At 52.7% G+C, this 140463-nt stretch overlaps 2 protein-coding genes and 2 long non-coding RNA genes across 9 annotated transcripts; 3 read left to right on the top strand and 1 right to left on the bottom strand.

Annotated features, from left to right (window-relative positions):
* Positions 1-2925: 2925 nt before the first annotated feature.
* On the bottom strand, positions 2926-8937 carry LOC116567396. Its single transcript, XR_004276208.1, has 3 exons — positions 8614-8937; positions 7233-7375; positions 2926-3264 (listed from the first exon to the last, which is right to left on the bottom strand). It is a non-coding gene; the product is annotated as an uncharacterized LOC116567396 (long non-coding RNA).
* SLC6A17 (solute carrier family 6 member 17) lies at positions 8936-57919 on the top strand. The gene is made up of 12 exons (XM_032302419.1): positions 8936-9351; positions 25466-25838; positions 30392-30549; positions 31714-31840; positions 32586-32767; positions 34452-34562; positions 49042-49283; positions 49524-49716; positions 50912-51104; positions 51580-51739; positions 53359-53521; positions 53967-57919. Exons 2-12 carry the CDS (start codon positions 25553-25555, stop codon positions 54333-54335), a joined length of 2184 nt encoding a protein of 727 aa, XP_032158310.1. The 5' UTR covers positions 8936-9351; positions 25466-25552; the 3' UTR covers positions 54336-57919.
* A 5917-nt stretch (positions 57920-63836) lies between these two features.
* LOC116567475 lies at positions 63837-65131 on the top strand. The gene is made up of 3 exons (XR_004276226.1): positions 63837-63968; positions 64351-64450; positions 64785-65131. It is a non-coding gene; the product is annotated as an uncharacterized LOC116567475 (long non-coding RNA).
* A 667-nt stretch (positions 65132-65798) lies between these two features.
* KCNC4 (potassium voltage-gated channel subfamily C member 4) lies at positions 65799-118415 on the top strand. 6 transcript variants are annotated; one of them, XM_032302537.1, is made up of 4 exons: positions 65799-67858; positions 78213-79149; positions 81196-81399; positions 117295-118415. In XM_032302537.1, exons 1-4 carry the CDS (start codon positions 67181-67183, stop codon positions 117612-117614), a joined length of 2139 nt encoding a protein of 712 aa, XP_032158428.1. In that variant the 5' UTR covers positions 65799-67180; the 3' UTR covers positions 117615-118415. The 6 variants fall into 6 exon arrangements, with proteins under 6 accessions (XP_032158428.1, XP_032158429.1, XP_032158430.1 ...); XM_032302538.1 differs by lacking the exon at positions 117295-118415 and adding an exon at positions 83600-88406 and having other exon boundaries at positions 65802-67858; XM_032302542.1 differs by lacking the exon at positions 117295-118415 and adding an exon at positions 100784-101406 and having other exon boundaries at positions 65803-67858.
* Positions 118416-140463: the final 22048 nt, after the last annotated feature.

Raw genomic sequence — 140463 nt, 5'->3', positions numbered from 1 at the left:
TCCCTGGTTTTTCCGGGGCCTTTGATCTCTCCCTGAGTCTCTTTCCTCGAATTCGTCCTCACTTCTGCCCCACCTCCCCCCAACCTCTCACCACTGGGGTTCTCTCAGAACCTGGACCAAGGAGTGGGTTCCCGGTCAAGAATGAAGAGACTCTCTAGAAGCTGCTGGGAGGTAGAATCGGGAATACGAATAAGGGTCTCCTCTCAGGGGGCGGGGATAATTCTGAAGTGCTCTGGGTTGCCGCCTCCCACTGAAGTCTAGCTGGGAAGTTGTACCCATAATGTCACCGCCATGCTCTAAAACTTTCAATGTCTCCCTATTACCTTTCAGCCTAAGTAGAAGTTTTCAGACTAACACATCAGTCTTCCACATTAGAGGATCCAACTCACCTTCTGGCTTTATCTCTCACTAGTTCCCCAAGCCACACTTCCAAAAGGCCCAGCTGGATCCAGACCTAGGTCTATGGGGTTGGGGACACGGTAGGTCCCTTCACAAGCACATCCCTGTTTGCTCACTATTTCTCTGCAGCGGTCCTCAAGCTCCGGAGAGGAAGCGAGATGGACTGGTGATATCCATGCCGTCATTGGAAAATGATAATTCTATTTATGCAGCTCGAGCTTAAGTTAGCTGTTTTAGCAGCCATTTCCCATCGTTGCTTCCTATTTATGCTTGAAATATACAAAAACTCTAATTATTTTTCACATAAAAAATGTGATGGAACCAAAGGATGGAACCAAGAATGGTGGATTTGGAGAAACAGGAAACAAACCTGTCAAGGGTAACGAACTCATTTTTGTTGTTTCTACAAAGATTCTTACTTGAATTATTATATGCGCGTACATATAGGCTACTGGTGCACCACAGAATCCTATTCCTTCTTCCAGGAAACCTAATGCTCAGGGCAAAAGCAGAACTGAGCACAAATCCGTAGGTGCTAACAAAGTCCTTCAGGAAAGTTTGCTTTCTTTTATGTATGGATGAAGTCCATCATTGTCTTCTCACCGCTGGGGCCGATTTGGGGCTTTTGTTAGGCCCTGTCCAATACAGAGGAAAGTTGTTTATCTCTCTTCCATGTTGTCTTTGGCTGATGGTGTAAACCCCGCCTGGGAACTCAGCCGTGAGCTGACTGAGCTTAGCACAGTGCCAGATACAGGGGAGCTTTCCCCAAAGACGATTTGCAAAGAGACCCACAGCACAGAGACAGGAGCAGGTGGGCTGGGAGCAGCAGGAAAGGCTGCTGCCTGCCCCGCCCACCCCCACAGTCCCACCAGATGGGCCTGGCGAGGGGGCGGCTGCCTGCTGTGCACTGACTGCCAGGGAAGTCCCTCCCCCGTTCAGGTTCCCACCGCTCCCCCCTTTACACGCGGCTCAAGTTTGGACGGGTGACCTTCCCGACAGCTGGGATTGCCAGCAGAGCTTCCTCCCTGGGCGCAGTTCTGTTCCACCTACGCTGGAGCCCAGGACAGAGGGCTCTGGCCAGAAGCACCTCTTTCCAAGCTTGTGACCCAGCTCTCTACTGTGTCGTTGTCACCATCACCATCATTGCGTTGTCATCATGATCCCAGTAGCAGTGGTCCTGTAGAGGCCTCGCTCTGTGCCTGCTGCTAGTATAAACGTGTTCCTTTTAATGATCAATATCCTGTGAGGAGGGTGCTATTCTTTTATTTACTTATTTGTTAAGAATTTATTCACTTATTTGAGAGAGAGAGAGAGCATGAGAGAGACAGAGAAAGCACGAGCAGCTGGGTAGGGTAGAGGGAGCCGGAGAAGCAGGTTCCCCACTGAGCAGGGACCCTGACAAGGGGCTCGATCCCAGAACCCTGGGATCATGCCCTGAGCTGAATGCAGACGCTCAACCGACTGAGCCATCCAGGCGTCCAGGAGATCGTTATTCTTATCCCCATTTTGCAGGTGGGAATACCAGGTCCTGAGAGATCCCACACTAGTGACAGGGGTGTGAAGCTGTGAGCTCTGGTGCTGGTGCGCAGGGGCCGAGTTTCCAACACACTCATGTCCTACTGCCCCACGCTGCTCCCACATCCCTGCCGCTGAGAGCTGGGATGCCCTTTCTTGCTCATTTTCTAACTGAAGAGGGCAGATGTGGGTCCTTTCTTCTGCAGACTCCAAAGGATCGGAGAGCTGATGAAGCCTATAGGGAGGGTCTCATTGGAAAAACAAAGTACAATTGAGTAAGGAGGCAGCCGCAGGCAAGGAAAAAGAAGTAAGGAAGCAGAAGTGCCAGGAGTGGGGGTAGCCCGGGAGGAGGTCAGAGCTCCTGTTCTAGGTTCCACTTTCCATTCCCCCCAGGGAGTTGATGCTGGCATTTCCCTCTTCGTTCGTGTGAAATTCCACAGACCTACAGGGCTTGGCTTTATCCTCAGAAGCCATAACAGGATAACCATCCTTCGGGAACTGCAATAGGCCTAGCATTTGTTCTAAAGACACATACAGTATCAGCAGTGGGTGGGGACTTTTGCCTCCGCTGTGTTTTACATCTTGAATCCTACCTGGGTGAGGCTTGCTCCTCCCCTTTGCTCATCTAATTCAATGAATCTGGGAGGATGGGGTTCCTGTGATGGCTGCGGGAAAAGGCCAATTTTCTACTTCTGAGTCGTTGATGAGGGAGATCTCCAAGGTGTGAAAGTAGCATGTGGTCACTGACCTTCTTGCTGCTTCCATGCTTACTTAAAAATTACCCGGCTGTTCTGGTTATTATTATTATTTTTTAAGATTTTTATTTATTTGACAGAGAGATAGAGAGAGATCACAAGTAGGCAGAGAGACAGGCAGAGAGAGAGGGGAAGCAGGCTCCCTGCCAAGCAGACAGCCCAATGTAGGACTCGATCCCAGGACCCTGAGATCATGACCTGAGCTGAAGGCAGAGGCTTAACCCACTGAGCCACCCAGGTGCCCCATGTGCTGGTTATTGCTGTGTAATGAAGCATCCTAATACACAGTTTGATTAAAGCATTAATTTTTTAAAGCATTAATTAAATAATTAAAGCATAAAATTAAGGTGATCATTATCTTTCTCTATTTCATGGTTTCTGGGCATCAGGCATTTGGGAAGGACTCAGTGGGTGGCTCCATGCACTGTCCACATGCGGGGACTGAGTGGGTTGGAGGAGCTGCTTCCAAGATGATGCACTCCTGTGGCTGGCGAGGTCAGGAACTCAGCCCTCGCTGGAGGCTGGAGACCTCTTCTCCTCATCGGCTTCTCTCTAGGCTCCACAGAATGGTAGTCAGGTTCTAAGAGCAAGCATCCTGAGAGAGAGAATGGAAGCTACCATTTTCTTACGGCTTGGGTCCAGAAAAATACATGACTTACCTCCCTTGTTCGGGCAGGACAGATCCCAGATTTAAAGGGAAGAGATATAAGCGTCACATCCTGAAGAGAACACAGTCAAACAATGTTGGGGCCTTTTACAAAAACACCCACACTGGAAAAACTAATAATTGTGCCCCTCAGGACAAAGGAGAGATCATAGCTTAGCATCTGTGTGTTTCAGACACTCAGAAACACAGTTTAAGTTAATTGCAATTTGGGCTGCTTCCCTGTGTCCTGGAAAAAACCATGGCCAACACTTCCTCCTACACCTTACTACTTAATGATTCTGGGGCGTAGCGTTCCTTGGATTCCTGTACAGAGAAATAAAAATTAGGAGCATTACTTCAGTGTCTTTCTTTTCAGGAAGACAGGCTTGGGTGGAAGAGGAAGAGCTGGGGAGGGGAGATTAACCAGTAAATGTGTCTCCTCTTCCAAGTAGGACCACTATTGAGAAGAATGGATTAGGTCATTGTGTTGGACCCGCCATACTTGACAGGGCTTCCCGACCTATAAGCTTTGACTGAGCACCTCTTATATGTATGTCCTGTGTTGGGTATGGGGGCGCAAAGCATGGAGAGATGAAGAGGAAGAGGTCCCTGCCTTATATGCAGCCACACTCTTAATTTGAGAGGTAAGGCATAGACATGGGAAGGGGGACCTACTTTATAAAGCCCTAAATGTCAAGGTTGAGAGCAAGAACTTTGGTCCTGGGATGGCTTCGCTGTATGACTTGGACACCAACCCTGAGTTCCTCTGTGAGTAAGCTGGGGTTACTAATAGTCTTACCTCATAATATTATCCTATATACTTTAAACATCTTTCTATAGTCCTGGCAAGAAAGAATCAGTTTTCTAGATGTTCAGAGGGGAGATGGCCACTGAGAGCTGGAGGGTTCAGGAAGACTTCCTGATGGAAGTGTTCCTTCCCTCTCCATGCTGGGACCTTCAATCAGGGATATCTTCTGAGCTTTATTTTCTTTCACCTCACTGAAAATGTTGACACTGTGGACTGCCTTCTCCTTCTAGAAACACTTTCTTCTGTGATAAACATTGTCCACTCACCTCTTGACTCTTCCTCTGTGTCTTCTTTCCTGACCCTTCTTGCTCCTCCTGCCCCTCCAAAGCAGGCACAGCCCCCCAAGTTCTGTCTTCTTGACTGTCTTTTATGTAGTTCCCCTCCACTTCAGCACCACGTTTCCACTCATGATGTCCAAGTCTGTCCTCAGCCCTCTCTCCTGAACTTTATAGCCATATTTCTTTTTTTTTTTAAAACAATGTATTTATTTATTTATTTTAAAAGATTTTATTTATTTATTTGGCAGAGAGAGATCACAAGTGGGCAGAGAGGCAGGCAGGGTGGGGGGAAGCAGGATCCCTGCTGAGCGGAGAGCCCGATGCAGGGCTCGATCCCAGGAACCCAAGATCATGACCCAAGCCGAAGGCAGAGGCTTCTTCCACTGAGCCATCCAAGCGCACCCCCCCACCCCGTATTTCTAACCTCACCGCTTTATCTATTCTTTCAGCAAATCCCTGTGGAGAGTCCACCTTGTGGTGAAGGACATGGTCTCTGCCCTCATGGAGTTTACCCATCAGCCAAGGAGACCATCACTCAGCAGCCAGTCACACCATTAGGCATCTGGTTACGATCATGAAAAGGGCTACAAAGAAGAAATATCTGCTTGGGAGGTAGATTGAATTTTTCTCCGTGGTCAGGAGAGGTGTGAAGAATTGAGGTTTGAGGTGAACTGGGTAGATGAGCAGGGAGTGAGGGAAGAGGAGAATGGGACAGAGAGGCTCTCTGTCAGAGAGGGAACATGGCTGAAGGCCAAGTCAAGAAGGAGTGGGTGCATAGGAGAGCCAGGAGAAAGTTGGAGCAGGCAGTGGGCTGTAGGGAAGGCCATTTGGGAAGGTGTGAAATGAGGCTAGGGCCAAGGCAAGGCCTGGAAGGACGTGTTGAAGATGTGAGCCAAACTCTGCAAGCTTGAGAAGAGTGTAGTCATATCTGGACTTCTAAAAGATCGTGCCATTGTGGTGTGGAGAAAGGGAGCAAGACTGGAATTATCATCAGGAGGTGATGGTGAGAGTCCAGGTGAGCCATTATTTTGGTCTGGACTGATGGCAGCAGAATGAAAAAGAAACAGACAGAATCTAGAGGTACTTAGAAGATGAAATCTCCCAGATTTAGTGGTAGATTGCACAACAGAGTGAGAAAGAGGAGGTCTCAAGGATGATTACTGGGTTTCTGACTGGCTCAGCTCTTCATGGAGCCAGGGAAGACTGGAGGAGGAACAGGAAGTGAACTGCAGAAAGTTTCCAGGGTAGAACCTTGAATGGTGAATGTATTTCTTACACATCTGCATTGGATGTGATTCCAAAGGAGTCAAGGGGAAAGATGGAGTAGGAAGTTGAGCATGTAGAGCTCAGAGGATATCTGGAATGGACATGTAGAGGTGGGAATCAGTGGTCGGTCTGGGAGACGCTCTAGGAGAGAGGTACAAAGGGTGAAAAGGCTAGGGCTCTGGGAGGCCCAGCATTGAACTGGAAGGGGAAACTGAGAGGTGGCCAGAAGGTAGGAGGAAAGCCAGGGAATGTGGAGTCCTAAGGAAGAGAGTGCTAGAAGGAAGGAGAGCCAAGACAAGTATCATAGAGAGGTCAGGGAGATGAGGACTTGGAGACTGTTCCATGGATTTAGTGACATAGAAATCCCTTGTGACCTTAGTAAGAGAAAGCCATTTGGCAGCATGATGGGCAGAGGTGAGTTGGAGAGTGAGTGGGGATTGAGGGAATGGAAGTAGGCTATGTGGGAGACAATGAGAAGGTAGGGATGGGAGCTTTAGTGACTTTGTAAAAGGAAGATAGCTGCTAAGAAGGATCTAGTAGCAAGGGAAATGTGGACAAAGGAAGAAAGAAGAGGAGTAACCCACAGTGATTGAGGATCTCAAGAAGCGTGGGACCAGGGGACCCAGTGGGCAGATGGGGGCTAATCTCAGGGAGCAGGAGAGACTCTCCAATGCTGTACCAGGAAGGAGGAGGAGAGGGCAGGTGCAAATATAGGGGCATGGGGGGGACAGGTCTGCTTTCATCAGTGGAAAACCAAGGGGGGCGTCTGGCCAAAATAAAGCAGGGATCTATGTGGTATTAGTGCTACAGTGGGATGGGTATTTAGGAGAGTGGAGAAGACTGGAGTGGCCTCCAACAGAATGGAGAAGTAAGTTGACCAGAGAATCCTAGGAAGGTTGTTGTGCCACTTGAGAGCCCACTTGAGGTTAATGACCATGAAAAGCAGAGGGACACCTGTGTGTTCCATAGTGTGTTTTTCTCTAGAGAACTTGGCATAGAGAAAGCCAGTATTGAGTTCATTCATGGTTAGGGCTTGACTGGGGTTGATGTGACATACAGGTAGGGAAGCAATGGACATCTTGGGGTTATCCTTTTGATAGCCCACGGACATTTTATTTTCAATATGTCCTAGATCCATGATCTCATTACCTTCTTCCCTACTGCTCCTCAAATCTGTTCCTCTTTTGAAATTCCCTATCCTGGTTAATAATAATAAATCATCTAATGATACCACTAATAACAGTCATTTTTAAAGCATATATATCAGACGTAATACCAGATATTTTTAAAAATCATCTCATCTGATCATCATAACAGCCTTCTGGGGTATTATTCATTGTACAGATGTGGAAACTGAGGATCAGAATGCGATATCACTTGCTCAAGGTCTCTAGGAAGTGGCAGTTGGGATGAGAGGAAACAGGTCTGCAAGGTCCAAAGTCCTATCCTTCCCGATCAGCACACCATTACTGCAATGAGTTCCCTTGCCCCAAAACCACCTAACTCTGACCCCGCCCTTCTTCACCATCCCCCACCAGGTCCAGTGTCCCATTCTGTTGGTTCACCTCTGGCACGTCTCCTGGATCACTTGCTACTTCCTGCCGTGCCTCTTCACCCCACTCTGTGTTATTGGTTGAGTCTCCTTGCATGTCAGCTCCACGAGGATAGGGATCATCGCCTGTCCTGTTCTCTGCTGTGTCCTCAGGGCCTAGAATAGCACCAAGCAAACGCTAGCTAGCACTCAGTAGCTGTTGAGTGAAAGGATAGATGTCATTTGGGAGATAAATCTCCATGGGAGTCTCACATTTCTGTAGGCCTTGTGGGCAGAGGCACTGAGGGCTGTTTGCTTCAGACTATCTTTTCGAGGGTATTTGCATAGTGAACAGCTTCGGGAGACACTCTCCCTCAGTGGAAGATGGGCTTGTTTGCTGTCTAAGATAACACTGTCTCTCTCCAGGGCAAATGCTGGCAGGTTTGCTTGCAGCCCATTATAAAGCACTGGGGCTTCTAAACTTAGAATTCCTCAGGGTATGCAGGATCACAGGGACCTAGCCCTTCCCATGGAACTTGGAAAGCAAGGGAAACTGACTTGCAAGTGAAGCTCCTGCTTCTTGCTGCACTACAGGTAACGAAGTCCTTTGTCTCTGGCCATGGAGTCTCATGTCTTCTGCCAGCTTCCATGAAACAGTGGCAGATTCACTCTTTAGAATCCAAGGGTAAAAATCTCAGAACCTTCAGAGTTTGTGACAGTGGCCCTCTTGCCTGTCAGTAGGACAACTGAGAATCAGCCTCCACCTCCCCCTGCCTCTCCCTTCCCCAAACACTGTCTCTAATGCCAAGGTCCCTTAGAGCACAGAGAATTCATCCCAGACTCTCTCCACACAACCAGCCCTCCAAGGCTGGGAAGGATGGCTCCCCCTCCCTAACTTCACTCCTGTTACCCCACTCCTCCAACTTGGGCAGTCAGTCACCTCTGCTGCACACCTTCTCCACTCTCTGATATCTTTTTCCTTGTCATGCTCTCCCCTCAAGGGCCAACCTTCTCCCTTTCTGTCGGTTGAAGTCCTGTCCACCCTTTGAGGCTAGGATCCCACTTCCTTCCTCAAGGCCTGCCCAGAGCCCAGTCAGAATTTTCCTTTCCCTTCATCGTCCCCTATTTTCCCCATGTTATAGGGTTCCCCAGTCTTTCGGCCTGATATTGTGGCTCTCTAGGTAACCCCCCTCTGCCTGTCCCAGAGGTTCCCCCAACAGTTCTGTGATCTTCTCAACCCCGTGGCATACAGGAGAAGCTCAGCAGAAAAGTACTATATTGAAGTTGAACCGCAGGGGAAACGGTCTTGAGGAGGGTAGGACAGAAGAACGGTGGAGCGGAAAAGGAATTCCAAGCAGGGGAAGAATGAGCGAAGGAAGACAGGGAGGGGGAAGTGGCTACAGGAGAGTAAGCACTTTGGCTGGAGCTGAGTTCACAAAGGAAGGCCAAAGAGCTGCTCCTTAAAAGGTGAAGAAATAAGGCCCAGGACTCCGCAGGCCCTTGGCCATCGGGGCCCCATTCCTCTCTGAGGACAGAAGCCCTGGTAATGCTGTCCTAGGGTCTGGGTCCCTTGGGCTGGCGCCACAAGAGGCTGGTCCCAGGTTAGCCCCTCTCCCTCTCCTGGCCCACCCCCTCAGCCTGCATCGTCGGCCATCAGAGCCTCGCTTGCGGCCCCAGAGCCTCGCACTGACGCGGGCCCGCGCGTGAGTCAAGCCTGCGTCACGGCGCCCCGCCGCCAGGGTGGCCTTTCGGAAAGCGAGGGAACAGTGCGCGCCGCGCTCCGCCCAGCTCCGTTCCGCTCCGCAGAGCCGGCGCGGCCAGGGCACAGGGAGGGCGGCACTCGGCGCCGGCGACCGCAGCCGCACGCGCCGTCTCCATCGCGGGACCTGGGTTCCAGCGCTGCTCCCTAGAGGCTCGAGCGCGCAGCGGGCGGGATCTGAGCCGGGACCGGCGGCGAGGGAGGGAGCGAGGAGCGAGCAGAGTCGCGTGCGCGAACGCGCGACTCCAGGTCCCCTCCCAGACCCGGCCGGTGCCCGCCGCCGCCAGACTCGGGCTGCCCGTGGGAGGGGCGGTGCGCACGCCATCCGTCTGGGACCGCAGCTACTCGGCCAGAGTGCAGGGGCCGAGTCCGCGCGACGGCCCACGCGGGACAGGTGAGTCGCCGGCCGCGCCCCGCCCGGGTTTACCGCGCGAGCCACCGCAACTTTAGCTGTTCCGGCCCCGCCCCAGCCAGGAAGGCCTAAGGACAGAGGCGCGAGGAGGCGCCGCCAGGTACCCGCCCGGCCCTGAGCGGGCCCCGGGCTCCTCCCGCCGCTCCAGCCTCTGTTGCCTGGAGACGGAGCCCCGGGGCTCGCGCTCCTCCGCGCTCACGGGTTGGCCAACCGGCTCTAGCTTCCCGGGCTCAGGAGGGCCCAAGAACTCCGGGGGTAACCGGGCAGAGCTGCAGAGGCAAGCGCCCCGCAGAGGACCAGACTGGAGACCCGGCCGGTGTGGCCGCCTGGAGCTGCGCGCCCAGGGCGCAGTTCCCGCGAGGAGGCTTCTGCGCGGCTGGAGACCCCAGCCCCAGCCGCTGGGCTTCAGGCCCGTGACCTTGACAGTAACATTGGCCAGAGAAGCAGAGAGCTCACGCCCGAGATGAATATTTAATTCCCAGTCTGGGGCTGGACCGCGCTCAATTCGGAGCTAGCGGGGAGCCCATCTTCCCTCGAGGGAAGCGCGTCTGGCAACCGAATGGCGGACATGGGGGACGTGCGCGGGGTGCGGGTCTGGAGGACTGTCTCGGGAGAGGCCTCTGCCACGTTTATACCTGTGCGCATCGTGCTCCCAAACTGTGCTCGCCGTAGTCTGGGGAGGGCAGTTCCCCTAGGGGCGCGGCCGCTGAGGAGGGTAGCCCAGTGCTATCTTTTAAAGCCCAAACAGCCCTCTCGGACTTTAAGTGTTAGGAAATCCTGAGGTCACTCACCTTTATAGGACCCAGTTGCTATCAAGTGGAGCTAAAAAAAAATTTTTTTTTTAAAAAAATCCCATTCCTCTTTCCTTCTTTGGGAAAACCTTTAGGAATTAGGAAATTTCTAACCAGAGCTGCCTTGGTGGGGGTGCAATTCAGCTGTGAGAGTGAGACAGGAAGGTTGGGTTGGTGAGACAGGGCAGCGGTATACAGAAAAAAAGATGCTTGTGAGGGGGCTGTCCTTGTTAATAGGAACTTCCAGGAGCTAAGAAAATCCTGTAATGGCTCCCCAAATATTCAACCAAAACTTGAGTTGGAGCCTGTTAGATGGTGCTGGACATTCTGATGGATGCCTAGAGAGCAAGGTCAGAGTGTGTTGAGGTTAACAGCAAAGGATTCTTGTATTTCGTGCTGTGCCTACATTGTCCCACGGTCCAGTGAGGTAGACACATCACCCAAGCAGGAAGGGCTTTGAGGTCACACCTGACTGTCCTTGGCTGTGGCCCATCCAGTGGGACCATCAGAGGTTTTGGCTCCTGTGCTGGCCTTTTCTCTAACGAAGCAGCTGCAGCTAAGTAGGTGGTGAGTTTCAGCAAATCCTTGCAGCTTGGCCCGAGTGACTCAGTGCAGGAGGCAAATCGTGCCCACCGGTGCTGATTGGAGTCAGTTCGTTTGGCCTGAGTCACACACAGAGTTGTGTGTCAGCTATTTATGAGTTGTATGGAGTTCTTTATCTGGACTTGTAAGCAGAAACCCCAGAGCTCCCAGGGTTTTGGGGTCACAGAGGTGGGCAAGTCCTCAGGGTGAGCTAAGCAGAGCTCCGGCTGTCTGGCTCCTGGGCAGAGGTCCTAGAGCTCTGGCCCCATGGGCAAGGCAAGCAGGGGTTGGGGGGTGGCTTGGAGCAGAGGTTCCGTGGGAGGCTCTGTGATTGTGGACAGAAATGGGCCCTGTGCTCTGCCACATGCCGGCATGGGGTGACCTTGGACAAGTCACTTTACCTCCAGAGCCTTGATTTCTTCAGTTATAAAATGGGGATGCCTCTAGTGCCTTTTTCTCAGGCTTATTTGGAGCCCCTTGCTGGACACCTAGCAGATGCTCGTGAAATGTTGATTCCCCACACTTTTCTTTATGGTCCTTAAACAGCGGTAGTTCTTCTCTCCCTGCCCTTGTGCCTTGGTGTGAGAAGGGGTGTGGAGACCAATGAAAGTGTCAAGGCTTCTCACGTGGTTGAGAAGGACCCGTAATTCAGCTTTAAACTGACCTCTTCCCAACCTTTGGGTCTCCCCAGGACACCCTGAGTAAGAGCAGGATTACAGGGCGGGGGGTGGCGGGAAGAGCTGTGCTGGGTCTGGTGGGTGTGCTCGGCTGTCTGCAACAGCTCCGGGGCGAGACTCCTGCACGGACCTTTACTCCTTAGGATCGTGGGTGACTGTGGCCTGCTCTCAAGTTGTGGCATTTAGCTGGGTGGACTCCAAGGACCCCTGCCCTTGGATAAGATCTTGCCCTCCTCCCCCCACCCCCACCTGTCCTGTCCACCATGGAGTTGGAAGCTGCATGACAACCATTCTGGAGAGGAGACTGTGTTATTCTCCTGCCTTTCCCGAGGGATCCTGGCCCCTCACTCTCTCTTTCTGTAATGTCTGTAGACTTGGTGTAGCTAAGAAGTGTGCGCCTCAAAAGTAAAGGCAGTAAGGGGATCCCCAGTGTAGCAAGAGGCCCAGGGGACTCCAGTCTACTACTGGCAGTGTGTGTGTGTGTGTGTGTGTGTGTGCGCGCGCGCATGTGTGTGCATGAGGCACACGCACCCTGGAGGTATGCCCTTCCCACTGGATCTGGCAGCAAATTTCTGAGATGAGGGCATTCTTGACAAGCAGGGTCCCTCTGCCTGTCTACCTTCCCTCCCCTCATGCTCCTTTCCTGTCTAATTTAGCTGCAGCAGGACAATTCATCACCAGTCCCTTTAAGGTTGCTAAGATAAGCAGCAGAATAGTTTAAAGGGAAGATGGATTTGAGCTTTCTTCCTGGAAGCAGATCTGAGTTATGGCTTGCTCCTGGGCTGGGCTGCAAGGCGTTCTCACAGCAAAACATCTGGAGCACCCAGGCTGGGAAAAGACTCTGTAAGTCAGCCCCAACAAAGTCCTTTTCCGTCATCCTCCCCGACCTTGTGTCCCAGACTACCAGAGGTCAGAAGCACAAGACTACTGGTGGATCTGTATTAGTGTGCTAACCTAGATGGGCAGGTTAGTGACCTGTGGGGAAAGGCCAGCTTGGCGTGCTTTTAGGGCGGGTGACTGCCATTCTAGGTTCCAGCAACCCACGCCATGCTTGGCACACAACAATGACGCCCAGGTTTTTACCAAAGGCTTCAGTGTTATGCTAAGTGCTTTATTCATATACCATCTCATTTAATCTTCGCTACAACCACAGGAGATGGATAGTGCTCTCTGTACTTTACAGATGTGGGACTTGATGTTCAGAGAGGTGAAATAATTTGTCCAAGGTCACACCGATAGTGAGCAGCAATCTGGCAATCTGAATTCAGGTACGGCAGGATCCAGACTTTATGCCCCGAACCACTTAGGTGATATCTTCACGGTATGCTCTTAATAAATATTTGCTGGCTACCTGAGCATTTATCCAAACAAGGTGTTCTAAGCCTGTGGGTCCGGTTCTTTAAGCCAGTGCCCCAAGGAAGCAGAAAATGAGCCTCCACCAATGGGAATTTGGTAGAGAATGAACATACGTAAACTTCCACGGTTTGGGAAATCTGGTCTGTCGTGCCTGGTGGGTTGAAATCCAGCCGAAGATCCCAGGCCCCATTGTCATGCTTTACTGTCCTGTTGGTCTTTTTCTTCCCGATCTCTACCACTCCTGACCTCATTTCTTAAAGTTTATCCAAGTCAGGGGTTGGTGCTGGAAGCAGCGAGGGAAGAGTCCCGGCAGGCTGGATGGTACCCGGAGGATGTCTGCCTCCGCAGAATCAAGGTGGCCGTGTGCTGCTGGGAGCTCTGGTGTGTCAGATTTCTCTGCTGGAGAGCATGTGCCAGGGACTTGGAGGGATTTCTGGTTAGGCCCCAGACCCCAGAGCGAAACTGTTAACACTCCAAGGTTATTTATGGCAGCTGCTGGCATGGGCTGCTCAGAGGGATGCTGCTTGCTTCCTAGTCTTGTCCCATGGAGAGCCCACTGTCCTCACCCCTGGGGCATTGCCCTGGAGTCCTTGGCTGCTCTGGGAAATGTGGCTTCTGATTCTTCCTGCCTCTTCATCTCTTCGCTCTCTGAGAAATCATCAGCCCTGGGAGAATAGGCCCGTTTGTCCTATCCTGCCTTGTACCTGCAAGCCACCATTGATCTTGGGGAAGTTCCTGTAGGTGAGGGTGGAAAACTGGAGTGTAAGCATTATTGCTTCTCCACCCCACCCCCAGAGGACATGAAGAGTTCTCCCAGAAGCCCTTGCTGCACAAGCAGCCATTTTGTGCAGATACAGTGCTTTGAAAATTCCCCCTCTCCCACCTCCATGAGTAATTATTTAAATTAAAATGTGGTTCAATCATGGCTAAAACTAGTTATTTAAAAAAAAAAAACTAGATATTCACGGTGTTCAGAAGATTTACAGGTGAGAACCTAAGCTCAAATGCAAGATGGATTGCTGTACTACATTATTCTCGTGTTTGTGACTGGGTATATTTTGTTGGAGAATAATTCTGGGTCAGGTGAGTCCTGAGTAGCCTGAGTCTCCAACCTGGGTATTGAGACTTAAAGCCCTATCTGGCTGGGGCCTCTTGTGGAGTGAAGGCATAGGCAGGAGGAAATAATGCCCAGCTCCTGGGCTCTGGGCTCATCTCATCTCCTGCGTTTGTCCCACCGAGCTGCCTCTCTATCTTCCAGGGCTACTCATGGTTCATTTGGAGATAACAAGTTGCCTCTCACTGTACTCCATTGTTTCTAATTACTGGGTTAATTAGAATTTCCCCTGGATTCTGTGCACCACTAATTTGCGACCTATTCTTTTACTCACAAAAAAAATTCATTGGTCCACACCCCCAAATTCTGCTGCTTGCATTTTTCTCTTTAATTATAAGACTCCTGGCTCCTGTGGTTTTAAATCCTACTCCAGGCCAGGAGTGCCGTTTGTTAAAGCTCCCTTTCGAGGAATGAGACCAGTCACCTGCTGGAGTGCCTCCATCAGGTGCTGTCAGGTGCGTATTCAGTGAGGATGTGGACCTTCTCTTCCCTAGGGGTGGGTCTAAGGGAAGGAGGGCAGCCACAACCCACAATTAGCTCCCAGAATGGCCGGGTGGGCGCTGTCCACGGTCCTGGCACACCACAGAGATGCCCCGCCGGCTAGTGATTTGGGGACTTCTTTAGAGCAGCTGGAAGGAATCTCCTTGACCAGTTCCCCAACTCTCATTATGCCATTGGCTTTAGGGAAGGACCTAGCCAAATGAAGAAACTCCTAACCACAGGGAGAAACGATGGTAGAAGGACTCGCCTCACTGTTGACGTGCTGAGTGAGATTCAGGTGTGTCACTGTGCAACACAGCCGGGCCCGGTACGAGAACTTCCTCACCGGTGCCACATATGGGTAGCTCGTGGCCCGGAAACAGTGATGCCTTCATGTTTTGGAGTAGCCCCAGTGTCCCAACCAGCATTCTTTTCTTTGTGTAGTATGACATACAGAAGATTGGAAAGCACCAATATATCAGAAAGGAAATGGGCTACAGAGTTTTGAATCCCCACTGACACTTCATGACAGGCTAATCTTGTACCTGTTATCTTCCCTTAGCCTTGGCTTCTTTGTAAATGAGAATTACATTTTTTATCCCAGGTTTTTTGGGGGATAAATTATGTATGTAAGCACAGTAGGTCTTCAAAAATACTTGCTCCTGGGGCATCTGGGTAGCTTGGTCCACTGAGTGGCCACCTCTTGATTTCAGTTCAGGTCATGATCTCAGGGTCATGGGATTGAGCCCCATGCTCAGCGGGGAGTCTGCTTGTGGATTCTCTGCCCCTCCTCCCACTTGTGCACTCTCTCTCTCTCTCTCTCTCAAATAAATAAATATTTTTTTAAAAAATGCTTCCTCTCTTTGCTGTGATCTCAGCTGTCCTATGACCTGTTCCCAGTAGGAACACTTTTCTGGCTACCTCTTCCACAAAGCTGCACTTGGGCTGGTGAGCAAAGAGACACAACCCTTCTCATTCCCAGGAAAGAGACATCATGTTGGGACGGTAATTAAGGGTTTCTGATCTCTATTCCTTCAAGTGCACTTCAGCAGTCTGGTGGGTAACTCAGGTAATTGGACCCCCTTGGTTCCCTCTGTCTCTTTCTGAAACAAGACAAAATAGTGGCTTTAAGAAAATCCAGGTCAGAGAATTTGGACAGATACTGTGAGGATCCATCTGTTACCACCATGAGCCTCCTGTGAATGAGGAAAGAAGGTAGTGAGGTTTTTACTCATTGCTCCTGAACTTTTAATTTTCACATCTGATTTTTAAAAATTGTGTCTTTTTCCAACTGGGACAGTCTCATGAGTCTTTTGCCTGTCTGGGACCTGATATGCTCTGCAACAGCTTGGGGCCCTCCTTTTCCTTCTCTCTCTAAAACTTAAACCTCACCCATCACCCAGGCTTGGGTCACCATCCCCTCTCACCTGTCCTCCCTGTTTTTTCACTTGTCCTGTAGTCATCTCCTTAAAAACAGTTGAGTCACATCACTCCCCTGCTCAGACACTTAAAACAACTCCCTGCTAGCCTTGAAAAGAAACCCAGGCCTTTCCATGCTTTGCAAGTCTTCTCTGGAGTCTAGCTATCCTCCTGTCAGCACTTCCCATTCTTCCCTTGCTTAGGATGCTCTAGGCTCAGGCTCTTCTTTCTGGTCCTTATGCTCACCAAGCAGGCTGCCTCAGGGCCTTTGCACTTCCCTATTTTCTCTGCCCTGAATGATTTCTCAGGCTACTCACATGGCTCATTCTCTCCCTCTATCAGGTCTTTATGAGAATGTGCCCACCTATTCCCCCTATATGTCGTAGCATCCCTGTCTCACTCCATCCCCTCACATTCACTATTACATATTTTTGTGCGATCTTTATGTATACTATAGGTATGTGTCTGTATACACAATATTGATTATATATTTGTCTGATTTTTATTTGTCATTTTGCACAAGAATATAAACCTCATGAGGGAGGGACACCATTTACTCTGTTCTCTGCTGTGCTCGAACAGGCCCTGGCACTTAGTGTTCAGTAAATATTGGATGAAGGAAGTAAAGAAAGCAGCACATCAGTTGGAGCGCCAGCACCTGTGTCTCCCAGCAGCGCCCCCCCCCCATCATCAGGGACCCACATGCTTGTCACACTCTGCTTTGCCAGACCGTGGGCAGCTTGCCTCTAGACTTGGGTCAAGCCCATCTCCCCCGCATCTCCCCAGACATGAAGGGGCGGCTGGTGCCTGTGTTATCTTTTTATCCTCCTGACGCCTCTTTGAGATTGGGGCCGTCTTCTCCATCTTTTCAGATCTAGAAGCCAGGACTACAAAGGTTATGCAGTTTCCTGAAGACTCATAGCTAGTAAGGAGAGCAGGACTTCAACCAGGGTGCCCTTGCTTGGAAGCCCATCTTTCTGGGCTTGTGTTGAGGTATAGAGCCAGACCCCACTCAGAGTCAGACTACACTGGTGTGGACCCAGGGCCCCCAGATTTTGACCCGTTGCCTTACCTCATCAGGTCCAAGATGCGTTTTTCTGTACGTTGTCACCTCGTCGATTCAGGACACCATGCACAATCAGTTGTATCTCAAAATGGCTATTGATTGGGTAGGGGTGGTGATTGGGTGGAAAACTTCCATTGACCCTCCCTGGTAAGTTCAAGAGAGTGCCAGCATCAAAGGGTCTTAAGTTCAGTGAAATTAGGTAACCAATCCCTTCAAACCTCTACTTCTTCATCTGTAGAATGGAAATAATTGTGGGACCAACCTCATCCCGTAATGGGCAGGAGACGATGGCTGATGCACACAGGGGCTGCTAGAGAGCCAGCCCTCAAGAAGGGTCCCCTGTGTGTCGTGGTTATTGTTTATCACTACACCACCGCCTGCCTTCAGAAGTTCCCTTAGCACCCAGAGTCTGGCACAAGGTTAATACATCTGTGGGGCGGCCACGGGGCTGCTGTTGCTTACACACCCACGGGCATGCCTTTCCCCCTCACGTGAAATGGTAAAGCTGAACCAGAAGATTTTGTTTGCGCTAGCCCCGCCCACTTCTTCCAGTGCCAGTTCCTCCCCCTCTGGACCATCTGCCCCTTTTCCTGCTTCCCTTCCTTCTTGACTAAGAAAACAAAATACCAGCTGCAGAGAACACGCTCCGCAAATGCAACAGGAAGGTGAGACCGGCCGAGGAAGATTCTACTGGCTCCTTTGCCTGAGCTGTTGTTCGGAATGGTCCCACCAGCCTTGTGGAATGCTCTGGGCCAAGACGGTGCCCCTCTAGGGTATATTTCTCTGAGGTGAAAATGGACCCTGTCTACGACGTGGAGAAAGTGAGGCACAAAGAGTGGATCCTTTATAAGACAAAAGTGTCTGTGAATGCTGGCTGGGCTTCTTAGTTCACCTTTGCTTTAAAACACCGGCTTGGGGGAGCGCCTGGGTGCCCAGCTCTTGGTTTCAGCTCAGGTTGGGACCTCAGGGTTGTGGGTTTGAGCCCCAAAGTTGTCTCCCTGCAGGTTTCCCTGCTCAGCGGGGACTCTGCTTGTCCCTTTACCTAAGCTCCTCCCCCAGCTCACGCTTTTCTCGCTCTCCCTCTGTGTGTGTGTGTGTGTGTGTGTGTGTGTGTGAGTGAGTGAAATAAATAAATAAAAACCTTATAAAAAATAAATTGCTCCTTGGGGCGCCTTTGGGGACATCATGTCTTCTTGAGATCAGAATATTGCATCGGAAAATAAGAAAATTTTGGAGCTGGGAAACTCTATCAGACTCTGGAAAATTTGGGGACTTCAAAATGCACCCGTTCATGAGTCCACTCATTCACTTCCTTCATGTCATATTTATTGAGCACGTAAAATAGTAATACACGAAGGTTTGGTTTTGCAGAACCAAAAAGGGTATTCTTTGAAATACAGGTGAGAGACCAAAACACCAACCCGACAAATCTCTGAAACGGAGTTGGAAATTACCATTCTGTTTATTTGCCTCATCGATAAACTTTTCTTTTGCTTTCTCTCTCTAACCATGTGGTAACCAGATGCAGTTGGTAGGTAAGCACTGTTTCCTATTTTACAGATGATTGCAGAACAGAGGACTGGCTTCCCAGTCCTGGGGTCCTCCCCCCATGGGCTGCAGGGCTGCACCCGATTAGTCACCCTAGCTGGGACAGGCAGACACCTAGCAAGTTTAAACATATCTCTCGGTCAAGTGCATTAGCATTTCCCCCCTGCCTCTCTTTCAAGGTGAAAGCAGTGGTTAGCATTTCAACAGGAAAGCAGGCTGCCCTTGGAGGATGGGAAGGCAGGGAGCCCAAACATTTGTAGGGACCTTGTTCCATTCCGTGTGTGGCAGGCCTGGGCTGGGCTAGGCTGTGCTGGGCTAGGGACAGTGGCGGGCGGACGCAAAGCTGGGTACACCTTGGTTCCTGCCTTCAGGGAGCTTTCTGTTCAGAGGAGGAATCAGGGGTGCACACAGGTAGCTATGGGAAAAGCATGGAAGAGTATTCCAAGTTGCATGCTGAGAAGGGGAAAGAAAGGAGCGTTAATTCTCACTTAGAGCATCACAGAACACGTCACAGAGGCGATGCAGTGGACCTTGAGATGCACCTTCGAAGGCTGGAAGCTTCCATAGGCAGAGACCAGGGAAGGTTTTATGCAGAGGGGTTTTGGAGAAGAAGTGCCAGCTGAGGCTGGGGGGTGAAGGGGCCCCGGGGGAGGAGCCACAAATGTGTCTGGCAAGGGCAGCGGGCTCTCTCCAGGACGCAGTGGGAGTGGGTGACATGGAATTTCAGGAAGCTGCCCCGAAGGCATACAGGAAAGTGAGCCTGCTGCAGGCATCTGACTGAGGAAGGGTCTGAACTAGAGCACAAGAGGTGGGAGTGAGGGTGGGCTCAGACATGCTAACAGGGCTCTGTGCCCTTGGGAAGGAGGGTGGGGGGGGGGCAGGGAGAGGTCAAGAATGGAGCTGGATGAGAAAACCCAAGGAGAGCAGCCATCGAGACCCGCCAGGGCCTGTCAGGAGCAATTTGCCCCCAGGTGACTACCAGAAGTTTCGATAAAACAATTAAAAATAATTTGTAGGACAATTTGTGTCTCTGATAACAGTCTGATCTGTTCTGGGCTCAGTTGAAGCCCAGAGGCTCTGAGGTAATTAGTAGAGGTGTTTGAGCCACAACTGCTTGTCACATGGAAATCAGGAAGCTGTGGAGTTGTCCAGAGAGCAGGACCATGACCTGGCTTCCTGCCCACCACATATGAGCCTTGAGTTGGACCCTGGCTTTATGGCCGAGGCGGCTGGGTGTTCTTCCCCTGGCCTCCCCTCCTGGGGGCTCTTCTCAGCTCTCCACTGTAAAGGTTTGCATTTAAGAATGTGCACTACTGTCCCCAGGAGACCCTGGGGTGGGGGGTTGCTGAGCAAGGTGTGCCCCATGGGGCTCAGGGAAGTGGGACCCTGGTGGGGGTGTCTGTCTTCACCTTGGCTCCCTGTTTTCCCGAAGAAGGTGACCCCACCACACAGACCCTGGGAGGAGTCTGGCTGGGAAAATAAGTGATTCCCTCGAGTCCGTCCCCTGAGTTACCTGGTCCAACCCTCCTGAACAAGAGAGACGCTGACCCCAGGAGGTGGATGTTCAGGCAGCTGACTGGATGCTCTGTTCCAGAAGGCCCCCAGCTCTGGCTGCCTGGAGCAGAGGGGCTGGCCCCTGAAGAAGGTGGGCGGTCGCCCCTCACCCCCGAGGGGATGACTGAGAGCCGCACTTGAAAAGTAGTTGGGGACCTATTGGCCCTCTGGCCCCGGGGTATTTTTACCTGCTTGCCTCCTCGTCACATTATTATTATTATTATTATTAATTATTATTATTATTATTATATTTTTTTCCTTTTTAAGAAGATTTCGCAGTTCACTCCCTCCGGGCTGCTTCTCTCACGTGTTCTGCTGAGCTGGAAGCTTAGCCTCTGTTGCTAAGTGACGGATCTGTCAGCCAGGCGTTCTCTGTTCTCGAGCCCCCGGGCATTATGCTTTAGGTAACCGAGGCATTCCTCTCAGAGCGCACCCCGGAACTCTGTTATCTGACATCCGGCCCGTCCCGACTCCTCTAGGGCCATGATTCGAGTTTGGCTGGGCTAGCTGTCAGAGCGTCCCCGCAACAGCCCAGCGAACTCTCCACCAACAGAGCGGGTGAGACAGGTGGAAGGACCTGCCCTGTCAAGTGCCCGAGGCAGATCACACCTCGCTCACATCCATGTGCAGGAGGGACACACCCTGAATATAGGCAGGGCTGAAAAGGGCCTCAGAGATCGTGCAGACCAACCCATTTTACACATGGGGAAACCGAGGCCTAGAGAGGTCAGGGCAATGGGGCCAGCTTGCACAGTTGGCTGGTGGTTGGTTGGGACCAGCACCTAGCTGGCTTCCTGATACCTGGATCATGGCTGGCTCCATGGCCTGTAAAGTCAGGGGCAGAGAGGAATCTGCCCCTTCTGGGTCCTTCTCTGATCTTGCTTGTCCCAGGGTTGTTGACTGGGTACATGGTGGATTCCCATGGCCTGGTCTGAAAGCTGACCTTTCCCAAGCCCAGGGACTCCCAGGGATCTGGAGGGAGTAGGAAGGTAGGGTTGCCCCAAGTCACTGGTGCCCCATCATCTTTAAAACATGGAGGCATCGCAGGAGCGAGCAGCCGTGGGTGCTGACAGCCACGTGGTATGAGCCAGGTGCTGTCCTGCCCTGGAGCGCGGCTACCCCTGCTCACTCCCCGGGCTGGCCATGAATCCAATGAGGTGTCAAGAAGAGGTGACAATTGTGAGCCCTTTCTGGGTGCCATTCTGAGACCCACCTAACTGCCGTTCCCCACAACACTGTAAGGCAGGCACCGTTGTCCTCCTTTGACCGCCAAGGAAACGGATCTCAGGCCAGGCAGCCGGAGAGCACGAGCTGGGGTTTGACCCCATGCAGTCTGGCTTCTGAGCAGTGTCCCCTCCCCAGACCGTGCCAGTAGACTGAGTAAGAACTGTTTGTAAGTGGTTTCAAATGGGCACAACTAGGAGCTGTCCCTCCACTACCAATATTGCTAAACATTAAGATGAGGCCACGTTTATATTTGTAATACATTGCTGATCTTTAGACCCAAGACCCAGTGCTGCGTGGCGTTTACCTGCTTCCCTGTGGCCCCGGGTCCCTGAGGGGGGTGGGCTGGGCTTTGTAGGGTGCTGCCCCAGCAGCCTCCGGCAGAGGTGGGGGAGCACCCATCCCTGCTGACAGAGCTCGGACCTTTCTGAGATGGTGTGGGTGGAAAATGCTTCTCTCCACCCTCATCCCTCTTCCTCCGCAAACTCACTCTGGCTTTTCCTGAGGAGCAATGGCATTTCTGTGACCAAATAGAAATAGGGAGGGCTTGCATATTTTTAAGTGAATTAAGGCAAACAATGCAAGGCTTCCCAGTAGCAGGATCCTTCCTGGTGCCGGGACTGGGCACTTTGGATGTGTCCGCCCACCGAGTCCCCATGGGAGCCCTCCCTCGGAGGGGGAGCTGTCGTCACGTAGACCCTTTTCGCCCCCAAGAGGACTGTCAGCCGCATTGTTAAGGTGAAATGGCTGCCCACCCCTCTCAGCGCACTGAAGTCCTGGTAGTTGGCTGCTGTGGTGGAGGGCAGGGGCTTGGAGACAGGCCAGGGGTTGAGTGCTCCCATTTCATCCGTTTGCTCGCTCACCTGGCACACATTTCCTGAGCGCCTCTGCTCAAACATCCCCTCCTCAGGGATGCTTTTCCAGACCATAAAATGGCGGCCCTCCAGCTTGCGACACCGCCCCCGACCGTGTTATTTCTTTGTATCTTGTACCCCGTGGGCCATGGTACGTTTCTTTCTTTAGTATCTGGCCCTTCCATGAGAAATATAAACTCCACGGGAGGACATACTTTGCTTATTTTGTTTGCTGCTGCATCCCAGGCACCTAGAACAGAGCCCGTCACAGAGAAGGAACTCAGTAAATGGGTGTCAGGGGAGAGAATGAATGAATGAAATGGGAACTCTCCAACTTGGGCCCGCTGATTGCAAAGCCGCCGTCCTCACCACCTCCATCTTCTTCCTGTTTCCCACCGCCCCCATGCGGAGTCTGATCCAGTGGCTTTGGGCAAGTCACTTCATCTGTGGGGCCTTAATTTCCTCATATAGAAAATGAGAATATTGCTAGGGCCCCTCGAGCTTTAATATTCTATGTGTCAGACTCGGTTGTCACTGAGCATGTTTCTGAGCACAGAATGTTCCAATCAGGATTGTCACCCAGCCCAGGGGCTCTGCTTGCAAATTTGCACCAGCACTTTTTGTCCTGTGAGCCTGATGGCCCAGGAGGCCCCTGGGCCCCCCTCCTGTGATGCAGGATGCTCACTCACATCTTGGGAAGAAGAGGCTTTGGCTGAGCTGATTCCTATGGTTTCTGTGATGCTGCTGTGGCCAGCCTTCCCTGGCTTTACCAGAATGTGCTGATTTTGTCCTTGAGTCCTCCTAGCTTTAATGAGACTCGCACCCCCGCCCCCCAACTGCAGCCCTTTCTTTGTTGGTGACCAGAGCTGCCATTCTCGGCTATTTATGGGAAAGCTTGTCCTCCAGTTGGCCAGCAGCAGGATAAATTCTGCGGACTTGCGGGAATCCCCTTCGGTTTTCTCCTGTTATGGGATGATGGGCAGTAAATCATACTTAATGCACTACAGATCCGTCCTGATCAGATTCCACTGCAGGCCCAGTACCTGCAGTTAGGCTCTGAGCTGGGACCCTAGTGATTGCCATCTCCAGAGGGACCCCAACCCTTCTCTGCAGTTCTAGTTTTTATTTTTTTTAAAAGATTTTATTTATTTATTTATTTGATGGGGGTGAAGAGAGAGAGAGAGAATAAGCAGGGGGAACAGCAGACAGAAGGAGAGGGAGAAGCAGGCTCCCTGCTGAGTAGGAAGCCTGATTCGGGACTTGATCCCAGGACCCCAGGGTCAAGACCTGAGCTAAAGGCGGATGCTTAACTGACTGAGCCACCCAGGCGTCCCCCCAGTTCTAGTTTTTAATTAAAACTCTTGTTTAAACTGTAGGGGAGTTAGGATAGCCAGCCAGCCAGACATTGCATGGGCCTTAAGTTTTCTCTATTTGAATGCCCTGGTGAGAGGGACCTGCTGACTAGGGAAGGGGGAGGGGCTCATCCTGGCAGCACTGGCAAGAACACAGGCCTCCCCATTGCATGCCTTCTGAGGGCACCCTTCCCTTAAGAGGCATGGGCCCCATGGCAGCCTGGGGAGGCTGAGGGCTGAAGGGTCCACGGAACACACACTCCCTCCGGGACACAGTGGAACGTTCGCCTGACCGGATGTGAAGAGGAGTCCCAGTCGAGAGCTGTATTTCTTATAGTGAATTCTGAGGTCTTTTAGGCAGACCGGTTCTGTCTCAGTCCCTTCAAAGCCCAAGACCTTGACTGTTCCTGGGATTGACGGAAGGGGGGCGGTGGCAGAGTAGTCACTAAAGACTCGTGGTCTCCCTTGGATGCAGAAAGCAGGGAGGTGTCACCTGCTGCTGTGGTCCCCGGCCTGGCCCAGGGAGGGCTGGCGAACCACACAGACTGGTGTAGACGGCCCCCATCCCTCGGGTCTCCCAGCGTCACTACACATGTAACAGGATCTAGCTGGTCAGGTCCCCCTGAAGCCTGGGTCTCTACTCAGTCGGCCAGGCAGTCTGGATGAAGCTTCTGTTTCGTGGTGCCGCTGCCCCGCGCTGTTCCGACGGCACAGATGAGAACAGACGGGACCGCGGATTCCAGAGGCAACTCCTTCCCTTCGTCAAGGAATTACTGGGTAATTTACATCCCTCGAAAGATGCAGGGCAATGGCAGGCCGGGTGTATGCATGTTTAATTTTAAATCCTCCAACCTCCCCTTGACGAGGAGGTGCATTGAAACACAGCATGTTGATATCCTTCAAAGGACTCATTTCCTTGGTGCTTTATTTCTTTAAGGAAAAGCATGAAAGACAGATGAGGAATGGTAGGAGCTGGGGAGGGTTTTGCCTCCCCCGCCCGCATCGTGCAGACATTATCTGCTGTAAAGCTGTCACTGAAGGATGGAGAACTGACTCTTGGCTGCAGTGGCCCTCAGATAGTGTCAGCGCTGAGCGATGACCCAGCATTTGTTGGCACTCAGCAGACGCCTCTAGGGCGGCCGTGCCAGAATGCTTAGCAGAACCTGGTCAGTGCTCCTGCCTGGGGACTGCAGGGGATGCCGGGGCCGATGTGCAGGGTCCCTGCGGTTGGAGCTCGAACTTTTTTTTTTTTTTTTTTGCAAGCATTAATGTCCCTTTGAATCACCAGAGAGTTCTGTAAAAATACAGAGACTGACTCAGTCATTCTGGGGGTGATCCTGAGAGTCCGCATTTCTAACAAGCTCCCCATGATGCTCCTGGCCCATGAACCATATTTGGAATAGAAAGACCCTAGAGATGGCAGATACCAGCCTCCCTGGGTCTCACCGGGTGGTTGAGCTATGTAGAGCTCAGGAGGGATAGGGCTTGGCCACCAACCTATGCCACCTGGGGCAGGGGGAGGGCTGTGGGGGCCTCTTGAACACTCTAGGACATGCAGTTATGGGAAGGGGGGGTACTGTCATGGAGGGCCCTTTATTTAGGGTTGGTGTATGGTTTGGCTTCTTTTGCCCCTAGTGGATTTACCTTTCTTTCCTTTTTCTTTTTTTAAGACTTTATTTATTTGGCAGACAGAGCACAAGCAGGGGGATTGAGAGAGGGAGAGGGAGAAGCAGGCTCCCTGCTAAGCAAGAACCCAGACATGGGGCTTGATCCCAGAACCCCAGGATCATGGCCCGAGCTGAAGGCAGACTCTTAACTGATGAGCCACCCGGGTGCCCCTAGGTGTACCTTTCAGTGCTGCTCACATAAGGCCTGTGGGAAAACTGAATCTGCAGACTCTGAGCTCCTCGGTGGGCACCCTGTGAGGGGGAGGAAGGCAAGCTCAGTGTTCCAGGCCAATCACTGCCCGGCCTCTGAGTGTGTGCCCCGGAGTGTTGGGGGACTGGGGCCCATGTGGGCACCCTGCCTCTCTTGCTGCGGTCAGCTAATCCTCTCCTGCTCACCCGGTCGCTCCCCTAGGTCCCCGGATGAGAAGGAGCTGACGGCAGCCGAGAGACACCTTCTCTGAGTGCGGCGGAGCGGGGCTGCGTGGCCCAGGCGGCACCCATGCCGAAGAACAGCAAGGTGACGCAGCGTGAGCACAGCAACGAGCATGTCACGGAGTCGGTGGCCGACCTGCTGGCCCTCGAGGAGCCGGTGGACTACAAGCAAAGCATCCTGAACGTGGCGGGCGAGGCCGGCGGCAAGCAGAAGGCGGCAGATGAGGAGCTGGAGGCCGAGGACCGGCCGGCCTGGAACAGCAAGCTGCAGTACATCCTGGCCCAGATTGGGTTCTCTGTGGGTCTGGGCAACATCTGGAGGTTCCCCTACCTGTGCCAGAAAAATGGAGGCGGTAAGAGGCGGCCCTGCTTGCCCCGACGGCATTCAGAGCCGGGCTAGGCCAAGGCGTGGAAAGGAGCAGCCCTGTGCTGGTGCAGAGCTGGGGCTCTTGGAGGGTGGGGCTCGGGATTCTCGAGGAAGGCTCCCCAGAAAGAGCCAATGGTTAACAGCAAGCAAGAGGCTGCTGGGAGCGGTGACAGCAAGGACACGCGCTCCGGCCCGGGACGGCCCGTGGGCAGACCCCAACGCAGCTGGCCAGCCCAGAGACCCCGTGCAAGTTGCTTGATCTCTCTGTGCCTCTCTGTTCTTCATCTGTAAAATGGGAGTAAGACTCGATCCTGCCTCACGGCAGAGTGAGGAGGATTCAGTGGGCTTTACGTGTGAAATGCTTAACTAACTTGTATCTGAGGCATAGTGAAGAGCAGCAGTTGGCCATTCTAACGAAATGCTTACTGGCCCTGCTTCAGCACTTATTGGATTATTAGGCTAAAATGCATGAAATTGCTGGTATTTGAGCGTCTTGGAACAACCAAAATGCCAATTTCATACAATTCAACCACTGATTCCCCCTACACTCTATGTGAGGGAAGAGTCATCATCCTCGTGGTAGGGACTGCAAAACTGAGGCACAGAGAGGTTAGATGACTTGCTCAAGGTCACACAGCTAGTGATAAAGTAAGGATTCTAAGCTGGACAGGTTGGCCCTGGCAACTGAGTACTCCTGCTGCTGCCTCCCAGGAGGAGGAGGCCTCACACAACCCCTTGTGTTTTAATCCCCCTAGAGGATCTTGCCCCTGGTGTCAAATCCGGGTCACAGCCGCTGGGCATTATCATCCCCAGCCCCTCTGAGGCAGGCTGGACTGTTCTAAAAGTAATTTGTTTTGAAACCAGGGGAAAAATAACAGAAAATAAGAGAAAAACCTATCAGGCTAAAGACGATGAATTTACAAGCTGGGACATCTGGGAAAGTGACTTGAGTCAGCAGAGAGCCCTTGTGGCTCTTAGTCCCCGTGGTCTGGGACTGCCCCATGCCAGCCTGATGGTTGGCCACAGCTTTGTAGGCACTTCACCTGACTCCTTCTGTCTCTGCTCCCTGGGGCTCTGGCCATGGAGCCTCTCCCAGAGATGAAGCCCCATTCAGGGACACTCCCTCCTCTCCAGAACACACCTTCTCTGGCTCAGAGGCCAACTCTGGCTGGAGGCTTCCCCTTCTTTCCAATCTCTGTTGAAGGTCAGGAAGTGAGAATGGCCCTTCGAGCCTATATAACTGAGGCCAGAGGCTTTTATCTTTCTACTAGAGCATTTACCATACGCTCTCCATGCTGTGAAAGGTCTTTCCCCGCCCCCGCCCCAATCAGTCGATCGATCAGTCAATCAATCAGTAACTGCCAGTTAGAGCTTTTGGTCTGGGTGACGAGGCCAGACTCAGGTCACTGAGAGTGGTTACAAGATCAGCCCAAATCTGGGTGTGTGGTTTTCTTATGTGCTGAGAGATGATGACAACAAGCATCCACTGACGTTGGAGGACACGTCACCTCTGGGACTCCAGTCGGGAACCTCTAACCTTGTCCTTTGCCTGGGCCCTGGGCACTGAATCAGAGTCCCTCTCCCCACCACACACACTCCCAGAGCAGTGGGTTTGCCAAAGCTTTCTTGCTCACGGTGTCACCAGCCCATCGCCCTGGACCCAGACCCCGCAGACAGCCCCCAGAAGAGTTGTTAGCGCTCTGGATTCTGAACTCTCCCTTCCCCGTTCCTGCTCGTGCTCTTCCATCCTGTCTCATTTCTAGAATCCCTTCGTATCTCTGCCTTTAACGCTCCCATAGCCTACGAGTATTAGGGTAAGTCATCCCAAACGCTTTCTGGAAGGAGTCAAATGATCCCATTTCAGATAAAGGAAGGAGAAAACTCTTGGGTGGGAGAGAGGCAGCTCTGTGGTTTTGAGCTGTGGGGAAGCCGGGCAAACCTGGCTTAAATCTGGGTGGGCCTTCTGGAACTCTGCTTAGCTCCACTCGATGTTGAAGTTTCCTTTGATCTGGTTCTCTTAATTGGCTTTTTTTTTTCTGTTGAGTTTTATGACAAAGAGGCAACCGTTCTGTTCTTTAAGTGCTGACTAAGACGAAGTAACTTGTATAATCCTCACAACAGCCCCCCATACCCCACCCCAGCCCGTTCAAAAGGGAGCATGGAAGCCTGTGAATGCGTGCTTTTCTGAGCCAAAGATGGTCACATATCAGCAGTTTCATGTGGTTCTGCCGAATGTTATCATCTTCTTTTAGAAGACCAAAAGTGGCACAGAGAGATCAAGGAATTGGCCCAAAGTCACACAGCTAGTAAGCGGCAGAGCCAGGATTTGGGCTTAGGAGGTCTAACCCCAGGGGCTGTGTCAGCCCCTACCTGGTATGCATCTCAGCAGGCTGAGACCCAGGTGGTCTTCCAAATCCCAGAAATAACATCAGTGTTTGCAAGAAACAAGACCCAGAGTATAGACCAAGTCGGAGACTGCAGAGATCCAGGAGGTCTCGGAGTTGCCACAGCCCAGCTTCCTAGAGCCTGACACCCTGAGCAGTGCTCCCAGCTGTTGAGAGGGAGGACTCAGAGTTCCCCTAAGTTACTGAAATAGCCAAGGGAATCCCGTTGCATCTCCAAATTGTATTTTCAAAGGCGGAAAGGGTGCATTTCCAAATGATTTCAACAAGGGTTGATAAGAAAAAGGACCTCTGCCTACCCAGAAAGCCTCACCCAGACCCCAGCCTCTGAGCGCTGTGGATGACTGGGCCATGGCGTTCGGAGGAGTGCTGCCGCCAAGTCCATGTCCTGGGCCCGACCGACTCGGGCCACTGGCCCCAGTGGCAGGTGGCGGCATGCCCGTGGCCAATCTTGGCTGAGAGCCGCTCTGTGGACAGCACATATGTGGAGACTCTCCCTGGTTCTTTGGGAGAGAGGAGAGAAGCCTTCACAGAAGACACCAGCCTACCCTTTGGACACCCCGAAACCCACCTCCCTGCACATTTTGCCCCCCTGCCCCCGAGGGGATATGGCTGAAATACAAAACCAGTGAGCCGCGTCCCTTCACTTTTCTGCATGTCATGAGTCTCCTCTTGCATTTCCCCAAACCCCAGAGCAGGAGACAGAACTAGGAGTCCTTCAGGCCCCCTCTCCTTTGGGCGCCAGGATGGCCCAAAGGACCATCCTGTTAGTGACAAGAGGAACTTATGTGTATGTGTGACCGCGTATAGTTGTATGTTAAATGAATTAGATGCTGTCGTGTGAGGCTGGGTGGGTTACCGCCCTGGAAGCCTTTGCTGATTAGTTGTGTTGGACTCTGACCCCTCCCTTGGCAGGCCTGGAACTCAGCTGGCCCTCCAGGACTGGTCCGTGTGCGTGTGCATGCGTGTGTGTGTGTGTGTGTGTGTGCAAATGTGCTCACATTGCTCACAGGAACCTGCCGCTCCTGCCTCCCAGATTGTGAACTGTACTGGGATAGGGCTATGCTTTCTTTTACCCCCAGATCCCTCTGCTGCTCATGCCTGGCCCAGGGTAGATCTGTAGTAAACAGCGGGCTGTTGCCAAGTGCCAGGCCTAGTGCCTGGGAAATGCCTGGTCCTCTAGGGTCGTGGGCAGATTGGCTACATGTGGCATGTCTTGTTTTGGGGGGCAGAGCGGCAGACGGGTGGCTGCGGGTCTTCTGGATACTCCTGGCCGGCAAAGCTTGGTCTGGGGGTGCCGGGTGACCACCGGGGCCCTGGTGACTGGGGCCGTCTGATGGCTTTGCTAACAAGACTAGGTTGCTGGCACAGCTCTCCGCAGAGATCACTCGTCTGTGTCCAGACACGATTTTAATTCTCCTGCTAAATGCCCTGTCACTTAGAATTGAGACTGTGTCTGCATGGAGGCCAGGGACCGTGAACTTAATTTATCATCTGGAATCTTTATCAAGATCCATTCTGTCTCTCCATGACGATCCTCCCGGCTATGCATTTCCAAACTGTTAATTTCTCTGTCTCGTTCCTCCCAATTGGCTGTAGATTCATGGTGATGCTGGTCAGACCCTGTCTTCCTGGAGAGCTTCCAGGCTCTGCCTCCCTGGAGCTGCCCAGTCTGTGGCATCAGCATCTGCTTCAGAGGCGGGCAAGACCATGCCTGAGGTCTGGGCCTCTGGGGGGTGAGGGAGCAGGGCCCACTCCATCTGGGGCTGCTCCTCTGGGGCCAGGAGTGAGTGTGAACAGGTGTCCTCCCAGGACATCAGGAGGCGACCGGGGACTTGACATGTGAATTTCTGAAGAGACGGTACGGTGTCTGTCTGTCTGTCTCTGAATCTAACCTTGTGAGCAGTCCTCCCCCAGAATTTCAGATAGGGGGAGTCAAGGGGAAGAAGTGGGGGGCAGGGGAGGCAGTGTGTGGTGGTGGGTCACATGTGGGAGCCAGACCCCTCCTGGAGGAGCACAAGGCTTGGAGCAGTTTGAGGACAGTCAGAGGTGCGGGCGAGACTGCAGGACGTGGCTGTCCGCCCTCAGCCTGGTGCTCTACTCCGGATGCCCTCCGACACGCCCCTGTCCTCCCCAGGTGCATACCTTGTGCCCTACCTCGTGCTGCTGGTCATCATCGGGATCCCGCTCTTCTTCTTAGAGCTGGCTGTGGGCCAGAGGATCCGCCGTGGCAGCATCGGTGTGTGGCACTACGTGTGTCCCCGCCTTGGGGGCATCGGCTTCTCCAGCTGCATAGTGAGTCAGGGGCCGGCACTGGGCGTGAGCTGGCGGGCCGGGGAGAGCTGCTTCTGGGGGACGGGGTTTGCAGACCAGAGTCTGGGGCCAGATCAAAGGTAGGGAGGGAGACCCTGCTCTTGAGAACTGCTTCCAGCTGGCGTCCCAGGGCCATGCATTTCCTACACTGAAAGCGGGCTGTGCTGCCTGGGGCAGGATATAATATTTGGAAATGTTACCAAGGAGGGAAAGCTGGGACATCTCCGCTGGAGTTCTCTGTGGACACGTGGACTGTCCGGGATTCCTCTGTCTGCTTACCAGCCCCTCAGCCCCGAGTGAGGGAGGCACTTCCTCTTTCCTTGATTGAAAAGTATTTGCACTGGGCAAGCGTGGGCCCAGGGAAAGGCCGCCCTGAGGCATGAGGTCTCATTGCCTATTTGCTAGGCACAGGAACAGAGTAGGAGAAGGTCTCAGACAAGAGCCCTGTGGCCCAACCAGGAGGGGTGAAGCTTAGGAACAGTGGGAGACAAGGATCAGCATAATAGAGCTGGGCCCCTGCAGGTGGAAGGGGTCTCTCAGCAGCCAGATCGTGTGAAAGCATGGCTTTTGGAGAAACCGCTCAGACCTTCAGTCCGAATTGACACCTTCCTCTTCTAAGTAGAATTCTACCAAGACTAGCGATCATGTTTCAAAGACATGAGAAGTGACATCTTTCTGGGGGCAGGCTGCTGCCAGGACCAAAGAGAGAGCGGTGTCCTGAGGGGAGGAAGGACACAAGACACCAGTAGGAAGCATCCGCAGGGCCTCCAGAGCCGTTCAGTCTGGGGCCGTTGTCTGGGGACACAAAGGCTGTGCAGGCCTCCACAGTCCCAAAGGGTAACTCTGCAACTGTCACCCCGAGTCATCAGGAAATGATGGGGAAATGCTTTAAGCATCTTAGAAGAATTTCAAACTGGAAAGGATTAACATTTTAAGAGTTCATTGCTTAGAGGAGAGATCTTTAATATCTGAAGCATTCCTCTGTGGATTCCCTGAATACCGGATGAACAGAGGATTAGGAGGAGGCCCTCAGAGCCCCTTCCTCCTCCTCCTCTTCCTCCTGCAGGGGAGGCCTGTGGACTCGGGGTGGGGGTGGGGACTGCGGCCTTCATGACCCCTCCCCCCACTATGGACCCTTGTCCTCAGGTCTGCCTCTTTGTTGGGCTGTATTATAACGTGATCATCGGGTGGAGTATCTTCTACTTCTTCAAGTCTTTCCAGTACCCGCTGCCATGGAGCGAATGTCCCGTCATCAGGAATGGGACTGTGGCAGGCAAGTATGGGACCCCCCTGAGTAGGACCACCCTGGAGACCCCAGCCAGCCCGTCCCAGGAAGGGCTTGAAGGAGCCTAAGAGGCTTAGGCACAGGTTTGGGATTTCATTAACTTGTCACCTTGTATTAGACACCTACCCTCTCTGGTCCATTCTGATGGCCCTTGCCAGCCTGTCCCATAGAGTTCTTAGGGGGATTGAATGAAATGAATGTAGGGAAAACTCTGGAAAGTGTGGCTTTTGTTTAGTTGTTTTTAGTAGTCCTGTGTTACTCAAATACCATCCTATCTGGAAACAGCCTTACTTTGCATGCCAGTCTTATAAAAGGCTGGATGATTTATCCTACCTCACCAATGGGTAAACTGAGGTCCAGAAGTGACTTTCCTGTGTTCACACCAGGATCTGAGATGAGACACCAGAGGTCTGGCTCCTAGCTCAGGACCTTTCCCGAGGAACTTGGGGCCAGCTCTGCCTAATCCTTACTGTCCTCCACAGATGGAAGCGGGAAGGGGTGGCATGTGGGAATTCAGCCCGATCCATGTGTCCTGAAGCCTCCTGGGCCCCATCTGGAGCCCCATCTGGAATCTTCAGGGTCTGCCAGATCCTGGCTAGCCCACAAGGAGCACGGCACCCCCTTCCGCTAGCCGCACTCAGCCAGCGGCTCACCCGCTGCCGCCCTGGGTGGGGATCAGGCAGAGGAGGTGACACCACAGTCCTGCCTGAGGGGGCCTTTGTTATTGTTCCAGTGGTGGAGGCAGAGTGTGAGAAGAGCTCAGCCACTACCTACTTCTGGTACCGAGAGGCCCTGGACATCTCCAACTCCATCTCGGAGAGCGGCGGCCTCAACTGGAAGATGACCCTGTGTCTCCTGGTGGCCTGGAGCATTGTGGGTATGGCCGTCGTCAAGGGCATCCAGTCCTCGGGGAAGGTGAGTCGGGAAAGGAGTCTGACCCCGCACAGGCAGCTGCAGAAGAGCATGGCATGCAGGGGGCTGAGGACTCTGGGTTCCGCCATGCCATGCAGGATCTGCTGAGTGGGCTTGGCCTCTTGGAGGCTCAAGATGACGACACGGGTCCACCGCCATGGGCGCGATGGGTGTGTCACGGCGGTGTCCCTGTTCCCTGTGAACAGCCCACCACGATTGGCTGGGAGACGGCTTGTGGAGAATCAGGGCTTGACCCCCAGCCACCTCTGGGATCATATACCTCAGACCTGCTCCACAGACTTTAAAGAGGAAGAAAGCTAGGAGTACAGACCCAGGGATGTTCGTCGAGATCCTAGTCCCTTAGGTTCCCAAGCAAAAGGCCTAGAAGAGCATTCCCTGAGCAGTTTTTGGTGAAAATCGGCAGCTCACCGTGTGTGAACTAAAGGGCGCCTGGAGCAGGCAGCAGCTGTGAGTGAAGAGGCCTTGGGCATCCAAGGGTGGCTTTCCCCTACTCTCTCAGGGCGCAGTCCAGTCAACCCCACACACCCCCTTCAAGTGAGGGCCCTTTCTTCTTTGTGACATATCAGTATTCCTGGACTGCCAAAGCCGTGGCTCTATCCGTCCGTTCTACAGATGAGGAAACTGAGGCCCAGAGCCGGGAAAGCCCCTCCCCTGAGGTCACACAGCCAGTCAGTCCCAGAGCTGGAACATCTGAGGCTCCAGGTTCCATAATGTGCTTCTCAAGTAGGGAAGCTAAGCTCTGGGAAGGTAACTTGGTCTCAGCCAACCCCTCTTCCCTCTCTACAGGCCAAAATAGTAGCTGACACTTGGGGAAATTTATCAGGTACTGCCATACATATGAACACTTTTGGTCCACAGCAGCCTTATTGAGTTCAGAAGCCTTACACCCATTTCATAGATGCACAAACAGGCACACAGAGGTTACATGAATAGCTCAGGATCCCATGGTAGGTAAATGGCAGAGCCAGGATCAGAACTCAGGTGCTCTAGCTCTGGACGCATACATGCTTACACCTTCAACATCATCCCACCCAAACAGCCTTCTTGAATTGTTTCGGCACAGCAGACATGCTGTGAGCATCTCTTTCCTGGGCAGCTCTCTGCCGGGGGGGATGTAGAAATGCATGAGAAATGCACGTGCTGGAAAACAGCGGGTGATGTATAATCACAAGAGGCAGGACCTTCTCTGATGTTTTGGCTTGGGAGCCATGCCTGTAACCTCCCGGATGCCTTCCATCAAAGGAACTCTAAGGACAGGGGAGAGCCTTAGGGGGTCCACTGGAGTCAGGGATCGAAGAGCGGGCATGAGACATGAAAAAGTGAGGAGGGGAGAGGAGAGGCTTCCTCACCCCCTTGGCGGCCCTTGGGGGTGGGGAGGCTGCAGGCCCAGCTCTGCCAGCTCTCGAAAGGGGGAGGCTAGCCCCAGGCACAGCCATGCTGACTCCAGCTTGTCTGTGCTCCTGCTTCTGCCTTGGCTCAGTGCCAGGTGTGTGGTGGTTTTGGCCCTGTGCCCAGGGGTCCCAGGGCTTCTCTTTTTGCTGCCATCAGAGGAGGCTCGGGTGCTCTGACTGTGAGCGGGGAGGGGGATGCCCCAGCTGTGAGCGGGGAGACGGTGCTGGCCGCAGGGGGCCCTCTGCCCCACAGTAGGTCCCTGTCCTCTCTGTAGGTGATGTACTTCAGCTCCCTCTTCCCCTACGTGGTGCTCGCCTGCTTCCTGGTCCGGGGACTGCTGCTGCGAGGGGCCGTCGATGGCATTCTGCACATGTTCACTCCCAAGGTAAGCGTCTGGGGGCACTGACAGCTCTGGTGGGCCTGGCCAGCATCCTGCAATTTCGTACTCAGTGAGGACCTGTCATGGGTCAAGCAGTCATCACAGACCCCTGGAGGCATGCACTGGGGAAGGGGCATGCACCTGCCCCCTAGGTTCCAATGAGAGGGATAGCGTGTCAGTTTGGGTGGAACCGGAGGGAAGCTTCAGGGAGGGCATGACCTGGAAGCAGATCCTATTTCAACGAAAGGCCGTTGGACATTGCAGTCAAAGGAAGGGCAGGAGCAAGTGTGGAAAAGCACTGGGTATGCTTGAGGCCCTGGTGGGAAGGCAGGTTTGGCTGGGGCATGGGCAGTTTCATCACTGGATCTGTGACAGCAAGAACCAAGGAGATGCCTAAGAAAAGTTATCTCCCTGCCGGGAATCCCAGCTTGTTCCCAAATCAGGGCAACAGTGTTACTGTTTTATTCAGGATACTAGACCATGGGGGGCACGATTTTACCCTTACCAAATCCATTCTTTTCGTCTCACTTCATCCTCCCATAGCCCAGAGAGGGGCCGCTGGGCACATTTCGCAGGGCTGTCACAGGGCCATAGGCATCCTGAAGATCTACACTCAGGTTTCTTGATGGTGGTCTTTGCCACCATGTGGCCTTGCCTCTGTATTCCCCCTGGCCATGGCTGGCATGGGCCAGTCCCCTGAGGAGTCAGGGGATTGCAAAACGCAGACTGGGAGGCCTTCAAGGTGCCCCAAGCCATGTACCTTAGGAACCCCAGCGGGAAAGGCTGGGGATGTCCACCTCCAAATACCAACATATCAGTGAGCAGCCAGCTCCTCGGTGAGACTAGGCTGCGGTCATGGGTCAGAATGCCACCATCTTGAGGCCCCCAACCTTGGTCCTCAACAGTGCCGTGTCACACACGTGCTCACCTACACTGGTGCTCACACAGGAAGTTCATAGAGATGACAGGGACTAGAACCCAGATCCGATGGGGAATCCTTGTTACCTCCCAGCGGCTCTGCCGCTGGGAACATCCCCGGATGTTGGGGGATGGCAGTGAGTAAGACACACAGCACTCATATTCATCAGGTAGGAAATAATGCTGGCTCCCAGCAGTCTTGGATGTAATATTTGAGGCTGAAGTGGGCCACCTGAGCCATGTGGCTGCCATGAGGTCATTGTGAACCTGTGATACCCTACAAAGAAGCAAAATGCAAACCTGGCACGTTTCGGGGGAGAAATGGCCATGAGAAGAAAGCTAGTGGTTTTTATGACTTACTTCTACTGTATTTCTAGAATGAGGATCAGTCTAACCTTTTCACTTGAGTCTTTTAGTTATACTTTTCTGGGCTTTGGGAGGAAACGGTATACTCTGGAGATGTTCATAAAAAGGGAGAGTCACACATGTCTCCAAATGGGCGGGCCCCTTGGTGGCATCCATCTTGAGACAGCCCAGGACGGGATGGATTCACGAGACTGGCTTCTGGTCCCAGCACACACAGTACAGCTCCCCATTTGACTCAGACACTCTTTCAAACATCTGTTTAATCATACAATGTCTCAGGCATGTAAACATACACATATATAATAATATAATAAACATTGGAGAGGCCATAAAATATTACAGAGACCATAAAAGTGTCCTCATAGCCTGCCCTGATCCCATATCTTTCCTCCCCCAAAGATAAGCACTATCCTGAACGTGGGGTGTATCCTCCTAATACATTTCTCTTTCTCTCTCTCTCTTTTTAAGATTTTATTTATTTATTTGAAAGAGAGAGAATGAGAGAGAGAGAGCATGAGAGGGGAGAGGGGCAGAGGGAGAAACAGATTCCCCACTGAGCGAGGAGCCCAATGCAGGCCTCGATCCTGGGACTCCAGGACCATGACCTGAGCAAAGGCAGTTGCGTAACCAATTGAGCCACCCAGGCACCCCCTCCTAATACATTTCTTAAAATACATGTATTTTATCTCGTAATGCATGTATGCATATGTGTAAACAACATACTGCATTTGTGTGTACTTTCAAAAGCGGCATCATGTTATAATGCATCTTCCTGTGGCTTGCTTTGGCTTTTATTTTTGCTCAGCACTGGTACTTGAGATTTATTTCGAGCGCTGTTTGTAGCTCTAGTTCATCCATCTTCCCTGCTGTGTCGTAGTCCACTGTAGCACTAAACTGTGCTCATGTATGAGCATGTGAGGTTCATTTATATTGTTTCCAGCTTTCCCCATGGCTAGTAATGCTACAGTAGACGTTATTACACAGGTCTCCACTTGCACAATTTTCCCGAGGGTGTCTGTGTTTAGGAGTGGAATTGCCATCTCAAAGGGTACATGTACCTTCAGTTATGCTAGAAGGTGGCCACACTGCTCTTCAAAATGGCAGCCAAGGTCAACATTCCCACCAGCTGTATGGGAGAATCCCTGTGGCTCCAGAAACTTCTGTTTATGCCACTCAGATGGTTGCAAGATGGTGGGTGTGCCCTTGGAACAATAGAAGACCCTCCTTTCAAAAACCTTTTTCTGAATGTTAAGGAAACGGGGTAATACCACTTCAGCATCTGCAGGGGGCAGAGTCCTCCTGAAGTGAAGTTTAAAGAAACCAAACCCAGAAGGCCCCAGAAGAGCCAGGTCATCAAGACCCAGCAGGTGGCCCTGACCCATCTAGCTCTTGGGACTTTTAGTCTGGATAGAGCCTGTGGGCTTGCCTGAACAGTTCTGTGGGGGCAGCCCTTGTCCTTGGATGGATGTGTCTCACAGGGACGGGGAGGCCTAACTTTTCCGTCAAGGATTCCTTTCATAGCCTGTGCTGCAGGTAAAGCTATTAATGATGGCTGGGTGAGGCCATTATTTACAAATTCCTCCAAGTCATCTACAAGAAAGGTGGATCCACTCTCAGAAATTGTCTTCTGACTGTCCATACCGGGCAGTCTACTCTTGTAGAGCTGGGACTATTCCAGCACAGGATTGGTGAGATATGAGGAACCCTGGAACCATTTCAAGTTCCTGACCTAGAACGGTGCTATTGAATACTAGGGTCATTGTACACAACTGCTCAGGCTGTGCACTGCTCCATTTATATCGACCATAATGGGAATGAAATCCCTAGGGGTCATGCCATTTGGCAGCCATGGCAGAGTCCAAGAAGACTTTTGGCCAGGGCATCTCTGAATCCACTTGAAAAAAGCATAGACTCTCCGTGGATATGCTGAATGTCCTCTTGCAAATTCTTCAAACATCAGGAACAATGCAGTGTGGCCAGGGTACCATGATGACCCACTAGCATCTTTGATGGGACAATAACTCATGTTGATGGCTAATTAAGTTCTTGGATTCCTTGGGCAACCTCTCTCCTGATAACTTTCTTTCCACCAAAGAAAAACCCAAGTGGGGCACCTGGGTGGCTCAGTGGGTTAAGCCTCTGCTTTCAGCTCAGGTCATGATCCCAGGGTCCTGGGATCGAGTCCCACATAGGGCTCTCTGCTCAGCAGGGAGCCTGCTTCCCCCTCTCTTCTCTGCCTGCCTCTCTGCCTACTTGTGATCTCTCTCTCTGTGTGTCAAATAAATAAATAAGATCTTTAAAAAAAAAAAAGAAAGAAAGAAAAACCCAAGTTAGCATGGAGGGCCACAGAATTCACCATGTGACTTTCTCAACACAAAGTCGCAGATTATGGTAAAACTTGCAGGAAGTGTTTATCAAAATTACAGCTGTTCATGTCCTTTGGCCCAGCAATTCCACTCCCGGGTACTTGTCTTACTGATATATTCACTCACAAGCAAACTGATCTGTGCACAACATTGGTCACTACAGCCCATGCTTTAGTGGCAAAAGATTGAAAACAACCTGAATGGCCATCATTCATTTATCCCTTTATTCCATAAAGGTTCACTGGATGCCTGTTATGTTCCAGGCTCTGTTGTGGGTCCAGCTCTGGGCCAAGCAGACAAACTTCCCAAGCCTCCTGGATCTTGTATTTTAGGGAGGCAGACAATACAAGAGTAAGGAGTTGTTGGGTGGTGTTGCTAAGGAGAAAAATAAAGCAGAGAAAGAAGGATTAGGGACACCAAGGAGAGGGGTTGCTTCAGCTAGGGTTCAAGGAGGGTCTCCCTGAGAAAGTGGCAAAAAAAATAAAGACGTGGGAGATGGGGGAGCAGGCTGTGTGGATATCTGGAAGTAGTACATTCCATTCTGGAGGGAGCAGTAAGCAAAAGGCCTTGTGATTGGATGTGTCTGGCATCCAATTCAAGGAGGCGATTGGATCTGGAATGGGAGGGGAGAGAGGTAAGGACAGGTGGTCAAGGAGGTCATGGGAGGCAGATCATGAGGGTCTTGTGGGCCAGGGATGACTTTGGTGTTTACTCTTGGTGAAATGGAAGCCATTAGAGATTCTAAACAGAGGAGCAATATGGTCTGACTTCTGCCTTTGAAGGATCCCTCCGGCTGCTATAGAGAACCTGAGGGGACAAGGGTGGAATGGGAAGACCTGCCAGACAGCTCCATCCAGGTGACAGGTGACTGTGATTTGAGTCCAGGTGATGGCAATGGAAGTGATGAGAAGTGGTCGGATTGAGGATACATTTAGGAAGTAGGGTCAACATGATTTGTTGTTGGATTGGACCTGAGGGGCAAGAGAAAGAGAATGGTCAAGGGTGACTCCATCATCTTTTGACCGAACATCTAGAAGCATGGAGTCGTTATTTATGGAGAGGAGGGCAAATGATGAGAGGAGCAGGTTCAAGACTACTGTTTTGGACATGGCAGGTCCAAAATGTCTAATAGATATCCAAGTGGAGGGGCCCTGGGTGGCCAGTCCATTAAGCATCTCTGCCTTCAGCTCAAGTCATTGTCCCAGGATCCTGGGATCAAGCCCCACATTAGGCTCCCTGCTTAGTAGGGAGCCTGCTTCTCCCTCTCCCTCTGCTTCTCCCCTGCTTGTGTTTGGTTGTGCACTTTCTCTCTGTCAAATAAATAATAAATACAATCTTAAAAAAACAAAAGATAGGGGCACCTGGGTGGCTCAGTGGGTTAAAGCCTCTGCCTTCGGCTCAGGTCATGATCCCAGAGTCCTGGGATCAAGCCCCACATAGGGCTCTCTGCTCAGCAGGGAGCCTGCTTTCCTCCTCTCTCTCTGCCTGCCTCTCTGCCTACTTGTGATCTCTGTCTCAAATAAATAAATAAAAATCTTAAAAAAAAAAGATATTCAAGTGGAGATGTTGAGTAGGCAGTTGGAAAGATGAGTCTTCAGGTCAGGTGGAGGTATAAATTTGGGAATCAGAGAATTTGAAACTGTGGACTAATGAAAGTCACCTATAGAATGAACATAGAGAAGAGGACTGATCATCAGGACCCAGCATTTAGGGGTTGGGGGAAGGGTAACGGGAGGAGGAAGAGGAGGAGGAAGGGGAGAGAGATGTGGATATGTCGATCCCAGAGGCAGAGAGGAGCAACTGCTTTAAGGAGGGAATGGTCAGCTATGTCCGAAGCTGCTGAGAGGTCAGGCGATGGGCCTGACCCATCAGAAAATGAGCAGTGCACCTGGCTGCAGAGGGGTCCCTGGTGCGCTCAACGAGAGCTGTTTTGGTGGAGTGCTGAGGACAAAGTCTGAGTGTGGTGGGTTCAAGGGAAAATGGGATATGAGGAATTAGGAGACAAGTGGTAAAGACTACTTGTTTTCAGGAGTTTTGCTCTACAGGGGAGCAGAGAAATGAGAAAGGGTGGACACTGGAGAGGGCCATGGGATCAAGGATGTTAGTATATCCTCCAGCAATTCCATTCCTAGGCACATTTCCAAGAGAACCCAAAACACGTTCTCATGAGAACTTGTACACAAATGTTCCTGGCAGCATTGTTCAGAAGAGCCAAAAAGTAGAAGCAGCTCAAACGTCCGTGAACAGATGAATGGAAAAATCAAGAATGGTGTGTTTATGGGTTGGAATGTGATTAGGCCATAAGTGGGAATGACGTACTGGCACCTGCTACAACACAGGTGGACCCCGAACACATCAGGCTAAGTGAAAGAAGCCAGTCGCCAGAGACCACGTATCATGTGATTCCATTTACATGAAACATCCAGAATAGGCAAATCTGTAGAGACAGGAAGCAGACTAGGGGTTGCTTAGGGCTGGGTTTTGGGGGAGGTTGGAGGAGGAATGGGAGTGACCGTTAATGCGTGTGGGTTTTCTTTTTAGGGTGTGAAGAAGTTCTAAAATTGGTCGTGGCAATGGCTGCCCAACTCTGTGATACGCTAAGAACTGTTAAATTGTACACTTTTTAAAAATCCAGCACAGAGTGGGAAATCACTGCTCTTGGGTGGAGGGAACCAGAGTGCTTGAATGAGCGGGAGAGGTGGGACCCGGTGCCCAGCTGGAGGACGCGGGAGAGTGTGTCGTTTTGTCTGGGAAGGAGGAAGTGAGGGCATCAGTTGAGAGTCCGAATGGTGGAGGGGTGGTGGGGGCCTAAGGAAGGGTGAGTGTGAGGTGACGGTGCAGGGGATGGGGAAGGCTTGCAGCACAGTGGAGTGGGGAGACCCTGGCAGTCAGGGTCATGGGTGTGAGGTGCAGTCAGCCAGCATGGCGCCGCTAACATTTGTCTGGTTCCAAGCTGGACAGTTCCTCCTGGTTCACGCTTCGGAAAGCATGCCAGTTCCCACAGTGAGGGGCTACTTAGAATAATCCTGTGATTGACAATGGACTGTGCTCACTGGGTACCGGGCACTGTTACCCGCACCTGACATACACCAGCTCATTTAATGCCCATGATGACCCTGGAGGCAGAGGTTATTCTTGCCATTTTGTGCTTGGGGAAACTGACACAGAGGAAGGTTGAATAACCCGTCCAAGGTCCCAAGGTGTGCGCTGTGTGATTTCTCCAGCTGGGCTTAGCTGCTGGGGGTCGGTGGGGGGTTGGGCCAGGGTCAGGAGGCAATGACAAGCGACGACCACGGAGGGAGGTGGCTGGGGAGTTAAGAGGGTAGCAATTGAGTAGCCAAGGGATGGGCCATTGACTAAGCCCATTAAGAAGGGAAGTTAGGACACACAGGGTCGGGGGGAGTGAAATGTAGGTAGGTCCCAGGGAGGGCAAAGAATTTTGGAATCAAGATACTAGAAGAATGGGGCACTTGGGTGGCTCAGTGGGCTAAGCCTCTGCCTTTGGCTTGGGTCGTGATCCCAGGGTCCTGGAATTGAGCCCCACATCGGGCTCTCTGCTCAGCAGGGAGCCTGCTTCCCTCTCTCTCCCTCTGCCAGCCTCTCTGCCTACTTGTGATCTCTGTTAAATAAATAAATAAAATCTTTAAAAAAAAATACTCAAAGGAGTGAGCTGGAAAGATGGGGTGCTTGGGGGTTCAGGGTCCTTAACGTTGAGGTCCTACTTGGAGCATAGCTCTCAGATATGACAGAGGCTATGGAATGACCCTAGGAGTGGGGTGAAGGACAGGACTGGTGGAAGGGAGGAGCTGAAGGAACCGAGAATTCTGATGGCAGTAGAGCGGGACAGAGAGAGAGAACCTTGGGATAGCAATGATGACCTGGGGGGAGGGGCGGCACCCCGCCCACCTCCAGACCTGAGGGCAGCATGGGCAAGTTCGAGAACAGCCTTTACCACCGGGGGCTGAGGGGAAGCCTTGGCCTCAGGCCCACCCTTGACCAATCAGACTCCAGCCGGCAGACCGGTTAATCGGGATCACCAGGCATGGTATCCAGGTAGCAGCAACTATTGAAAGCCCCCAGTGGTTCTGAGGTGCAGCCAGACTGGAGAACCACCACGTCAGAGCAAGGAGGACCATCAAGGGAAGGGTGTGGAGACGGGGGATTTGAGGGATGATGGACTGTGAGTTCCAGAAGCCCTAGAACTAACTCTGTGGGTCCCCAACTCAGCACGATGAAGTAGCGTTGAGCCTGGGGCAGGGTGGTAGACATCTCGGGTGTGGACTGGAGGCACTGAAGGCCCAGGGGCAGAGGGCAGTGACCTTGACCCCCGTGAGTAAAGGAGGGCTTCTAGAAAGGATGACCAAAACAGGCCAAGCTAGTTGCCAGAGGGTGGGCTCTGAAGCCACACTGGCTGGTGCGGGTCCCGGCTCATCACTCCGAGGTCTGTGGTCCGAGGGCAAGATCCCTGGGGAACTCACTCCGTTTTCCTCAGCTGCGAGATGGGACGAACCACAGTAGTTCCCTGACAGCCTTTTCGGGAGAGAATGGAGGGCTGCTCCCATGTGCAGAGAGTGCATGGGAAGCCCTAGTGATTATTATTCTCTCCCTCGTGAAGGTGACACTGTTCTTGGGTGGTGGGAACCTGGCGCTCCAGTGCCATCTGGTGTCTCGCGCACCGGCAGGGGCCCGGCAGGGCTGAGAAGCAAGGGCGTGGGCTGTGGTCGCGCACCGGGTCAGGCCAGGAGCTGGGGAGCTGCTTGTGGATTCCGGAAGCATCTTCGTGCCGCTGAGTCAAGTGCGTGAAACACCTTGTTCTCTGTGTGAGGAAGTGACTCAGCCGTTGTGCCAAAGAGGGGGCAGGAAGCCCTTGCTGTGTTTCAGGGCATCTGCCCCCCCATCCCCTGCTCTTCCTTCCTGACACTGAGGAGGGTGCAATCCTTGTCTTCGGTGGGGAGAGCCCATTTCCCACCTCTCCTCTTGCAGTCACATCCTGACGTTCGGCAAGGACATTGGGCTTCCTGAGGTCTGGCCATGAGTTCAGCCTCTTGGACACTATGATCAGGACCTTGTTAGAATTATGTACCAGCACCCCAGAAATCCTCATAGGTCCCTTTTGTTTTCTTTTCATTTTTTATTTGAGAGAAAGAGCAAGAGCGGAGGGGAGAGGGAGAAGCAGACTCCCCACTGAGCAGGGAGCCTGATTCGGGACTCGATCCCAGGACTCTGAGATCATGACCTGAGGTAAAGGCAGACACTTAACGAACTGAGCCACCCAGGCGCTCCTAGGACCTTGTTGGAATTATGCACTAACATCTCAGAAATCTTGATAGAGCCCCTTTAAATTCAAACAACGACAGGCATTGAATCCTAAAGGTGACTGACTCACTTTACCCCCAGGTGAACATGGAGATCTGGTCATCTCCATCAGCAAGAGAGCCCCTCCAAGCCCCATTGAGAGGGGTGCCCAGGCTCACATGGGGCACTTTTCTCCTCGAGGTCAAATTTTGGCACTGTCAGGTTCTTTCCTGGGGCCTCATTAATGGTAGATTTGGATTCACCGATTTTCCTCAAAATAATCTAGGGCTGGGGGTTGGGGGTACAGAGGAGACCAGATAGGCCCTATGTTGGTTATTGTTGAAAATGAGTGGTGGGAACATGTGGGTTCATTATACTATCCTCTCCACTTTTGTGCATTTTATAGTAACTGTTCTGTAATTTTTAAAAATGAGGAAAGATCAGCAAATACAGTCTTCACAACATACAAATAATTTTTATTCCCATTCCAAATCATGACATTATGTAAGATATTTCTACCCTGTCCTTAGAGAGCCTGTCCCCCATGTTGGAGGGGGAACTCAGATGATGCAGTCTGATTATGGTAGCCTCCCTAGGGGGGCTGGCAATGTTGATGGAGGTTGGCCCTGAACAGTGGCTGGGTCTAGGAATTCACCCATGTCTTATTTTTAGCATCAGGGAGTGATAAAAATCCTAACAATGACATGTCTGGGTCTCACAGAGGATCCAGATCCTTCTGTAAAAACTTTAGTAATGATTGATATAGATGAAAAATGAAATAATCACCAGAAGGAGATGAAGAAGAGGAGGAGGAGGAGGGGGGCGGGGAAGGGGGAGGTAGGGAAGCAAGAGAAAAGGAAAGGAAGCCAATATTAAAATAGCCATGCTTTAAAAAGCAGAAGTTTAAAGCCGTAAGGATCTTCTTGTCCTAGAAGCCTGCATCCTCATAGAAAAAGGCCAGGACAATTTCACAGTGCCTGGTGTGGTCCTCCCCGCTCAGCTCAGCTTGAGGAGACAGCCTTGTCTCTTGCCCCCGACTCTTTTCCTTGTCTGTCGTGTCCCAGACACTGCTTACACAAAGACGAACAGGAGATGGGCTCCACCCCTCAGAAACACAAAGTGTTGAAAAGAAGGCAGACATGTGAACCTGAGATGCAGGTGTGGACCAGAGCGGCAAGAGCCCAACGACCCTGACGACCTCTACCAGAGACATCAGGAAAGGCTTCAGGGAGGAGGTGATATTTGTGTTGAGTTTTGAGAAATAAATGGGAGTTTCACCACAATGTGAGTAGGAGGAAGGGAATTCCAGGCAGAGGGAACAGCCTGGGCAAAGGCTAGAGGTAGGAGACTGCTATGCTTTCGAAGAGTAAGTTCACTGCCTTTAGAGATAAGGACAAAGAGTGGGAAAAGATTTTCTGGCAGACACAACCATCAAGGATGTTTCCCAATGCAAGGGGGATGACCAGGGCTTGTGTCCATCTCAATCTACCCTTTCTTACAAAATCTTGTGCTTCCTCCTGCTTAGAACTCACCGGACCACCCAGAGTCTAGCCTTTAGGTCTAGGTTTCTAGCCCAAGGGAGGTGCCCAGGTTCCAGCCGATTGGTAAAACTGACATGACTGACATTTGTGAGCATCATTGCCCTCCAGGTGCAAGTAATTTCCAGAACTTTCTGGGAGGATCATTTAAGAACCCACCCAGGAGAGGGGAGATACAGAGACCTTTCCCAGCGGGACAATGATGACTTTGTTTTCCTTTTAAAAATAATCTTTGAATTTCTGTATAGGCCCCTGTGTCCTTACTCATAATGCCAAAATCCAAATAGCCCCGAAAAACAAAAGTTGTTTTTCCTTTCTCCTGGAACTCGTTTGGCGGCAAAGTGACCTGAACAGATGTGAGGCTATTTATAGTCTTTATTGATTCACTTGGTGTGAATATTCATATTCTGCTGCAGAAATACTGATGTGTTTGATTATGGGGTGCGGCCCCAGACCCCACCGGGGGTGTTATGTAATTATGCCGCATACGCACCACATTACCTTTCTAAAATAGAATTAGGAACAAGAGCCCAAATTCCACAACCAGTCTGGCCTCAGGGCTTTTAGATAAGGAAATGTGGGCCTGTCCTACTTTTATAAAGATGCCATTTTGAGCACAGGGGACCCTCAACAATGTGGGCTAACCGTACCCCATTTCCCTGGCATCTCATTCTCCCTGCTTCACTGTGACCGTTTTCAACCTCTTCCACCTGTCTGCATGTCCTGACCTCACCCCAAACAGATGATTTGGCCTCCTGCTTTCCAGGGTGAACAGGAACCGCCGAGACAGAAACTCGCCCACAGGCCCAGAACGTCCAAACCGGTCTGTACCTGCCTGCCACATCCCGTTCTCTTGTCTTGGTCCCTCCGTGAGCAGCTCCAGGGTCTCCGAGGGGAGACAGCTCCCCACCCCTCTAGATCCCCTGCCCTCCGCCTTTACCTATCTTCAGGTCACTGCATTAAAGACAAAAACGAGACAACAGATAAAAAATCAATTCACTGATTTCATACCCTCTGCCTGAACCTGCTGTCTTTCTCTTCCTGTTCCAAGACGAGCTTTCCAAGGAGCTGATTTTCCACCTTACCTTCATTTCTTCCCCTCTGCTTTTCAGCTCTCCCGGCTCCTACCTGACTCTGGCCCCATCAGCTTCGACCCAGCCCACCAGGGACAGGCTCACCCTGGTATATTTCTCTGGGTAGCATGGGCCTCTCCCCGTCCCAGCCCTGCTTTCTTCCTGTGGCCTCTGGATCCAGCCCTCTCTTGCTCCTCCTCCTGTCTGGCCTGCTGTACCTCCTCTCCCTCCCTTGGGAGACCATCTTTGCTGCACTGAACTTGGAGTTGCTGCCTGGCTTGCCTCTTCTCACGACTCCACGGTTGGGGTTCCTCCTGGCACACCTGCTCCTCCTCTCTGGCTCAGCCTCTCTCTGGCCATCAGACCCACTTGTCTGCCTGCCCATTAGACATCTCCTCTTAGATAGCGTAAAGACACATTAAATTCAACATTTCTGCAGCAAATGCCTTGATCTGCCCTGTTCCAACCCCATCAAGATCTTTCCCTTCTTCTCAGACTCTGCCAGGTACGCGGACCAAAAGGGTGGCTGTCCCCTTGGCATCTGACCCTCCAGCATCCCTCCATCTCCAGTCCATGGCTAAGGATGGTTTGGTTGCTTCCTTCCGACACCCCATCCCTTAGTGGTTTCCCATATTAAGTGCTTTCTTAGGATTCCTCCACTTAGGATCCCTCTGATCGGACTCCTCTGCCCCCTTCCCCCCACCTCACCTCTACCTCTACCGCCTTGTCCTTGCGGCTTCAGGCAGCCTGGCCTCTTCCCCTAACTTTCACATGCCCTCCTCTTTCCGCCTTGACTCCAAGTCTCTGCACACACTGTTCCCTCTGCTGGTATGTTTTTCCTCCCCTCTTAGCCTTGCCTTCATATCTCTCAGATGTCACTCAAGGATCCCCTCGTCCTGGGGAAGCCTGCCCTGCCTTCCTGCCTGGCTCAAGGCCCCCTTCTACAGGCTCTCCAAGCATTGGGTACCTGGCCTGCATGGCCCCTGTCCTACTTGCAACTCAGTATCTGTTTGCAGAGTCACTTGACAATGGTCGTCTCTCCCATTAGAATGTCAGCTCCATAGGAGCTGGACCTTGCCTGTGCTTGCTCTCCATGGCTCCCCATCACCTAGCCCCGGGCCTGACCCACAGTAGGTGCTCAGTGTTGCATAGGTGAGTTGTAGTCACAGGGAGGCCACATGGTACTACTGAGGCTGCAGAGAGTGGGAGGGACAGAGGGGAGTGTCGCCTGCTCATGGATGTCGGCGGCTCGTAGCTCCTTAAAGCCTGGCTTCTGGGCTTTCTTGGTGGACCAGAGATGACTTTATTTTGTGCAAGGTGGGGGACCTAATCTCCCCTAGAACACACATGCTTGTGGGCCAAGGCTCCAATGGCATACCGATCCTAAAGTCTCTACTACCATTGTCTTCCACTTCCCCGTCAGCCTGCAGCGCCTCCCCCAGCAGCAGCACCCCCTCAAGCTTGCCAACACCCTCTCAGCTAGTGGAGGGACTCCAGGTGCTCACATAGACCCAGGGAGCTGCTGAGGTGGCAGGTGGGTAGGTCTCTGTCTTGGATGTTAGGGCTGTAACAGAGCTTCAAGTCCAATGCCTCAGTGCGCACACAAGGAAGGACTGAGCCTCGGGCACTCAGTGAGGGGAGGTAGGCCAAGACCAGGTAGGGCTGTCTAGTGCCTCCTCGCCTCCCTGGTCTGTCACTTGGATGGACCTCAGCTGCAGAGGTCCAGGGGCAGTGCTCAGAGGAGTAGAGGCATCAGGGGATGGTGTGGGACAGTGTCTTGGGCCACATCAGACCACCTGTGCTTGAGCAACTCCTCTGTCCCAGCAACCAGCTCTGTCACTGGGAGCAAGGAATTTCCACCTAGGGGGTCTCTGTTCACTCTTTCTCGAAATGTGAATAATAATTCCTGCTCCTCACCAAAGAAACCTGTCCCGACTAGGTCAGAGGAACATCGGCAGGATTCATTTTGCTATTTATGTGCTGGGTTTACTTGTTGCTGCCACATCTGATCCTCACAATCACTGTGGGAGGGACGCGGTATTATTATTCTCATTTTTCAGATGGGAAAACTGAGCCTTCTAAAATAGGCACTGTCATTTTCCTAAGCCTTGTCGGCTATTTAAAGATGGGAGTCAGGTTTAGACCTGGGTCTGTCGGACTGGACAGCTCTGTGCTGGGTCCAAGCCATGGTCCCTGCTTTGAGGAGCAAATAGCAAAAGGAAAATGGATACTAAAAGCACTTTGGGAATTGTCCCCTGCTCTCTACATGCTGGTGTGGTTCAGGGTTCTTTCAGGTCTGAGGACACGTAAAGGGTTAGGCAGGGGCTTCCCCTCTCCAGAAGTATCTGGATTCTGTATTTTAATCTGGGTGGGTGGGAAGGGGGAAGGCGACTTTTGTGACCTAGAGTATGTCAATGCGTATGAATGAACATTGGTCTTTCCCCCTCTCCCCGAGGGAAAGGGAGGTCAGGTGGGCAGGAGAGAGAAGTTGGTTTGAAGTGGAGGGGAGGTATCAGGGAAATATTGGTGTTCTTAGTGCTCTGGTACCGTTGTACAGGCTGTACACTGCACAACTCTAGGAGGCACCATTCAAGTGAATGGCACTCCCTGGAGTTGTGCACCAGGCCTCATACATAATGGCCCTGAAGTTATTCCTCAGTATAATAGCTCCATGGTAAGCAAAGATGGCAGTTAAAATTGACTGAGAAGTTGCTGAGCAAGCACATAGCGTTTATTTGATCTTAAGCCTCACAACCATCCTCTGAATTCAATATTCCCATTATCGGTGTTCTGCACATGGGGAAGCTGAAGCTCCGAGGGGTGTGGAGGATGGCCAAGTTCACGCAGCCCCGGCTTTCCCACTCTGCCATGCAGAAAGGGGTGTGGCGGGAAACCGTTATCTGTGTGTCTCTGGTCCTCCCCCTCACAGCTGGACAAGATGCTGGACCCCCAGGTGTGGAGGGAGGCGGCCACCCAGGTCTTCTTCGCCCTGGGTCTGGGCTTCGGGGGCGTCATCGCCTTCTCTAGCTACAACAAGCAAGACAACAACTGCCACTTCGACGCCGCGCTGGTGTCCTTCATTAACTTCTTCACCTCGGTGCTGGCCACGCTCGTGGTGTTTGCCGTGCTGGGCTTCAAGGCCAACATCATGAACGAGAAGTGTGTGGTCGAGTAGGTGGCCTCTCTCCTCCTGTCCGTCTTACCCAGGTGGGGCGGGCGGGCCACAGACGCAGAGTCCCTGTCTTCCCCGGGGTGGAGCTTTCTCTGTCCCCGGCTCTGGATCCCAGGCTCAGGCTCAGAAGTGTCTCCATTGATGGCCTGTGGGGCTATCTGCCTGGGTGCCTGGGAGGTGCCTCTGGGACTGTGCCCACCCTTGCCTTTTTACCTGTCCCTCTTTGCTTTGTGCCACAGGAATGCCGAGAAAATCCTTGGGTACCTCCATACCAACGTCCTGAGCCGGGACCTCATCCCGCCCCACGTCAACTTCTCGCACCTGACTGCCAAGGACTACACAGAGATGTACAAAGTCATCAGGGCCGTGAAGGAGGACCGTTTCGCCTCCCTGGGCCTCGACCCCTGCCTTCTGGAGGACGAGCTGGACAAGGTGTGGGACAGGCTGCCCTTCCCAGCTGGGGTGGGCAGGAAGTCAGATGTGGGAACATGGGACCCAGAGATGGGACTGGGGTGGCTGGAGCTCTCAAGCAGGCCTCAGAAGGCTGCCTGGGACGCGTTCACTTGCTTGAGAAACAAGGACGAACTAGGGATCCAGGGAGGGAGAGAGGAAAGGGATCAGCTAAACCCCTGCCCCGAGGTAGGCTGTCTTGAGGAGGAAATGAGGCAGACACACCTGGCATCGAAATCACAGGAATTGTACAGAATGGTGTTCAGATTCATCGAATCGGTTTCTGAGTGGAGGGAGGAGAGTCAGTGCTGTCTGTAATGTCCTTGTGACTGTGCTTTGTACATGGCTCACAGAAAATAAGCATTTCTATTAGTGTTTACCCTCTGCTATCTCTCCCTCTTTGGCCCTCAGGCCAGTGCTATGGATACTAGGATGGTAGCCGTTTTTCTTATACGATAGGACCTCAATAAGAGCCAAGTGACAAGAAAGACACACTCATACAGTTGGAGGAGGTGTTCCCTCACCTCACGGGTCCTTACAGGACAACAGAAAAGTGATGTCAGTGGGCAGTGTGTGGTCACTTGCCCCATGAGCAGGGGCCCAAGCTTTAACACAGTAGCTCTCTCTCGGCTACCCATCAGAGACACCTGGGGACTTAATAAAACCCAGATACAAGCTCTACCCCCAGACCTATCAAAGCACTGTCTCCAGGGTGAGACCCAGGCATTGGTGTTCTAAAGGCTCCAGTGTGGTCCCATTAGGCAGCTGAGGCTGAGCCCACTCTATGAAAGTCTGGAGCTCAGGGCTAGGAGCTCCTGAAGTTGTGTCTGGAGCAATCAGGGAAGACTTCCTAGAGGAGGAAGGTCTCAAGCGGGGCGTTATTTCTAAATGTGAGCATCTCCATCTGAATCACCTGGGGTCCCTGTCCAAGGCGTAGCTTCCAGATCCCACAGGTGAACTTCTAAATTGGTATCTTACTCCCTGGGGTAGGGCGGATTCTGATACTCACCCAAGTTTGAGACCCACTAGCGGAAAAACGAGGCGTTAGGCGAGGGCACGGATTCCTGTGAAAGAGGCGAGAGTTATTCTTAAAGCTCTGGGGGCAAAGATAAGAGGGCACGGGGCTTCCAGGAGTGGCATGGGCCTCACTGAGCCCTCGCCTGGGCCCCACCCTCAGTCCGTGCAGGGCACAGGGCTGGCCTTCATCGCCTTCACCGAGGCCATGACGCACTTCCCTGCCTCCCCGTTCTGGTCTGTCATGTTCTTCCTGATGCTTATCAACCTGGGCCTGGGCAGTATGATTGGGACCATGGCTGGCATCACCACACCCATCATCGATACCTTCAAGGTGCCCAAAGAGATGTTCACAGGTAACTCCTCCTGGCAGCCCCTGCTGGCCCGGTGGGCTGCCCACAGGGACGACAAGCAGGACAGGCCTCTGACTTAGACAGACTCCATGCTGAGAAGGCTCCCCGCTGCCCTCACTGGGATGCAGTTGGAGCCTGGCTTGCCTCCCAGAGAAGAGCGCTCAAGAGCCAGGAGAAGGCTGTCTGGGAATCTGGACCCAGCCTGAGCTGGGGGTGGCCTCTTCCTCGGGTCATTTGCCCCTCTCTCTGAGGGCCTGCTGAATCCTCTTGGGCAGGGGTGTCCTTCCCCGTGCCAGCCTGCACCTGTTCCATCTCTCCTAAAGGAGTGGGGGCTCAACCCCAGCACCGGATCCCTCCCCACTTGAAGGCCTTCAGGGAGGAGGGGTGGGAAGGGAGGGGCCTGGGTGCCCCCCTAACCCCTCCGGGCCCCACCTACCCTGCGCCTGTGCCCCCACACCGGCCTCCCGGCTCTCTGTAGTGGGCTGCTGTGTCTTTGCATTCTTCGTGGGGCTGTTGTTCGTCCAGCGCTCCGGAAACTACTTTGTCACTATGTTTGATGACTACTCGGCCACCCTGCCGCTGACTGTCATCGTCATCCTTGAGAACATCGCCGTGGCCTGGATCTATGGAACCAAGAAGTAAGGGGGCCACAGGGAAGGGTGGGATGGGAGGAGGGGTCTGTCCTCTCCTGACCCCCTGGAGAGTGCCATGTTCCCCCCGGGCTGCTTCTGAGTGGGACAGGAGATCACAGAGACAGAATGTAAGAGCTGAGAGTGCCCTCAGAGATCCTCAGGGAAACTGAGACCCAGAGAGAGGACGTGACTGCTAAGGGCCATGTGGCTGGTGAGAGGCAGAGCCAGGCTGAGCATGTGTCTCCTGGGTTCAGGTTCTGGCATCGCCCTAAACTGCCTTAAATTACCATAGCCCCCTTACCTGAGACCCAAAACTCTTCAGTTTTGTTAACTTTATTGAGCACTTAGTGGGTATCTAAGAGGGATCCACCCTCAAAGAATTCTGGAACTTCAGCAGCCCGAGGCTGTTTTCAGGTGATCGACCTCGGGGTGTGCGACAAGGTGTGGTTAGGGCCGGAAGTGTGGGGTCAGGTCGGGTCAGGGAAGTCAGGAGTAAGAAAGGATTGGGTCTCTTGGCCTGAGCCTAGGGCAGAGCCACACTCCCCATTAGCCCCTAGCCTTGTTCCTCATTTAACAAATATGTGAGCCTGGGAAGCCCCAGGGCCAGGCCCCTCCCACTCCCTCTGCAAGGCCCAGGGTTCCCCTGATGTCTGGACTGAGTCTCAGAATCAGGCTCTTTCATGGCCTTGGCTACAGTTATCTCCTTCCTACAAGAACGCAGGTGGGGCCCAATGGTGGGTCAGGAGCAGCCCTGGGATTCATGGTTGGAAGGGGCTCTGACTCTTCTGCTGTCTGGTGAAGACCCTGCACACCTTCTCAGAATATTATTTTTAGGTGGACAAAACAAAATAGTATACTATAGGAAACGAGTTAAGTTGAAAAACAGCAAAAACACTGTTTTAAAATCTGGTATGGTAATGTATGTGCAGTTTTTTTTCACGTATGTGTTATTTTTACTGCATTAAGTCAGGAGATTTCGCTAGGGTAATAATAATGGTAATTGTGAAATAGTGATGAATATAAATGACGTTTGTAGGTAGGTTCAGTTGTAATGTGATAGGGAGATACATGTCATTGTGGCTAATACCACGGTGGTGGTTTGCATTTATAGTAGAAAGAAACGCAAGGTTTCAGTTAGGTGTTATTCAAGTAGAGATGATTTTTTTCTTATGACATTCATATACACAGCGTGCAGCTACGGTCATCCCACCCGCAGACCCCGAGGTTAGAAACCCCAAGGCAGGGCCTCTGGACTCTACGGAAGTGCACTTCACCTTCTTTCCAGCAGGGGGAGACCAGGCCCAGGCCAGTGTGAATGGGGCGGGGCGCATGGTGTCCGCAGAGGTCCTCAGGTGTCTGCCCCACTGCCCGGCTTGTCCCGCGGATTATACCATATCCCTGGGTGCGGTGTGACGTGAGGTATTCAGAGGAGGTTAGCAGGCGACACCAGAGCCTGCCCAGAGGCCAGCTGGGCCACCAAATAATAAACTGGTATCCCTGGATGTGAGGAATGGAAGAGCCTGGGAGGGAGGGATTGGTCAGTAAAGGTTTCCTGGAGGAGGCGGTGGTGGGGGAATGCGCAGGCGCAGTGGGGATGCCAATGCTGGACCCTCTGCTCCTGGCAGGTTCATGCAGGAGCTAACGGAGATGCTGGGCTTCCGACCCTATCGCTTCTATTTCTACATGTGGAAGTTCGTGTCTCCACTGTGTATGGCTGTGCTCACCACGGCCAGCGTCATCCAGCTGGGGGTCACGCCCCCAGGTTACAGTGCCTGGATCAAGGAGGAGGTGAGGAGGACCTGAAACCCCAGGGTCACTTTAATACAACAGGTAATAGAGATGAATCCTCAGAGGGTAGCTGCTGTGTGCCAGGCCCTGCCAGGACCTCTGTCTTTACAAGAGCCGGGAGAGAGAGGTGGTACTATCCCCTAGCACACATGGGGAGACCGAGGCTCAGAAAGGTTGACACACCCGTGTGTCAAGAGAACCCGTGTTCTCTCTTCATGTCTGTGGAGCAGAATCACCCACCCATTTTACAGATGTAGAAACTGAGACCCAGGGGAGCTTGGCCCCTTAACCAAGGGGACCAGCTAACTAAAAGAGTGACAGTGAGGGCCTCCATCGCTGGCCTGGCCAGGATGGCAAGGGGTGGGGTGGGAAAGGGCAGGAAGAGACGGGCCTGGAGGTCCTGAAGGGTGAGCTCCTCACAGCCCTCATCCCCACCCCCCACCAGGCAGCCGAACGCTACCTGTACTTCCCCAATTGGGCCATGGCACTCCTGATAACCCTCATCGTCGTGGCGACCCTGCCCATCCCCGTGGTGTTCGTCCTGCGGCACTTCCACCTGCTCTCTGACGGCTCCAACACCCTCTCCGTGTCCTATAAGAAAGGCCGCATGATGAAAGACATCTCCAACCTGGAGGAGAATGATGAGACCCGCTTCATCCTCAGCAAGGTGCCCAGTGAGGCACCATCCCCCATGCCCACCCACCGCTCCTACCTGGGGCCTGGCAGCACGTCCCCCCTGGAGACCAGCGGGAACCCCAATGGACGCTACGGAAGCAGCTACCTCCTGGCCGGCACCCCTGAGTCGGAGCTGTGACCACCGCCCCCCACCCCCTGCCTGCCTCTCCCCCACCACGCCCATCCAGCCTGCTTGTCCCAACCTGGCCTGTCTTCTTAGGCCAGGCCCTCTGCCCAAGGAGAGGGGGTCTGCCCTGCCTCATCCCCCACCCGAGTCCCAGCCAGCTTCCCCCTACACCTGAGCAGGGGCTGGGAGAGACTCTGTCCCCAGTGCAGGCTCCCAACTCGTCTAACCTCCTGAGATCCTCTCACCAAACTGCAGCTGAATAACTCAAACAGTCCAGAAGCCCTGATACCCAGCACAGGAGAGATGGCAAGTGGCCATTGTAGGGGTCGCTCCCCACACCTTCTCTCTCTCTGTAACCTGGCACCTGTAGGTCTTAAGTCCTGGCCATCCCTCTGTGCTGATGAGAAGCACCCGGTGGGGTTAGGATGCTGATGATTTATCCTAGGGGTGATGCATTCCAGGGGCTGACTTAAGACTGGGGATGGGACAATTGTGCCAGGACTCAGGGCTCAGCCTTAGGATGGAATCTCGTAGAAGTCGCCAAGTTCTGTTTTGCGAGGCAGATGGCACGCTCTGCCTTGAGTGCCAGCCTTGGCATCAGAAGGGGGCTAGGCATGGGGGCCCCCTCAGCCCGAGGCTCTGGGTGGGATCTCCCATGTCCTTGGCCCTGCCTGGGGCAGGGTGTGTCCTGTCACATCCTGCCTGGGAGGGTGATGATTGCTCGGGACCCTTCCCCACCTCCATTCGGGCTTTGCCTGCCCTCTTTGTCCCCACCCGGGAGCCCACAGTTGTGGCCTGTGCCTCTTTCCTCGAGAGAGGAGGGGACAGTACACAGAGAGGTTTCCAGAGCACACCTGATGGTTCACAGCACAATTCAGTTTGGAGCACAATTGTGAAGCACATTCCCTTACTTGGGGCCCAACTTCCTCGCTTGCGGCAGCTTCTCTCCTGGAATGGGGGTCCCTGGAGCTCAGGGGCTCATACCCAGGAAACCTCACACCTGGGGAAAGACGGATGATTTCACTGCCCCTTTGGGTTGCCGCTTATTCTCCTTGTGTGCGGTGTGCCCGTCTTGTGCAAATAACCTTGGGAACCTTCCCCAAGATGCCCAGCCTGTGGTGGGGAGGGTGCAGACAGTGCTGTGGACACTAGAGGCTGCCGAAGGGAAGGGCTGGGTCTCTGTTCTGGGGCCCAGCACCCCACCCACCCTGACCTGAGGCCTCCTCCAGAAGAGAGCTGCCCTCAGAACGCAGGCTGGGAGGATCAGAGCCTGGCTGGCGAATCGTGTCTGTAGAGCGTCGGACGGCCCGGTGGAGGGACTCGTGTATGGTGCGCAGCTGTGGATGAATGGCACGCACGCAGGCACGCCAGGGCGGCCCAACTCCATCTGTGAGCGCCATGGTGGGTGGAGTGGCTGCAGGCCACAGTGCTAGGTCTCGGCACCTTCACGGAAGGTCCTGAATTCTTCCCGTATTCTCAGCACGGGGAGGGACAGACAAGACCCAGGGTTCCCTCCTTCATCCCTTAGCCCCTTGGTCCACCCCCTACCCCTACCTTCCCTGGGGGGGTCCTTCCTCTCACCCTGCCATTTCCTTGACTCATCCCTCCCCCACAACTACTCCCATTTCCAGCCCTCCAGCCACACCCGTCCTTTCGGAGAGTGAGGGGAGAAGGAGACCCACGTCTCCCCAAAGACATGAGCCTTTGGGGGACAACATCCCACCCGAGGCACCTTCACCTAACGCCTCCTGCCTGGTCCCATGCCTAATCCCGGCAGATTTAGCAACAGGAAAAGCAAGGCCCCGGGAGAGACACTGTACTATATATACTCTTCTAGTCTATTTCTATTGTATATTCAATCTGTACACGTGGGTGTAAATGCGGTTAACTGACAAACCCCATATTCTGCCGTGGCTCGTGGACTATTTTCATCCTCAGTGCTGTACAGATCTATTTTCATTGTATATTTGATATATTTTTAATTTTGTAGCGTGTGGCTGGGCCAGGCCCCAGCCCGCCAGCCTGTATCGGGGCGGCGGAGCTGGGCGGTCTGCTTGGATCGCAAGAGCTGGGTAGTGCTTGCAGCCTTCTGCCGTAGGCCAGGCCCTGTCCTGGCTGTGTCTCCGCTGTGTTAGACATAGGGCCTGGAGCTTGTCGCGTGCGTGTGTGTGTGTGCGGCGGGTGCGCATAAGTGGGTGTGTGTGCGTGTAGGGTGATTTGTGATTCCCAGGGTTCACCACGTTCCTGAAGACCACACTGCCCTCCCCCTGCCTCCTCCTCCTCCCAGCTCTGTCAGGCAAGGCCTCTGGGCAGGGTGCTGTGGGGAAAGGCGGGTGTTTCGTGCTGGGGACTCATTGCCTTCACACCACTGGGCTTGCCAGAAGCAGGGAAGGAGGGGCTCTGGGCCAAAGAGCTCCTAAATCTGTTTTCTAGCTAACCTCTCCCTGTTCCTCCCGGACCCATGAGCTCTTCATCCTGAGGAAAAGCACCGGGTTTCTTGAGATGGTGACACCTCAGGAGAGCAGCTCGCAGCGCCTCTGTCCCGCATTTGTCCTTGAGATGGTTCTGAGAGAGTTCTGAAAGGAACAGCTGCCCTTCCCCTGAGCTTCTGATGCACACTCCTCTCCTCCTTCTGATGCACACTCCTCTGGGAGTGAGGCGATGCCTGTGGGGGAGTCAAGAACAGGTGGGGCATCTGATGAGGTATGATCCCTCCCCAGATGCCCCGGAGGAGCAGGAGGGGGCCAGAGAGGGGCAGGCCCCCACATCCCTGTGCAGGGTCCCCATCCCTTACTGGTTTTGGTGCTGTCCAAGCAGTGCCCACAGGGGACAGCGGGCTCAGGGCAGGGCGGGGCAGGGTGGGGCGTGCCTGGAAGAGTCCCCTGGTCCCTGCCCCTTCCTGTCTTCCGGCCCCAGTCACCAGCTTCTTGCTCAGGGAGCCCTCTCCACTGAGGCAGCGTGAAGCCCGAGATCCAGATGGGGATGGACAGGGAGGGCATTCTAGCTGATACCAGCGGGGTGGGCCTCGGCCCTCCAGCAATAAATCTGAGGGGACTTGCACTCTCCTAGTGCCGGGAGAAGGCTTCCTGAGTCACCTGCCATCGGCTAAGGCTGGGGGCTGGAAGCTGCATGGTGCCGGGCCCCGAGCAGGCCTACAGTATTATGGGCAGGGGCTCCCCTCTAGTCCCTCCTCACAGCTGCATCCCTCTCCCCCCACCAGAGTACTCCCATGGTGGAAAAGAGGAGAGACAACAGGTTAGAAAACGCCTGACTCCCGGAGCATCCACTAGGCCCTGAAACTGGGGGCCTGCTGCCCCCTCACTGGAGCCTAACGACCAGAGGTGGGGAAGAAGGGCCCAGGGTCCCTCCTCAACCCGAGCGCTGCTTTGTACAGACCCAAGCACATACAGCCGGTATCACTTTTGGTTTGGGTACAAGTTTAGAACAGTTCAAGTCCATGTGCCCCGTGACTGGCCAGAGCCCTGGGTGAAGACCACTGAACCCAGGGGAGGGGAGGAGGCATCACCCGCCCTAGATCCTCTCTCTTCACCGCCCCCCCACCCATGGTGTACAATAAAGTGTCTGTTCTTACCAAACCCTTCCTGTCTTTCTGACCTTCTCTGGACTCGGGGAGAGGGGATGGGAAGGCCAGAGGACCCAACAGAAGCTCTGGAGGACAAGTGTGGGATGCGATGGGGCAGAGGGGACTGGGGTGGGGCTGTGGGTGCTGGCTGGCTGAGGAGTTCGGGCACAATGGGGAGGGATGCATGTTTATTTTCCTGAGAATCATCTTGGGTGTTGAACAACACACACACTGGTAGCAGGCCTTTCGGGGGTCCAAGTCCTCCACACACAAAATCTCACATGAACAGCTTCAGAGGGAGGTGTTTTGTGCTCCGGGTTTTCCCAAGGAAGGAGAAGGAGGCTCTGTCTGACATGAGAAAGGTGCTTGGTGCTTGTGGGGTCTTGTGGGGGTAAATCCTGCCTCAGTGCCAGGAAGAGCCGGTACCTGTCACTCTGCAAGGAAGGGCACAGGTGGAAACCCACCTAGGGATGAAGAGCTGGGGGCTGGGAGAGAGGAGAGGGATGGCAGGGGGCTAGAGGGGTCACGGGGAGCCACATTCTAAGTTCTCATCTTTTGCAAATTTCAGCGGAAGGTAAGGCGCCCCCTACCGCACCCCACTCCAGTCTGCAATGCTGCTGTCTCACCTTCCCCCGCCCCGCCCCCACACCGGGGACTGCATGTACAGCCAAGGTCCCCCAAGCAGCCCTCCGATTCCTTCTCCTGCTTTAAAGAAAACAGTGTCATTCCAGAAACAGCCACCAGATGGCAGGAAAACCTTTCCCTCCAGACCTTCGGACTGACCCTTCTTTCCAACTCCAGCACTTCTGCCTTTGTGGATTAGTTTGACTGTTGAATGAGCATATATTAAGTGTCCACAGTGACAGGTCACGTGCCAGTGATGGATGCACAAAGATAAGTAAATCGTCCTGTTGTCCTGAGTTTTCAGAAGGGAACACCTCTCCCCACCATCCCCAGACTCCAAATCACCCCACTATACCTCTCAATCCTGAAAGTCCCTGTCCTGAAAATGTCCCTCCTTGTAAATTCATTCAGTCATTTGTTTGAAGGGAAGGGTTTTGGTTGAAATGTCGACCCCCCCGCCCCATTCCTGCAGGAGATGCACATAGACCCACTAAGAAGCAGTGGGTATGAAGGAGCTATGGAGTCTGACTCTCCAAGTTCAAACTGAAATGCCAGCTGGACCTCCTGCCTCCCAGGAGACCTAGGGCAAGTTATTTAACCTCCCTGAGCTTAAATGTCCTAGTCTGTAAAATAGGTATAAGGAATGAATTGGATGAGATTATGCGTGTTGCTATATATCAAGTTACCCCAAATCTTAGTGGCTTAAAGCAAGCATTTTATTCTATCTTGTGGGTTTGGGGGTAAGAGATTCGGGCAGGGCTTGTCTGAGTGACTCTTCTGGTGGCAACCGAGGTCCCTCAGCAGTGTTGAACTGCAGAGAAGCTGGTCTGGAGGGCCCGAGGGAGACTCACTCACATTCATCCCGATGAACTCAGCTGGGACTGTCCCCAGAAGAGTGTCACACCCAGCTTCTCCAGCATAGTGCCTCTCTGGGTGGCCAGACTTCTTAAGTGATGGCTCAGGGTGTCCAGAGAGGCCCTTTCAAAAGAGAAGAGTGGGAGCTGCCAATTTCTTAAGATGAGGGCCTGGAAAATGACGCAATGTCTCTTCTGCTCTGTTCTATGATCACAGTATCTGCCCAGGGTTAACGGGAGGGCATATAGACCCCTCTTGCCTATGGGAAAGGGGGGCCACAGAACTTGTGGCAGCCCATGCCCCAGGCCCATCATGGGGTCCTAGGGATTTGCAACCATTGACATCTGGGTGGGAGCTTTCTCCTTGGAGGGATATCAACTTACAGACACAAAAGTGGGGGCACAGAACAGGTTTGTTCTGATGGGGAGGTGAGTGTCTGAGCTGGGGCTGTGGGAAGACCTGAGAACGGCTCATTCTGCCCCGAGTTTGCCTGGGGCAGGTGGCATGTCTCGGTTTGAATCATGGCTTTGTCACTGACTGTGTGAACCTAGGCAGGCCACAAGCCTCTGGACCTCCATTTCTAGTCTGTAAATGGAGGATGGCAATCAGATCTCTTCTGCGCAGGGATTGCTGTGAGGGAAAAAGGAACTCCTTCTGGAACACCTCCTAGAATACAGTGTAGAATTCTTTCCATACTGGAATACAACAAGTACTCATTAAACAGTTGCTTCCTTCCTTTTTGCAACTGGAGTAAGTCCAGGGGGGCCTGTCTCATTCTGGGGGGTCCCATCACCCGTGCAATGAACCATTCTCACAGAGCCATTCAGAAAGGACGGTTTCGGCCCCAAACCCAAAGAAACTAAGAAAGGAGGGACAAGAAGGCATCGTTTCCAAAGATGGGAGTATCATTGATCCTACACACTGCCCTGCACCCCCAGAAAATAGCTACATCCAGCCCCACAGCCTCAGCCCACCTGTAAGGGCTTGCGTCAGGGTTGAATGATTCCACACACCACAGGATGTGGTGGTTTTTAAAAAATGGCCTCGGGGGCACCTGGGTAGCTCAGTCGGTTAAGCATCTGCCTTCTGCTCAGGTCATGATCCTGGGGTCCTGGGATTGAGCTCCCTATCGAGCCCTGTACCAAGCCCTGGGCTCCCTACTCAGTGGGGAACCTGTTTCTCCCTTTGAATCCGGCCCCCTGCCTGTGTGCACTCTCTCTCTCTCTGTCAAATAAATAAATAAATAAATAAATAAAATCTTTTTTTTTTTTTTAAATGACCACAATCCTTTAATATTTCAAGTGGAGTCTGTGTTCCTCCCCTTGAATCTGGGTGAGCAAATGTCTCCCGGGACCCACAGAGCACAGCAGAAGTGATGCTATCTGGCTTCCGAGGCTAGTTTAGGAAAATACATGCCACTTGTACCTGGCATTCTAGAGCTAGTGGTTCTAGGGGAACCTGGCCGCCACGTAGGAAGTCCAACTGCCCCGAGGATGCTAGAGGAGCTGTGTGTTTGGAGGCAGTTCTGTCGAAAGGCGCAGCTCAATTCCCAGCCCATGGCTGCCATTACTGTGAGCCACGGGAACATGCCGCAGTGAGCGTGCAGCCCTGCTGAGCTTGAGAGGTCGGCAGCCCCCGTGGACTGCAGCTGCAGGAGGGACCCGAAGCCAAAACTGTCCAGCTGAGCCCTTCTGACTTGCTGCCCCAGAGTATCCTGAGCAAAATAAAATGCTTGTCATTTTGACACCACTAAATTCTGGGGGACATTTGCTTCACAGCGATAATAACCAGAACATGAAGCCTAGTGATGATCTGGCCCAACTTCCTTCTAGAACAATCGGAGAAGCTGAGGCCCAGAGAGGGGAAGAGTTCGACCCAGAATTCCCGCAAGCAAATGCGGTGTGTGTGTGGGGGTGGGGAACCAGGGCTGACACGTGCGTTTCTTGACTCCCAGTCTAGAGAATGCAGGTTCCGACTGGGAAGGCTTCTACCTTTCCCCCATCTTATCCCACCTTACGAGTTCCATGCGTCAAGCATGAACTAAGTGTTCTGAATCCTAAGGATTGTGCTAAGCACTGGGAATATACAAATAAGGATCAGGCAGGGGCCATCTGCCTCTTATAGGCACTCATAATCTGACTTGGAGGTCCCACCACTGTCATTCATTACCCACTGGTATCAGGCACCCAGGTGCATTCTTCACTGACATTGTCCTATGTGGGAGGAGACCCGGGAAATGGGGAGAAGATGATGTCTGTCACTCAACCGCAAACCATTATTAAGATTACTCCATGCCAGCCACAGTGCCAGGTGCAGAGCAGAAAGACTCAGTGGAGATCCACCCTGCAGCTCCCTGGGTCAGAGCTGGCCGGCTTCTGGGTCTCTCCATTCTTCCCAGGGCTGGCCCAAGCAGGGAGGGATCCCTGGGCTTCATAAGCGTCCAAGAGGAGCCAATGTTGGGTCTGCCTCTCCAGACAACGGCTTCCCCTTTCCCCAGGACACTGCTGGAGCGGGCTGGGACCATCATAACTAATTAACCAGTCTAATGGAATGAACCAGTTTTGTTGGAATTTAGCCCAGGTGGGAGGAATCTGTACTTTTCTAGATGGAGAAATACTGAGTGCCAAGAAGTCCTGCCAGCTGGGCCCTGAGCTAGTGTGTCTGTGTGTGTGCACGCATACGCACCCGCACCCGCTTTCTCTGAAGACTGGGTCTCTATCCCAGCAGCCTTGAGTAAAGAGGGCTCTGGGGGTCCACTTAGCTGGCCCTGGTCCTGTGACTCCCATGAATACTATCCTACAGGCAGAGGCCATGTGGGATCCCGTATCATTCTCTACCTTTGGACCAACCACAGGCCCTGCTCAGTCTCCCAGAGCTCACTGCTGCTCCTTAGGCCTGAAATCTCTTAAGAAGACTGTACCTGGGAGCTGGCGCTGCCATCCCTGCCAACTGTCTGACTCCGAGTATGAGTTATGAGGATTTGAGTCTTGGCCAAGCCTGAGCCTCTGGCCTGCACCCCTCTGTCCATTCCCTTTAAGGGCTGGGACATCAGAATGCATCTCCTGAGTTCCAAATACACCTTCATAGGATTTTAAGAGCCACCCAACCCTGCCTTCTGCCCCTGTGCTGAACCATTATAGCTGACCTCCACAAGGCCCCGAGGGCTGTCCTCCATGCTGGGCTCTCCCCAGGTCCCTCCTGGGAGGGCTCTCGGCATTTGACTTGAAGCCTGTTAGTCTCTGCAGGCTGCCTGCGGGTGGGGGCAGGAGGTAGGGTTCAAAGAACTTCTAAGCAAACAGGAACCTTCCAGCCTCCTCCTGCTCTCTTCTTTAGTGCCTTCACTAGAGGGAAGGAAAGGCTCTATCACCTTCCCCCCAATGATGATGGCTGAAAAACCTTTCAATTATTTGGGCTGGGGGGCCAGCCAGGCTGGGAAAGGATGCTGGCTCCTTGACCTGGGCCTCAGGAAGGAGGGGTCAGTCCCCAGCCAGAACTGGAATGCCAAAAAGGGAAGATGTATCCCCAGAGAGATCCTTGCTTGATAGCTGTGGGACTTGCTGCTATGGCTGGAAACCGCAAAAACAACTAGAGTCCAAAACAGGAAGATAGGATATTACAAAGCTCCTGTCACCCCAAAGTGGCTGAGCCCCACTCCAAGCCCCAGTAGGGAAAGGGGAAGGGCAAACGGCTTTGATGTCAGGCTCTCTGGCTCTGGGTGGGCAGGGGCAACCTCACCTCTCAGAGACCAATGAAGGACCTTATTGAGGGGCTTGTCAGCCCATCAGTGTCACTCTGGGAACAAACGTTGCCCTCTTTTCCTGTTCTTGTGCTATCCCTTTATTCCTGGTAAGGGGAACCACTGTGGCTTCTACTTTAGTGTAGCTAGTGCCCAGAAAGGGGCTCTTTTCTGACTGCGAGATGCAGCTCTGGGGCCCCCAGAAGAAGGTGGAGAAAAGGAGACAATGGAGGGAAAGAGGAGGCTTGAGGATTTAGGAATTTCCAGCTCTGGCTATTTCACAACCTTGCTTAAGCCTGCTGGTTATCGGAGTCTTGGAGGAATGGAAAAGGGCAAGAGCAAGCAGAGTCTCTGATGGGAGAAGTAGGCTGGGAATTGACAGGAAACCCAGAACCTGGTGTTAACCCCAACCCTGTAACTCATTTTCTCCTCATCCCCACAGCCCGGAGTGGAGAAGTCTGGTGCAGGGATTCCTAGCACCACCAGGGGGCAGCACCTACCCATCCAGAGTAGGCTGGCACAGGGCAGGCTGGGCAGGGGGCTCTCTACTCCGTCCTGGGCTCTGTACTTTGGGGAAATAGCGTGACTTCATACATGCAGAGCTAATGGAGAGGAGCCTTATGATGCCAGCTCCAACGTTCTTAAGCCCCCAGAAGATTCCAAAAAGGCCAGGTGACAGGTTAGTTCAGAGCTCTAGGATAAAGCCTTCAGCAAGTGGAGAGGAAGTCTCTGGAGGCCTCTGGCTGAGCTCCCATCTTCAGGAGCTAGTCAGTGCGCTGAGTCAGGGACCCTCCCAACCTCTCACTACCCCCAACCCCCCGGCACCTGGACTCCCTCCCTCTCCCAGGTTGGGCCCTCTGTTTTCTCTGACTCTTCCTGGGTTCCCCTACCCCCACCCCAACTTTTTGATCCTACACCCAACCCTCGAGGCCTTCTATTTGCCTGGTAGCTTTCTCCCTCCACCCATCTCCCCACATGTTTATCACCATCCACAAACACTGCAGAATGGAAGAACCAAGAGTGCAAAGATTTGCTGGGATCTGGTGGGGGCAGGGGCAGGGAGGGCTATTTTATTCCTTGACTTCCAGTGCCTGAACCGCTTCTGGTACACAGTAGGTACTCAAGAAATAGATGAATAGATGAATAGATGACTCGGCTATGGGATGCTAGGATTGTTCCCCCCCTCCATTACTCCCATCCCACTCCCATCAGTTTCTCTCTCTTCTTAGAATGACTGAATTCAGCCAGCCTGAGAAATGCAAGTGGGAGAGACCCCCAAAGGAGTCTGCCAGGACACACCCAGACAGCATGTTAAAGCCATTCATCACGGTCAGTTCTTTTAAAATCCTCGCTATGGCTCTTCCTTTCTCATTCCAGCTTCCGTCCAGTCCTGGTCTCCTCCTCCCAGTCACACTTGGGATATTTTTTCTTTGCTGTAGCAAAATCAAAGCCAGCCAAACTCTGAAATGCGGACATTAGGGACTGGACAAATAAGAGGTGCTGGCAAATGTGTGTTTCTGGCCACAGTCCAAGACGGTACCCACCTTCCCTGCATATTAGTACAGATCATCAAAGACCACGATCCCTCTGGCTTTCTGACCTCATTAATGATACTTTTGCAGACAACCCTTGGCATCTGCATTGAGCTTTTAACTTTTCCTAGGAGCACACCCAAGCCCTTGTCTTGTTTTCTGAATAACCGGGTACTGCCTGATCTGGAAGTTGGGTGGTGCACAGGTGTCCAGACCAAATGTCCATCGCCTTGCAGTTTGGCCTTAAAATCCTCCTTACGTCACCCGGATGGACATGCAGGCTGCCTCAAGCTGTAAGAAAAAAAAACGAGGGTTAACATAAAGATGTCAAAGAGACTCTGGACTCAAAAGCAAATAAAAACAGATGAATCTGGAAATTGCTCTTGGGATGAGGCCAGTAACATCCGGCTGGAGCCTAATGTTTTGGGTATGGCAGCTTCTCAATCACTTAGCAAACAGGTTCTCAGAGGCAGGCACTATGGGAGCTGTCAAGATGAGAAAGCAGCAGGGTCTGGAAGACCTCAGGGTCAGAGAGGGGAGATGAGACAAATTGCAGTGAGTAAAGCAACACAGAATCAGGAGGGGGTCGCAAGGCAGGCACAGGAGCACTTTCTAGGTGCTTCCAGGGCATGGAGGAGCCACGCCTTTAACCTAATGATCTTTCAGGACGACACACTCCATACCCATGGGTGCCAGAGCTCAGGTTTTCTTCCGCCCAGACCAAGAGCCAATTCTCTGCGCAAGGCCCGCAGGTCTCGCATTCCACGGTGACAGAGACAGTACCAAGGCTACAGGCATCTTGGGCCTAGTTGGGCCTCGGAGGCGCAAGATGGGGGCGGGGTGGTCAGGAAGTCCCAACAGGGTGTCTGGGACAGGAGAGGGCAGCCTCTTCCTCGCGACACCGTCTCTCCACTCCCTTTCTTCCCTGTTCTCCAGTCCGTCGCAATGAAACCGCAACAATAGTGGGCAGGGGGAGACCAGAGCAGCCAGAAGGGACGGGCGGGGGTTAGAGGTCAGGGGCCACGCAGCGCTTGGGTGTCACCGAGGCTGCAGTGGGAGGAGCTGTGGGGCCGGGGGTAGGCGGGTAGCCGGGCCGATGGGGGCGGAGGGTGGCGGAGGCGCGCAGGGGCGGCGCGCCAGGCTGGGCGCTGGCGGCGAGGGGGTTACGCGCCTCGGCTCGGCTCGGCTCGGCTCCGCGGAGGAAGGCTGAGCTCTGCGGCCGCCGGGGCCCTGCAGCGAGCCCGGTCGGCCCCGCGCCGCGCCCCGCCCACCCCACCCCGCGGAGGGCGCGCCCGGGCGAGGCGGGGCGGGGAGGAAAAGGCGCCAGCAAAGAGTAGCATCCGCTACCATCGCGGGAGGGAGATCGAGAGCCCCCCTTGAGCCCCAGCCCACCGGCGCCAGGGCTCCTCTACCCTTAGGCCACCTTTCGCCCGCCTCCTGTCGCGAGCCAAGGCCGGCACCCCGCCCGGAGATGGGCAGACGCGCGGATGGCGTGGCTCCCAGTGCCGCCAGATCGCAGGAGCCCGGCGCTGGGGCGCTGCGCTGAAGCTCCCGATCGGCGCAGCCTGGGAAGCCTGCAGGTGTCCTTGGCCGCTCGGCCACCGGAGCCCAGAACCCCGCGCCCCGGAGCGGCTCCGCCCCCCAGGCTCGGCGCTGCGCAGGACGCCCCGTCTGAGGCCCCCCCGCCCCAGCACGGCCCCCGCTGCGCAGCGCCAGCCCAGCGCCGCTCCCAGCCGCTGCCGAGCGGCGGACGCAGGACCGGAGGCTCGCTCCTGCGGGCGCGCTTGTTTTCCTGCGGCCGCCTCGCCCTGCGCAGCCCCCGCCCGCCTAAACGCCGCGCTCCGCTCAGCCCCGCCCGCCTTCGGAGCCCTGCGCTGGATTTATGAATGGGGGGAAGAGGCCACATGCCGCCGCCGCCGCCGCGTGTTGACCGCAAGCACCCCGGGCCCGCGGAGCTCCGGCTGCCGTGAGAGCGTCGGCCCGGTCCCGGCAGCCGCTCCGAGAACTTGTTGCTGCTGCGCTGCCGCCGCCGCGGGGAAGCCGGCGGCTCCCGGGACTCGGCACGGTCTGGGAGAGCCGGAGGGTGGCCCGTGTGAGTGTGAGCGCGCGCGCGCGCTCCCCGGACCCTCGCAGTGCGCCTGGACTGTGCGCTAACTCGCCTTCTGGGGGTGAAGGGGGGGCGTGTCCAGAGCCCGAGCGTCTGAGTGTCCAGTCCTAGCAGGGGAGGTGTGTATTTGCCCCTGCCTCCCTGGGCCCCTCGCCCGGGTCCTCCGCTAGCCTTTTTCTTCCCTGCCTCCTCGCCGAAGCTGCCTGCCCAAACCCCAACCACCTGTGCACCCGAGAAACCCAACTCCTCCTGCTCGGCGCCCCGGGGGGGAGGCAGGGGCAGGGCCAAGCCGCAGAGGGGGCCGCCGCCGCCTCCTGCCTCCTCCTCGCCTCCTCCCCCTCCCCCGTCTGACGCTGCCTCCTCGGGAAGGGTGTTTAGAGGGCAGCGGCCGCCCCAAGCCGAAGCCCCGCAGCGCTTCTTATGATCAGCTCGGTGTGTGTCTCCTCCTACCGTGGGCGCAAGTCGGGGAACAAGCCTCCGTCCAAAACATGTCTGAAGGAGGAGATGGCCAAGGGCGAGGCGTCGGAGAAGATCATCATCAACGTGGGCGGCACGCGACATGAGACCTACCGCAGCACCCTGCGCACCCTACCGGGCACCCGCCTCGCCTGGCTCGCCGATCCCGACGGCGGGGGCCGGCCCGAGTCTGATGGCGGCGGTGCGGGCAGCAGCGGCAGCAGCGGCGGCGGGAGCTGCGAGTTCTTCTTCGACCGGCACCCGGGCGTCTTTGCTTACGTGCTCAACTACTACCGCACCGGCAAGCTGCACTGCCCCGCCGACGTGTGCGGGCCGCTTTTCGAGGAGGAGCTCACCTTCTGGGGCATCGACGAGACCGATGTGGAGCCCTGCTGCTGGATGACCTACCGCCAGCACCGCGACGCCGAGGAGGCGCTCGATATCTTCGAGAGCCCGGACGGAGGCGGCGGTGGCGCGGGGACGGGCGACGAGGCCGGCGACGAGGAGCGCGAGCTGGCCCTGCAGCGCCTGGGGCCCCACGAGGGAGGTGCGGGCCCCGGCGCCGGGTCCGGGGGCTGCCGTGGCTGGCAGCCCCGCATGTGGGCGCTCTTCGAGGATCCCTACTCCTCCCGGGCGGCCAGGGTGAGTGGCAGGAGCCTGGGTCTCCTCTCAGGGGTGCAAGGGGGCCCGTGGCAGTGTGGATAGGGGCCGGGAGGGGCCGGCAGAGACTGATTTACCTGGCCTCTCCCTCCCTCCCAATTCCCTCCGGCTTCCCTGGGCCCCCAGGGGACTCACAACCCCCCCCCTTCCCCCCACACAGCCTCTCTCCTGCACGCCTCACCAGGAGATTGCACACACTTGACTTACCACTTGGCCCTTGTCCCAGCTGCCTGCTTTGCCGCATCCCCTCAGAGGGAGTGGGGTACCCTTAGCTGAGCTCTTCTACCCCCTTCTTTGTATGCGGACCGCCTGTCTTCATTGACCCCTCCACTCCTCCACAGGGCCAGCGTCCTGGAGAGCTGGAATGAGGCCTTTTGCCTGAGGCAGGCAGGTTTTGGGGGGAAGAAAACTGGGTGTGTTAAGGGCCTACTCGGTGGCAGGCCACCTCCTTTAAATGCTCGGGGTACCTCCGAATGCTGTGAAGTATGAGTTTTGCAAAGGGGATGCCAGCTTCAGTCCATGACAGACGGGGCTGGGACCAGAACCCAGGCCTCTCATCCAGGTTTCTGGAGAATCCTTTTTTTCAGGGAGATAAGCCAAGATGTCTGTCCCATGCCATGCCCCGAAGGCTTCCCGGTCACCTGGGATGGCCTGGCTTCAGTTGGACAGCGAGGGCCTAATGTTCTGGGCACTGCAGGCTCCCGTGGTCAGTGGCCAGCCACAGGCTGCCTGCCATGATCCCAGATGTGTTGCCACTTCTTTTCTTCCTGCTGCAGCACCGATTGGCTTCCCAGAAAACCCTGGTTCAGGTTACTGCTTGAAACGAGTGTATGGGGGAACAGAGGGGATGGCATAGGTTGATCTAGGCAAGGTCTAGTCCCTTCCCACCACCTCCTCCCCAAGTCAGTCCAGTTTCTCCCAACCCCCTTAGGTGAAAGGGGGTGGAGGGGTAGAGATCTGCTTGGAGAGCTTTAAAAAAAGAAAATTCCTGAAGGATGGCTTTAAGAGTCTTTAAAAAAAGAGAACCCTGGGGGCTGTTGTCTGGCTTCATGGTTGGCAGCCTGAAGCCTGGCTGGGGTCTGTCTGGGAGACAGGAAAGAACAACATGTTTTGGGTGTAGGGTTCGGGTCTTGCTGTGGAAGCTGGTCCTCACTTCTGGCATTCCCAGTTGTCCTGTTAATGAGTCTCAGAGCCCTGTCACCCTCCTCAGCACCTCCTGGGCTGGGCCTCAGCCTAGTCATGGAAGGAAAAGTTCCACTTCCCCACCCAGGGGAGGATGGGAGACCGAAATGAGACAGCAGGGTGGGCCAGGCTGGTGTCAGTGTCAGACCAGGGCAGAAGCAGCTCCTGCCTGGGAGGAACAGAGGTCCCCTTGGTAGAGGCCTATAAGGCTGGGGCTGCAGGCATTCCCCGGGGAGGCCCCTGGTGGGCAGAGAACTGTCTCAGGACTGAGAGTGAAGCCGGCTGGGGGCTGGGGGGTGGTTGGGGAACTGCCTTTGTTTCTTCTCCTGCAGTCCTGAGTTACAGTCCTGAGATCAGCTCAGAAGGTGAGGTCCCGGGGCATGGCCTGGCCAGGGTCTGCTGTGAGTTCTGGGGACTTCTCCTGCACCTCACTGACCCTGCTCATGTCAGCTTGAGGCTATGTGTGCTAGAGGAGAGTGACAAGTGTGGAATTAAGGTTCTTTCCAAATTGGAGGTGAGGGGAAGAGTCTAAATAGACATGGGGGAAGGGGACAAGCCAGGGAGGCAGGAATGCTGTGAGGTGGTTAGGAGAGTTAGGTTCTATTTCTGGGCATTCTGGGGTCTCTGGGGGACTTTTCACATTCTCTGGTTCTCCTCTTTTGGATTCCAAGGGAATGTTCCATCAGTGAGCTTATGTTCTGCCAGACAAACCCCAGGGCAGGCCAGCCAAGGGGCTCTCTGAGCAAACTCAGAGCCTAGCTGGCCCTTTCAGTTCCTCCAGGAGCCCAAGATACTTGTCCTCTTGATACGGAATCCCATCAGCCAGCGCCTTCTCATTGAGGTTAGGAGTCCGGGACCAGGCAGGGTTAATTCTCCCCACTGAAGTGATGAAGATACCAGGATTCGGAGGCGTTAGATGTCGTCAAACACAAGTAACCACAAACAGGACACCTTCCCTAGGTTCCAGCTTTCTGGTTGTGAATACTGATGTGAACAGCTATATGGAGCTTAATGGCATTTGTCCTCAAAGAGGAATTGTCTCCTGCTAAGGAGCACAAGAGGGAGGCAAACCTTCTGGTTCAGCCGTTCCTGGGACAGACACGTGGGAATACATCATCTCAAAAAATTCGTAACTGCTCTTCACTGTACTTTGCATTAAGCTCTAGCACTCCCAGGAAACTTAGGGGGGAGGTGTCCTCCCCGGGTAGTGGATTGGGGCCTCGGGAGGGTAAAGAGCTTGCCTGAGATGACACAGCCGGATAGTGGCCCGCTGGGAGTCCAGGCCCCCGCTCCTCGGACTGCCACATGTGCTTTCCGCCATACGTGTTGTTCTTCAGATGGAGAGCTGGCTTGTTCCTTATTCCGGCCTGGAGGGTGTTCTGAGGTTCTGGGGCTGTGCCCTCCCTGCTTAACTCTGTTACCCCCAGGCCGGTACCATGGCCGCTCCAGCAGTGGCCCCTGGGTCTGTGGGAGTACCTCTGGTCCTCGGGGCCTGGGGCGTTCACTGGAAGTGGGAGGGCAGTGGAGCAGCGCTCTGCCCCGGCGTCTCTCTGCACTTGGCAGCTGGTCATCTGAGGAGTACGCCATGACAGGAGCAAAACAGATCCAAACAGAAAGTGGACTGAGTGGAGCCTGTTGCCTCGCTCCTGGCCTGGCCTGCAGAGCCATTCCCCATCAGGCAGGCTCCAGGCAGGCCAGGGTGCTCAGCCCTGCTCCCCTCACTGGGGCCGGGCCCATGACAGCCGCTGCTGTGCTTCCGTTTCCGTGGCCTGGCAGTCGACATGATAGACTGGCTGATCCAGTCCCCAGTCCCCACCTGCCCAGGGCCCGTTGTCCCAGGCTCTGCCACAGCCCGGTGGCTTCCCAGAGGGGGACAAGTGGGGGTTTGGGCAGTATTGAGAGTGCTGAAATAGGCCTTCCTTTTTTCCTGAGGGCAGACAGGAGACACTCCTGTCTCTCACCCCCAACCTCTTGATGACCTAGGAGTGAGACTGGCTTTGCCTCAGTTATCAGCTCTATTGAGAAGGATAGTCGATCACCTGTGGCTAAATCTGTACCTGGGTTAGTTTTCCCATAACATTTCCCTTCTGAGTAGAGGATGTGACCCAAGGGTCCCTGTTGCCCCAGGGAGCAGCTGGAGCTGGGTTTTCACCTGGATTCAGCCCCCACCGCATGTCAGGGGCTGTCACCCCTGCTTTCGAATCTCATCTGTCCCATGTGAGGCAGGATCATTCACCTTAGTCTACAGTGAAGGAAACTGAGGCCCACGGGGACTTGTCCAAGGTCACACAGCTGGCCATGGAACTAGGCTCCAAACCCAGATCTAGTGAACCCATGTCTGTGTTTGTACCACATCTGCAGGAGGCCTCTGTCTTCTGGGGGCCCCAGAAGGGGGCCTTCTCTCCTCTCACCTGTCCCCTTACTTCTCCCTCCAGACTAAAGCTCCCATCCCCTCACTCCTTAGAATTGCTTGCCTCTGATCTTGCTCTCTATTTTTTTCTCACTGTGGGACTTCGACAAAAAGAAAGGGGACTTAGTTCCGAGAGGAGACTAGGTGTCCCCTGGCCCAGGCAGGGGAATGAAACAGGGCTTCTTGGAAAGAAATGCAGAGCTCTGTTCCTGCTCCTTCCTTCAGAAGACCCCCTGCCTCTCTGGCCCGGACATTGCCTGGGACTAGCCGGTCGGTGGGCAGGACCCTCTGGATCCAAGCCCGCTGGGCTCGGGAGAGCCAGGAAGCCAAACCTGGGAGGCTGGCTGCCCTGTCTTCCCCAGGGAGTGCCAGCATGCGCCTTCCCGGGAGCAGGAGGGGTGTCAGGCCAAGTCTGCAGGCCTGTGGCTGCCCTGCCCTGAGGCAGCCTCCCAGTCTCCTCCTGGGTTTGTTTTGTGTTTTTCTTTTCTGTTCTCAACAGACCAACATTTGCCTCTGAACATCTTGTCTCTGGATAATGAGGTGTTTCTCTTTGTCACCATTTGGGGTGGGGTGTTAAGTGGGGGAGGGGCTAACATAAACTTGGGCTATTTTGGGGCAATGGGGGAAGAACAGGCAGGAACAGAGCCAGGCAATTGGGGCTGGGGAATTAGGGGGGGGGTCCCCAGGCCCCTGGTGTCCACCCGTGGACAGTGCTGTCTTAACATGCTGGGCACCAGCCAGCCCACCACAACCTTTGGCCCAGCTCCCCGCTAGGTTTTTTTGTTCTGTTTTGTTTGTTTTCCAGCCTGCTGATAGTGACCCAGCCCCTGGCATAGGGCTCCATCAGGCAGTGGTCTTGGCCAACCCTGGAAAGCCACAGAGTCTGAGGGCATACCTGTCATCTCTAGCCCCAGTTAGTGGGGCTGACCATGTTTCCTCATGACAGGCTCCAGGAGAAGAAGCAGGCAGTCACCTTGGCTCCAGGCATTCAGGAAACATTTATTGAGTACTTACTACATGCCAGACACCAGGCTGGGCCCTATAAATATAAAGATGAGTCAGACGTGGTCCCTGTTCCTGAAGAGAGCTAGGTCAGGGGGAGTAGATGGCAGCTGAGGAAAATTAGGTGATGAGGAATAGTAATAATAATACAAGAAAGATCATGAGAGGTGCCACAGGCATCTTAAAAAATGAAGTCCAAGAGGAGGTGCGAGGAGAAAGCGATAAATCCCAGTCCTGTGTGAGGTGAGGCGAGGCGGGGGAGAGCGTTGGCAGGCGGGGAAGCTTCCCCAAGGAAGCAGAAGATAAGCTGGATAGGCCCTGCAGGATAATGACTTAGCTCCCTTAAATAATTTTTAGAAGGAGGCAGGCTATAAATAAATATATAAATAAATAAGTTTTCCAATGTGGGTAGCGCTTAACCATGCAGAGTTAGGGAAGGGGTGAATTTTCTGGCCAGGGGACCAGCCTGGGCAGAGATGGGACAGCACAGAATATGGATAGGCAATAGCCAGGAATTGCATTTGGTTGGGTAAGTTCTTGGCCAGTGAGCCGGGCTGGACTGGATTCCTTCTGGGGCTGGACTCCTCAGTTCTCGGCACCCCGGAGGCTCTGAGAAGCCCCATGTGCTGGCTTGGCAGGAGGTGGGCATAGGTAAAGGCTGGCTCTGGCTCCTGGAGCAGAATGGGAGGTCCCGGGGCCAGGGTCTGCTCCTAGGGGAGCCCGTGAAGGGAGAGGAGCAGGGGTATGTAGGCTGGGCCTGGACTCACAGGGCAGGCCCTCATTCAGGAGCCCAGATGCAGCAGAGAGATGCCTTGCCTGGCAGACTCTCTCTCCTTGCCTGCCTCTGAGCCCCCAGGGGCTGCCTGCTCCCTTTGCAGCTCTGCTTGGGCACTAGGATCTCACTTCCCCGGAAGCTTCAACTCCTCATTCCATCCCCACAGATATTCGTCTGCAAGCATCTTTGGCTGTGTTCTCAAATTTCTCTTCTCCTACACTTCATCCTTAATATAGGTTTTGGGCATGAGTCTTCTTATGTTTATCTGTCCATCTGTCTCCTTGGCCCTTTCTCCTTGGGCTCCCCTCCCCTGCCCCCGCTGATTGTATTCAGTTCCCAATGACTGGTGTCTGTCACCTCCCCGCTAGCCCCCCCACCCCGACCCAGCCTGTGCCAGATTCCTGAGACACTCCAGGCTCTGTGCTGAGTTTTACAAATATCGTTTCTTTTAATCCTTAAAACAGCTCATCAGGTGGGCACTGGTCACATCCCCTCAACACATCAAGCACACTGTAGCCTCAGGGCCTTTGCACTGCCTGCTCTCTCTGACACTCGAGCTCTCCTGGACCTTCACATAACCCCCTCTCTCACTCCTTCAGACCTCTGCTTAGATGTCAACTTGGCTGAGGCCTTGCCTCATCACCCGATTTGAAATGCTTCCCTCACCCTCAAACTCCTTACCCCCTTGACTCTTATTTTTCTTCCTAACGCTTAGAGCAGCTGGCATACAATATAGCTTACTAATTTGTTGACAGTTACCTTCTACTCGAATGTAAGGCCTAAGGGACAGAGGTACAGGGGTATTTATTTTGTTTCCTGCTGTTCTCCAGCACCCAGAACAGTGTCTGGCACATTGTAGGCACTCAGTTTCCATTCTATGAGCAAAAATCTGAAGGCTCAGAGAGGTTAAGAACTTTGCCTAAGGTCCCTCAGGCAGTCGGCAGCAGAGCCCAACCTGGATCCAGAAGTGTGGGACTTTAGATTTCCACCACCAGCTATCTCAGAATGAGTTCGATGAAGGAGGCTGATAAGAGAGCTGATCCACCAGCTGAAGCACATGGGTCTCCAGATCAGCGGGTCTCCAAGAAGATATAGCACCAGCCATGTGGGGTCTGAGGGAGCAGGAAGCTGGAAGGAGCAGCACTTTCCTGCACACCTCTAGTTTCCTTTAGGTTTCCTGCTAGGAACTTCCTGTCCAGGATGGTGAGAGCACCCTCTAGCCTTCCAGCAGGGACAGAGTAGCCGCTGGCCAGATCAGGTCACACAAGCGGTATTCCACTTGAGCAGTTTTGTCTTCCAGCAGAATCTACGCCCTGTGTCCTCAGGTCTTAGAAAGAACTGACCGCTTCCGCCATGAGAACCAGGGTGAGTCACTCCTCCCCTGGGGAGAAAGCAGGGATTTTGTGATTTTTCTCACTCCAGATTCAACTCCGCTGTCAGAAGCTGCAGGCAGGGGTCTGTGGAGGCCCGCACACCTCGGCTCTGTCATTGTCTTACTGAGCATATACTGTGTGCCAGACACTTGCCATTAGAAGCTCCTTTAGTTCCTCAGTAACACCACGAGGTGGGCTCTAGTGTGTCCCCATTTTGTAGAGAGAGACAGGTACAGAGCACACCATTTACCTAGCAAAGGCCCAGGACGGGGGCGGGGGGGGGGGGGGGGCTAGGCCATCTGACCCCAGGGCAACTTAGCTCCTTGCGCTAGCTCTCTCATAGGCAGGGGCCAATGGGTCGGGAGGAGGTGCCGGTGCTTGTGGCTCGCTGTCCAGGATGGCCTTGTAAGGGCTGCTCAGAGAGCTCCAGCTCCAGGCCTTGATGCCTAAATGGGGTGATTTTTGCAGCCACTGCCTTCTTCCTTGGCCCTTTTTTATCCCCCAAAGCCCTCAATCAAGAGAGTGGGAGAAAAACAAGCAGTGTCCCTACTGCCAGAGGGGAAGGCCTGGTGAAGGGCCTTGATTGAGTTTGTTCAGGACCACCACTTAGGAAATAGTGCAGTTTGGGGAAAACTTAGGGGAGAAAAGAATAACTGGGGTCCCAAAGGGGGACCTATAACCTCAGGACTTAACCGGTGGCAACGTGGCCAGGGCCCAGATGCCTGCATTTGTCACAGCTTAGCCTCAGGTCTGTCTGTCTCCTTGGGGAGGGACGGCTTTCTGGGGCCTGCCCGGCGCCGGTTGCCAGCCCCAGAGCAGTCACATGACGGGGTCACCAAGGAGGAGTGGACCGTCCCTATTTGTTTGGTTAGAGGGCCAAGTGGAAAGAACTCTGAGCTGAGAAGCAGGAGCGTGGCCTCAGTTCGATCCTGAGCCAGTCATCTGCCCTCTCCCGTGAGTCTGCTGCCCTAAGAAATGGGCACACGTGGGTGGCTACCCTTTCCCTGCCCCACCTTCAGGAAGGGCGGAAGTGAGTGGTAGGAGTAAATAGATAAAGAGTTCTGTGTTTTAAAAACACAGCAAAAGTGAGTGAATACTGCGGGAATTCGGGGAGTTGTTCCCTAACGTGGGAGGAGAAGGAACTTGGAAGGAGTTGGGCACATGGGCCTCCCTCCCTTCCCCCCTCTCTGTGCCCTCTGCTCAGCCCCTTGGCAGCTCTTCCTGAACTTGTTTTTCCAAATCACTAATTAACTTCACGCTCAGCTCCCCCGTGGGCCAACTCTCCTGGCTAACTTACCCTCCGAGAGAGCGAGCGGAGATAGTGAGCTCCTGCTTCCCATGCTCCCTGGCAGAGCCGGGATATGCTGGCCCCACCCCTTACCCCAAACGCCTCTGCTTCTGGGGATGGGGGAGTGGGCAGTGCCGGGACTCTGGGTTGCCAGCATCCCTGCCGCCACCAGACAGGTCCCTCCACCAATTCATCTCTGGATGGCCGTGGAGAGCCCGCAGCTGGAGCGGTTTGCCTAAGGCCCACATAACTTGTAGTGCCTGGCCAGCCCATTGCTCAGGGAAGTAAAATGAGGTCAGAAAAGGAAGTTGAAATTTACCTTTACAGGAAAGCAGGAGACGGGAGAAGCCCCAGGCAAAGTTGTTCAAGGAGGGGAATTTTATCTGTGGCCTGCCACCTCCCTTCTCCTTGCTCGCTGATCTCATCAACTTGTCCCTGTTCAAGGGTAACACACAAGAGATCTTAGTGTGTGATGGGTGTCTGTCTTAATCCAAAGGTACACATCTCTAAGGTTGAAGTAGCACTCATCAGGGAGTTGGCTGGGGGCAGTGCTGACGGTTCAGAGAAGACTGTCCTGGGTCTATGAACTGATCCTGCCTGGGAGGTGGTGAAGACAGTGTGTTGTAAAGAGAAGGTACAGCCTCTGAAGTTAAACCGTGGTGAGTTCAAGTGTGGTTTCCACCCTTTCCAGGCTGTGTTACCTCAGGCAAACACAGAACCTCTCTGATACTCAGTTCCCCATCCGGGAAGTGAGATGACGAGGCTTACATCGTCATAGGGTCACGGGGGGGACTGAAGGCGGTAACATGTACCCGTACCCAGCCGTGCCAGGACGGAATAGCTAATGAATGTGCATTCCCAAGTTCTCTCCTCAGACTCGCTCCTGCTTCAGAAGCCCGGGAGATGCTGCTGCTTCATTTTCCCAGCTTCCCTTGTAGGAGCTCCCATTGGTGTTCAGCAGAAGTAAGAGCAAGGCATGCCTTCTCTCCTTCCCAGCGCAGACTCTCAGGGAGCAGAGCATCTCCGAGAGGCACCATTAGACAGGAGGCAATGCCGTAGTCAGGTGGAAATCAGGGCGGGGCAGGCGTGGGGGTTGCCAAGTGGTGGAGGGGCCACAGTCCTTCCTCATGCACCTGTTTGAAGTACAGCCCTCTGTTCAGGGAGGGCGGGCCGCAGCAGGGGGCGTAGACCTTGGCAACAGGTACCCTGACAGTGGTGAATAACAGATGAAGGCTCCCTAATTGGTGTTATTACACATGCATTTCCTCTCCATTCATAATGATTGGACACTTAAACCTCTGCCGAGTGCTGCTGTCATCGTTCTAGCTGAGATCCCAGCAGCTGTCCGGACCAGCCGCTGCCACATTCTGATCCCAATGGGTGCAGTTTATTTTTTGTTGGAGCTCAGTTTATTCTGAGCACACTCCCTCTGTCTCCTGCCGTGGAGCATGCTGTCTTCCTTCAGACTCTTCTCACTGTCTGGGACATTCTAAACTGAGAGGCAGGGGAGGGGGACTGGTATCTGGGGCCCAAGGAGGTGGGGGTGGGTCCTGGCTGGAGCTTAAAGACTCAGCTGGCAGAGAGAGGCCACAGGTCATTCCCACCAGCCCCCTGTCTCTGGGCATATCCCTTAATGCAGCAGACCTCAGAGCTTAGCATGCATCAGAATTACCTGGAAGGTTTGTTAAAACAGATTATGTGGGCCCAGTATGTCTCATTCAGTAAGTTTACGCAGGGCCCGGGAATTTGCATTTCTAACTAGTTCTCAGGCCGGGCTGCTCCTGGTCTTGGGCCTCGCTTTGAGGACCACTGTCTTAAAGTCTGGTTCCTCCAAGTGTAGTCTGTGGACCAGCAGCCTCACTTGCGAGTTTCTTAGAAAAGCAGAATCACAGGCCCTGCCCTTGACCTCCTGAATCAGAATCACATGTTGACAAGATTCCCAGATGGTTTATATACCGGTTACAGTTTGGGAAGCTTTGAGGCTTCACAGCACTGCAGGAACACGGAGCTGGGCAGGGGGCGGGGCCGCTTAAGAGGCGGGGCCAGGCCGCTACTGTTCCGGTCCACTTGACTATCTTGCGATCTTCTGTGCACCAGGACAAAGATTGGGAAGTACTACCTTAAAACACCCAAGCAGATGGATAGAGACTGTCTAGGGAAGGGGTTTCAGCCCCTACTGTGTACCTTAATCCTGCCTCTCGCCACCTGACAACTGCCCCACCTCCTCCACCCCCGTGCACAAGAGAACCCCCCCAACCCCTTCCCCCTGCGCTGATAGCCACCCCGCTCTCCTCCTTGCTTCGCAGGTGGTGGCCTTCGCCTCTCTCTTCTTCATCTTGGTCTCCATCACCACCTTCTGCCTGGAGACCCACGAGGCCTTTAACATCGACCGCAACGTGACCGAGATCCACCGAGTAGGGAACACCACCAGCGTGCACTTTCGGCGGGAGGTGGAGACAGAGCCCATCCTGACGTACATCGAGGGGGTGTGCGTGCTGTGGTTCACGCTGGAGTTCCTGGTGCGCATCGTGTGCTGCCCGGACACGCTGGACTTCGTCAAGAACCTGCTCAACATCATCGACTTCGTGGCCATCCTGCCCTTCTACCTGGAGGTGGGGCTGAGCGGCCTCTCCTCCAAGGCAGCCCGAGACGTGCTGGGCTTCCTGCGCGTGGTGCGCTTCGTGCGTATCTTGCGCATCTTCAAGCTCACGCGCCACTTCGTGGGCCTGCGCGTTCTAGGCCACACCCTGCGCGCCAGCACCAACGAGTTCCTGCTGCTCATTATCTTCCTGGCGCTGGGGGTGCTCATCTTCGCCACCATGATCTACTATGCGGAGCGCATTGGCGCCAGGCCCTCCGACCCGCGGGGCAATGACCACACCGACTTCAAGAACATCCCCATCGGCTTCTGGTGGGCTGTGGTCACCATGACGACGCTGGGCTATGGGGACATGTACCCCAAGACCTGGTCAGGCATGCTGGTGGGGGCGCTGTGTGCACTGGCTGGTGTACTCACCATCGCCATGCCTGTGCCGGTCATTGTCAACAACTTCGGCATGTACTACTCCCTGGCCATGGCCAAGCAGAAGCTGCCTAAGAAAAGAAAGAAGCATGTGCCCCGGCCGCCCCATCTTGAGTCACCCATCTACTGCAAGTCTGAGGAGACTTCGCCCCGGGACAGCACCTACAGTGACACCAGTCCCCCTGCCCCAGAAGAGGGTATGGTTGAGAGGAAACGGGCAGGTGAGATTGGGGGTTGGGAAGGAAAGCCACCTCTCCCCCTGTGGCCCAGGGAGTCCCCAGATGAACTAAGGCCCTTGGAATTTGGGGTTGTGCTTTACTACTCTGGGCTTCCCTGAGGATACTTTGCCTTTAAGAGTGCAAAGTATTGAGGCCTATCTTTATCTTCTGGTGTTCGAGTAGCTTTCTGAACGTCGGGGTTTGGGGAGTGAATGTCCCACTCAGTTTAGGCTGCGATGGGCAGTGCATGGGGTTGTAAATTCCAGTACCACTTTGGCTGCTGTGCTGCGTGACCTGAGGCCAGTCACTTACCCTCTCTGGTCCTCACCTGGTAAATGGGAATGATCTCCTACTCCCAAGACGTTGATGAGACCCAAACAAATGACAGATGTGAGAGGGCTTTGAGAAGGAAAAGCCACTTTACAAGCACCAGGCCTTGTCGTTATTAGCTAGACAGCAGGGACAGCTGTTCTTCCAAGGTGCATCAACGCATGAATCATTTCTTTCCAAACACTGGAGTCTGATGTCTCTTGGCCTAATAAATGTGATAACGTAACAGCAGTGGGAGGCTGCCTTCTGTTCAGCACAAACTAGATTGAGTCCTGGGCTCAGGGTTTCACATGGGATGGGAGGGAACCAAGAGGGAACAGCCAGACAGAGTCAGGCAGGGGAAAAGGAAGAAGGGTGGAAGAAGTGGCCTCTGCATCCTGGAAGGGGAGGGCCTGAGGGCCTGGAACCTTCTTGAAGGATGGGAAAGGCCGCCCTTGGGAAGATGGCTTCCACCCGAGTCAAGAGATGGGAAAGGAAATTGGCTTAACCCGCAGCAACTTCGAGTTAGGATGGAGAGCGGGAACCTGAGGATTAAATATTCGGTGCGCTCCCGAGGGAGGTCTGGGATTCCTAGTCTGGGGAGCCCTTGGATGCCAAGCCTTCCCAGGAGCTGGGGGTGGGCCAGGAGACAAAGGTAGTAGCTTCTACAGCCAAGCTCTGGGGGCAAAGTGGGACTCATCCTCTGCCGGGGGATGCCTGACTCGAGACTCTCACTTGGCCTGTTGGTTGGGACCCGGCGTACATGCTGGGGCTACTCACTCTGTGGGGTCATTTGGGGGCCTGGGTCTTCCAGAGACCTTGATGGAACAGGACCCCTCAGGCTCCCCCCTTCTCCCCCACCAAAGTGGTACCTCCTTCTTTGATCCCTGAATGTAAATCTCCCAGCCAGTGCCCCAGGGGATTTCAGCTGTACCCCGAGGCCCGTTCAGAGCTCAGAGGGAAACCTAGTGTCAGAATGGAGAAGGCCCAGCACCAGCTCCTCGATGCACACTTACCACGGCCCCGTCAGCTATGCCTCAGCCTGACCCTAACCGTTTGGCCATGGTCAGGGCATTTGTGGCAGATGCCGAGGCCACTGCCTTTAGACGGAGTGGGCCCCTCTCCAGAGCTGAGGGCACCCCCGTGCTGCTGCCTGACGGAGGCCAGGGGTTTGGGTCTAGAAGCCCACAGCAGTGGGAGCTGCACTGGAGCATCTCTGGTTCAGGGTCTTCCCCAGGCAGGAGAGCCCCAAGAAGAGGGCTCTGAATCCTTCAGGCACTCGACTCTGCCTTCTATGCCCAGTGAACAAGAGTAACTGCCTTTAGGGGGCCCAGGGAGATGGCTGAGGAAGCCACTTTTCTCGGTTTAACCCTGACAATGCCAGCCCTCATCCCAGCAAGCCAGGCGTTCTCTCATCCAAGTGTCAGCCTGAGCCAGACCCAAGGAGGAAACAGTCTGCCACCTGCCTCAGGCTAATCCCTTGGGGCAGCCCGCAGCAGACAGATTTTAGGAACCCCTGCTTCGGGTATCTGTAACTCGGTGTCCTGGGAAAGATGCTAGGCCAAGGCTGAGAAGGAGGCAGGGACCCTGCCCCCAGCCCCCCGCCCTCCCAGGCAGATGCCAGGCCCTCCTGGGTGGGGGAATTGACACTCTCAGTCTGGGATCTGAGACCCCAGGCAAGCCCGTGGGGAAGGCCTGGGCAGCCCCTCACACAGCCTCCTTTCTGTCTGCCCCCTTTAGACTCCAAGCAGAACGGTGATGCCAATGCGGTGCTGTCAGATGAGGAGGGAGCTGGCCTCACCCAGCCCCTGGCCTCTGCCCCCACCCCTGAGGAGCGCCGGGCCCTGAGACGCTCTGGCCCCCGAGACAAAAACAAGAAGGCAGCCGCCTGCTTCCTGCTCAGCGCCGGGGACTATGCCTGTGCCGATGGTAGTGTCCGGAAAGGTATGGCTCCCCAGGCCGGGCAGGTGGGGAGCCCCCGGGGAGCTGAGTCTCCCCAGTGTCCCCCACAAAACTTGAGGTCCCCTCCTCCCCTGAGACCTTGGCCACCATCTCCTCGGCCTTGGACGTGCCCCCGCTTTTAAGATGGGTACTCTGATCTCCCAGTCCCTGGATTAGAAAGGCCTCAGGCCATCCCCTGGAGGTACACAGAGCCCAGCACAACCCACCCCAGTTGCCCACGGGGAAGACAAGTGCTAGAGGGTAAGGGGATACCAAATCAGGGGTCCCTGCCTTTGCCCTTCATTTTATCACCACTCCCTCTGGTGCCTGCTGCGACCTTGAGGTCTGGCTCCCCCGGGTCACAGCCACCCTTTCCCTAGACCTCCCTGAAACACAGCTAGGATTTCCTAAGTAAGTAGTCCCGAGAGATGCCAACAACATTCAGGAGTCAGGGTAAGAATGAGCTGCTGGTATGCGGTCTTCGGAGAGCCTAGCATAGGCCCTATCTCTGCCATCCCTCATGGGGTGGGGGTGGGGGGCCCAAGAGCCCAGGAGGGTCCCCCCCAGCTCTACAGGCCTCTTGAGGCAGAGCCAGAAGGTGACCAGGAGGTGGGGATTGGGGTAGGAGTAAGTATGGAAAGTGTATCCCTCTTAAGTGTGTTCTGAAGGAACCCCTCCAGGGTTCTGGGAAGTAGTGTGATCTCTCCATAAGGGAAGGTTGAAATTCTACCAGCAGGCCCCAGGCTGCAGCAGAAACAGGGCAGAAGCCGGGCAGTGGAGCTGGGTATTCCTTGCCTGCCAAAAGGGGGTCAGAAATGACCGAGGATGGTTGAGGGCCAGTAGTGGCTGAGAACAGGAGTGTCAAAAGCAGGTGCTCCTGCCCCATTCCTGATCCTTTTTTTGTCTTTTGTGCCCTGTTCCTGTGACATAACCTGCCTAAACACTTAGTTCTGGGATAAACCTTGAGTCCCCCCCCCAAAAAAAAGCTTGTCCCTGGGTTCTCAGGCCACTTCTTAATCTGCCCTTTTTTAGCCAAATTTGCTCCCCCCACCCCTGCCAAACTTCTCACTAGCCCCAAGCTCCAGACCAAATCTGGGTTGAATGAAGTGGGGCAGGGGCTGCTATGGGATTAGCCCAGGATGCCTAGGTCCTTCCAAGGATGTCCCCTTGCTTGCCCATCCCAGCCTGCAAGGCACCTTCCTGGCCCCTGGCCCCATGGGATCTCCAGGGCACTGTGACCCTAACCAGGCCCTGAGGGGTATGTGTCCTGCTCTGCTGGACTTATGTCCTATTGGGTGGCAGCAGCGGGAGCAGCCCTCTGGCAGCTGGAAGGAGAGGGCCCAGAGGCCCTAGGTAGGGCAGGAGGGATCCCCACCTCCCATGTAGGACTTGAGCCGAGTGCTGAGCACCGCAGTTTTCCTGCTGGTATTGTGAGGGGCTCAGTGGCAGCGTGGAAGAAGCTGCAGTGGGTCACACCCAGGGCCGGGGTCGCACGTGTGTGTGCATGGGCGGGAGAGTCTGGATCGCACACAGTGCCAGATCCCTCTGGGTGCCTGTGTGGCCCGGCTGTTTTATTTTCAAGATGCCTCCACACTGCTTCTTGGCAACAAGCATGTAGCTCAGCCAATTAGAGTGACCTTCGAGAAGGAACAGGTGGGTTGCTGGGAAACAGGCCCTGCTAAGCAAGCGTGGCAGTTAGCATCGCCAAACTCCCAGGAAGCACTCGGCAACTTTCCCTGTGCCAGACCATGCCTCCCTTCTCTGCATTCAGGCTCCGTGTAGGAGCTGGAGCGGGGAGCCCGGGGCTCCTTCAGCCATGGGCACAGACCCCATGGTTAGACTCCAGCTGCCTGAGGATCACAGTGTGAACTTCCTGGGAGGAAGGGGACTGGTGCTGACTGGGGTTGCTTAGGATGGAGAAGAGGGCTGCTGGAGGTTATGGGGTCTTTGGGTGGCTGGAGGGGAGCTTACCTGGGGACAGTGGCAGAGCAGAAATCAGCTGGGGGGGGCCCTGAGGTCTGTCCTCTGGAGCCCAAATGACCTGGAACGCAGGGAAAGTCAGGGAGCCTTCCCCAGGCAGGCCAGATCCCTCAACCAGTGTGGGGCTCCCTGCACCACAGGGCCCCCTTGGAGCATGGATCCCATGGAGCTGCTCAGATGAGGGGCCATGCCTCTCTGACCCATGTGCCTTTTCTTCACCAAGGCTGTGCAAAATCCCGGAGTCTAAACAGCATAGCAGGAGCAGCTGGAACCAGTCTGGGGCTGTCTCCACTGGCATCGAGATACAGCTCACCCTATCCTCCGAGAAAGCTCCTACTCTCCCACCCCTTCCACCCTCTCACCAGCCCTCCACCCGGACACCCGGGCCCTTAGCCGTGCCCCCGGCTCTCCCCACCTCTGGGTGCACGCCACGCTCACATGCCCTCCAGCCCTCATTTCTCCGTAGGCCCAAGGGAGCCGGGCAAGAGGCAGGAGAACCCAGACCCCCAAGCCTCTCCCCGACAGCACCCAACTCCCCAGAACATTCGGCTCTGGAGCCTGAGAGCAAGGGGGAGATTATTCCCAGGGCTCCTCCCGCACTGGTGCCCGGCCTGAGCCGGAGCTGCTGGCATTACCCACCACCGCCCCCCGGGACTTGTGCCTCTGAGCCTTGCCTCCCCTCAAGGTCCCACCTTCATCCCAGGGAATGCATTTCCACTCCTCGTGGCCTTCAGTCGGTAACCAGCCTATGACTGACTATCTCTGTCTGTCTGTCTGTCCATCCCACTCCCAGACCAGCAAAGAATAAGGCTGTCCCGCAGGTGCCCCATCTCTGCTGGTGCACAGGGAGCTGGCTGGTCAGGGGAGCGGTGGCCCCCTGGGAGAGGAGGCCTGATGCTTTCCAGCTCTGGCCTGGCATGCAGGTGGGGTCCCTAGGGCCCCACAATTGGCTGGCTGCCGGGGCATGGGAATGCCCTCCTCCCGGGAGTGACACCCTGTGGCGGCAGAACCTGGCATCCCATCTGCACCCCAGCAGCTGTATCTCTCCCGCGCTGCTCTCTCTGCTTCCACGAGTTTTTCTTCCCTCCTCCTCCTGCTGCCTCAGACTCCCAGCCCTGCCTGAGTCACCTGCCGCTCCCACCCAGCCTCTGCGCTCTGGATGGCTGCCAGAGCCAGAGACTCATCTAATTTCTATAATTAAGTGTATTCATTTACCTAACAAGCCCGGGAGCACAACAGGTGTGTGAGTCATTGAGGGAGAAGGGGTGCACTCTGGGCAGGGGCAGCTGAGGGGAAGTGTGGGGACAGAAGCCATCCCACCCCCTCCTGCTCCTGCATAAGCATCCTGTCACTCCCAGGCAGGGCGGGGCTGGGCTGCAGGGGGCCCCTCTCTAGCAGTGAACTGGGGGAGGCTCTCCAGGCCCCCTCTGTCCCAGGACCCGAGAAGGCCTCAGCCAAGACATTCCTGTTTTACCTGATGGGAATTAGATCTGACAGCGGAGCCTCGCAATTTTTAGAGTCAGATTACGCAGCTTTGGAGAGGGAATGACTAAGGTCCATAACTGCTCCTTCCAGGGTGGGCAAAGGTAAGAATGGCAAGACAGCCTTCAGGGACTCAGCAGGAGGCCGGGGAGTGTGGAGGTGCCCCTGAAAGGTGAACTGGGCAAAAAGTCCAGATCATTTCATGAAAGTTGGATATTGTGAAAAGGCTCTGCCAGGACCACCCCCCTTTTAGTGCCCTCTGTCTTCTTCAGCCTGGGGCAGACACAGGAATGTGCCTTCCAGAAAAGTCTGCAGCAGGTCCTGGGGATATCCCAACCCTGCTGCGGTCCATGGGGCCTGTCTCTGGCTTGCTCTCAGAATGAGATGTCCCCCCAAGAGGTGAGAAAATATGGGGGCATCCATGTGACCACCCTTCAAGAGGGGACAGGCCCCTTCAAGTGACAGGGACAGGGAAGCCGTGTGGACCAGGATGGAGACTCTAGGAGCCCTATCAAAGCTGGGGCTGAGAGCCCAACTGCTTCTCCTAGGTGAGGACAGATTCAGTCCTGTCTCAGCAGGGGTCCCTGGCCCTGGGGTCCCGGCCCCAGCAGGGATGTGGTGTCCAGCTCAGCACGAACCCCACAGCGGTTCTGTGCTTGGGCCTGGTTTCCTGGCTCAGGGAGCTGAGGCGGCTATTTCTGAAACGGCCCTCAAGTTGTCAGGAGTCCAAGTTTCCACGGCACCCACCTCCTCTTTCCCTCTCTTCCCTCCCACAGGGACGGGCATGCTCATGGCACCCCTCTGGTGGGTACAGCTGTCCCTGGGCAACATGATATGGGAGTGCTGGGCTGGAGCCCCTTCTACCTTTGGGAGATGGGCTCCTGCCTGTCCCCGCACTGGTTCTCTGGCTTCTGGTGGGGAAACACAGGACCTAGCTAATGACGGCGGAGTAGGCCATCTGCCACAGCAACCTCTAAGGACCTCTGGGCCTTGGGAAGGGGCAAAGTGAGTCCTCGATTTATAGAGACCCACTGTATACTGGGCCCTGCCTAGGGAGGTGGCTGCTTGCCCAGGCCTCAACTTACCCAGACCTGGGGCCTCCCTCCTCAGGGAAAGACTCTCTCCTCTGCCTATAATCTGAGAGCACAGTTTGCTTTGTGTTGCATGTGGACTTGGACCTGTAACCATTACTTTGTCTCTGAGAAGCCTTTCCCCCAAAGCTTGGGCTCATGCTGTCCTTTCAGAGCAGGGAAGCAGCCCAGATAGGAGCTGTTAACCTTCCTAACAACCTTAGAGGCATTTCTCAACCCTGGGCATTGAGGAGGAGCTCTTCCCCTGGGCTGTGAGCTGAAGCCAGGGTTGTGGGGGTGGGAGGAGTCCATTCAGCATAGAAGCAGGAGTCAGAGGGGAGACGGAATACCAGCCCGAGGGCTGGGACTCCAGGAGTCACCTGTTGGCCCCTGGGCTGCCCTTTCCCAGAGTCCCCTGGGAGAGGGGGGCCTCCTCTGCATTGGGAAGAGTATCACCCCGAAATCCCTGCCCCCTTGGCAGCCTTCTTGCCTGCCCTTCCTGTGTCAGTGCTGGGAAGGTAGAAGAAGGGAAGGCCCACGCCACTGACACTCCAGGCTGAGGAAGGGATGGCGAGAAGGGCTCACTGTGCTTTGGGTTTCTCAATAAGATGCTTTTTTCTGGCTTTGTCTCCTGAGATGGACACATGGGTCCTCCCTGACCTTCCCCTTTGGTATCTACCTTCCAGCTGCTCCAACTCTGTTCCTGCCAGATTGAGGAAGAGGGGCTGGGCACCACAAGGCAGCACACTTAGGGACCTTCTTCACTAGCCCCCCGGGACAGTGGAATGGCCCCAGCTGGTGATGGCGGGTGGAGCTCTGTGGGGGTTCAGGAGCTGTGTGGGAGCCCAGGTTGGACCACAGGCCATGCTAGGAACCTCCCCCAGTGCCTCCATGCCAGGCTGCAGGGCTGTGGTCCTCCCGCCCACCACACTGGAGTTGTGACGACCTGAGGGCTGGGGATTCCTGGAGCTCATTACCTGAGTACATATGGAGATTAGCTGTAACATGACCTAGGAGTCACTTGGTCTAGCTCCGGGTAGGCAGCTATGGGCAGCCGGAGGGGCTCACCCCATTCCCTGACCCATCCCTGTGCTTCCCACCTCTTCGCCCTGGGTCCCCTTGCCTTCCAGCTCTGCTCCTGGCCTAGTCCTTAGCCCACAGGCTGTGGGTCAGCAGCTGGCTTCCTTCTAACATCTCATTCTTTGTTTCTCCCTTTCTTTTGCTGAACTCCTTGCCCCCCCAGAAGGCAATGTTGAGCTGAAAGCGTGCGTCCCAGTGTCTCACACCTGTGCTCTTTAAACACAGAGACCTGCCGAGACGCCCTCTCGCCCAGCTATGCCCAGGCTGAAGTCCTCACCCTCTCTTAAGCGGCACCAACGTGAGAGAGGCAGGCAGACAGACAGAAAGCCAAGGCTTAGGGAAACTCTGGAACCCTGGCAAGAATCTTTCGCTGAGAAAGACTCAGAGATCCTTGTTTGCCCAGGACTGATGGAAAACCTCCCATGTGACCCTCTGGGCCCAGAGCCATCTGGGCCTGATGTTCTGTTCTGTTGTACATTGAAGAGATATATATGCACATATAGCATCTATATTCATACATACTATACTCTCGTGTGTAGTGCACGTGCTTTTGGTGGTCTGTCGTCTTTGTCAGACTGTGTCTCCCCCAGCCCAGGCCCCACCCCCAGGCCCCCCGACCATCATCCCCTTCCCCTTCACTGACTCCTTATTTCTGCTGGACACGTATGTGGAATGTCCCAGGAAAAGAGCGTCTGGGAACAGCCAGTCCCACTGGGGGGGATCCCAGGCTAGACTTGCCCTCTTGGGGTGGTTTCTCCTGTGGCTCGTGGTCTGTGGAAGGCCTGCTTTCCCCCCAGGGCCACTTCCCCACTAGCCCCATCCCACCCCAGATTGGGGTTCTACCTCCCACCCTCGCCTCAGTTTGGGGGGGACTTCCAGGGGCTCCTTGGCCGCTCCTTCCACTCCTTTCTCCCCCTTACCTCTGTCCTGGACTGAGGGGGGCGTTTTGTCTTTTTTTTTTTTTTAATTTGGGAGTTTTTGTTCTGTCCCCTTCGTCCGTTTGTTTTCAAAGATGCTGCTGGGCAGACGGGCAGGGAAGAGGTCTGTCTGCCCATCCGGCTCAGGGGTCTGAGAAGGGGACGCCTCGGGCGAGTGGAGACCAGTTGCAATACTGTACTTCCTGGCCGGTGGCCAGAGGACCGTGCAATAGCAGAGGCCGGGTGACCCCTTCGACCTTGGCCTCTGCCCCTCCCGCGGCCCTCCCTCCCCACTCCACGCCCCCCACCTCCCACCCTGTCCCTTCCTAGTGTTGGTCAGTCCTTTTCTAGAGCTGTCCCGTCATGTGTGTCTGAGGCATGCCGAGGCTGGGCCCTGCCGCCCTGTCTGGATGTCCCCCACTGTCATGCCGTGCTCGAGCCCCAATAAAAACATCTGGAGCATCCTGCTGCTCCTGCCTGAGTGACTGCCTCTGCCTCTCCTTTCTTGCTCTGTGTCTGCGGGGACATCCTGGGCTTCTATCCCAACACTTGAGAAATGCAGCACACTCCTATCATTGGCAACCCCACCCCCACCCCCCCAGGAATCATTGCTACCTCACCACCCCTGCACTCAGAGCTAGACGAGAGTGCTCAGAGAGGAAAAAGGATTGCCTGGGGTTGGGAAAGGAAGACTCAGCTCCCCCACCCCCAGCGTCCTGGTCTCCGCTGGTGCCCCCGAGCCCCAACATAGCCCGGAAGGACAGAAGGGTTTGGAAGGAGTCCCCCTGTATTCCTGCTTGTTTCTGTGGGGGAGGGGCTCCTCCCTGCAATTGTGCTAATTCTATATGGGCCAAGGCCCTGGGGATGCCCAAGGCGCGGTGACGACTGGGTAACTGAGACCAACAGGGGAGTGACAGCACATCTGGGACTACTGAGGGGTGGGAAATGACCAAATCCTGGGCCCAGAGAAGATGGGGGTCGTGGTATGTAGTGGCGACGCACGGCCCCTCCTGAGGGTTTCCCCACTCACTCACGTTGGGACACCTGCGGGGCTGACTCCCAGGCGTGCAGCTTCACGCTCAGCTGTCACTGTCTTGAAATCACAGCAGAGGGGGCCCTGCGTGTTCATTTGGCACTGGGCTCTGGAAGCCACGCAGCCACATCTGGGGACATGTGTCCATCCACCTCACCCTCTTACTCCAGGCAGAAGCCCAGGGCCTCAGTTCAACGTCTGGATTCAAAGCTCACCACATGCTAGCTGGGTAACTTGGGGGTGGCTCACGGAGCCTCCATTTCCTGGCCTGGAGAGAACGGGAATCACAACAGCCCCCATTTCAGACACCGTGAGTGTCCAGACCTGGCCTGGAGCCCTCGGTGTGCACATGACACGCGATGGGTGCCCAGCAAGTTGTTAGTTCCCTCCTCACCCCTTGCTGTAGCTCCCAGGCCCACAGACTTCTGAGCTCTCCTCCATATCTGGTCACAGGGGGCAGGGGCGAGGGAGGCAGAGCCGAGGGGATGGAAGAAGTGAGGGGAAGCCTGCTCCTGAAGTGGGAGAGGAAATCGGGCTTGGAGCCGGAGCCAGCTGAGGCAAAATGATGGCAGGCAGCCAGTTGTCAATTAAAGATAAGATCTCCTCCGGCCATGGAGGGCGAGTGGGGGCTGCAGGGCCCCCCAGACCGGAGAAAGCCATTTGCAGCCAGGCTCGCCTCAGAGAAGCCTGGCTGGGCGATAATGGGCGGGGATGCACTGCTGGCTCTGTAATGATATTACGCATCAGGGCCCACGTCCAAAATGGTTGTTTTCTTGTTGTGTTTTTTTGAGGATGAGTGGAACCATTTTATGGTCAGGGGCCAAGGGCCAGCAAACGGCCCAGGGTGGCCTTGGGGGGACCAGGGCCTGAGGGGACCAGGAGATGCAGCTGGAGTCCCTGGTGACCATCTGATGACAGACTTCTGGAGGGGAGAGGGGCTGCGTACAGGGGCGGAGAGTTCAGGGAGAGAACAGACAAGCCCTCTGCCTCACCTCACAGAAACAGCGGGCAGTGCGGTCAGGGAGAAAAGTCAGTGGCTTCCTCAAAAAGCAGTGCCTGAGCCCAAATTACTGAGCTAGTCAAGAGAACAGGACACAGGTGTCCAAGACTGACATTGGGAGTCAGACAGACTCAGGTGTCTTGACTCAGGAGTCCTGGCTCCAGGACTTTATTTTATTGTTGTTAAAGTTTTTTTTTTTTTTTTAATTTGACAGACAGAGATCACAAGTAGGCAGAGAGACAGGCAGAGAAAGGAGGAAGCAGGCTACCCGCCAGGCGGAGAGCACGATTCGGGGCTCGATCCCAGGACCCTGGGATTGTGACCTGAGCCGAAAGCAGAGGCTTTAACCCACTGAGCCACCCAGGTGCCCCTGTCTCCAGGACTTTAATTCAGACTCAGGAGTCCTGGCTTTGTAAATTCCTAGCTGTGTGACCTGAGGCAAGTCACTTAACCCCTGTGAACCTTTGTTTCCTCATCCATGGAGTGGGAGTAAGGAGAGCGCCCACCTTACCGAGCTGTTGGCAGCACTCAGGGAACTCGCCTCTAAGGCCGTGGGTGCAGTGCCCAGCACAGAACCGTTGCCCACAGATATTGGGGGCAAGGGGAGTGTTGTGGAACAACTTAACCCCAGTACCCCTCCCCAGTTTGGTTTACAGCCTCTCCTTCCAACTAAGTGCTACAGATTAACCTCATTTCGGTAAAGCCCTTCTCTTTGTGTGGAGAAGGCAGAGTAGGGGTCATAACACCAGACAGTTAACACTTACGGGATGTTGGCCAATATATCCAAACCCTTAAATATGCATTCCGAGATTGGCATCCCCATTCTTGTTTCATGGAGAAAACTGCGGCACAGTACGTAGGTTCATTTCTCCAAGGTCACACAGCTGAGAAGTGGCAGAGCTGGGATTCGAACCCAAGCTGTCTGTTTCCATGAGTCCAAGGCTCCGCTGCTTTTTAAAAGAAATGGGGCTTCTAAGTCAGAACCCCAAGGGTAGGTAGGGATTTGCGCTTTTAATGTTTTTCATTTCTTTCATCTCAATTGATTCTGATAACAAAGGTATTGTCACCCCCCCCCCCGCTTTTTTAAAAGATTTTATTTATTTATTTGACAGACGGAGATCATAAGTAGGCAGAGAGAGGAGGAAGCAGACTCCCGCCGAGCAGAAAGCCCGATGCGGGGTTCGATCCCAGGACCCTGGGATCACGACTTGAGCCGAAAGCAGAGGCTTTAACCCACTGAGCCACCCAGGTGCCCCTTTTTTCCCCTTTTATAGATAACCGAGGACTGAGGAAGTGAGGGATCTGGTGGTACTCCTCCTCTCCCCCAACACACACACACATAAAAGGGAATGTCATTAATTAATTAGCATGACTCCCAACTCGGAATTGGTTCCTTCCTCTGCAATCCACTGAGTTTTATTGTCTGAGGCTCAGAAGGGGCTGACTGGGATGAGGTTGGATCTGGAGACCAAGTTACAGCAGGAGCGGCTCTGCCTGGAGAAGAAATGGGATTCCTATCCAAGGGGAAGCGGGTTTAGCTTATTTTCTGATCCCAGAGAACAGACCTAGGACCAAAAGATGGAAATGTTAGGAGGACAGATTGGGGTCAAATAAAGAAGAACCTGACTTTTTGTTTTCCTTGCTATTAACAAATTTCACGCACTGTATTAAAAGCACCCCGTACCAAATCAACAGGGAAGGAAGGCCCAGTCCCGCTCCCATAGTCCTACGCTCCTCCTTGGAGGTGACTCTGTTAATTGGTGACACTGGCAATTGGGTCCTTCCAGACCTTGAGAAAAAGGGAAGCTTTCTAACAACTGCCAAACCGGAATGGCCTGTCCTGTGGGTATGAGGTCCCCGTCTCTGGGTGGTCATGTGCCAGGGTTCGTGGGAAGAATATCTGCTGGGCGTGGAAGGTTGAATTAGAAGACCTCTTGCGGTTCTCACATGTTCTGCCTGGGGGCTGGGGGGTGGCACCCCGCAACTCCGTAGTGGGGTAGGCAGGTCCGGAGCCCAAGTCTTCCTAACAGGACCCGGATGAACTCCTCTCCCAACATGATTTTCCTCCCAGTCCTTTACTCTGGTGGGGAACTCCCTGGTAGACTCTCTGTTTGCCTCTTTCCAACCAATCATGGCTGCCTGCCAGGGCAGAGACTGGCATTTGTGGGGCATCTGAGCCGATGACTTGGTTGACACCCTGGGCTCAGGTTGACGGTGTGTAGCCAGGCCCCACCCGTACAGCCTCCTGGGGCTCTGACAGCCTCGTCACCATGAGCACCTGCCTTCCTTGCCAGGCTCTGGGCCTTTGTGGGGTCGACACGACAGGTGGCCCATGAACTGGCCCAGTCACTTGGGGCTGTGGTCACCACACCTGAGCCCCGGACAGCATTTCTCTAAAGGCTACAAGAGCTTCCAGGGACGCTGGGCCCTGCTCTCTCCTGGGGAGCCTCAGCTGGGCCTGACCATAGCATCATGGGCTGAGGAGAGGGAGACAGGAGGAGAGCTGTTGGGTCTCCAGGTCAGAGGGTCAGAGGCCTTCTGCTATTGGTGCTGGAAGCTTCTCCTTTCCTCATGGGGCTGAGGGACCAGCCTGTCACCCTACCCCCACCCTCACCCCCAGGCACCATATTTACCTGCCTTCAGGGCTATTCCCTAAGAGGCTCCTCAAACTGCAAGGGCTCTGCTTTTTGCTGAGTTAGGGTCTCTGCTTCCCTACCTCAGCAATTCCCAGTGTGGGGAGAGGGGGTGGTCAGAGGAGGTCCCTTCCTTTCTCTCTCTCTACTCACTCTCCCCTAGGTGATCTATCTTGTCCACACCTACGGTCTGAAACAGCTTCCAGGACCTGGCAACGGCCATGTTGGTAGGTCGGGCCCAGAACTCTCAACTCTATTTGTTCACTGGACAGACATACACTGAGCTTTTTCTCTATTCCCAGCCCATGTTGGGTGCACATCAGCAGCCCTCCCCTTCCTACTCTCCACACACTCACCCTGCCCGCTCAGGCCCCCCCTCGCCCACCTGACACTGGGCTCTGAGTTCACGGCTCTCCCCTCCGTGTGCTACCACAAACTCGCCACCTCCCCAGTCTGAGCCAGAAACTGGGGTGTCATTGTTAACCCTTCCCTCTTGAAGCTGAATTCACTCACTCACTCAGCACACATTAAATCTTTATTTACCAAAGGCCTATACCGCATCCTGGGGCACCAGCAGGGAACCAGGCCAGCAGGACCCCTGCCCTCAGGGGGCTCATGTTCCAGTGTCACGAAAGACCAGTAAAGATCTCTCCCACCCTCATGCCAACCCCTTATGGTCCCATAGTTCCTCCCTCTGAAATACACCTCACAAGCCCTCCACCTCTCACTCCTCCTCCCTGGCTCCCAGCTGCCTTCCTATAAGCCGGTCTCCTTCCAGCAGCCAGATAGGGCTTCTTAAATGGGATAGGAGGATCCTGTCCCTGAGGCTTAAGCCCTCTGTGGCTTTCATGATCCTGCTGCATTTGAATAAAATCTGAACTCTGTCAAGGTAAGGGGGAGAGGAACCTCAAGGGCCTGTGGCTCCTCAGGCCCCTCCCAGCCTCTGCCCCGTCACCCAGGCCTCTCCCCTTTCAGCCGCTGAGCCTTTCTTATACGCACCATTTCTTCCAGCTTTAGTGGAATACTGTGCCCACCTTCTCAGACTCCTTTTGCCAGGCTGAGTTCTCATCCCTCTGCTCTGGCTTTAAATGTCACTTCTTAGTGGCCCCCTCCAGTGCCCTGTGCTGTCTCCTACCACTGTAGCAGGCTCCTTTTCTCCCCCGGGCTTAGCACGCTTTGGAACGACCTATTTGTCTGTTGCCTGCCTCCCTGTAAGTACCTGGGGCCCGGCACAGTGCTAGGGGCTCCATAAATATTATATGAATGAATGAACGGGCAGACCTGGCCAGGCCATGAGCAGCCGCCGAACTACACCCTCTCCTTTTCCTCCAAGCTGTTTCCAGCTGGCTTCTGCACCTCCCTTCTAGGGCATTCCTGGGAGTCCTTGGGGAGGAACGTGAAAGCTCTTCTCTTTACATTATGCATTTCCTGCCTGAGAAACTGTCAGAATGATGAGGAGGGCTGAGAGAGAGGGAGGCTGAGAGGAGAGCTCTCAGAGCTCTTCCTGCTCTCCCTTCTGGAACTTGGCTTCCACCAGCAGTTTGGGGAATTTGTGCAAACCCCCTCCCCAACCAGTGAGCTACCTGAGGGAGCTCATTCACCTTGGCTCCCCTGGGGAGGGGGCCACACCTTGCGTGGTAAGTGCTCCCCCTGGAATGGGGGAGTGAAGGAAGGAAGTGAGGGAGGCAGGAGGGATGAGGCCTTGATGAAGAGGGGAGAGACAAGGCTGGAGGGGACAGAGGTTGGGTGTGTGGAAGAGGGAAAGAACACGAGTTGCATGGGCCAGCATGGCCCTCAAGCCAGTCTGCCTCCCGGCATGTGCTCTTCCTGGAACTCTGAACCTCCTGGTCCAGCTCAGGTCTCTGGGTGGGACGGCAGTGTTCCTCTAGGGGACATCCTGAGCCTTCAGCTCAAGAGCTTGGGGCCACTGGGGTATGACTACCCCTGAGGGGACCTCTGTAGGGACCAGAGCCTGGGATTCCTTAACCCGGGGGCAACTCCATTCCGAATATCCCTAGAGACCCCCTCACACCCCCCAACCCCTCCAGTTTCTCACCTGTAGGCCCCAGGTCCAAGGACAGTTGCTTGATCAAATGTTCAAATCATATAACTAAGAGAAACACACAAAAACAGGCTTTTCTCCATGCCCTCAGACCTCACCCAAGAGGGGCTCAGAGAGAAGGTGTCCCACTTGGCCCAGGCCCGGCCAGCTGCCCATTGGGAAGACCAAGGGTGAGCCCAGGAGGACCAGGGGGCCCAGAGGAGCTGTTCCTGGACTAGCTGTTGCCATGGTGGCCCTCCCTTGGGGGGGCGCCTGCCAGGTTGCTATGGAGAGAGAGCTCCGTAGTCATTGCTGCCACCACTCTTAGTACGGAGAAGCTGCTACAGGATCCTCACCCTTCTTAGGCCACTAGATGGCCAGCCTGGGGGCCTGTGGACTAGAGGAGCCCACAGCACCAAAAAACAGGAGTCAGAACTAGCCGCCTTCCCAATATCCCAGCTGCATCCAACCTCATGCCTCAGGACCGTCTCCTCCCCTGAGGGACAACACTGTTTGTACTCCTGGCAGATCGATTAGGGACCTCATTTCTCTCAGGACACCCTTAGAGGTAGCAACCAGCTCCTGGGGAGTCTGGGGATAGGATAATTAGGGTAGGGGGTATGTAAGAAGGCCCCAGTGGTACCACTTTCCCTCTGGGCCTCAGTGTGCTGGACTGTGACTAGCTAATTTCTCTGGACAGAACTGGAAAATCGGTTTTTAGAATCCTCCATCTCTCTTCCTGGGTTTTTCTGTACCCTCAGTAAATGCCACCCCTTTATCTACATCTCAAACACACACACTTCCGGGGGCCTTCTGTTCTCTTTGCCCTCTCTTCATGGTCTCATCTATGGATCAAAAAGTATCTTGTGCCAGTCATCTACACTCTAGTATAAATTAGGGTTCACACATATTTTATTTCCCAGGATGCAAGATTACTAAATTTCCTCTCAACTTATGGAGTAAGAGCCCCCTTCTCGATTATATGGAAGTCTGGAGAGTTCCAAGCAGGGTAGGGTTTTTTGTTTGTTTGTTTGTTGTTCGTTTTGATCAGAGAAGAAAGCAGGAGCTCCTTATGTGAATCAAATTAGAGACCAAGGTTCTACAAGGAGCTCTGGCTTCGCTTTGACTAATAAAAGAGAAAATGGAGCACAAAAGTGAAATTAGAAGTGATATGCAGTAGAAGCTGCCTCTGTCCAGAAGATCTTCTCTCTCCTTTTTGTCCCCCTTCCATATTCCAGTGTTGAATCCTCTGCCTAGCAAACACTTATTCATCCCTCAAGGCCCACTCAACTGTCACCTTTTCGGAGAGCCATTCCTGGACTCTTCCTTTATACTTTCACAGTACCTCGTACACCCTCCCCCCGCCAGTGTAGTACTTAGCACTGGGATAGCTTGTCGTCTGTTTGCTCATTTATGGGTGTTTCATTTATTAACGCTCTTATCTCCAGCCCCTGCTCAGTGCTGGGAGCTCCACGATGAATGCATGAGCAGACAGGGAATGAATTAGCTCCCCGCTGCTGACTTTCCTCATGCGCACCTGTCATTCTAGCCCATGCCTGGTCTCAGAATTTGTCTAGAACAATTCCCTGGGATGCTGGGCCTCTCCCTCTTCTACCCGATCCCCGTGTGCCAACCAAGTCTCCCTTCCTGCCATCAGAGCCCCCAACCACAGCCCTGACTCCCCTCCACTTCCCAGGCTCTGACCACCTGGGCCTTTCTCTCCTGGAGCTAATGGCTTCAGACTGGCTGTCACTGGAGTCTACCTAGGATGGCTAAGGGCTTACGTCCCGGGTTCTTCCCTTCTACCTCTTCCACCTGCTCAGTCTTCACGAGAGTGTTCTTTTAGGAGCTTCCGGCCCTCTCCAACTCTCTGAGTGCCAATTTGGGCAAAATCCCTGCTGCAGGCATGGGCCATAGAGAGAGAGAGAGACTGGTGATGATTTTTCCCACAGGAGCCGGGGCCAGTCCCAGGTCATTGCTCGGCTTCAGTTTCCACATCTGTGAAATGGGAATTCAACCATCCCTACCTTCATCCAAGGGAGGCATGAAGGTTAAATGAGGAAGTGGGTAGAAGAGCCTTCTGGAACCCCTAGAGTACTACCTGAGGTGAAAGGTTATCATTCCTCTGACCTTCTCTCAGGGGTTGGGGTGTTCCTCCAGAAGAGGAGAGCGGATGCCTCTGGAAATAGTAAGAGCTCACATTGAGTGGGTAACTGGCCATGTGTTGTTCTGAGCCTTCTGTGTGGATGAGTCCTCAGAGGAGACCCAGGAGGTGAGGGCTCTTTTAATCACTTCCGTTAAGAAACCAAGGCACAGCAGTTAGCCTGACAGAGATCCCACAGACAGATTGCCCATGCCGATTTTGACCCCAACCCATTCCGCCTGGCTTTGGCCCCCACACCCCTGGCCACTGGCTCTGTGGCCACATGCAGCCACGGGTTCAAGCTGGCCCGTTCGGCTCCGCTGTCGTCCATTAACTCCCCACACCCAGAATTTTGCCCTCCCCCCACAGCTTTGCTGCTTGTGACCTGTGTGACACCAGGTAAATGACTTAACCTCCCTGGAAGCTGTCCCCCTGACTGCGAAATGAGGCATCTCCTGGAGATTGCCCTGGGAGGATACACAGGTGGAAGGCACGAAACAGCCAGCCAGACTCAGCCAGGCGGACGGTGCTCTGGGCATGTCCCCCATTGATACTTAGAGAGACAATCGGGAGAGTAGGGCTTGGCAGGCCTGACTAGAAACCCTCTTCCAGAAATCCTTGCTAGGGCCATTCACTGTGGGGTGACGGGATGAAGACCTTCCAGCATGATGCAGGGCCCTGGGTCGGAAATGCTCATGAGATGACCAGCTGGGGTGGCCATTTCCCTCTTGGCGACCCAGGAGGTCCCGTGTGCATCCATCCCAAGGCAGTGAGATGGCAGAGAGAAGCCCGCCAAGCTGCCTGCCCTCTCCCCTGTCCCCCAAGTCTTGTCCACACAAACCTGCAAGCTATGGGGAATGGGAGCCGAAGAGCAAGTAGGCAGGAGAAAGCGCTAGAGGAGAGGCAGAGAGAGCAGGGATCTTGGAGAAGGAGGGGGAGCGAGAGGGAGGGGGAGGAAAAGGAGTGGGGGCAGAGAGGAAGGGTGGAGGATGGAGGAGTGGGAGGGGGAGCACGGCGGGAGGAGTGAGAAAATGCCAGGAGGGGAGGAGGGGAGGAGGGAGAAGCAGGAGGGACCAATCCCGACTGTGGGACCTAAAATGAACTCAACAGGCTGGAAATAGAACAGCTGGGTAAACCCAAAACACTGTTTGGGTGTCTGCTGAGCAAGCACGTGAATGAACAGAACTGGGGGAGCAATTCGAGGAAGAAATAGATCATTTCATCTCAGAGGTAGGTCAGAACAGGAGGCCTTTATTCCAGCCCGCCCAGATTACTCAGGCTTCTTTTTCTGAGGGTGTTTTCTTTATGTAAGCATTATTTTTAACAGACTGCCTTGCCGGTTGGGTTAGCCTGACGCCACCCCATCCTTGGCAAGTGGGAGGCTTCAGTTACTCGGAGACCAAGACCGCTCCCGGATTTTTATTGTAACCGTGGACACGTCTGGCTTCAGGGGAAGAAATCTTAATCCGCTCTCGCTCTCCGAATGGAGGCTTAGGACTCTGAGCTGTGTCATGGGATACCACTTTCCCTTATTAGAACAAAATCCACTTCTGGGATGGGGCAGGACTGGCTTGGGGAACCCTGTCTCTCTTAGCACCCCAGGGCTCCATGATGCCTTTTGGTGGCCTCACCTGATACCAGCACATTTCACCCCAGGAGGGGCATTGCCCCCCGGGGCTCTGCCATGAGACTCTTGCCCTGGCTGTCAGTAGCACCCTAATCTCTGCTCACCACCCCTGCCCCACCCCACCCCCATAGCGCTGTTCCATCTTCATCCACCCTTCCAGACCCTGGCACTCCTTCGCATCTAGGCTCCTAGGGAGACTCTTGGGTCTCAAAGGCCATTTGCTGACTCTCAGGGCCCTTGAGCCCCCTGAAGTTGCTGCCAAAGCTGTTTGAATGTTACGTCCCACAGGAGAGATTCCGAGCTGTCCTCAGATGCCCTGAAGAGTAGTCTGGAAGTTAGAGGTTGGGCCAGTGCAGACTATGAAAATAGCTGGAGCCAGGTGACTGCTGGAGACTCCTTTCAGCCAGCTTGAGGAGTCCTCTTCACTCTGGGGCTTTTGCTCCATCATGGATTTCTCTGGAGTTCAGCTCAGCTCTCCTTGGGACGAACGTGGACAGGAACCGGGGAGCCAGAGCTCTAGCTTTGCAATTACCACGGGCTATGCTATCTTTGGCCACTTGCTTGCTGAGCAGCTGCCTTTGTCAAATTGGGGATGATACTGCCCACCTTAGCAGGTTCTCCCCAAGGCTCGAATAAGATCCCATGTCCTGGCTGCTTAGCCCGATACCTGACATATTTCATAAAGCTTAACTTCCTTCCTTCCTCTCTGTCTTCCTTCCTGGATGAACACTGAGGAACCTTTCAAAAATGAGCAGGTAGACTCCACTAGAGGATCTTTCGGGGGAGACCTAAATTGGAGAGAGAGAACACAGGCCATCCCACAGCCTCTCCAGGAGGTGCTGGGGCCGGAGTGTTAGCCCTGGGGGAGGATGAAGAGAGGAACGCTTAGGAGCCTGGGAGCTGGCGCGTGTGGGTCCATTTCCCCAACTTCTGACTCTGTTTCCTCTGCTGCTCTGGTTTTCATCAGAAGGCATTCCCACGAAGCCCCTGTTGGAGATCAATTCATGGCAACAAGCTAGGAGGGAGCTTTATCTCTAAGAATTTTCCTCTTTCAACTGGGTGGTTAGTCCTGGACATGGGGACTTGGGGGCCCAAGTGGAAATGGGCTCCCAGTGTCCATTGCCTTCCCAAACTGGATGCTTAGAAACACATCAGCCATAAGGAGGCTGATTTAAGACTCTTTGACCACCCGCACCACCCCCACCGCATACACCACCAAGAGAGACACTGAATGTGGAGTCATCTCGAACTCTTCCCTTCCTCCACTGCCTCTCCTCTTCCTCTGAGCTGCAGGCTCTTGGACTAGAGGCGGCTTGTTCTATGCACTTCATGTAGAACTAGAAGTAAAACAAATTAGCTTCCTCTTCTCTGACACTGATGCGCTGGGGGACCAAAGAGGGTGTTTCAGAAAATTCAGGAGTTCCTCTTGGTTCCTTGTACCATTTGTGACTCTTCCAGCTTTCCTTGTCCTTGTGTGAGCCTCCTCTCGTCGAGACAAGAGACCAGCATCTCCGAGAAGGCCCATCAAGTACTCTGAGCTTTTCAGTTGTAAAGGGCAAGAGAAATCAAAGCCACCTCTTATCTCCGTCCAGACGATCGATAGCGATCGGGGCAACTGGTGGCTCGGTCGCTGAGTGCCTGACTTTTGATTTCCACTCGGGTCGTGATCTCAGGGTCTTGAGATTGACTCATGTGTTGGGCTCTGTGCTCAGCAGAAAGTCTGCTTGAGATTCTTTCCCTCTGCCCCTCCTCCTACTCCCTCTCTCTAAAATAAATAAATAATTCTTTCAAAAAAATGCAAAACATAACCCAAGGCTGTGCCCTTGCTTGTCTCACTTGACCAGTGCTGTGTTAATGCCAAGCTGAGATTCCTTTTACTTTGTACTCACCTGGTCCCCAAAGGCTGCCAGGGTATCAGCTACTAAGCCATTAATCCATAAAAGCCATCTACACCCTTCCTTAGATCCCAGAAGGAATCTCAACTCTGTCCTGACCTCGGAAGCCACCTTGGCCTTTTCGTCAGTGCTTTCTTCGCTCTGAATCTGGGCATCACATCTGTAATTTGATGCCTAGGAAATATTTTTAGCTGCCAACCTTGATGCAGACGTCATCCCTATTCACCACAGGGGTATTGAGAGAGGAAAGAGTTGGAAGATTCCAACACCTTCTTGAAGGGTCTTCCTGAAAGACAAGTCTGGCCAGGTCCCTCTGTTTCTGAAAACCCTGTTATGGTTCCCTGTCAGATAAAAGTGAGATGCCTGAGACCATCTGACCACTCAGGCCTCAGTCCCTGACCCTCCCTCCCCACACACCCAAGTAGCAGTGTTCTTCCAACTTGTACCCTGTCCTACTTTTGGTCACACTCTTCCCTTTCCTTACAGTGACCCCCACTCGCTCCACCTTGTGAAAACTACTCATCTTTGGTGAAGTCTTTCCTGATCCGCGCAGCCCACCAGCAGAACTCTGGGCCCTCACAGACCCTGAGACACCTTTATGAGAGCATTTCTTCACACTAGGTATTTACCTGGCCACCTTTTAGAGAGTCATAGCTCAGACTCACCTTTTCTGTACTTCCGCTAACTTGGCCAAGGGACCTATGTAGATACTAGGGTAGTAAATATATTATGGAAAATTATCCAAAATTTAGATAAGGCCAGACGGAAGACTGTATATACCTGCAATGTCCTAGTGAAGATTTGTTTAATAGAGTTTGTTTAAGCACTTTTTAATTTTCTAGAACTGTTGCTATCAGCATAGGACTTTTGAACACTTGACATTTAAGTGTGAATGCCTTAGGTTCAAATGACAATATTTAGGACACGTTGGGTCAAACAAAATGTATTATTAACATTAATTTCTCCAGTTCAGTTTTACTTTTTAATGTGGCTACTGGAAAAATTTAAATCATATACATGGCTCGTGTTATAGATCTAGGGGACAGCGTTGTTGAAGAAGAGTGTTTCATTGTTTGACTTTGTCATTTGCCTTTACTAATAAAGACTCAGACTGTCAAGTTGCATGTTAACTTGTAGATTTTTAAAAAGATTTTATTATTTTATCTGACAAGCAGAGGTTGCAGAAGAGGGAGATGGAGAACCAGGCTCCCTGCTGAGCAGGGAGCCCGATGCAGGACTCAATCCCAGAACCATGGGATCATGACCTGAGCCAAAGGCAGATGCTTAACTGACTGAGCCACACAGGTGCCCCTTAACTTGTAGATTTTTGTCTGGTAGGGATTTATTTATTTACTTATTTATTTTAAAAGATTCTATTTATTTATTTATTTATTTATTTGACAGACAGAGATCACAAGTAGGCAGAGAGGCAGGCAGAGAGAGACGAGGAAGCAGGCTCCCTGCCAAGCAGAGACTCCAATGCGGGGCTCAATCCCAGGACCCCGGGATCATGACCCGAGCCCAAGGCAGAGGCTTTAACCCACTGAGCCACCAGGCACCCCAGCAACATTTTTTTTATTGTGAAAAATTTTTTTATTGTTCATTTTTTATTATGTTTATTACATAACAAAATTTACTATATTTAAGTGTATCATTTGAGGACATTAAGTACATTCACATTTTTGTACCATCCGTCACCACCGTCCATCTCCAGAACTTTCCCACCATCCCTGTGCCCATTAAACAACAACGCCCTCCTTTCCCTTCTGTCCCAGCCCCTGACAACCACTGTTCTGCTGTCTGTCTCTATGAACTTGACTATTGTACGGACCTCACAGAAGTGGAATCGTGCAGTATTTGTCCTTTGGTAATTGGCTTAGCATCATGTCTGGTGTGCATGTCACGTGTTTTTTTATCCAGTCATGCGTTAGTGAATATTTGGTTTGTTTCCATGTTTTGCCTGTTGTGAATAATGGGTCTACAGATATTTCCTTGAGATCGACTTTCAGTTCTTCTGGGTATATACCTAGAAGTGGAATTGCTGGATCGTAGGGTAGTACTTGTTTAATTTGCTGAGGTAAAAGCAACATTTCTGAGCACCTATGTGGTACCAGCTCTGTGCTAGGCCCTTTCCACATGACATCTCGTTTAATCCATATCACAACCCTGTGGGATGAAGATTATTGTCCCCAGTTTATAAAAAGTGAAGATTCCAGAAACTAAATGACTTGTTCAAGGTGACAGATAGTGACTGTGAGTCAAGTTTTAAACCCAGGTCGGCTTGATTCCAAGGTCATGCTCTTCCCAGGCAGCAGGCAATGAAAACAAATATGGTATTCAAGAGGTGGGGCCACAGTTTAAAGCTTTTGGCAGCTAATGCTTTCTTTAATTAACAATTAACATCTTAGGGGCGCCTGGGTGGTTAAGCGTCTGCCTTCAGCTCAGGTCACGATCCCAGAGTCCTGGGATCCTTAGTTCTCCCCGGGGTTCCCTGCTCGGTGGAGAGTCTGCTTCTCCCTCTGCCTCTACCCCTGCCTGTGCTCTCGCTCTCCCACTGTCTCTCAAATAAATAAATAAAATCTTAAAAAAAAACATAAAACAAAAACCACTTAACATCCTAGCAGGAATCACAGAAGGATGGGTCATCACTTCCCCTTTCCCCAGGTCAAATGAAACACTGTCTTCCAGACGGTTCTCAGACAAAGCTCCTCTTTACCCTGGTCTCCTACCACTCCTCCTCCCACATCCCCAGGCCTCCCTTATTTACTGGCTAAAGCCCACACGTCCCAGCTCCAGCCTTATGTCCACCAGAAATCTTCCCAGCGACAACCCCAGAATGGGTCCCTCCCACTAGTTTCCCTGGACTCCCTTCTGTCAACTAGGCTCCCTGCCCTCTGTGTTACCCATTTATGTATGAACCCCCCTCCCGGCCACATGCTCTCCGGGGCACAGTTCACACTGTCCCTTTGCATCACCTGAACCTCCCAGTGCCCGGCACTCGGGGAACAGTTTGAATCAATGAATCAATGAGTGACTCACTCAATCAATGACAGTAGGGAAGACAGGCACGAAGGAGAGAAAACCAGAATTATCCTCTTTTACTTCACTATTCGTGTAAGACCAGGCTGGGAGTTGCTCAGAATAATTTGTGTGCCGTATTTGGCACCACTGCGCAAGTCTGAGCCATTTTGGGGTTGGAAACTCCCAGGGAAAGAGATGGAATTATCCTCTCAGAGAAATATGCCCGCGTGGCTGGCCCAAGGAAGGGGAGGAGGAGGTTTCAATGTTGGTAGAGATTTCATGTCTTGAGGAAAACCGCATCCCCAGGGGAGGAATTGTTTGTGACACCTTTAACACAAGTATTCCTTCCCTCCCTCTTTCATTTGCCTCACCAGCCCAATGATCAGACCCATACTTGCTCTGAGCCAGCCGGCAGGGGGAGGGGGCAGTAACAGGTGACAAAGAATAGTCAGGTATCCAGGGTGACAGCTGCTCATACCCAGAGGGTCGTGGGGAGCACCAGCGAGGTGGGGGAGCTCATTGGCCAGAGTCCTTGCAGAACCTCTGTATCCTGTGCTGCACAAGGAAGCAGCTTGGTTTAGAGAGCTGCTTTAGAGGGCTTTAAGCACCACAGGCCATGAACGTGAAAATGTGTAGCAGAAGGAGGGATAGGATTTGAACTCCACTGAAAGATAAGGGTTTGGGATTATTTGCCCAGGAGAGAGGGAAGTATTTTATCAACTTGGTCATTCATGATTATTTGTAAAGTGTGAGGATGACATTAACTCAAATGGTTCTCACATCAAACCTGGGAGATGAGTTGGCAGGACACTATCCTGTTGTGCATGCAAAGGAAACAAGGAGATTTAATGCTAGTTTTTCTGTCCCCAGTTCAGGGTTCTTGCTCGCTCCAGGCTCCCTCTCCTAACTGCATAGATCCAAGGTGGGGATAGGGGGTGTCCCACATTAGGGGGTCCTAGAGACCAAGCCCATTATGGGCTGGCTGTTCCAGGCAGTGATCTAAGGACTGGCCACAGGAAGGAGCACCTAGGGAGCTCTATACAGGAAGGGATGGGGCAGTTCTGAGTCACCTGGGGCCAGTGTAGCCTGCTAGTAGGTGTTGAATAAATCACACATCTGTATGTTATTGTTCAAAGCATTAGAGTGTCCATGGTTGGGCTGAATCTTCGACCTTGTGAGTACAGGTTCAGAGGGGCTGGTCCCAGCCCAGGTGACCAGCTGCTTGCTAGAATGTAGGCTCGGCTGTTCATGGAATGGTGTCCCTGAGCAGCTGGTTTTCTCCGGTATTTCTTCCTCCACAGAGCAGGAGCGGAAAGGGCCCTGCTGGGGCCCCGTGTGTTGAAGGTGTCTTCAGAAGGGCTCTGAGGGCAGCTCGACGCAGACAGTAGGGGTGGCTAGAAACATCTCAGGGGAAGCCCTGAAAAGGATCAGCACTCGGCAGGCACGTTCCAGTCCAAGAGGATGTCCCCGCTCCCCACAAAGGGTTCGAGCAGGGTCTTGGGTCTGTGGAGTGCCTATTTGGCTCCAAGGCCCTGCATGAGCTGCCAGCAGGGACAGGTGGTCCACTACGTGACTATGTGACAGGTAACCACAGGATCCTTTCTCCAGGATAAAGGGAAAGAGAAGCAATCAGAGAGCATTGAGGGCCTCAGGCAAAGGAAGAAATAATCCGAGCAGAGGGAGTCAAGGTTCTGTTGTGCCCACAGACTTCCAGGAGGGAACCAGCCGCAGAGAAGCCTCCCTCAGACAGTGGATGCCCCCATCAGGCTGATCCGGAGCTGCTTTGCCAAAAAGGAGAATCGGGTTGCGTGGAGCCATCCTCTTTCTCACTCAGCCAGATGGCCTGAAGGCGGTGGGGTGCTTCCAGGAGCCCAGCCCCTTTTCCCTGCTCTAAGGCAACCAGCCAGCCACAGGATCTGAGCCCCTGCAGCCCGGGAAGGCAGTCAGGTCATAGTGGTGACCTCTTCTGACCCGAGGCATCCCTCGTGGGATCTTCACGGACCTGCAAAGCCCCTGCAGCGTCTCCCCCTCTATCTTGTGGCCCATTTGCCTCGGGGAGGAGGCCAGGGCAGGAACTGGGACCGGGGCTGTGTGGTACCCGCTTTTTGAGGACAGCACTGGCACGTAGATCTCGCTCTAAACTCTGCATGGCTTCCTGCTCTGGGAAATGCAGGATTAATTGAATGACATGTAGCGATTCTGGGAAGAAGGAGGTGGGGGAGGGGGAGGGCTGGCTGCCAATCCTGCCAAGGAGACTAGGAAGTAATTCAACCCGTCACTTGATACAGAACTGCTTTAACAGGTGTCGGTGGAGTGGTCACTTTATCCCGCATACAGCACCTCACGGCCTGAGCACGCACTTTGCAGGGCGGGCCAGAGCCCCCGGGGGGCCCACGGTGAGGGAGGCTGCGGCAGCAATGCTGCTCAGGTCCATCCCATCACCTATTTTGTGCTGCAAATACTGTCAAGGTTATGAGTAAACAATCTTCGAGCCAGCAAGCTCCCTGCACAGTGGAGAAGATATCCAGAAACACACATAGTATGTTTGCCTTTTCAGGGATGAGCCCAGTTTCAAACATCCAGTAAACTCTGGTGAGGGCGGGGAACATGTGCCCTCTCTTATTCACACCTGTAATCCCAGTGCTGGGCACAGAGTCTGGAACAGGGTAGAGGCTTAATACATGTTTTGCTGAATGAGCAAATAAATGAACAAATGCTCAGATCATGAGTTGGACCACCAAGTTCACTGGAGTTCCACAGGGAATCAGGGCTCTTTGCTGGCTGTGCCCTAGAACCCCTCTGTTTCCTCCCATGAGACTCCCTTTACTTCTCTACCTTCCCTACAGCAGACCCCACCAGACCTGCACTCTGTAATTTTGCATTCAGTGCCCCGTTCCCTGCCCCCTGAGCCCCAGTTGCTTAAGATAACCAATATTAGCAGGTCAGACACAGCTCAGATGCACTTGAAGATGCTTAGCCTGGTTGGAGAGCCCTAGACAGAACCAGATGTATTTTTAGCTCCTTGGGTATCTGGAAAGGTACTGAGATGCAGTCGTGGTTACAGACACCGTGCAAATCAGTATTCTGTGACTGGCCTCCCCATACCAGCAATTTCCATCAGTGTCTCAAAAGCAAGGGTTGCTATGGAGATGGAGTGCCAGGGCAACTGAACTTCCTGTTAGGAAACAGCAGCACAGGTAGAGCTCCAGGCCAATGGGAACCAAGGAGTTTCTTGGATGGCCACAGTTTCCGCTCCTGAGGGCAAATAATGGCAGGAGTCCTTGGCATCATCAGGAAGGGGTCAGCCGGGAGACGGAAGATGCTCTTTCTGGAACTCGATTCAGGGAGGGAATGATTCTATTTCTTCCTCACAGGTGGCATAGGGCTGGTTTGGTTCTCTCTCTGTTCCTTTGCCCATGGACTTGGGCCACCTAAGAAGCAGTCTGGAAGCTGCTTGGGGAGGATGGTGGCAGGGCCATTCTGAGTAGAGATCAGTCCTGGCAGATACCTAGAATCGAAGTCTTGTGAGGGACAGGGGGAGAGCAGGTCATTTTGGTCCTGAAAGCATTTGAGTTACTCTTGGGATGGTGTTGGGCAGGGTTATCTCATTTTATCTTTGCTTTCATCTGGGGAGGCAGCCCAGGCAGGGGGCATGGTCCCTACCTCCCTCATTCATTCGCTAAACATTGCCTATGTGCCTGATAAGCTAGGCAGCTGAGATAAAAAAAAAAAAAAATCCGGGACTCCAACAGGCTAAATTCCCCACCTACTGCTACAAAATTAGCAAGATGTAAAACCAAAAGAGCACCCAGGTCTGTCCAGTTCATAGATTCAGAGGGATAAGAGCCTAAAGATGTTCTTGAAGAGCATTTAGTCTGACCTTCACACTTCACAGAAAAGAAACTGAGGCCCAGAGAGAGCACAAACTTGGTCACTCAGGGAGTTGGTGAAAAAACAAGCCCAGGATTCTTTGGCCCACTCTTCTCATCACCCAGAGCTCTTTCCAGAGAAATGTGCTACCCCAAACTTTTACTGGACACCCGCTCCGAGTCAGGTATCAGTTCAGCTATGAATTACTTTCAGTTGTTGTTAACAGAGACCTGACCACAGTGACTTAAGCAAATGAGGAGTTTATTTTCTCATAAAAGATGTGCAGGGGCAGGGATCACAGGGCTGTTTGACACTTGAACAAAGTCATCAGGGTTGCAGTTTCCTTCTGGTTTTCTGTGTCACCACCTTCAACATGAAGGTTGATTCTAAACACCCAAGATGGCAGCTGGAGTTCTAGCCATCACATCTCCGTTCCATGCTCAAAAAGGACAAACAGAACAGAAAAAAAGGGCCTGTGGGCCTGCCCTGCCTGCCCCACTGCCTCCTTTGCGAATCTTCCTGAAAACCCATCTAAGTTCCACTTGCAGCCCATTTGTACTTGCTCATTGCCCGAAAGGTTGAGAAATGTCATCTTTCACCGGGGCACATGGCTGCCTGAAATAAAATTGGGGTTATGGTGGGAATGAAGAGTGGGAGAATGATACTTCTAAATTTTCTGCAGTGAGTATAAGTTTATTTGAAAATGAGGGGGGGGAAATGCAAATTCTACCCCTCCGACCTCCTATTTCATCCACACAGGGGATGACTGGACCTGCCTAGAAGCACCTACATTATGCTACTTTCATGAGAACAGCACGACATTTCTTTCTTTCTTTCTTCCTTCCTTCCTTCCTTCCTTTCTTTCTTTCTTTCTTCCTTTCTTTCTTTCTTTCTTTCTTTCTTTCTTTCTTTCAGATTTTATTTAGTTATTTGACAGAGAGAGATCACAAGCAGGCAGAGAGGCAGGCAGAGAGAGGAGGAAGCATCACAAGCAGGCAGAGAGGCAGGCAGAGAGAGGAGGAAGCAGGCTCCCTGCTGAGCAGAGAGCCCAATGCGGGGCTTGATCCCAGGACTCTTGAGACCAAGACCCGAGCCGAAGGCAGCAGCTTAACCCACTGAGCCACCCAGGCGCCCCAGCATGACATTTCTTAAAGCAGGGTTTAAACCATCATAATATCAATGCAGGTCAGTTTGAACAAAATCTACAGACTTTGTGGATATCACCCAGGGTAGAGGCTTGGAGAAGAAGTGGCAAATTCACCAAGGAGCTATAGGAAATCTTGGCTTCGTGCAAAGCCCGCTCACCAGCCCTGAGCCTCCCCCGCCCGCCAGCCCCCAGTTCATCTTGTCTGGGAACGCCTCCCACACACAGTCTCTGGGATGCTGAAATCCAACGCCCTCCGGGGCCGCTGGGCTGCTGGGCGGCATGCCCACCCAGAGTCATGCTGAGCAGCAGGGGTGGGCGCTGTGGGTTCGCCAGGAAGCCTCGGCCTTGGCTCTGCCGCTCACAGATGGCTCCGGTTATTTATGAATTGGAGCTGTTCTCCTCAAATCCCCGCAAGGTAGGTCAAGGACAGGGAAAAGACCCATAGTCAACGAAAGGCTGGGCCCAGGCATCCCAACTTCTACCAGCCCCATGGAAAGACTTCAAGTGTGGCTCGCAGGCTGGGGGCATGGGGAGGCACCCGGGATCCCCCTGCAAGACTTGCTTTCAGCGTGGGGGTTCTTGATGATAGTTCTAAGTAATACACTGCCCACGGCATGATGCAAGTTTTTTGAGAAGGGGACAGTGAAAAAGCAGGCATCAGTCTATTCAGTATGAAATTGGGTGGTTCACTCATGGCAGAGCCCAGACATTCCTGTGTATTCAGAATCCATTCTCCCGCTCATCTTTACCAACAGTTTTATTTGAAAGCACTAATGGGCTCAGTTGCTGTATCCAGCTTCTCAACTCACTGGCAGATGCCCAGAGGGCTGCACCATAAAGTAGAGAGAAACATCTTTGGAGAGCCTGTCCATCCCTTAATAAAAGGCAAAGTCCCCAGAAAAGAAACTGCATTATTTTTGGCCTCACTCCTCCCCCTTCTTCCTGCCTGAAGTGAGAAGATGCTTGGGAATGCAGGGGACCATCCCCACAATCCTGAAAATAAAAAGCCCCATGCTAGGATAGCAGAGCAGGAAGCTAGAAGGATCTGAGGTCCTTCGTGACTCTCAAGACAACATCCCTGCAACTACCTACTTCCTGACTTCCGGTTATACGGCAAAAATCAAAACCCCATTTGGGTAGGCAGCATGGGTTTCTGTTAAGGGATGCCAAATGCAATCCTACTGATGCCCAAAGATTGCCAAAGGGCTATGCCTTTTTGTGCGATCGCAGATTTGCCAACCCATATGCAGTTTCTGTGCTCACTTCACTTCCTCCCCAGGCCAGCTTGGAATAGACCCCCACCTATGTATCAGGGAAAGAAACTGGCGGGATTCTCCCAGCAGAATTTCCAGCAGGCCTGGGCTTGCATCTTGACTGTTCATCTTTCTGTATCACTCTGGGGGAAAGTGAAGAAATTAAGTCCCAGGGACTGCTTTTACTCCTTCTGAGAGATAACATGGTATCCAGGAAAATGCTTCTTGGCTGAGAAGTCCCTGAGAATTAAAAATTTGATCCTCCCAAACTGGGGAACAGAATCTTCTCTCTTCCCATTTCAAACTATTGAGGCCACAGGACTGCTCCCACCACTGATGGTCCCATAGATCGTGGATCTCAATCCTTCGAGATCCATAAGATCTTAAGGCTTCATGGGAGGAAATGATGACTGAATCATCTGTCAGATTTTCCTCAGTTCAACCAAAATCACTTTGAGTGCTTACCGTGTATCTATGTAAGCTTCACAAAATGAGCAAATGGCTTTAAAAGATTCTTGCAAAGAAACCTGGATTAGAGATAATATTGATAATGCAAACATCAGAAACCATAAAAATACCTAGAGTGACCTTTCTCCTCCTGAATAAGCTCCTTATTAGCCAGCAAAAGCAATGACAACCTCACTGGACCTAAAAAGAAGTCGACAAAAAATGTCAACATTTTCAAGATAATTCCCTAAAATATGGTTGACATTTTCTACTTTTAATGAAACTTATTGCCCTAAGAGTTTTTGCCTTCAGATATTAGCTATTGATAACAGAAAGCTTCCCAATTAGTAAGATATTTAAAAATTAAGCATCCAGACAATGAATATAAACTTCCTTAATTATTTCATTGATGCTTAAACTTACTAACCGTACTTATCCTACAAAATTTCATTAAATGTAGTAAGTGTGTACAAGAGTCTTCTGGTATTTCTTAGTGATTGCAGAACTCGAAAAGCCTCCTGCCCTTAGGGAAATACTTGCGTTTCTACCATGAAAAAATGGCTGTAATACACGAAAAGCAATATGGCAACAACTCACGCAATCTTCAGTCAACAGATCTTATCGAAAGATACATAGAAAACATTGCAGAAAAGTTTAAGAAGTGAATATTATAGCAGAGTATGCTAGGGATGCCGGGCTGGTTCGGTAGAACATGTTTCTCTCAATTTCAGGGCTATAAGTTCAAACCCCACATTTGGTGTAGAGATTACTTAAAAATAAAATATTAAAAAAAAAAAAGAAAAGAAAACAGGACAGGGGCACCTGGGTGGCTTAACTGGTTTAGCCTCTGCCTTTGGCTGAGGTCATGATCCTGGGGTCCTGGGATTGAGCCCCAAGTGGGACTCCTTGCTCAGTGGGGAGTCTGCTTCTTCCTTTCCCTCTGCCCCTTGCCCCGTTCGTTCTCTCTCTCTCTCTCTATCTCTCAAATGATAGATAAAACCTTTTAAAAAAGATAAGTAGGTAAGTTAATATATAAATAAAACAGAGTATGACTTATAGGAAGTTTGCTTCATATTTGATTGAAAATAGAGAGCTTTCTAAAATCTTAGTTCATGGGATTGCCAGATTTTGTTTAAATACTAGAAAGAGGCCCCTAGGTGGCTCAGTCATTTAGTGTCTGCCTTCAGCTCAGGTCATGATTCCAGGGTCCTGGGATCGAGCCCCTGCATGGCATCAGGCTCCTTGCCCAGCGGGAAGCCTGCTTCTCCCTCTCCTACTCCCCCTGCTTGTGTTCCCTTTCTTGCTGTGTCTCTCTCTGTCAAATAAATAAATTAAATAAATAAACAAATAAATACTAGAAAGAATGATTTTTGAATCACCAAAGGAAAGAGGTGTGGACGAAGAGTAAGTGAGTAATTTCTCAGAAAAGAAAAAAAAAATCCTTTATGGGAAAACTGTTGGCTGAAATGAAAAGGGGAGCCTGGGACGAGGGTATAAAGGTAGAGCCACACTTGTTCTTCATTCACTTGGCGGCCAAGAAGTGAAAGCCAGATGTTCAGGAGCGCAGAGGGTTGTCATTCACGTCGTTAATTTTATAAAAACCAGGTCTTCAAAGTATTACGGAGTCATTACAGCACTTTGTAATGGGATAGAGAGTAACCCAGAAGATCTTCCATTTCACATAGGGGCTCCCCAGCGTTCTCTCTGGGTAAGTACTTAAAAGAGTTCACAGACTTAGAGGAAAATCACATGTTTTGCTTATGAAGACGAATGTTGCATTTTTATTGCCCTTCTTTGTGATGACTAGTGGCTGTCAGATTTTTTAAAGAAGCACACTCGACTTGCCCCTAAAAGATAAAGGTGACGCTTCATCATCTCTTAAAAAATAAACTCGAGCCAGGGAAAGGGCTTGGAAACAGATGTTTGGATGTTTCCATTGTTACACAATTTTGTTCCCAGCCCTGCTTGTAATACGTTTCCATTGTTCCTGTCCATCCACTGCAAAGGAACTGGCAACAGAATTTCCTAACTTGTTTTAGAATCTTTTAAATGAGAAGTCTCCATAGGTTTTGACTCCCTTTTATTAAGATTATAAAAACATAGTAATTACATCATTTATAATAAGTAATTATAAACATGTTTCTGTTTGCTCGGAAGAACAAGGGTGTTAGAGCAATCACACGGTGCTTACTGTGTTCATGGCCTCACTGAGGATTGTCTTGTTCCATGGGAGGGCACCTTGCCTCCGGCCCCAGCAGGAAGCTCGGGGACTGTTTCTGTCTATTTCCTTTCCCTGCCTCTCCTCTCCCTCGACCTCCCCCGGCCCCCTTGCCCCAAGGCCCAGCACTGCTTTACAGGTGCTGCCTTAGTAAGGGAAATGTAAAGTTCAGGCCTGTGGGATTTCCCAAATCTCGTAGCTTGCATCTCGACACGTGTTGCTTTAACCTACTCTGGCTTCCTTACGGCCATGGGATAAACTCTTAACTTCTGTGCAGAATATAGAAATACTGTGTTTCAAGGTGCCTGGGCGACTCAGTCGGCTAAGCGACCAACTCTTGATCATGATTTCAGGGTTGCGAGATCGCGCCCCCAGTAGGGCTTCAAGCTGGGGAGGGGGTGGAGCCTGCTTAAGATTCTCTCTTTCCCTCTGTCTCTGCCCCTCCCTGCCTTCTAATTAAAAAAAAAAAAAGTGTTTAAAGAAATACTGTGCTTCTGCCTCACCTGGTCTCCATCAACCTTATCAAACCCACTCTTGTCAATTCTCTAGAAGCCTTCCTCCTGCCCACTTGTTTGAGATCTAGGTTTGCCCTAAGACCCCACTCAGAGCCCATGTCTTGCTTACATCTCTTCCATCCCGGCCTTGGTCGTCCTTTTCCAACCGTCCCTCCTCTGGGAGCTTTTCTAGAACACTATGGGCACAGTTGGGCACTCCTAGCACCTGTCATGATGGGAACGGACTGTCACATCTGTGATCGCCCACCTGTGAGCCTCCGTGTGGGCCCAGCACCTGGAGCAGGGACACGCTGCACACAGGCCTCAAGACTTACTGTACAACACTGCTGGCGTCTACAACAGATGCTCACTGGTGACAGCATGGCATCTGGGGTCCCTGAGATGACATGTCCCATCGGTCACATGCACATTTTTCTATGGTGGGAGGAGGGGCCATGAGTTGGGACCCGAGATCATGGCCTGGCTGGCAGCAGAGGGGACCTACGGGGTGAGAAGCCATGGGGGTGCCATTTTGTTCTATTCTGGGCACAGCCGACTCCCTGGAGCCCAGGGAACTGAGGGCTGGATGCTGGCTCACCCCTGAGGGGGAAGTGATGGTCGCAACTGGAGTTCTGGGCCAAAATACATTTCGTGATGCCCTGGGGCATTTGGGAGCATGAGGCACACTTTAAAAATACATGAGAATTTAAGGGCTTTTTTGCCCCTTACACCTGCTGGAAGAACATGTCCAATGTCTGGGCTAATATTAGGGCTGTTTATTTTCTACCGCTGACATTTCTTGGGCCATCTTCAATTGCTGCTGGAGACAAGGTGACTGATACTGACTTTGGCACCTTGGGTCTAGGAAGCATTACCAAGGCTGAGTAGGAGCACGTCTGGGCAACACAGGCATGCAGACAGACGCCTAGGAGCACGTCTGGGCAACACAGGCATGCAGACAGACGCCCAGAAATATGTGGGCCATCATCTGACCCAGTCGTTCTGGGGTTCAAGGTGGCTCAGACATGAAGGAGTCTAGTTAGAGGGGGTCCTTTCATAGGGGTGTCTGATGGTCCAAAATCCAGCGTTACACATAGAATAAGAAACAGCTTTTCCAGTGGGGAGACTACTTTGTGAAACAAATGAAGGCCTGTAAGGCAACAGTCTCCCTTCCCCCACTTTTTAAAAAATTTAGATGGGGGGCAGGGAAAGGGAGAGAGAGAATCTAAAGCAGTCTCCACGGCCAATGGAAGGGGCTCAGGGCTCGATCTCACAACCCTGACATCATGACCTGAGCAGAAATCAGGAGTCAGAAGCTTAACCAACTGAGCTACCCGGCGCCCCAATAGTCTCCCTTCCTAAAACGAGACCCGATTCTTCCAAGTTTTGTGTTGGGGGAGGGTCTTCATTTGAGGAGGGCCACTTTGCAAACATCTCTTTGCCTCTGGGCTTTGCCTCCCCTTTGAGGACCAGGCTCCCCCACTCTCCGTGGTCAGATAGGTTGGGGATAAAGTCTCTTTCTCACATTACCTTTAGTACAACTGAGGCAGATCGGAATTCTAATGGGGACTTCACATTAAAAAAAAAAAAGAAGAAGAAGATAGAAAGAAAATAAAGAACAAAACAATTGAAATATCAAAACATAATTTATTGATGATTAGAACTTTTACCTCGCCCCCCCCCCCATTCTTCTTTAAAAGTCCCTAGAAAAATATCTCTTTTATTGTGTTTAGGCTCTTCCTAAGCTGGAAGACTTGCAAAACAAGTTCCCAAATGGCCCGAGTGTAAACGGTGCGTAGAATGGTAATCCGCTCAGGCTTCCCAGGTCTAGAGCAGCGGAAGCAAACAAACAAATAAACAAATGCACAAAAGCTACTTCCTTCCCCCCAGAGGACAGCTCTTGGCCAAACAGAACCTAAGACCACTGGAAAAGGACTGCAGCCAAAGCCCAGAGAGGCTGTTACAGAGGCCTGCCCAAGAGAAACCCCCGAGTCCCCTCTCCCCACGCAGTCCTGGGTGTGATCACCCCACCCTGTTCTCCTGGCTGCTTGAGTTCCTTGCATTATAACAACATTTAATGTCAAAATGCTACCCGTCTGCACCGGCTGGGGGAGAGAGCTCAAGTAGCCATTTTCCATTTGGCACCAGGGAAGCCTGTTCTGGGCCCTAAAGAACTTAGAGCCAGGACAGTGCCACGGTGGGTGGGTAGGAGGGCTGAGGTGCTACCCAGAACTAGACCCTCTCCTTCTGAAAACGTAGAGAGACTACACTGGCATGGGGATTGAAAGGAACAGAACTTGGAATGCTGGCAGGCATGGGGCTGGACACTAGAGGGCTGAGCAAGGAGGATACAGGCCAAGGTGCACAGGAACCAGGTAAGTCAGTCCAGCCCGAGAACGTGTTTTGACCCTTTGGAGGTCCTCACAAACACTGTCAGCTGCTGCTGTTCACCCTTCCTAAGACCTCGCTCTCAGCCAGGCTTGCCAGGACAGCCCCACACAGGGGACAACTCATTTGTCTCCCCAGGATCCCTGGGAGGCAGGTCCTGGGGTGATCCCCATTTTGCAGATGAGGAAGTAAGAATCGAGTGGCAAAGGTGTTTTATACCTTGTCCAGGGGCAGGAACTCCTGTGTGGCAGGGCTGGGCTTTGAAGCCCTGAAGTCCAACCCCATCGGGTCTCTGCTCTTAGTGCTGGTCCTGCCACAGCCGTTGTGGCCATGCCTGGTCCTGCAGGGCCCCATTTCTTTCCCTGACATCCTTTGGCATTTGTAACCCTGAAGGACCTCAGCACCAGGAGATCCCTGAAATCATGGGTTCCCTAGGCCACCGAGGACCCCACACCTCAATGCACTGTTGTCATGGGGCTCTTTGCTCCTTTTGAGGCCCCTTGCCATCTCCCGGTTAGTTCCTCGGGGGGACCCGACTTTCTCTCCTCGGCTTGTGGGGCCAGCAGAGCCAGCGGCAGCCCCATGGGTCTCGGTAGCTCCCACTTAGCAAGCAGCCAGCAAACCTCTACAGACAGGCAGCACCCCTGGGGAGGCTGCTGGTCATCCCTTGTGTGACCGCTTTGGCTCAGAAGCCTGTGCACAGTGGGCTTTGTGGGGGGAGGGGCATCAGCTTTCTGAGAGCCAAGGGGTTGGGGATCAGTGGGGCTGCTCCTCCACTCTCCATCTGGCCTTCTGGCTGCTTCCAGGCCACCATCTTTGCTCCATTCTGTAGTGGAACCACGTAGTGTTTGCTTGCTTGCTATTTATACTGCAGTTGCTGTCTGGGGTGTTTCTCTGAAGCAAACTGGTAAGCTCCCAAGCATTAAGTATACTTCTGGCTCAGGGCTGCCCTCACACACATGGGTTCAGCTAGGACGAGGCCTGTCCTTATTCCCCCACAGCCTCCAGGTCCTTCCTAAATCTGTACCTTTCAGATACCTCCACTCCCCCCACGCCCTCTCAGAAGCACAGTCTTAAACAGATTTGGAATCTGGCTCCCACAGCCTTCCCTGTCCCATGAAACATCCTTCAGCCTCTCTCAGGGTTAGGCTATGCCCAGAGCCGCTGTCGTCTTCTCTCCCTGTGGCAGGATGCATGTAGCCCTCTGTGTTTGGTCTCCATTTTGAACCTCCTCACTGCACTTCCCTGAGGTCAGGGCCGCCTTTAGGGGAAGCAAATGTCCCCCAGGCCTTCCTAGAGCATAGATGTAGCTAAACCACATGGTATTTTTTCCCCCAGTCAGCCTTATTTTTTTTTTTTTAAAGATTTTATTTATTTATTTGACAGAGATCACAAGTAGGCAGAGAGGCAGGCAGAGAGAGAGGAGGAAGCAGGCTCCCCGCTGAGCAGAGAGCCCGATGCGGGACTCGATCCCAGGACCCTGAGATCATGACCTGAGCCGAAGGCAGCGGCTTAACCCACTGAGCCACCCAGGCGCCCCCCCCCCCCCCCAGTCAGCCTTACTGAGGTGTAATTTACGCAGAGCAAAATATACCTTCTAGCGCATAGTTCCGTGAGTTTGGACCAATACGTACGGGCATATCAGCACCACCAGGGTGAGCCTACAGAGCCTCCTATCACCCCAGAGGGCACTTCTACACACCTCTGCAGTCAGCCACGCCTCTTCCCCCAGCCTCTCCCCACCGCCCGTCTGGATGGGTTTCATTTCTCCCCGCCATGGTTTTGTTTTTTCCGGAATGTCACATGAATGAAATCTGGAGCCTAGCCTCCCTCACTCAGCCCAATCCTATTAAGCTTCACCCACGGTGTGGCACGTATTGCTAGCCTATTCTTGTTTGATGCTACGTAGTATTCCAAAGTCAGGATGGGCCACAGTGTGTTAATCCATTCACAAGTTGAAGGTTCTTTCCAGTGTTCAGCAATTACGAACAGTGTGGCTATAAACATTTGTGTAGAGGTTTTATGCGGACATATGTTTTCATCTCTCAGGTAAATCCTAGGACTGGGATTTCTGAACGGTAAGGTAAGTGTATATTTAACTTTCAAGAAACTGCCAAACTGTTCTCCCAAGTGGCTGTATTATTTTGTGTTTCTACCAGCAACAGAGGAGAGACCCAGGTGCTCGGCCTCCCCACTGGTGTTAAGCGTCGCCATTCTCCCCCCAGCCCTGCCTCCTCCTGTTCTACAGAACGTGCTACATGGTACTTCGATGACCCATTGCTGGGCTTCTTTCCCTCCAGTGGCGGGAAATGGGACCTGTGGATTTCTATATTGCCTACGCAGAGGACAGACATCAGGGCAGGATCTCACTAAGAGAGGTGTACAGGCGGCAGGATTAAGAGGGAACTGCTACAAAGGACAGTTGCTTCTGTCTGGAACATTCCAAACGAAGCCAAGGAGTCGGATGAGGGGACGCTGATCCTGCGGGTGGACTGAGAGAGAGGCCGCCCAACAGCCTGGTGGCCCCGGATCTGGGAGTTGTTTCCACAGTGTGCCCGGCTGCTCACTAGAGGGTGCGAGCACAAGTGAGAGGACGAGCAAAGGAACTCTGAGAGAAAGAGCTCCGGAGGAGGAAGGCCCAGAGAGGCACGGTGTGACAGAGAACACATGGCCGCAGGGTGGCAGGGAGTGCCCACCAGAGCAGGCCTGGGGCCTCTGGGGCGGCCACAGGGCAGTAGAGGGCAGAGGGCTGGAGGGCAGCAGCAACCAGTGTGTCCCTGAGGGCCTGACCACGGGAGGCCCAGCCCCGTCTGGAGGCCCACACCACACCGTGCCTTCCTTGCAGACCAGCCCTGCAGGGGCCTCCACTGGGACAATGAAGGAGTCTTTTGACGTGGAGGGTCAGCCCTTCAGTAGACTTGTATGCTAGGGTACTGAATGGGATGAAGGATCTTTTCAGGAGGGCTGGCGGGCAAGTGGAGGGATGCTGAGGACTACATGCCTGGAGGAGGGGAGAAACAAGAAAACAAATCACTGACTGGCTCTCCAGAGTCAAAGGTATTCTGTCCCTCTTCTGTGGGCTGACAAGGGCCGGAGGCCACCCAAGAGCTGGAGACGTTCTGCAAGGAGAGGAGAGGAATGAAACCTGCAGCGGGGGTGAGGATGTGAGTTCGGGCTGTGTTCCCGCTGAGCGGAGGCAGGCTGAGTATTGGCATGAGGCCCCACACTGGGCTCCCTGATCGGGCTCCCTAATCGGCGGGAACCCTGCTTCTCCTTCTCTCACGCCCCCTGCTTGTGTTTCTGCTCTCACATCTCTCTCTCTCTGTCAAATAAATAAATAAAATCTTGAAAAAAAAAAACAACAAAAAAAAACCCAGGTCATCTATTCCAAATTCCCCCTTCTTACAGGTGAGCTCTCTGAGGCCCAGGGTGGGGGAGGGACTTGCCAGTGATCACATGGCTAAGTAGTAGAGATAAGACCACAACCGAGTCTCTGGACTCTCTTTTTTTTCTTTTTTAAGATTTTAATTATTTATTTGAGAGAGAAGAGAGAACACAAGCAGGGGGAGCGGCAGAGGGAGAAGGAGAAGCGGACTTCCTGCTGAGCAGGAAGCCCGACGACGACTTGGGGCTTGATCCCAGGATCCTGAGATCATAACCTGAGCCAACATCAGACGTTTAACTGACTGAGTCACCGAGGCGCCGCTCTAGACTCTTTTCAGAGCAGTTATGAATCCAGAATCCTAGCAACTCCTCAGGGAAATCTAGTCTAGAAAGCTCTTGAAAAGCAAAAAGCTAAAAATGAGCCCAGATCTGTTTGGCCTGGTTCTTCTTAGCCAAAATGCCTACCCTGGTGTTGCCTCTGGCTGCACAGGTTTAAGCCCAAGAGTGTGGTACAAATGGACATCTGTCTCCTTTAGAAAACCATTCCAACATAAAGTGGGCTAGCTGCTCCTGGAAACATCCAGGAAAAGTTGTGTGCCAGGAAGCACACAACCATGTGGGGCTGTTTCTAGTTTAGGGTATGGCAGAAGGGGGTGGGCTCTGGAGTGGGAGAGGAGGCTGTCCCAACACATGCTTCGGGCATCTTCCCTCTTGCTGACAGCTGTACAGTGGCTCAGGGAGGCAGCTAGTGGTGGAGGAGGCTGTGTTTACACATAAAAGTCTAACAGTGACCTGAAGCTTACACCACATAATCACTCACAATCACCCTGCATTCCTCCAGCTTGTCAACACCATCACCAGGACAGATCCCCATTTCCTGACACAAGTTTCCCTACAGTTATGGACCTGGGACGACCTCCAAACTGACCTAATGTAATAATTTTGTTCTGATACCTGGATATCTCTCTCTTTCTGTCTCTACCTATCTCATCTGTCTTAGTCTATAAACTCTACTGGGGTCACAGGCCCAAGCTTCCATATTGGGTTCCATGAGATTCCCCAGCTATAGCTGACTGGACCAGAATCAGAGTCTGTCTAAGTGTTGAATAATCTATTGGCTGGTCAGTAACCAATCAGATTCACTCATTTGAGAGTTTTTAAATGAGTGCTGCAGAATCAGTACTTCATTAGAAGTCAAAGTTTGTGTAGAGTTGGGGACTTCACCCACCAACCAAAGCTACAAAGAGCCAAAGCTATCAGGAAGCAGAGAAGATTTTGAGTAAGCTAGAGAGAGGAAGATGGCACACAGGTATAAATAGATGAGACACCATAGAGGCCCCAGAGAAAGAGAATCAGAGAAAATAGACTGTCTGCCTGGAGCTCTAGAGTTCCCGTTTTCCAGATCCAGTTTCCAAGAGACTGGGCTCTACTTTACTTCCATGAGCTGCACTGTAACCTTACAATAATTACCTCCTTTATTTTGGCTTGCATTAGTGCTTTTCTTCCTTTGCATCCAGCAAATCCATCCTAAAATGCCTGATTTTCATGTAATCTGATTTCATGTATTATAAAATTGCTGCTCATAAATCTCCAGGGGATGGCCCTGAAGTTGGCAATGGTGTCTATCTATGTCTCTCCTTGGAGATTTAGAATGAAAGACCATTAAGAAGGTGAGCCAGGAGAGGAAGGGGAAATACTTCACTTTGGTGACTGCACAGAACATCTTCTGGAGAAAAGGAGCCCAGGAATGGAAAGAGGGCATCTATTTTGAGAGAGAAATGGTCTTTCATGGACTTGGCTTGGTCCCTGGAGAGGACAGGCTCCATGTTTCCTCCACCGTTTCCTTCATTCATCCCATAAGCATTGATTGTGCACAAATAGGAGCCTATCCCTCAGCTTGGGGCTGAGGAAATAGAGAAATAAGACACAGTTTCTTCTCACAGTTTAGTGAGGAAGACAAACCTGTTAGTATTTTGTTGGAGTGTACTAAGTCTTTATTATGCAACTAAGTCTTTATTATAGTCTGTCTTCCAGGTGAGTTATTTGTCTCTGCATCAGTTTCTTCTGTGAGGTGAAGGGTCCAGAAAAAACAGAAACCCTGAAACATCATTTCTCCCCCATCCCACTGAGACTCATGATGAGCGTGGCACTCTGGAAGTATCTGGAGAATTAATTGACCAGACGGTCTGGGCTGGGAGTCTGAACTGTGTTGTTCCTCTTTGTCCACAGATGGCTGACTTGGCCCTGACCAGTAAATGTGAGGGAAATACGTGCTTCTGAAGCTCCTGGGTCACAAAAGGACACCCAGGAGGAGTGAGGAATGTGGGTGAAACCCTCAAATCTATGCTGGGGAAAGAACGCAGAGCATGTGCCCTCTGGGTATGTGTGAGTGACATTGGTAGGGAGGTGCCCTAGGACTTACTGATCAAGCCACTCATCTGAGCATACAGTCAGTAGCAAGACCTGCTGTCCCCAGGTTCACAGGATGCCTTAACTTTTCTGAGGGAGTCACCCAGATTTGAGAGTCTAACCAGTTGTATACTCTAACCGGTTGAAGATTCTCAACACTAAAATGTCGTTAAGAACTCAACGCATGCTTTGGGACCTATGCACATGAAGAACGGGTTCGAAGAAATGGTGTGGTTTTGATCATGTCCAGGCAAATAGGAACAAAGAGCATCACTTCTGTCAGCAGGCTGGGGAGCTCTAAGCAGCCCCCATGGGTACCTAGACTCCTCGGCAGGAATTCTTCTAGAGCAGAAATGTAGGTCCCTGGCTTCAGGGCACAATATCTTGGCCATTAGAAGCATAAACCAATCTTCTGCCCCCATACTCTGCTTCAGTGCCAGGCAGGCAACTCCTGATTCCAGGCTGTTTGGGAGTAACATTTCTCAGGACAGTTCTGATTTACCACCAGTGCCGAAGGAGGTTAGTTGGCATGACTTAGACCTTCCCTGCATCTAAATGCAAGAGCATCTTCTTAAGGCAGAGAGAGCAGGACACTCTGTATTCAACACAGCGCGGAAACAAGTGTCCTAACGGCCCCAACAGCGTAATAGCTCGTGCAGAAACAGTGCATTGTGTCACCAAACCAAAAACAAATTAAAGATTGACAAACATGGAACTGGAGGGGGGAGGGGGAGTTGCAAAAGTGACTCTATAACGGGCTATTCCCAGTAAGCTCTCAAGAGCACAGAGATGTGGGTCATGTGTATCTACTAATATAGCTCACACATTTTTAATTACTTGGACACTGAAGTCTAACTAAACTGCAAAGGACCTATATACACTCTCCTTTTCCTCTGAAGCCTCTGTTTTCAGCATTAACTAACCCCCCGCCCACCAAACACAACACCCGGGCAAAAACTAAATTTAGCCATCTCTTTTTTGCTTGAAATCGTTTTCATAGGGGCTTAGACTCACTTGATAGGGCTGATATTGTAAGTGAAGTCAAGAAAGAACACATCATTAAAAATGTTCGGGGGCCAGCAAAATGCCTTTGAAATTGCTTGCTTTTTAGCTGGAAATGTGAACTAGCGTAGCGGGAGCACGTAGATGCCTGCATTAGGAAGATAATAGAAATGTAATGCTATTCCTTGTGCTTCTTTTAATGCCACAGGCAATTCTGAGCTCCAGCAAATTAACGGTAGGACGTTCTTTTCTTTAGGAAAAAGAAAATGGGATTTATTGGTGAAATAGACAACCCACCACATTTCTGACTCAGTCTATCCTTCTCCCCTGAAATAACTTAGCTGCTACTAACCTTGGAGTTCCTCCCCTCCCAAAGAAACCTGGCTCCGGCCTTCCCCCTTGATTCCAAGATCGGCAAAGTGTGACATTCAGGGCAGAAATGTTGCCCTGGGGGTTGAGAGGGACAGTGTTTCCATCTTTAAAGCCTGGTACATTTTGTTCTGAACTGCATTCCAAGAAGGTCTGAGTGTGAAGCAATATTGAGGAAGGCCCAGCCCTAGCCCAGCCCCGCCCAGCACCCCCCTCCCAGGAGACCCCCAGGAGAGGGTACAGGGGCAAGGCCTCCTCTGATTAAATGTAGGTTAACTCTAAAAGATTTTATATACCTATATTAAATGGTATATGATTACATTGATTACATTAGGTGACTATGAACAAGACCATTTCTCTGTGTATAGGGTGTTATAGACTAATTCTCCAGGGGGAATCACCAAAGAAAAAGCCAAAGCTTCCTTGGACAGATTTGAGGTCTTCTCTGGACTTCAGTTTCCTTATCCATAAACTGAGATGATTTGAGTCAGTGGCTTTTTGACCACGGGTGACTCTGCTTCCCAGGGGACATTTGGCAGCACCTGGAGATATTTTGGGTTTAGCAGTACAGGGGAGTGTGCAGGCTACCGGCCTCTACAAATTCTGCTAATCAATCCTACAGTACACAGGACAGCCTCTTGCAACAAAAAAATTATTTGGCTCAAAATGTCAATAGGGTTGAGGCTGAGAAACCCTGAAATGGATGATCTCTAAGTTCCCTTCAAGCTATAAAAAATATCTGCCTTTTTGCATGAGTATTAATAACCCACACAAGCACACATGTTTGAGACCTCCTAAATTTTGATGACAAGGCCCAAGGCACTTTTCTCAGGTACCAAGAGGAAATCTGCTTTTGTCACTAACTTGTGGGGCTCACCTTCTAAGCCAAGACCAGGTCCATCTGCTGCCACCCTGTCCGTCATCCCCAGCACCAGCAGAACATTAGTCATCAAGGAAGCCATTCCGAGTTAGAGAAGCTCCATGGGGGCGGGGCCAGAGTCCATGAGGACCTCACTTCCGGGGTCAGCTAGGTCATCACTTGTCACCAGATTTTTCTCACTGCCAGATTGCTCGCATTATCCGGTGAACTCTGTTCCCATCTGTGAGCCATGCCTGTCAGACTCCCAGGAGTGCAATCTCACTTCCCTGTCCATTTCTTTCCTCCATTGGGATTTAGGATTGTCGGCTCTGGAGACACAACTTCCCCTGAGCTGGGACTGAAGCTCTTTTAAATTCCCTCTGGAGACTCGGACTCACAGTCCTGACAAAGATAGGAGGATTCAAGTTGTAAGCTTTCGTCCCAGGATTTGGAATGCAGGTAGATGTTGGAGGTTCATATCAATGACACGTGTGGCATCACTTCTTTTTCCTTCACCCATGGCAGACATCACCAATCAATCACAGAACTGCCCCTCTCCTCCCCCCCCCCCCCCGCCGTTGAACTGGAGCATGGCCAAACATAGCACAGCCACTTCCAAATGATCAGAGATGATATTCTAAGGTTAAACAATTTTCTATGCCAGTCCCTGAACCATTCAAGTGAAGATGGTAGGGGTTAGGAGAGGCAAACAGATGAGACCCTCAGCTAGATTGTAAGTTCCATGGTCTGGACAAGGACAAGTTCTGCTTCATTTACTAGTCTATTCCCACTACACAAACTCAAAAACTGTTGAATGAATGAGGGTTCTCCCAACTCGTGGTCTCCCTACGAAGCACATTGCCTGCCTGGCTGCAGGGATGAATGGACCCCAATCAATTGTTCATATCTGGGCTAATGCAGGATACAGCAGCCCTGGGGAAGGAAGGGAAGGAAGGAGGAAAGGTACTCTAGTGAACTCGACTCTCAGCCATAAAAGGGGACTGTAGGAATGATGGTTTCCATTATTTCTAAAAGAGGGGTAATGGCTGTGAGTGAGTACTTGTGGAACTTTCCTGTGTCTATTATTTTTTATCATCTCTTCCCTGGTTCCCTGTAGTCATTAGAGGGCTTTAGGCATTTTAAGCCATCATTTATTGAGAGCTATGTTCTAACAGTTTTATAAACATTAATCCACTAGGTGATCACAATAGGTTGTGATCTCTTTTTACCTCCATTCTCAGAAACCAAGGCTCAGAGTTGTTAATTACATGCCCAGATGCACAGCTAGTGGGAGGCTCAGCTCAGACTCATACCCAGGCCAGTGTGCCTCTAAAGCTGGTATTCACAAACTTTTCAAACAGCAAGAGTCTAGGTACTTGTGCTTGATGGCTAAAGGGTTGGAGGAAATGGTGGTCCATCCTTCTGAGTTTGCAGGGAGAGAAACCCCAAGAGAGGGAGTGGCAGGGGAGCAGCAGAGGGCCTGAGACATTAGGGAAGGCAGAAATAGGTCCCTGGGTGTTGGCCGAGATAAGAAATAGGTTCTCAGTACCTAAGTCCGGGATGCAGTATATTTCTGGTCTACCAGCCTATGATCCTTGGTTACTACCCACGCCCCAAATCCCTTTGTCTACTATCCATTATTCTCCAGGCCACCTCCCCACCGTCTCCTGGCTGTCCCTCCCTCGCCTGTTAGGGCTGCCAGATTGAGCAAATAAAACAGGATGGTTGGGTTGCCTTCCTGGCTCAGCTGATAAAGTATCTGACTTTTGGCTTCAGCTCAGTTCACCACTGCAGGGTCATGGGATCAAGCCCCATGCTGGGCTCAGTAAACAGTCTGCCTGAGATTGTCTCCCTCTTCACCTCCCCCTCCTCTCTCTCTCTCAAAAAATAAATAAATAAAATATTTTTTTATTATGGATGGTCAGTTAACTTCGAATTTCAGATAAACGATGAATGATTTTTTAGTATAAATATATATTCCATGTTCCATGGAATATTCCAGATATCTTTATACTAAGAAATTATTCATAGGGCTCCTGGCTGGCTCAGTCAGTAAAGCATGCAACTCTCAATCTCTGGGTCCTGAGTTCAAATCCCATCTTGGGACTTACTTAAAAAAAAAGAAGGAAATTATTCATTACTTATCTGAAATTCAAATTTAATTGGTCATCCTCTATTTTATGTGACAACTCTATCCACCAACCCCTGCTTACTGCCCCACTAATCTTCTGGTTTCCTGATCCACCCCTGCCCTGCTCTGCTGCCTACCATCCCCAGTGGGGACCCCTATCCCCACACAAACTCCTGAGTTCCTGTGTCACATTCCCTGCTCAGCTTAGCCTCTCCTGGAGTCTTCCTTGAAGCAAAGAGTTGCAACCCTGAGGACAGGACCCTAAGCATCTTTGCCCAAGTTACTCAGATCCTCCCAGGGGCGTTAGACTCAGGTGCCTGACTCAGGCTCCCTGTAGGGGTGATGAGGAGGCTTCTGGTCTACAAAGTAATGAAGCTAATGAGCCGTGAAAGGTTGCTTTGCGGTTTGGAAAACGTCATCACTTTCCTGGCTCTGGGACAAAACAATCATTTTAAGATGTTTGGGGGCAGGGGGATTGAGAAGAGGATGGTTTGTTGTTTGTCTCCCGCTCCCCACCTCACCGCCCCCCCCCCCCGAACCCGCCAACTGCAGACAGGATAGGTTAATGAGCCGGGGAAGTAGAATGCACCCAGGAAATGATGTGGAGCATCATGGACCCTGGGGTCCATTCCTAAGGACTGTAAAACTCGGGGCTGGAGGCTGGAGTGGGTGGAAGCTGGAAGCTCATTGCCTTTTTGGGGGGCTCCCTCTCCTCCCTTCGGACATAACCATAGAGATGGGGAAGGGCTTAGCTTTCCTTCCGGGAGTAATCCTAACAACTGAGGAATACGGGAAGAGGATGGGGGAGGGAGGGGAGAGGAATTAGAGGAGCCGCATTGTCTATACCCCCTCCACCACGTATGTACGTGAGTTGCGCGCGTGCACGTGCCTGCCTGCTGCACATGCTCACACACACCCATCGCGGCGCAGGCGCTAGGAGGTTGGTTCTCACGCGTTTTCTGCTTGCTGTTCATGATGAACCAGTTGCTTTCCCTGTCTGGGCCTCAGTGTGCTCCTCTATAAATTTCAGGAGGAGTAGAATCTCTTGTCTTGCCTTTAAAGGCCCAGGAGTTTAGGATCTCCACGCTGCTCTGAATTCCCCGAGGGCAGGAACTTGGGTTCAACCCGTGGGTGACTGAGTAGAGCCCAGCACCCAGCCAGCCTTGGGGAGAGTCAGCAATGCCAGCTGCTTTGGGGGCTGCTGTTCTTAGGCCCGGAGACTGCCCCCAATCAGAGGCTGCTCTCAAAGCATGAGCCGGAACCTGCCCAGGCTGCAGGGGCAAGAGGCTGCAGGAGGAACCCTCTTCTGAAGCCAGGATCCTAGACTCCTAAGCAGGTCACCCCGCAGATACCCTGTGCTGTGGCGCCTCAGGACCAAGCAGAAGACCCAGCGTCGGGAGAGGACACATCTGGCAGGTGACTCCCAGGGTCCCACCCCCAATCACTCACACACCCAGAACTGCTGTGAATGCCTTTCGATTTAGTTTAATTAAGCCATCTGCCCACATTAAATGGTAAATTATTTCCATCACTCCCATAATCCCAGAGGGGAGAAAGAGATAAAAGGGGACTGTCATCCCTTGAGTGGAACTGGAGGCGCCTGCCTCGACTGCCCGCCTGTGTGGCTTCTCTCTGGTGAGAAACAGACTCAGGGTTTACAAATCCTCCGGTGTCCCCCAGACTCCAGCATAACCTATTGCCTCACGCTTCCTGCTCTTTGGAGGGGAAGGAGCAGGGCTCACACATGTCTGACCATGGGCGGGAAAAAAATGAAAACTTTCCTTTTTTCCCCCTCTACCTTGAGGTGCTTGAGTGCCTATGACAGTTTTCTTCCAATAAGCATGTGTTATTTTGCACCTCCCTTAGCTCCTGGCTCTGCTGAGGGAGCCCAGTGCGCCCTAAGTGGAGGTACCCAGAAGGGCATTATGAAGTGACTTATGACCCTCCCTTGACTCTGCAGGTATGTGGCCAGAGGCTGAATGATGAGGGATTTCATTATAGACATCCTATATGCACGTTGGGGTCGGGGCTGGGGCATCCCAGGGTAAAGGCTGTAGACCAGAGGATGGCCCTTGCTCTGGTTTGCAGCTCCAGATGTTAGATTTATAAGCATTCCCTTCATTGTTTGGACTCAAGAGGTATTGGCTTACAGTGATTAAATCATAAGACTCTGATGAACCTGAAGCCAGTTATGACTGGGAGATAAGGCTCAAGACAGACTCACAGTCATTAAACTCCGAAGAGACTGAGGAACCCAAGGCAAATGTAAAACAGGGTGACAGTTCCTACCAGGTATGCCCTTTCTGGTATCAAGCTAACCTTGAAAACTAGTAATCAGAAGGGTGCTCAGTGAGTACAGAGCAAAGGGACATTTTCACAAGTCTTTAGAAATTGTGATGAACTCTGCCTGGCCCATGGCAGTATCTGTCTCTCTCCAGAGCTCGGGTGTCTCCTTCAGGTGGAACCGGAGACACACTGACTGCTTTTATCCTTTGAAGGCACTCTTTCTGGGCTCTAGGCAGACCACAGACTTCAGTGGCCATACCTTTCCTTCAGTCAGTTCGAGAACTATTGATTGCCCTACAAGTCTCTTTACTACTTTTTGATCCTGGTCACCTTTTTTGGGCTTGGGTATTTCCTGATCTCTTCATTACACAATTACAAAGCATCATTCAGAGTGGTTCTTTTTATAAATGGCTAAATTTATCTATTTTTGTTAATTTTTAGCTATTTTACTCTCTGGAAAATGACTTAAGCTCCAGGTTCTGAGAATATCTTTCTGTAGCTCCCTAGGTACATAGGGTCCTTATGATGAATCATAAGTCAGGCCACCTGACCTCAGATGGGACTATATGCTGTTTCTGTGTGCCTTTGGGTCTCCGTCTGAGGCTTAGCCCAGGCAATTGCTAGCTGTTAGTGCCCACTTACGTCAGGCAAGTCACTAAGCTTCCATGAGCCTTGGTTTCCTCTGGACAAAATGAGGGTATTCATGATGATCTTACAAGGTGTGAGGATCAAGGGAGATGGTCAAAGCTGCATCTCAATCATGTGTCAGAGTGGACTGTGTCTTTGTGATTCAGACACCAATTCCTGATGTGGAGAACAAAGGCAAAAGAAATATAGAAAAAAATTAAACTTCTTTACAACTTACAGCCCATTGACAAGTCCTTGACACAGGCAGAGTGACCTTCCTCCAGGAACTCAACTTCCTCAATGTTAATACTTCACTAGAAGCAGAAAGGCAACCTTAGCTTGACATTAGCCTGAACTCCAGGATCTTGTAAATCTCCTGTAACATAAAAATCTCTCTTTTTTTTTAAGATTTTATTTATTTATTTGACAGACAGAGATCACAAGTAGGCAGAGAGGCAGGCAGAGAGAGAAGAGAAAGCAGGCTCCCTGGTGAGCAGAGAGCCCGATGTGGGGCTCGATCCCAGGACCCTGGGATCATGACCCTAGCCGAAGGCAGAGGCTTTAACCCACTGAGCCACCCAGGCGCCACCCATAAAAATCCCTTTTGAAACTTCCTTTATCTGTATTCCACCTCCCCATATATGCTAGCAATCATCCTCCAGGAATATGGCTTACTGCCAAGCATATGGCCTATCCTACATCTGAAGGGTCCCATGACCAAAGGTTTCCTAGACATTAGTAAATGAGCCCTCAAGATTCTGGAAACCTCACTTCTGATTCCTTAGAGACTCACACTGTCTCTAACCCCCTCCCAGCTTGAAAGTATGTAATCAATCACTACTCACAACCTCAGTGCAGCTCTTTCTGCCCACGGGACCTGTCCCATGCTTTAATAAAACCACCTTTTTTTGCACCAAGGACTTCTCAAGAATTCTTTCTTGACCGTTCGCTCCAACATTTCACATCTGTACTGATGTGTGGGGGTTTTCCAGCACCACCAAGCAAGTTTCTGACACCTGCTGGGTGTCCTACAGTTCAGCTCAATTCTGACACTATTTACCTGGAGATCCCACAGGTTAAGGGTTCAATTCTCCCATCCCCCTTCAGACACCAATTCAGAGTCTAGGTTGTCACCTGGTCTTCTGGTAGAATGGCTACAGATCTGGAGGTTCCCATGCCTGCCTCCTCGGGTTCAGTTAATTTGTTAGAGTAGCTCACAGAACTCAGAGAAACATTTCACTTACTAGATCACTGGTTTATTAAAGAAGCAGGTATAACTCAGGAGCGGCCAGTTGGAAGAGATGCACAGAGCAAGGCATGAGGAAAGGGTGCCAAGCTTCCACACCCTCTCCCAGGAGCATCGCTCTCCTGGAATGTCCATGGATTCACCAGCCCAGAAGCTCTCTGAATCCTATCCTTGTTTTTTTATGGAAGATTCATTACATAGCCATGATTGATTGAATCACTGGCCATTGTTGAGTGAATTCAAACTCCTGCCCCTCTCCCCTCCCCAGAGGTAGAGGGGGTGGAAGGGGTGGGGGACTGAAAGTTCCAACCCTCTAATCACAGAGTTGATTCCCCTGGCAACCAACCCCCTTGCCTAGGTGAGGTCCAAAAGTCATCTCATTAATATAAAAAAAGACACCTTTCTGGTTCATTAACAGGAAAGTCCAAGGGGTCTCCTAGCTCTGTCAGGGACCGAGGAAGACCAAGTGTATATTTGCTCCACCGACTAAGCCAGACCAAATGGCATTTGGTCTGGCTTAGTCGGTGGAGCACACAACTCTTGATCTCAGGATTGTGAGTTTGAGGCCCACCTCAGGTGTAGAGATTATCAAAGGAAAAAAAAAGAAGATAATAAACTTAAAAAAATAATAATACAATAAATCACAATATCACAATCCTCCTTAAATAGCCTTGGGACTATGCTGACTTCATTTATTCAAAAAGCATTGAAAAGCACCTGCCACGGGATGAGCACGTACTTGCCCTGATAGAAGCAATAGTTTTAAATGCTAAAATAATTACTTCGCCACACACTAGCACGCTGATCATGAACATTGGGAATTTAGTGTGTGTTGGACAGAGTACTGATTGCCAGCATTGTCTTACTTAGTCCATACAACAGTCCAATGAGGTGGACACCTGTATTACTCACATTTTGCATATTAGTACTCTGAAGCTTAGAGAAAGGATTCAAACTCCTCAAAGTTAAGGCAGCTTGTCTGTGGTGTACCTGGGACTCAGATGTGAATGGCTGTAAAGATGATGCTCTTAACCAGGGCTCCAGAGAGGTATAGATTACAAATGTGGAAATCAAGACTGGTACAGAGTGGGCCCTCTTGCATGGGGTGTGTGTGTGTGTGTGATTCTCTTGCATGTGGTTTTTTAGGCTTATGTGTTGTATTCGAACATGATTGTGGGCCGAGGCTACAACACTTGGGTGGGGAGTGTAGGGAGGATTTCCCATAATAGAGGGAATAGTCATAAAAGAACCTGTAATGGACAAAGAGCATTGTCACCCCAGAGCCTGGGAGGCAGCCCCAGGGAAATCCCTCCTCCCTGTGGTGGGCTTCTGAGAGGTAGAAGATGGCATTGAAATGCCAATTGAATATTACCCCCACCGGTGAAGGGGGGTGGTGCAAGGCGCCAGCCTTTGCTTTGTCCTCAGCCAGCCTCCTGCTCCTTCAGCATCCACCATTTCGAAGTAGCCAGGAACCAGAATGGGGCAGGGAACACACCGTCTCCCTTTGTAAGATCCCAGACCTCCAAAACGAGCACAGAAGTGAGCCAGGGCTCCCCGTGTCCAACTCCGAGATCCCTACACTTCTCGGGAAGGTTCTGGTAACAACTGCTGCCTGTCCTCTGGGGCTTCGCTTCCCTTGGTTCAGCCTGAGAGAAAGCACAAGACTTGTCATCCAAGCTCAACCCTGACTGGGCGGGGTGTCTGGAAGTCATGTTCTACGGTCCTGTTTTACTGTCTGCCATTTATTTTGTGTTTGTTTTTCCTTAAATCGAGTCTTATCTAAGTAGCCCAGCCTGGTTTCTGACAGGCGAAGCCAAAAGGTCTTGTGTTCAGGCTCCAACCAGAGCATTAAAGAGATTGCAGTCCCCCCTGAAGCTCTGCCAAGCAGAGTGTTCTCGGTGTGCTCTTTGAGAGATAAGCTGCGGGGACAACCTTGCCCCATAGCACTATCACGAAGTGGTAGTTCGCTCCATTGTTCTGACGCCCTGACACCCTCCCCCACCCCAAACAAGAGCAACGGATGCCCTTATGGTGCTGGTAGTAACCACAACCTAGCACCACAGCCCTGTGGGTGCATATCTGTCCTGGGGACCAGCAGCCCACTGTCATGGAGGATTGTGATGAAGGCAGAGCCTCAAGGCCACCCTAGACCTCCAGAACCAGAATCTGCCTTTGAACAAGATTCCCAGGGGGTTCATTTGCACAGGGAAGTTTGAGAAGCACGGACCTAGGGTTGAGGCTCTTCAACCTGGGCCCATGAATTTAAATGAGGAATAAAATAGTTTAGGGGCAGCTGGCTGGCTCAGTTAGTGGCATGTGAGACTCTCGATCTCAGGGTTGTGAGTTCAAGTCCCGTTTTGGGTGTAGAGATTACTTAAAAATAAAATCTTTTTTTTAAAAAAGGAAAAAAATAAAAGAAAATATTTTATTATTATCTGTACTAGGCACAAACTTCAACAATGGATATAGGCCACGAGTGACAGAGTATTAGCAATATCTGTCACTCTGTCACCAATGGACATCATGGGCATTTTCATAACACATGACAGTTGTTTTTTTAGATATTTTCTTCAAGTAGTATATAGCTCAGCATGACTTCAAAATTACAGTAGTTACTAGTTCTGAAGCTAGATCATGCTCTTGAATATACTAGGGAAGCCTACATTTTATTATATCACAAAATCTTTAAGTATCTTTGATAACTATTTCAAAGGAATTGATTTCCCTTATAATTCCACATATTTCATTTGAAACATCAGAAATTTTATTCTGAGGAGGATTTTTGGATCTCATCAAGTTGCTGTGATTCCAGGCGGTGTATGGAGAATTTCAGAGACACAGGGGAGGTGAGCGGGACCCATTCTGGAAAGCCCTAGAGATCATGTTTCCCCACAGACAGGTGGCTTTCAGAGCAGGGCTGGCTGGCACCTAGTGGTCACCCTCATGACATCTTCATTCTCTTTTCATTAAAAAGTAGGTCTGATGGGGTTCACGCTAACAGATAAAACCCAAATTCCATGGCGGGTTGGCAGGGGATGGGGGATGGCTGTTGTCAGTCCAACAACTGAATTAAGAATCCGACTGAGTGTCAGGAAAATTAAAGACCCTGAAGCATCCCTGTAGTTGTTACTTTTATCACCACTCCCCTCGGCGCCCCCCATTCCCTCCCTCCCCCCTCACCTCCCTCCAGTGATCCACAGGAAACCCTTAAAAGGAAAACTGGCCTGTGTGCTCTTTACGGGTGACAAGAAGGAGGCACTGGGAAGGCTGGCTCTCTGCAGCCAGTGGGGTGGGGAAGACAGTCCCGGGGGATGAGAGTGGGTGGTGGCAGCTTTAAAAAAGAGGTTCCTTCAAGGGGGCCTGGGTGGCACGGTCCTTTTAGTGTCTGACTCTTGGTTTCGAATCAGGTCCTGATCTTAGGCTCGTGAGACCAAGCCCCATGTGGGGCTCCTCGCTCAGGGCGGGAGAGTCTCTCTCACTCTGCCTGTCCTGCTCATGCTCAAGCTCGCTCTCTCTCTCTCTCTCTGTGAAATAAATAAATCTTGAAGAAGAAGGAGAAGGTGGTTCCTTTGGGGGAGGGCCACTGGACCTGAGGGAATGGGGGGAATATCTGGGGAGACATGACCCTGAGGCAGAAGAACAGGCCTTCATGCTGGTAACTTCACAAACCATCCGACATGTTGGGCTTCGCAAAGCTGCCTCAAGGCTGCCTGATGCGGTTGTAGAAAAAGGCAAAACTGAAGTCCTCCTCTGCCTGTGAAACCAGAGGGAGAGCTGTAAGTCACATTACTTTTCACACACCCCACCTTGAGTGTCAGGGTGTTTTTGTTTTTGATTTTGTCTACATGGTGGGGATAAGAACAACGGAGAAGCCTCCTCACAGGCTTGTTGGGGGTCAGATGGCACAAGGGTGTGAAGGACGAAAGGGAAAGCTCTTGTTTTCTATGAGAACATTTATCTCCTGCATGAGTCTCCTGTCATGATGAAATGCCCTAACCTGAATGACTGAAATAACAGAAGTATGTTGTCTCACTGTGCTGGAGGCCAGCAGTCCAGGATGGGGGCACCCGCAGGGCTGGTTCCTCCCAAAGGCTGTGAGAGAGAACCTGTTCTGGGCCTCTCCTCTGGCTTCTGGAGCTTTGCTGGTAATCTCTGGTGTTCCCTGACATGGAGAAGCACCAGCCGGGTATCTGCCTTCATTTACAAGGTGTCCTTCCTGTGTGTGGGTCAGAGTTTCTCATCCCTGTAGAGACATCCGTTCTATTGGATTAAGGGCCCGTCGGACTCCGGGATGACCTCATCTTGACCAACCACTGTGCCATGACCCTATTTCCAAATCCTCATTATTCTGAGGTACTGGGGGTTAGGACTTCGGCACGTGAGTTTTGGGGGGGACTCTACGCAACCCCTAAACCTTCCGTGACCTCCTTGGGCACTCTTCTGTAGAGGCTAAGCCAGCAGAATGCACAGCGAGGTCAGGTGCAGGCGTGGAGTCAGGTGGACTGCTTCCAACTCTTCAAGCACTTTCCACCTTCAGTTGAATGGAGTCTTCCGCCACCTCTTTTATTAAACATTTAAATATTTATTAAATGTCTACACATTCCACACACACAGGACATAAAAATGAATAAAATATTGTCCTTGACTTCAAGCAAAATGAGAGACAGGCGTGTAAACAAATTATCCCAAGGCGGTATGATTCATGCAATAGGAGTTATGTGGAAAAAAGAACAAGAAAAAAAAAAAAAGAGGGGGCCCAGGATTGTGAGGAAGGCTCCTGCAAAATGGCAGCATGAACACTGAATCTTTAAGGATGATCTTTGGCAGATGGGAGGCAGACGCGTTTCAGTTACAGGAAAAGCAGGGAGCGTTGTGGCCTGGCTAGGGTTATGGGCTGTGGGAGACAGAGATCAAAAGGAGGCTAGGGCTCGGTATGAAGGGGGATACCCATGACCTGAAGAATATGAACATTGTCGTACAGCTCAGCTCTTTCTCCCCTGTCAGCTCTGAGAAGGCAGTGAGCTCATGGGTTGTGGGAAATGAGGCTGGAGTGGTGCACAGGGCTAGCCTATGAGTGAATGAGGGAATGAATGAGTCAATGAATAACTTGAGGCAGCGGAGTGGAGAGGAGAGACTTAGGAGTGGGATGAATCTGGAAGCAGAAAATTACAGCCAGGAGAATTTGTTGCAGTTCAGGCGAGTCTTATGAGGATCTGAATGCAACTCCAGGAAGGAGGCCTTACCTGGGCTGGGAGGAAGGTGGGAAGGGTGAAAATATGAATATGTTTGTAGGGTTGGAAATCAAGGGAGCTCCTGCCCCCTGGTCTCCATTATCTCTGGGCTGGGCTGCTTCCTGAGGAAAGGGGCAGAAGAAGCTAGGTGAGGACTTCTTATGGCTAAGGCTCCTCCAGAAAGCAGTGAGAGTGGGAGGTTCTAAGAGTGGAGCTCAGCTGCCCCCAGGTCAAAAGAGAGATGCTGACTGTGGTCATGAGCCAGGATGGGGGATTTGGAGGGCAGGTGCAGTGGCAGGAAGAGGGGGCTCTGCAGTGGGTTAAACAGTGTCCTCCCAAAATTCACGTCCACCCAGAACCTCAGAAAGTGACCTTATTTGGAAATAGAGTCTTTGCAGAAGTAATTCAGCTAAAAATTGAAATGAGATTGTCCTGGATTAGGATGGGCCCTAATCTAATGACTGCCATCGTTACAAGAGACATGAGGGGACACAGATACAGAGGGAGGAAGGCCCTGTGAAGACGGAGGCCGGGACCAGAGTGTTGCCACCACAAGCCAAGGAGGGGCCACCAGGAGCCACCAGGAGCAAGAAGAGGAAGGAAGCATTCTCCCCCAGCCCAGCTCTGCCAACACCTTGATTTTGAACTTCTGGCCTCCAGAACTGCTTGATAATAAATTTCCCAGCCTGTGGTACTTCGTGATGGCAGCCCCAGGGAAATTCACACCGGGCCAGACCACAGAGGCTGGTGGAGTTTCGGGCAAACGGTAGACTCAGGAATGGAGACCGGGTCGGGAAATGAGGGAGGTCAGGAGGGGCCGAGAAGTTCAGTGGGAGTTGGGGCTGAAGGTCTTGGGAAGAATGACAGGTTTAGGGGCCGGCTGAAAGGCCGGAAGGTTGATAGCCACACACCGGCCTGTTTGAAATGAAGGTTTTGGAGGCCGAGCAGCTCCAGGTGATTAGAGGTACTTGTCGGATCTGTGTCTCTCACAAAGGATGAACGCTCCCTGAAAAACAAATTCACCCTAAACGCTAGGCCATTTATCCTCCCTCAAGTCTGCTTTTTAAATCCCAGGCCTGGTGAACCACCTACGCAGGTCTTCCGAGGAATTACTATTCCGTCTCTCCATTTGGTGGCATTTCAGACTCGGAGAGTCTATGTGTTCTAGGGAAGAGGGCACCCCATGGGGAGGGGACAGGGTGCTCAGTGCCAGGCCAAGAGCTGGTCTTCCTAGGCCTGGCCCAGCCTTGTAGAGGGGAGGCCCGCCCTGGGGCTTTCAGAAAGGAGAGCACTAAAATAACTAAAATAACGGTCAGGGTAAAGCTGGGCCATTTGAGGAAATTCAGAAGGAAAAACCCCAAGCAGAATCTTAAGGTAGTTAAGAGACCTTGCTCTAGTGTAGGCCGGAGAAAGTCTGAGTTGCCCCGGGATCAGGAGTCACTCAATTAAACAGCAAAAGCCCAAAGAGAAACGCAGGAGCAGTGCCCCCTCTTACCTGAGGAGCTCAGCTCTCGCTGTAGGCCTCACCCCATCTGCCCTCTGCCAGCACCTTCTCCCGCCGGGCCCTGTTCTTAGACCAGTCTGCCTCAGATCCCAGCTGTCTGCTCCCTTCCCTGGGGCCACAGGCACTGACCTCTCCTGCTCCTCTCCCCTGGTCCAGGCTCTTTCCTGCCGCTCGCTCCTAGAGGCTTCCTAGCTGAGCTGCTGGGGGCTGCTCTCCAGCCCATAGCCTCCTAAGGTTTAAGCAGGAAAGAGTGTTTGCTTTGAGGGCAGGGTCAAGAGGTGATGAGAAAGCTACATTTCCTTCCATGTGATGTGGCTGTCCCCCTCCTAGTCCCCCACAGGCCTTTCTCTTTGCCCCCCAAGAGGGTCAAGGGCATAACCCCTTCACCAGCTCTTCCATGTTCTGCCTCCTGCCCACTGCACGTTCCCCCCACACTCTGACCCCCACCCCCAGCTCTTTCTGCAGTTCCACCAAATAGGAGGGATGGCAGCTTAGCATTCATAACCCAGTGCGGGGATCAGCTACAGCTTGTCCAAGGACCTTGCTTGCCCCGCGGGGGAGTCCATGAAATCAATGAAGGTATTTCTCTCCCACAAGATGGTTGATGTCCTGGGGCATCCCCTTCATCTTCTCTTGGTATTTAAGGGGACAGGCAGCTCCACGTGCCCTTTTCTCTACCTGAAGGTTAATCTTCATCCTTCCCTTGGAGTTTCTCCCCAGTACCTGGGAGAGGGGGCTTTCCCCCAGCTCTGTCATGGGAGAAAAGCCAGAGGCTGGTGGGAGGATGAGGACGCTGGGAGGTGACGAGACAGAATATGTCAAAAACCTTGACAGTTTCTAGGGTGTGAGCCATCTGGGACAACATGGAAGGGGGTGATTATTTTGAGTCACCACTAATGAAATATTTATTGAGCTGTGAGGGAAGAAAGCAGAGAACCGTCAGCGGATTTAAGATTCAGGGGTCCAAGTCCTTACACCATCGCCTTGCTGTGCAGGGGCAGTGAGCCCTTTGTCCCCTCTGGGTGGAGACCCACCCAGCTTACAGGCCTGGGTCCCAGGGGCCGGGAGGGTGCAAGAAGAGAACGTCTAGCCGACCCCCCATGGAGAAGCTGAGCTGCCCCAGGCTGCAGTTCCAGACGGATGGAGGCAAGGACGGCAGCAGTAGCCTGCCTCTTGTCCCTGGTCACTATCCTATCTATCCACCAACTAGCTGGGGAAAGCCCTGGACCTGTCCTGCCAGCAAGAAGCCATTGCCCTTCCTTCCATGTAAGCCCAAGAGGAGCAGCCTCTGCCGAATGCCAGGAGGTTTGGTCATGCCCCCCGCAGGAAATAAGACACTCAGCTGGGATGGTCAAGGTTAAGTGAACGGAGAGACCATTTGCAGAGGTGAGACAACATTAAGAGAATCAGCAAGAGGCAGTGAGGTAGCTGGAAAGAAGCCACAGCAGGAAGCGATGGCCAACACCTGGCCCGAAGAGGCGCTTGGCCAAATGGTGTTCTCTGGCCCAGTCACTCTGAGGCCGGCGAGGGGGCCACCAGGAAGAGACATCATCATAGAATCAAAGCAGGGACAGGAAGGAGTGAGCAGGACAAATACCCTGACCTCTTCCTCACGGCTTCTGATCTCCTGAGGAAGCTTGCTATTCATCTTACTCAAACTGGAAGGCAGGCCGCAGGGAGCCCTGTGATGCCATCTCCAGAGCCCAAAGCACTGAGCAGTGGAAAAAGAGTCTTGGGTTGGGAGCCAAGCAAAAGCACAAAGCCAGCAGGGGGCGCGCGTGCTGTGGATGGTACACCCAGGAGCAAAAGTAAATCCTTGGGAGCCAGTGATCAGTATGAGTTTATGGCTTCTAGCTTTGTGACCTTGGGTGAGTCAGAAGAAAACCTCTCTGAGTCTGGTTTTCTTCTTGAGGCTAATTATACCCTCTTAATGGAACTGTTGTGAGGATTAAATGAGGTGCCTTTTGTGGAAGCGCCACCCACATGCTAGATGTTTGTCAAGGTCATCTTCCCTCCCCTTCAGACTCCCCCTGTCCATGCTCTAATGAACCTGAGGTGCCAGGGTAGAGTGGAATGGCCAAGAAACACAGGCTTAATATCCAGACCCTGGCTGTATAGCTACCAGCTGTGTGACCTTATAAGCCACTTACCCTTTTTAACTTTAAAAATATATATTTGTTTAAGTAATCTCTATACCCAACATGGGGCTCGAGCTCAGGATACCAAGATCAAGACTCACACATTCCTTACGCTGAGCCAGTCAGACACCCCATAACTTTATTTTCTTAATAGTAAAAAGGGACTATCCAGTTCATAAGGTTGCTATGAGGATTAGAAATTATGTAGGTTCAGGTATGTACTGATGTATTGGGCTCGTGGCAGGTGGGCCTTGGAGTCGGACTAATTCAAATCCCATATCCCTACTTGTTGACCATGTGACCTTGGAAACGTTTTTGGATCTCTCTGAGCCTCAGTGTCTTCATCTATAAAATGGGAATAATAAATGCATCTTTCTCAGGGTTGTGATAATAACAAAGCAAAGGGCACGCAGTATGCCAGGCAAAGAGTCAGCCCCCCAAAGTTTGCTAATATGCTTGATCATTACTGAAGTCAGTACTGCAATGTTTTTTCTCCAGTCACGCATCCAACCCTGCTACTCAGACCTCAAGGTCTTTACTGGAGAAGGGCAAGCAGGGTCTGGGAGAAGGAGAGACGGCTAATCCAGAGAGGATGAGTCCAGGTGGGGGGCAGGATGCCTCGGCTTGGCTGGCAAATGCCCTTGCCCAGCACAAGTGCATAGACATGAAGTTCAATGGAGCACTGAGCCTGTGCTCACCTCTGGCCCACCTCTACCAGGTCATCCAGACACCAGAAATGACTGTCCTGCTCTCTCATCCCCACCTGGGGTGTTCTGATGCCTTGTTGTGACTCTGGCTGGCTTCAGTTAGATAAAAACAGAGGGAAAGCAGGACTGAACAGTATGCCTAAACCAGGAACTGTATCCCTCCAATAATAATCTGACAAACACTTACTATGTGCAAATGGCGCTAGGCACCATTGGAGACAACATAACTGGCACTCATCAATTTCAACAATATTGTGAAATCAGTGATATTAGAAGAGGAAGGCCAGAGAGGTTAGGGAACTTGGCCAGCATCACACGGACAGTAATTGGCAGAGTCCACATTTGAAATCGGGTCTAACTGTTCCCAAAACCCAAGCTTGGGCAGCCATGCCGTGTAGCCTCCCGGAAAGATGGCCCATGCGTTGAACATCAGTGGAGTGGGGTGGGGAAAAGAAAGGGAAGGCCAGAGTGAGGAACAAACCTGGAACAGACATGAGGAAGTATGGTCTGCCATCTCTGGTCATTTCCCAGGAGGTCTGGGTACTGAGATCTCTGGGGCTCCTTCCCCTCTGGTACCCTGTGAGCCAGACCCTAACTACCAGGACCATGCAGAGGAAAGAGAACAATCCCTCTCCCCAGGCTCCACAAATGTGCCTTCTTTCCTCTGCCCCATCCTGGTCCCCTGGGGCATTGATTACTTTTTCCTAACAGGAGCTGAGCTGCGGAGAGCCTCAGGAGCTAATGACTTCCTGTGCTAATCCTCTCAGAAGTGCGCCCCCAGAGGTGCCTGGATGCAATGGTGGGCTTTCAGACAGGCGTGGGAGAATTTTCTTACATCCCCATACCACCATGCCCAGGTGCTTTTGAGCATTTAATCCGCCCGCCCATCGGGCAGGTCTGTGGGCTCAGGTGCCGGCTGCCTGGCTAGCCAAAGGTCTATGGGGACTCCTGGGGCCTCAGTCAGCCTCTCCAGAGCACAGGTGCTCTTTTGGGACCCCTGTAGTTAGGACAAGAGAAGCAGAGAAATCCAGGGGTACTATCTTAGTGCAGGGTCTGTGCCAGGCGTGGAGTTGCCAGGGTGGGGTAAGCACACAGCCCTGGGTGCCACTCAGAACTGGCCTCCTGGGCTGTGTCCTCATTTACTGGTTTCTTCACTGATGCTGCAAGCACTTCTGGAAAGCCTGCTGTCATGTGAGCCCTGTGCAGGCTGAATCAGGCAGCATCCTGCCCTCAAACTGCTTAGATCTAGCAGGAGTGATAAACCATGTACGTGATAACATAAATAAAATAAAATAAAACGTGAAAATTATCCAAACCTGTCTTGGGCTACAAGGATTCAGAAAAGAAACAGTTAGCAGGGGACGAGGGTGGTGTTTATAGAGCACTCCTGCCCGTGCCCATCAAGGTTTTAAGGGCTTTGCTCATGTTTGTTAAT

Source organism: Mustela erminea, chromosome 10, assembly GCF_009829155.1.
Source record: "Mustela erminea isolate mMusErm1 chromosome 10, mMusErm1.Pri, whole genome shotgun sequence".
Taxonomy (NCBI): domain Eukaryota; kingdom Metazoa; phylum Chordata; class Mammalia; order Carnivora; family Mustelidae; genus Mustela; species Mustela erminea.
The sequence above is the reverse complement of the archived record's forward strand: the minus strand, read 5'-3'. Positions and strand labels throughout refer to the sequence as shown.

Bases quoted from the DNA above. Each gene is read 5' to 3' on its own strand.
- SLC6A17 (XM_032302419.1), top strand. From the start codon at position 25,553: ATGCCGAAGAACAGCAAGGTGACGCAGCGTGAGCACAGCAACGAGCAT. The intron at 25,839-30,391 runs GTAAGAGGCGGC...TGTCCTCCCCAG, and splicing joins GTGCCAGAAAAATGGAGGCG to GTGCATACCTTGTGCCCTAC. The intron at 51,740-53,358 runs GTAAGGGGGCCA...TGCTCCTGGCAG, and splicing joins TGGATCTATGGAACCAAGAA to GTTCATGCAGGAGCTAACGG.
- KCNC4 (XM_032302537.1), top strand. From the start codon at position 67,181: ATGATCAGCTCGGTGTGTGTCTCCTCCTACCGTGGGCGCAAGTCGGGG. The intron at 79,150-81,195 runs GTGAGATTGGGG...TGCCCCCTTTAG, and splicing joins GGTTGAGAGGAAACGGGCAG to ACTCCAAGCAGAACGGTGAT. The intron at 81,400-117,294 runs GTATGGCTCCCC...TGTTTCTACCAG, and splicing joins CGATGGTAGTGTCCGGAAAG to CAACAGAGGAGAGACCCAGG.